The sequence below is a fragment of the Camelus dromedarius genome, chromosome 5 (genome assembly GCF_036321535.1).
Source record: "Camelus dromedarius isolate mCamDro1 chromosome 5, mCamDro1.pat, whole genome shotgun sequence".
NCBI lineage: Eukaryota > Metazoa > Chordata > Mammalia > Artiodactyla > Camelidae > Camelus > Camelus dromedarius.
This window is the reverse complement of record NC_087440.1, coordinates 89015290-89156965: the sequence shown is the minus strand read 5'-3', so window position 1 is coordinate 89156965 and position 141676 is coordinate 89015290. Positions and strand designations below refer to the sequence as shown.

General features: G+C 50.4%; 1 protein-coding gene across 5 annotated transcripts; it reads left to right on the top strand.

Annotated features, from left to right (window-relative positions):
* Positions 1 to 33181: 33181 nt before the first annotated feature.
* BCL11B (BCL11 transcription factor B) lies at positions 33182 to 127864 on the top strand. Of its 5 annotated transcripts, none has more exons than XM_064486233.1 (4): positions 33182 to 34202; positions 47547 to 47912; positions 73701 to 73916; positions 120914 to 127864. In XM_064486233.1, the coding sequence occupies exons 1-4, from the start codon at positions 34145 to 34147 to the stop codon at positions 122968 to 122970; spliced, it is 2697 nt and encodes an 898-aa protein (XP_064342303.1). In that variant the 5' UTR covers positions 33182 to 34144; the 3' UTR covers positions 122971 to 127864. The 5 variants fall into 5 exon arrangements, with proteins under 5 accessions (XP_064342303.1, XP_031310148.2, XP_064342306.1 ...); XM_031454288.2 differs by having other exon boundaries at positions 47544 to 47912; XM_064486236.1 differs by lacking the exon at positions 47547 to 47912.
* The last annotated feature ends 13812 nt before the right edge of the window (positions 127865 to 141676 follow it).

Sequence of the window (141676 nt, the reverse complement as noted above, 5' to 3'; positions counted from 1 at the left end):
TGCAGAGGGTTCTGAATTAGTTGAAATCCTTTTGATAGCAAATGACAGAATTCCAACTCAAATTGGCTTAAGGTGGAAAAGAGTTCATGTGATAAAACCCTCCAGGGCGGGTACCAGTGACCTCAGGGTACCTGGAGCTGGGAGCTTAGACGGCACTGCTGGCTTACTCTCTCACTCTCGCTCAGTCTCTCCAGCTTTTAGTCATCTCAGTTCTTTGCACACTGCCTCCATGTGTGTGCAGAATAGACTGGGAAATAGTTTATGGCCCTGGACAGCTCTGGGATCACACTCTCCCAGCTAGTGACTTAAGAGCAAAGATGACTCTTCTCCATTGGGTCTATCCGAGACATTCTGGGGAAGAACCCAATTGACGTTGCATCCCATGACCATGTCTGGACCATGGTGACCAGCAAGCTCAGCCTGGGTTGTGAGCCCAGTAGATAGGCGGTGGGATCTTTTTTGTTCCCCAGATGTCTAATTGGAGAGCTCTGCTAGGCTTGAAAAAAACAGTGACAAGATGAAACTTGTCAGGAAGTTGGCTGGATGTCCAGAGAATTTCCTGGGAATGTCTGGAGGAGCTCTTCAAGGACAAGAAGGGAATTCAGGGACTGCCAGTGCCTTGCCAATGACAGCACGGGTCACCTGGAATCATTGAATGCATGCTTGGAAATGTTTATTGAAATTATTTAATATTCCATCCAGATATGTAGCTATAAACAAGTCCAGGCTAAACTAGCAAAGACATATTATATGGCCACAATTTAAAGAGGCTGAGTCAATAGGCTTCATTCATTCATTCATTAAATGTTGAGTGCCTGTGATGTCCTGGGTATTGGACATAAATCAATGAGTGAAACAGATACAGTTTCCTCAGTTTGCCCGATGGTGTCACTTGCTTGATGGTGTCGCTAACAAACATGCAAGGACTTCCCAGTGCCGGGGGACAGAGGGGAAGCTGCTCAGCCTGGCCTTTGAGGCATCAACCATTCAGCCCCAGCCTTGCTTTCTAACCTCAGTCATCAGTGTCCTCATGGGGCGGTTCCCTGCACTCACTCTGCCTTTGCAGGTCTCTGTGCTTTTGTCCATGCTGTTGACTCTTCTTGGAAGCTCTCCCCCAGGCTTTCCCTAATCCCATCTGAAGTCCCCTCAAGGCCAGCTCCCATGCCACCTCATCTCTGAAGCCTGTGTCCTCATAGTCTTTGCTTGTAGGTGATGGAGTGTCATGGCACTAAGATGCTGAGGACTGAGTGGGCAGCACAAAGGGTCTGTGTGTCACTGAGTGACTGCCTTTCCTTGGAGTTGGAGTCACTTGGAGCCCTGGACTGTGGGCCTCCGTGTGCATCCTTACTGCTTTCTGAGGTGTTTGACCCTGGTTTCTCAAAACAGAATCTATGCTTGACTGATCATTTTAAAAACTATTAGCTCATTTGGTCTTCCCAGTTACCCCAGGGGGCGCAGGCAGTAGCCAGTTTTGAAGATAAGAAAACTGAGGCCCAGGAACTCCTATTTCAGGCAACCCTGTGGACCAAATGGGTAATTCTTTTATAGGAAATAACTAAAAATCTTGGATTGAAAAAAGTCTTAAATGCACCCATGAGCTGGTGAGAAAATAAGGTCTACTCAGGCCAGGAAGTAGGTGAAGGCAGAGACTCAGGAAGGTCAGTAGAGAGCTGAAGCTAGCTTTTGACTCGGGGACATTTGTTGAACCAGGTGACGTTGAGAATTGATTTTACTATCCTGAGGCAGGAGGGTAAGAGGACACGGCTCAGGACCTGCCCGAGATGAGAATTTTGGTATAAGGCCAGGAACACAGAAGGGCACACCTGCATGTAAGACAGAATTAGAAGTCAACGCCCCCTTCCTGAGACGGAGAGGAGGAACGCCTGTCTTGGACGACGGGGCTGGGTGAGAGGGAAAATGAGATTCCTCTGGGAATTTGTAGCCAAGGATAGTTTGTAGCCCACATTCATAGAGCCTGGGAGCCCAAAGAACTTCAGGCTGAGACTTTAGCTTCAAGTGGCTCCATATTGGTAGTGATCCCAGGCACCTGACAGAAAAGAATAAATATTCTCTCATCAAGAAACAATTTTAATCCTAGGCTTTGAAAACTTTCCATAGTTCCATGGGAAATGAGCAACTTCAATGTAAAAATCACTATACACACAAGGAAATGAGAGAGAGTGTGTGAGAGAGACAGCAAGCAGAATTAGATACAGCATAATCAGTCTTTCAACAACTTCAGATGTATTATATAAAGAATGCAAAAAATCATGTTTAATATATTTAAGTTTGAAATGAGTAGGAAGCAAGTAGATTAGAAAATGAACTAGAAATGTAAAAAAAATAAAAATTGGAGTTAAAGCTCAGTGGACAGATTTAATATAAGTTTAGAAAAAGCTTAAGAAAGACTTAGTGAATTTGAAGATAGAAGTAAGGAAGCTCTTGCTAACCAGCTCAAAGAGGCACAGATATGGAAAATACGGACAAGAGGTTAAGAGACCCAAAAGACACTGTAAGGAGTTCAAATGTAGTCTAATCACAGCTGCAAAAAGAAGGAAGGGAAGAAAAGAGGAGAAGAGAGTGGGGGAGAGGAAGGGAGACAGGAGAGAGGAGGGAATGGAGAAAAGCCAGTAATGTGAAGAGATGATGGTTGAAAACTTCTGGAATTGAGGAAACAATTCTCAGAAATCCAATAAATTCCAAGCAACTTATAGGAAAAGAAAATATAGTACAATGAAACTGCAGGGCACCAAAAACAAAGAAAAGATTTTAGAAGGAGATTTCCTTGTATAAGAAAAGATAGATAATACATGAAGGAGGGGCACGCTGACAATTGACTTCTCAGCAGGAACAATGGAATTTGGAAGACAGTGGAAGGTTATCTTAAATGTGCTGAGAAAAAAATAGTCAACCTGGAATTCCATACCCAGTGAAAATATCTTTTAATAGTGGGGATTAAACACAGGTTTTATTTCAGATAAACAAACACAGAAAATTTGCCACCAATAGATCTTCACTAAAATAATTCTAAAGATTATACTTTAAGCAGAAGGAAAATGATTCCAGATGAAAGGTGTGAGGTTCATGAAGGAAAGAACTAAGAAAGTGGTAAAATGTGGGTAAAAAAAATTGTTTTGTGCAGAGCATATCAAGCAAAGTGTGGGCACATCTGGCATGTGCATATTGAGTAGGTGTTCATGGTGGTGGTGAACACAACAACTTGCAGGATAGTTATGTAGAAAGAGTGCAGGTTTAATAGCAGAAAAACTTTGGTCTGATCATTATATTTCCATTCATTCGCTGAATAAGTTTGAGAAAATACGTGTGAGAAAAACTGTAGTTTTGCAATATATTAGGGATAAAGAGAATGCTCCTAGGGTTTTTGTGAGTAATAATTTAGATAATGCACACAAAACGCTAATCACAGGACACATAGTTGGAACTTTGATCTCAGTCTGAATCCTAACGTCTCATAATCTGGAAATACAAGGATAGGTGGCTGAGGAAGGTGGGTGGGGGATCAGTCACTTATGAATATTAATAACCATGCTACCATGCATTGAGCATCTATACACTAGGCACTATGCCGTGAACTTTGTATGTATTTTCTTATTAAACCCTTACAGTATCTTTATGAAGTGGGCAGTAGTATGCCTAGTGTATTTGACATGTGAAGCCAATGATTTTTAGCACTTTCCTTCCTCAATATAACAAAATTATTTTTAGTAATGATCATGCAATAATCAGTCATAATCATTGTTTTTTATTGCTATTTAGTTCTAAAACAAGGAACAATTTAAAAAGAAATACCAGTGTTAAATATATTTAAATTTAGTAAAATATTTCATTTATAAACTAAAATTTGCACTTATTAAAAAAACCACACCTCTCAGTTTGCAATCTTGAACAATTCCCAACCATTATGAACTTACTTTCCAAATGAACACATGGAACTGAGTTCCTGTGTACTGGGGGCAAACCATTTAACTGGAAAGTTTTTGAATTAACTTCCTTGTAGGATACAATATTCAATAAAGGGTAAGTAATAAAAATGTGCTAATTTGAAACTTGCCCTCATATTATTAAAACTCAAATGTAATAGCAGCAATTATTTAGAAGTTAGACCAACAAAAGATTTTTTTTCTAGGAGGAGTATTTTATTACTAGCATCATTTAGAATGGCCAATGCAGGGTGTTAATAAAAAGCAGAGCAAATTTTAATTAGTTTTATTATCGTTTAAAAATTATCTATAGACAATTGCCTGCACACAGGGTGTACTTGTAAGGGGCCACACTTGACACATTGCGATATGCCACTGATTTAGGTATTTCCTTTGAAAATTTTCATCTTGGTTGGGACTCTCACTTTTGAATTTCAAATTCATGATATCTTTGTGCTTCATCCCCAAACTCTCAGTTTAATGTCTATCTTTCTATATCTATCCATCCATCTAAAGTGTATGTATATGTGTATATATGCACACAGCACTTCAATGTAGAATAGATCGTTCTAAAATTTACTACGATGCTAATATGCTTTTTTTTTCGTTATTTTCCCTTAAGGTGTCTTGAGATTTTCAAATTAGCACCCGTAGGGAAATCTACCTTATTGAAAAATGGTTACATGGCATTGTATAGTGTGGATGCACCGTAATTTTTAAAACAATTTCAAAAATGGAAGTGTAACGTGTAGGATATGCACAGACCATAATTGTGTAAGTTAAATTTCTTAAAAGTCAACCCATTTGTGTAACCACCACATATATTAAGAAATAGAAAATTATCACTGCCCTGGAAGCTCCCTCACGTCCCCATGCGGTCATTGCTTTCTCTCTCTTCTCTGTCACCATGGCTCATTGTGCTTGCTTTTTGAGCGCTATGTGAATGGACTCGCAGTGTGTAGGCGCTTGTGTCTGGCTTCATGAGATCCGTCCACAGTGCCACGTGGATCAGTGGGTCATTTGTTTTCTCATTGACTTACAGTATTCCATTTCATGACCATATCTCAATTTATTTATCCATTCTACTAACGATAGATGTTTGGGTTGTTGCCAGTTTGGGGCTATCGTGAACAACGCGGCTAAGCGCAATCCGGAGCCTACCTTTTGATGCCTGCAGATTCACATTTACATCGAGGAGTGGATGGGGTGGGTATCCGTATATTCAGTTTTAGTGAACATTCTTGCCTTATTCCTAATCTTAGGGGGAAAGCATTCAGTCTTTTACCATGAAGTGTGATGTTAATTATAGTTTTTTGGAAGACATCTTTTTTCAGGATGAGGAAGTTTCCTTCTATTTGTAGTTTGTTGAGTTTTTAATCGTGAGTGAATGTTGAAATTTTTCAAATGCTTTTTCTGCATTATTGAGATAATCATGTCGGTTGTCTTCCTTCTATTAATATGTTAAATTACACTGATTTGCAAATCTTAAGCCAACTTTTCATTTCTGGGACAAACTCTATTTGGTTATAATATATTAGCATTTTATAATTACTCGAATTGCTAATTGCTAATCTATGTTAAGAATTTTGTGCATTTTTATAAGAGATTTGGACTGTAATTTCCTTTTCTTGTAACATCATTATTGTAACGATTTTGGTATCAGGGCCTCAGAAAATGAACTGGGAAGTATTTCTTCCTTCTCTATTTTCTGAAAGAGTTTGTGTGCAACTGGTCTTATTTATTCCTTAAATATTTGATGGAAATCACCATTGAAGTTATATTTGCCTGGCTTTTTGAGGATTTTAAAATTACAAATTCAATTTCTTTAATATTTATTGGACTGCTTGCTTTCTGTTTCTTTTTGAGTTAGTTTTGGTAATTTATTATCTTTCAAAAATTTATTTCACCTAGGTTGTTGAATTTACTGGCATAAAGTCATTCATAGTATTTTGGTAAGAATTTTTGTGTCCGTTTTTGTGAGGAATGTTGATGTATGGATCCAGCTCTGAAAAGCTCACAGGAGTAGATTGTGAACATCTCTTTCTAACTTCGCATTCAATGATGTTACACTGATAGCTTGAAAGCAGCCATAGTGGTATTATTTGCAACGTGGAAATTGCACTCCAACTCAAACTTCTTCCCCTGCCAGAGAGAGCTGGCTTACCATCACAACTCCACTTGTTACCTTTTTAATGTCTGTGCGATCTGTGGTTCTGTTTTCTCTTTCATCCTTGAATTGATATTTTCTTGATTGCTCTAGCTAGAGGTTTATCAATTTTATTGATCTTATCAAAGAACCAGCTTTTGGTTTCGCTTACTTTCTCTACTGTTTTTTATTTCATTGATTTCTGCTCTTTATTATTTCTTTGCTTCTGCTTATTTTTATTTTGACCCTCTTTTTTTTTTTTTTTAAACTTCTTAATATAGTACTAGCTTACAGCACAGGTTTTAGGCCTTTCTTCTTTTCTACTATATGGATTTAAAACTATAACTTTCCCTCAGCATCACTTTATTCATATGTCACATATTTTCATATGTTGTGTATTTACCATCATTAAATTCAAAATGCTTTCTATTTTGATTGCAACTTCTTTTTTGACCCATGGGCTATTTAGAAGTGTGTTGTTTAATTTCCAAATACCTGGGGCTTTTTTAAGCATCTCATTGTTATTGATAACTAACTAAATTCCACTTTAGTCGGAGCGCATACTCTGTAAAATTTCAACCTTTTGAACTCCGTTGAGACTTATTTTAAGGTCCAGTGTAAGGTCTATCTTGGATAATATTCTATATACACTTGAAAAGAATTTGCATTCTGCAGATGTTGAGTATACTATCCTATAAACATCAATTAGTTACTGTGCTTGATAGTATTGTTAAATATTCCACATCCTTATTGATTATTTCTCCAGTTGTTCTATCACTTTAAAAATATGTTTTAAAATCTCCAGCTGTGATTGTTGTTTTATCCTTTCTCTCATTAGTTCTATCAGTTTTTGCTTTATATATTTTGAAGCCCTGTTTTTAAGTGCACATATATTTATAGTTTTTGCATCTTTCTGATTCCTTTATCATTATGAATTTCTCTTTAGTAGTACTTCTTTTTGTAAAGTCTATTTTGTGTGATATTCATAGAGCCACTCCACATTTCTTATGCTTACTGTTTGCATGGTACATCTTTCGCCATCATTTTACTTTCAAACTGTCTATGTCTTTGTATTTAAAGTGCATCTGTTGCAGACAGCACTTAGCTGAGTTTTCATTTTTACCTAGTCTGACAATGTTTGCCTTTTGATTGTAGTGTGTGACCCATTTATATTTAGCCTAATTACCAACTTGGTAGGGTTTAGGTATGATTTTGATACTTGTTTTCCATATGTCTCCTTTTTGTTTTTGTTATTCTGTTTCTTTTTTTTTTCTCTTCTTCTATGTTAATCAAATTTTCTGATGTTTTGTTTAAATTCATCAATTGGCTTTGTAGCTACTTAATTAACATTTTTATGGTTGTTCTGGAGATTACAATAGGCATTTTAATTTATCTGCTTAGAATTTGCATTGAAATATTTCAGATAAAATATAGGAAACTTGAGACAATAGTTTCATTTAATGCTATCATTTTATATATTACATCTGTGTTCATTATAAACCCAATAATACAGTGTTGTTAGTTTTGCTTTAAACAATCATATGCCTTTTAAAGACATTTCTTTTTTGTTGTTGTTGGAGGAGGTAATTAGGTCTATTTAATTTATTTATTTTTAGAGGAAGTAGTGGGGATTGAACCCAGGACTTCATGCATGCTAAGCATGTGCTCTACCACTTGAGCTATACCCTCCCCCCAACATTTCTTTAAGACAAGAAAAAATACATCCTAAAATTTATTCACATATTGGCCATTTCTCATGCACTTTATTCTTTTCTATAGATCCAAATTACCATCTGGTATCACTTTCCTTTAACTTCCTGTAGCATTTCTCATAACGTTGGACTAATTAATCTGATTTTTTTGGTCTCTATTTTACCTTCTAAGGACAGTTTGGGGTTGCTAGCTTTATTTTTCTCTGCAATCTTTGAGTATGTAATTTCAGTACATTCTAATCTGCACTGTTTGTGATGAGAAGTCACTATTTAATTTAATTCTTTTTCCTCTCTGTGTAATGTGCCATTTTCTTGACTTCTTTAAAGAACTTCTCTCTACCCTTGCTTTTAGCCCTTTGTTTATGGGGTTCTTAGGTATCGTTTTCTTTATATTTATTCTGCTTAGGGTTTGTTTAGCCTCTTTGTCTGTAATTTAATGTTTTTCTTACCAAATATGGGAAATTTTAGACCATCATTAGTTCAGATATTTTTTCAGGCTTTTTCTCTCTCTGTTTCCTTTTGAACGCCTTGATGTGTGTGTTGGACTTCTTGATATTTTCCTATAGTTCTCTGATGTTCACTTTCCTTCTGTTTTTTTCTCTCTGCTTTGGATTGGATAATTTCCATTCACTTATTTCCAAGCACAGTGGTATTTTTCCTTCTCTCATCTTCAGTTGTTAAGCACATCTAGTAAAATTTTCATTTTTTATTTCAGTTCTGTACTTTTCAGCAGTAGAATATTCATTTAACATTTATAGTTGTATTTTCTGTTAAAATTTCCTATTTGTTTACTCATTAAGATCACTTTTTCATTTACCCTTTTAAGACATCATATTTCCCTTTATTTCTGTTAAATATTTATAATAGTTGCTTTGAGGTCTTTGTTTGCTGATCCAACTTCTGTGCCCATTGGAGTCACTTTCTATTGAACTACCTTTTTCCTGGGTATGTGTCACATTTTCTTGTTCATTTGCATGTCTAGTAATTTTTTGTTGAAAGCCAGGTATTTTAGACAATACATTATAGTGATTCTACATTCTGTTATGTTCTTCTAAAGGTTGTTGTTGTTGTTGTTGTTTTGTTGTTGTTCTTGCTGACTGTTAATTTGCCAGGTCTCAATCTTCAAACATCATCTCTTCCATCCTCAGTTATTCAACTTCTAGCTGCTGTAGTTTTAGCTTGGATCCCTGGAATCTCCCCTCCACCAGCATAATTTGGTGACTAGCCAAGGATTTGGACACTTTACACCCACAATTTGGCATTCATTCTTTCTCTAGCTTTCTTATTCCTATGGGTTCTCTCTTAACTTTCTAGCTGTTCTACCAATCTTGAGTTCTGACCTCCAGATCCAGTAAGGATTCAACTTCCTGCTGCTGCTCTGCAGGCTGGGGAATGCCCTTAGCTAAAAAAACAATGCAACAAACTTTCTGATCTCTTCCAACACAGTTCTGTCTTTCAAAGGAAGACTCTTCTCTGATTTTTGCCTGGTTTTTCACTAGCTCTCTGGGTTCTCCAGTATGCATGTACAAGATAGCAGTTAGCCAGGGCTTTGCGCAGACTTTATACTCAGATTTTTGAGCCTTGCTCCTTCCGTTGTTCTCTTGCTTCCAGGATCCCACCCAGGATATTTAAATTTTGGGCTATTCTGCTATCTCTGAAACACCCCCTTAAGCCTGTAAATCTGAGGTTTTCTGCCATAGGTTTTGTAAGGATTGGAGATCACTCTCAGTCACCTCAGGGAAAAAAAAAAAATCAAGATATTTGCGATTTTCTCCCATTGCAATGGCCTCTTTTATAACAAAACTCTCCTCTGCTTTCTGCCTCTTTAAAAATTTTACAATACCTTCGAATAATTTTTCTTTTAATAAATTTTGCTCCGACTTTACAAATGTTATCTTTGGGAGTTGTTGCCAAACCAAATGACTCTGCCATTACAAGAAGCAGAAGTGTAAGTCGTATTACTTCAAAATTTTATTTTTTGGTTGTTTGCTGCTGTTATATAGATGTAAGAATGATGTTTTTATATTGAGCTGGTATAACAGTCTTGCTACATTCACTTACTAATTTAAATAGCTCCTATGTGGGTCATTCGGATTTTTCACATATGCTGCTGTTTGAGAAAATGACAGTTTGGTTTCATCTTTTCCAATTCTTGTATCCTTCATTTATTTTTCACTCTTTATCACACTGTCTAGGATCTTCAGAACAATGTTGATGTAAATGGTAGTAGTGGGATCCTTGTCTTCTTTTCTATATTAAGGAGAAACCATCGGTTTTTTTTATAGATAGTTTTTATCGGAGTATGAAAGTTCACTTCTACTCTGTGTTTGCTGAGAGTTTTTTTTTAATTAGGAAAGGGTGTTGAATTTTATGATTTTTCTGCATTTTCTGAGAATTAGTGAATCAAATTGACTGATTTTCAAATATTAAACCACCCTGCATTTCTGAGATAAATCATATGTAGTCATGATATTATCCTTTTAATAAATCACTTGATTCAACTTGCTTAAATTTTGTTTAAAATTTTAGCATCTATCTTCACGAGAGGAATTAATCTGTAATTTTAAATTCTTGTTATGTCTTTAGCAGACTTTTAACGTCAGGATTATCCTGGTCTCATAAAATTTGTTGGAAAGTATTCTCCCTTCTTCTGTTCTCTGGAAAAATTTGTGTAATGTTGACATTACTTCTGCCTTAAAGAAAGAATTCACCAGTGAAACAGTCCATGCCTGGACATTTCTTTGGGGGAAGGTTTAAAATTACAAAATCATTTAAAAATATTTATATACTAGCCACATTTTCTATTTCTTCTTGTGCCCATTTTGAAAAGTTGCATTTTTCTAGGGCTTTGGACATTTCATCTAAACACTGATATATTTTGGAAAATGGTTGTTCTATGTATGTAGGATCTGTAGTGATGCCTTCTTTTCTTTTGTAATATTGGTAATTTATTTTCTCTTTGTTTCTTGATTGATTTCTCCAAATGTTTATCAATTTTAATCATCTTTTTTCAAAGAATTAATTTTTATTTTTGCTATTTTTCTGTAATACACTTGTTTCCTTTGAAATTTATTTCTGCTTTCTTCTTTGTTATTTCGTATTTTTGTCTTTGTATTTAGTTTGTTTTTATTTTTTTCCAACTTGAAATGAATACTGAGGTCATTAAGTTTCAGCCTTTCTTCTTTATAATATCTGCTTTTGAGCTTCCTTTAATCACAGCTTCAGTTCAATAACATGCTTTCGTATATTGTATTTTTTATTATCATTTCATTTAAAATATTTTCTAATTTCTATTTTGATGTATTCTTGACCAAGGGGTTATTAGAAGAGTTTTGCTTTATTTCCAAACATTTTGCATTCTCCTTTTGTTGTTGATTTGTGGCTTAATTCCATCATTTTTCAAGAACAAACTTTAAATGATTTAAATCTTTTCAGATTTGTTAAGATTTGCTTTATAGCCCAGCCTGTGGTAATGGTGCCTTCAAAAAGAATTTTAAAAACTTTATCTGGATTTTATACTTGTTCTTAACAAACACATCAGTCTCCTGAGAGCTTCTTCATCTTAATTGAAAACAGAATCCCACTGCATCATATTTTAATGAATCACTCTTTTATTGGTAAACATTTCGTTAGTTTCCAGTACTGGTGATATTGGAAAATCCTGTGATGGACATCCTTGTAATTACTTTTTGCACAGTTTTGTGATTCTGTCAGAATCAGAAGAGTGCAGGATAGTGTTAGCAGGCATGGGCTGTGAGGCGGATTCCTAGGTTTGAATTCTGGCCTTTTATCTTGTTAAAAATGCACATTCCTAGACTCCACCTTAGACCCAATGAATCAAATTTCTCACAGTCCTCCAAGTTTGAGAGCTCCCGCTGTAAAACGGGTGTGGGAATGGTGGTGATGCATTGACGAAAATTGATTAAGCACAACAGCTGATTATAAATTCTCCTGGAGGGAGGAGAGAACAGGTATTTTTTTCTGTTGCCTTAACTTCCTTTGGTCCCTTTGCCGCTTCCCAAATTGTTCTGAAACTTGGGCAATGAATCAGGCATTCCTGGATCTTCCTTTGCCCCCCCCCCCCCCCCCCAGTTATGCCTGTGAAGAAAAGCAGTGAGCACACTCAGAGACAGTATTTGGGGAGGTTTGACTCATAGTCCTGGGATTGTGACTGAATCTTGGTGGATTCTAGTGGTTGCTGGAGAATTTATTTCCGTTTCATCTTGGGGGCTAAGGACAACTATGTCTCATGCATTTCTCTTGGGGACGTGCCAACAACAGTCTCACTCCTGTTGGGGGAGGTTGGGGTGACAGCCAAACAGAGCCTGTTCCAGGGACAGGCTGTGGAGGATGCTCTGTTAGTTTCTTCCCATTAATGTTTGCCTTCAAATGTTCATCTTGAAGCCATAAGAACTCACCTTTCAGGCCCAGCTTAACATTCATTTTCCCCCCTACTAATTCATTTAACAAATATATAATAACCACAAGTCTGGGCAAATGATTTATTTAAATGTTTATTGTTAAAATTCCATGACAATCACTGTTTTAATTGCTGGAGACACAGTACTGGACAAAATGGATCCAGCTTTCTGCCCTCATGAGATTATATTCTGGTAAGTGAAGAAGACAGCAACAACAAAATAAGTAAAAATACTACAATGACATGTTAGTAACTGTTACAGAAAATAAAGCACAGGGAAGAGACAGAAAGTGCCAGGGATGGTATTCAATTTACTACAATGACTAATTATTTAAGGAAATTTAAGATGTTCAGAAAAGTTGCAGGAATAGAACAAATAATTTTCAGATACCTTTCTTTCATACCCCTCAAGTGCTAATATTTTATTACATTTATTTTCTCTCTCTCCTTAATTATTTAAGAGTAAGATGTAGATATGGCTCTTTATCTCTAAATATTTCAGAATCTGTACTTCTCAAAAACAAGGATTTCTCTTATATAACCACAATCCAGTCATCAACATCGGGAAATTAATATTGGTACAAAACTGTTATCTAAGTCATAGCCCTTATTTAAATTTCACCAATTGTCCCAATAATGTTCTTTACGCTAGAAGGAAACCCAAGGTCCTCCGTTGGATGAAGTTGCCGTGCCTCTTCAGTCAGTCTCCTATTTCATGACACTGACACTTTGGAAGAGCGTAGTCCCGTTATTTTGTAGAATGGGTTTTATTCCACACATTTATTCTGCCAGTAGAATGGATTATTATTCTTACCACCAAATGGTCGTTTTTTACATGATGTCATTCCTTCCACTTTTATTAGTTGACTTTCTACTGTAAGGAAGAATCTTTCTTCTCATTTATTTACGAGTTGGTCTCAACTCACAGAGGCTTACTTTAGTCTGTAATCATTTGTTGCCATTACTTATTTTGAGGCTCAGATTGTCCCAGACTGGCCCAGTGGAAGCCCCTTTGATCTGGTTTTTGTACCTTTGACATGCCTCCATCATTTTTTTGGGGGGGGGCACTTTCTTACTTTTTGCCACAAGAAGATGTCCCAAGCTCATTTCGTACTTTCCCTGCCCCAGGCCTGCAGTCAGCCGTTGGTTCCTTTTAGTGAAGAATCATCTTTAGAAACCAAGATCTTGTCTTTACGTATGCTCATTGTTAATCAGGCCTGTTATGAGACAGAGCTGGGAAATTTTGTACACACACACACACACACACACACACACATCCATCCACATGCATTTGTACTTATTTCTATGTCTAGTTATCTCTAGCTATATTAAAATCTATGAGGTCACACTAGTAACTCCAGTTTCCAACAGCGCCTCATGGTCCATTTTCTTATCCCCTTTCTGTATTTATAACTCCTTTCTCAACAGTGAAAGCCTGGCTCTGTTACCAACAATATTGTCACTTACTTGTCCCATCCTAGAATGTGCCAAGAGTAGTTTCAAGAATTGCTAACTTACTCCTCTGCAAAAAACAAAGCCTACTAATTAGAATTCAATGTTTGTTTAAAAGTTATTTTCTGACTATTGTCTGAAGACATACAATGCAAATGCTGTGCCCAAAAGTTAGTTAGCGCTCTCCTTTCAGGGTTGTTATGTCGTTTGTTTGGAATACAGCTCTTACTCTGCTTCTGTTCTAATTTAGGTCCCCTCCCCCAATCTTGCTGCTCTTCTTCTCTTTTTTTGGAGAATGTGAAACATTAACATGGCTGGGATTTATAAAATGTTATAGCCAGAGAAGTGTTATTCTCCCATCTCCTATCCCCTCTCCCCTTCCCGCTCCTCACCCAAGCCCCGTAGGTAACTGTTATGGACTGCATTGCGTCCTTGCAAATCCATAGGCTGAAGTCTTCACCCTCCCGCACCTCAGAAAGTGACTGTATGTGGAGGTAGAGCCTTTAAAGGTGTAAGGAAGTTAAGATGAGGTCGTAGGGATGGGCCCCAATCCAGTAGGACTGGCGTCCTTCTCAAAGAGGAGATTAAAACAGACACACACTGAGAGGACGGCCGTCCACAAGCCAAGGAGGGAGGCCTCAGAAGAAGCCAGCCCTGCCGACGCCTCGGTCTTGGACTGCGGCCCTCCGGAAGGGCGAGGAGACGCACGGCAGCCCCGCAGCCCCGCGGCCTGCGGTTCTTTGTTGTAGCCGCCCCGGAACGCCACCGCGGTGCCCAGCCTTGCTAGCCCCTGGTCTGTCGCTCCTGTGCCTTTTTGTTCAGATGAGCAGATGGACGCGTATTTTCATCTCTCTTCTTTCTTTTACACCCCGTGCAACACGCTGCAGGTGCTTTCACTTTCCCACCTCATACTATATCCTAAAGGCCACTCCCCATCCGTACGTCGGTTGCTGAATAGTGGATCAAGCACATTCCTAGAATAATCCCACTTGGCCATGATGTGTTTTCCTTTTAATACATTGTGGCATTACATTTTCTAATAATTTGTTTAGGATTTTCAGCTCTATGTTCATGAGGGGTAAAGGTCTGTAATTTTCTTTTCTATTATCCTTGTCAGTCTTAAATATCAGCATTATTTGTCCTTATAAAATGAGTTAGGAAGTGTTCTCTCTTTCTCAGTTTCCTAGAAGCATTTGTGTAAAATTGGTATATTTCTTCCTTAAATGTTTGGAAAAATTCACTAGTGAATTCTTCTGGGCCTAAAGGTTTGTTTTAGTTTTTGGTGGGAGTTGGAGGAGGCAAGGAAAGAAGTTACAGATTCAATTTTTAATAGACATGACTGTTGAGGTTTTCTGTTTCTTCTTTTGTCAGTTTTGATAAGTTGTGTTTTTTAAGGAGTTAGTTCATTTTATCTAAGTTGTCCATGTTTTAATGTAAAACCAGGAAGGGCCCACTAAGCAGGGAGCTGAGGGAGGTGGGGAAGTACATTATCCAGATACGGAGGCGGGTGGCTATAAGCAGAAAGAGGAAACAGAAGATGCAAAGGCCCTGAGGCCTGCATGTGCCTGGTGCCTTGAAGAACAAAAAGCAGGCCAGTGAAGAGCAAGAGAGATGAAAAGCGATGGAGATGAGGTCAGTGAGATAATGGAGCTCAGACCACCTAGGACTGTCTAGGCCATTGGAGGGTCTTTGGCTTTTCCTCTGAATGAGTGAAGGTTCTAAACAGAATATTGCTGTGGTCTGACATGTGTTTCAAAAGGTCAGACTGGCCATTGAGAACAGGCTCAAGGATGGAGAGAGAAAGGCCAGATAGAAGGTTCTCAGTCCAGGGAGGCGGCAGTGGAGGTTGTAAGAACTGGTCTTGTCTGGAAAGACTTTTAAGGTAGAACCAGTCAGATATACTGACGGATTAGATGTCAGGTGTGGGAGAAAGAGAAAGATGAGGGAGGACTCTAAGGTTTTAGCCTGAGCTATGACTATTTACAGAGTTAGGGGATGTCTGGGAGGGGCAGGTTTGGGGGAGGAAGTTCAGGACTCAGTTTTGGAGAGCTTAAGAGTGAGCTGCCTGCTAGGCGCCCTGTGAGGAGGTCAAGCATGTCGTTGGGTAGGTGGAGTCAGGGTTCAGAGGATGACGATACAAATTGGGGAGCTATTGGCGTGTAGGTGGCATTCAAAGGGCTTGAGAGACTGATATCGCCAAGAGGGTGAGTATAAATTGAGAAGAGGTCCAAGGCATGAGCCCTGGGGCTGTCCTGTGTCCAGAGGTTGAGAAACGAGGAGGGACCAGAAAAGAGGTTGCTGACTGATGAGACGGGGTTGGAGGAGGGGGATGTGGACTGGGGGCATGTGGCTTCCTGGAAGCCCACTGAAGAGGAGGGGATGGTCAGCTGGACAGTAGGCTGCTGATGGGTCTGGTACAGTGCAGACTGAGCACTGACCATCAGGGTGAGCAACATGAAGGGCGGTGGTGATGGAGGCAAGAGCAGCTGGGTGGAGCTGCCTGAGCCAGAGCAGATGGAGTGGCTTCCAGAGGGAATGGGAGACAGTCATTCAGCTGAGTAAGTGTAGGTGACGTCTTTCAAGAATTTTCTCTTCTTGGAGAAACAGGGTGGTTTCTGGGGGAAATGTGGGTTAATCACAGCATGCTTTAATTACAGCCCCAAATACAGGAGCCATTTACTCCATGCCTTGGATGTGTCATTCTTGTGGGACTCTGGGGACTCAGAGGTGGAGGAGACACCGTCTCTGCCCCCATGCAGTTTAGCAGCAGTGATGGACCTACAGAGATTTACAGCCCAGGAAGGGATTCAGTGTGATGGATGAAGCCCAGGGGCTGGTGGGAAGGGCCTGACCAGCTGAGCAGTCACCGAAGTCTTCCTGGAGGAAGTGATGCTGGGCTGAGCTTTGAAAAGGAGCTGAAGAGGCCCCCACCTCTAGGACGCCTTCCCTGATCTGCCTAGTCAGTTGTTTTGCCTTCGTTTTTGCACAACACCCCTCATGTTCAGGTCCTTAGCACCTGCTTCATTCTGCTTGGTATTGATCATTTATCGGATCCCATTTATGTGTATCAGGCACCTTCCATACCCAGATGCTCAGTTTGGTACTTTTGCCTGCATAATCTCAGGGAGTCCTCAGGGGTCCTGAGGTCCTGCTATGACTCCCACTTTACAGATGAGTAAATGAGGCTCAGGAATGAAGTACCTTGTCCAAGGTCATACTGCAAGGAAGTTTCAGAGCTCTGATTTGAATTCTGTTTGGTCTCTACCCAGCAACCCTTGTCCTTTGCCTCAGGGGCCTCTGCACACAGTAGGGGCTCAGGAGATTTTTTTTTTTTTTTGAGGTGGCACAGAAAAGAAGTGAGGTTTAGCTGTTTGCTTGTTTGTTTGTTTGTTTTCAGAAGCCAGAGGAGGAGAACATCTCCTGGCTTGCTGCACAGGTACAACTCGGAAGGGGTCTCAGTGCCCTGCCAGCCCATCACAGAGGGACGCTGTGGGAAGCTGTGTGGTTTCCCCCTGGTCCCCGGGGCCACGGGGTGAGCCGTGGGGAGAACCGAGGCATGGCCCTTGCTGCAGGCTAACTTCAGGGGGCCCTGAATGACACCAGATCCTCCTGTTCCCCACCTCTGCCTCAACCCCTTCAGGGGCTCCTGAGGATCACGTTCAATGAAATCAGCGAGGCACATCTTCCAGTCTATCTTTGCCCCCTCCCTCGGCCCCTCCCTCCCCTCCTTCCCCTCTTACCTCTGCTTCCTTCCTTCCTTCCTTCCTACCTTCCTTCCTTCCTCCCTCCCTCCCTCCCTCCTTCTTCTTTTTTCCTTTCTTTCCTTCTTCCTCCCTTGGTAATCCTTCCCTCCCTTTCTTCTTCCTTTCCTCTTTTTCTCTCTCCCTTTCCTTCTGTTCTTTTTATTGAAAATATCACCAACTCTTTTCTTTTATACGTTTCTCTGTTGGGATTGTGCAGTGTGCTCAGTTTCGGATTCTGGTGAGGTAGCAGGCTTCCTCCTCCAGCGAGGGCAGCACCTCGGGGGCTCATTCCCTGGTCTACCCCATCATCCCGCCCCCGCATCAGCATGCACCCTCGTTCCCTCACTCATTTACTCCTTCACCTGCCACCACTCCCCCTGCTCGCGGTGCCTTCATCCTGGGAGCCTCTGTGGCAGGGAAGCTGGTGACATGCAGGTGGGTGAACCGTGATCTCTGCCTGCGGTTACTCACGGTCCAGGTGAGGGACACAGGGAAACGCTTGGGAAGTCTGGGACGGGGTGGCTGCCATCGGAGCAGGACCAAGTGATGCGAAAGTGGGAGGACAGAGCCAGCGCTGGAGGAAGGGGGCAGTGAGCGGGACTGGCTTCCGGGACGAGAACCCTGAACAGTGAGTTGCAGCCTGTCACCTACTGCAGGAACCAGGCCAGAGCCCCCAGGCAGAGGGACATGGTGTAAGGAGGAAGGCCATGCTTTGTCTGCAGGGACCCATGGCAAAGTGGAGGAGGTGGCTGGGCTGGGGGTAAGGCTTCACTGGGTCTCAGTTTCCCTGTCTGTCACAAGATGGGGCTAAGCCACTCCTCCTAGGACTCCTCCATCTCTGAGCCTTCACTGGGGAAGCAGGTGCATTCTGACCCATTGCGATGATGGGTCCCTGGCAGTTTGGCCTGTTTGGTTCCCCATGCCTGGCAGTGCTGGGCCTCATGACCACAAGGACAAAGCAGGGCAGTGAGACTCACCACAGGGAGAGGCCCCCGTCCCAGACTGGGGTCCCCACGTGTGTCAGTGTGGCACCACGTGGAACTGTACGGGCTCTTTATCATCTCGACTCCCTCCTGAGTTATTCCCTGGTTCTCTAGGGCCTGGTGGCCTTCCTGAAGGGAGACACCTTATGTGAGGTGAGGGCTGGTCGGTCTGGCCTCGGTCAGGGCGTGGCTGGCACACAGTGGGAACACAGGTGGCTATGACTCGAGGAGAATGGGAACAGACGGCGTGAAGGCAGCGAAGCCCTGAGTTGTGCCCTCCATTTTCCTGTCACCCAGGTGACTGGGACTCAAGAGCTTTTCCACGCCTTTGTCAGGCTTCAGGAGACAAAGTCCTGTGGCTTCTCAACAGCTCGTTTCTCTTTGTTGATTGACAGGTGGAAAATCTGGGGCTGCAGCCATGGCCTGGGAGCCAGGGGCAGGGGGGCCCACCCCCAGGGCTCAGGCTCTCCCTCCTGAGGTAGGTGGATGGCATCATCTCTTGTTTCCTCCCAGTTTAAAAGTTCTCTGATCTAAATCCATCCATCAAACACTATTTTGAGGGTTTCGAAGTGAAGCCTGGGTGTTTTACATCATCCCACACACCTGCTTCACACCTTCCAGAGTTCGAATGTCTCTTTTGACTGGCATGTCAGATGGCCACGTTTCTGGACCGGAGGGGCCCCGTCCATGAGCCTCTTCTTCCAAGGAGCTGACTGGTCACCTCTAAATCCTGTAGGTTTGTTTGGTCCTGACAGCAAGGTGCATGACGAGGAATAAAGTCTCCCAGATTAAGACCTCTGTGTCACCCTGAAGGCCCGCACTTCTTCAGGGTGATGGGGGCAATCACAGTGAGAGATGGATGAAGGTAACAGTGCCATCAGTAAATATCAGAGGATGGAGGAAAAAAAATTCAGCTGGCTCAGAATGAGAATCCTACGTTCGGTTATATAACAACAGATCAGGCGTGTTATCTGTGTCAGGAAGCCATACTCCTGCTCCCCAGATTGGTAGAGAAATTTCTAGTTAAGGCCTATTTGCCCTTTTAGTCAAGACTGAGATGGGGTACCTGGGCACACGCTGGGTCTGGATGTGGTGGCCAGCAGGCACCGTCCTCCAGCATTCCACGTGCTGGGCAACATTCCCCAGCCTCCCTTGCAGTTATGTTGGGTCACGTGACTAGCTCTGGCCAATGAGCTGTGAATAGAAGTGACGTGTGTCCCTTCTGGGCTGAGGCAGTGAAGAGCCAGTGTGACTCTTTGATGCCCCTCTTCCCCTGCTGTGGCCCTGGAGGCCACACGATGTGTGGTTAGAGGGGTAGGAGGGCCACTCACATGCAAAGCAGAGGACATCAGGGAACCTGCATGACTTTTCTTGTGTAAAACTCTTACATGTAGAGATTAGCTTGTTTCTGCAGCTTAACCTGTCTAGTGGGAAGAGGCAGAAATGAATGGTTCCCACACCACTGGAGAACCAGACTTTGAACCTTGACTCTGCCGCTCCTGGCTGTGCAACCCTGGGCTAGCCACTTCACTAGGTTTCCCCCTTGTAAAATGCGATAGACTGGTCTGTAACTGACAGGGTGGGCGTTTTGGAAGCGTGGATGGAAACCGTTCGGCCAGTGCCTGGCACATGGCAGGGGCACAGGCTGTGTCAGCGCTTGTCTGCAGCCCACCCCCTTGACTCTGCTCCCTCACAGCCTCACAGGAAGAAAGCCCTCTGTTTGCTCAGTCACATCCACTGGCCGTTCTTGCCTGCATTTGGTCAAAGTTGCAGACGCCTGTGCTGGGCGTGAACCCAGCACTTCTCAGAAGTGTGAATTCTCCCGCCGATCCTCCCACGGCTGCACACACAGGCCCGAAGGTGGCAGAGCCATCTGGAGTCAGTCCTGCCCCAGGCTTCAGTTTTCTTAAGAGGGTACAGGGGGGACAAAGACGAAGAGTTTCCTTTCCCATCTGGCCTGGGGAAGGAGCAAAGCTGATTTTGTTTGTCCGGATGGTTCAGGGGTGGGGGAGGAGAAGGCAAGGGATCTTCACTTGACTTCATCCCAAATAATTTTCAGTACAAACTCAAGAGACCCAGCTCTTATGCAAATCCATTTCCTTGAGCCCTGCATTGCCATTTGCTACCACCAGTGTGAGGTAGTCAGTTCTTTGTTGTGTCTTGTTTTTCACTCTTTGTTTATGAAACTCCAAAGTGAAAATGAAACCCAACCACATGCCAGGCTAACACCTCAAGCGGCTGAAGGGTTTTAGAGGTGCTGGCTCATTTTGGAGTCAACCTTGTATCAATGCTGAGTGTGTGCTTTCTTGGAGGGGTGTGATCTGAGGGCCAATGCAAAGGCTCTTCAGTCCCCCCAACCCCTGGATCTCCCCCACTGAAATTTTGCTTTTCTCCAAGTCCTGCCATTATAATTGGAGTTAAAAGGCTGTCCAAGTACCAAGTGTGGACGGGAGGCTGGCCTGCGGCGTGTGGTGGGGGTTCCGGATGGAAGGAGAATCCGCCTTTGTCTCGGCCTTGAGGTACTACTAGCCCAGTCATCACTGCTCTTTTTCACGGTGACAAGGAGGACCAGCAGTTCTTGTCCACGCTCTTTGCAAATGTGAAACACCTGGGAAGCTTCTTGCAGTGTTGCACTGCCTTGCAGGAAAGACCTGTGGCCTCTGAGCCGCCCAAGGGCAGGATCCTCAGCCGTGTGGTCCAGCTCTGCACCCCGGGCCTTGCACACGGCCTGGCACATGGCAGGATCATGCCTCAGCTTCCTAGGGCTGCTGTACCCAAAGTGTCACAAACTGGGGGCTGAATACAACAGACAGTCATTGTCTCCCAGTTCTGGAGGCCGGAAGTCTGAAACCAAGCTGTCGGCAGGTCCCCGCTTCCCTGAAGGCTCTAGTGGAGGGCGCTCCTGTGCCTCTTTCTGGCTCCAGAAAGTTGCTGGGCTGAGTTTTGTCTCTGTGGACCTATGGCCTTCCTCTCTGTTTCTCTTTGGGCGTCCTCTCTTTTTCTTATGAGGACTCAAGTCATACTGGGTTCAGGGCTCACCCCAATCCAGGATAAGGTCACCTTCACTAGTGTTATCTACAAAGACTCTTTCCAAAGAAGGTTCCAGTCACAGCTACAGGGGTTAGGATTTCAGCATATTCTGGGGGGACACAGTTCAACCCACGATAGAGCACAGCCCATATTGACCAAGTGAATGATCAGACACTGAGGGGCAGAGAGGACACTGGAAATGGCTGCAGGGAGGAGGGCCCTGCATTTAAGATGCACAGAGCTCTCCAGACATCGCGGTGCACTGTGATGCGGGTGTTCATCCAGTTCTCCACTTCGCTGAGGCCCAGGGTCCTTTCCTTCTGAGGGTCATTGTGCACTTTGGCCAGCCATTCATTCATTCATTCAACTGCTGTAGAGAGGCCAGACCCTTAGCTGAGTTCTGATGAGACAGAGAAGTCAAAGATACAGTTTCAGATCCCAAGGAGCCCCCAGCCAAGCTAGGAGATGGCTGTGACAAGGTTCATTTTGATACCATAGGCTGTAGATGGACATCTGGAACTCTAGGAGGAATTTGGGGAAGATGTGGCCAAGCAAGATTTAAAAAAAAAAAAACTGCCTTAAAAAAAGACTTTAATTTTATCCAAGTCAGGCCCCCACTGATCTGAAAAATACTTGACCTCACAACTGCTAGGGGATCTGGGCGCCCTGACTAGGGTTGGGATTTTCTCTGCAGATGCCAGGGCACAGGTACCGCTGACAAGAAAACTTCCCCGCGACGGCTCAGGGCTGGAAGCAAAAGCATCTCAAAGGCTGGTTGTGAAGTTTCCAGGGGAGAATGTCCTCTGCAGGAAGAGTGGAGTCACCCCGTAGCCTTCCCAGTTCCAGAAGGCTCCGTGGTGAATACATAATTAGGCCCTCTGTAATTACCAGTTTGAATCTGCCTAGGACACTAGGGCTCCCACCCCCTAATTTACCTTATAAATTTATTCTGCTAAAAAAGTCGAAAATGTCAGTCTTCCGTGAAAGCTGCATAAATGAATTATCTCCCCGGATGACAGAAGGTGGGAAGGAGGGGGAAGCTTCCAGAGGACATCCTTCATTGTGAGTGTCTAAAAGTACCCCACACTTAGCACGCATCCAGCCCTCAGCCCAGCCAGGCAGCTTCCTGGTGCTGATGCGGAGATGCTGACTTCCATGGCTCGGTGGGAAGGGAAGAACGCCAGCTCCTCGGCGTCCCAGCCAGTGGGGAGAGGGGCCATTTAAAACCTGCCCCTTTGGACTTCAGAGAATCTTGCCCGGTGTGCAGTTCCACGTGATGAAGGCCCCTAAACAGAAGGGAAAGAAGGGAAAAAAAACAACTCAGCTTCTTAAAAAGAGTCCCGTCCAACTTCGCTGCAGTCACTTCTGCCCCCAGGATGGTCCTCTGCCAGGACAGTGTCCTCCTGCCCCTGCTTCTCCAGACCAGACGGCCCCGCAGAGCTCTTCAGAGCCCAGTGGCTGCGCCGGTGATTCTCCTACAAAACTCTAAAAAAATGTATGGCAAGTCTTTCATGACATTTTAGAAAGTTTGGAAAATTCAGTTCTTTTAAAAGCCTCTCTATTTCCATCACCCTAACACAATAGCGGCAGTCATTTCTGTATCTCCTTTCAGTCTTTTTTTCATAGGTGGTCTGTTATCTCCCCTCTCCCCCCACACAAAGGACAGCTGTCACAACCTGTAATTGTTAATTTCTTGTGACAGATGATAAAAGCCGAAAATGCCAACTGTGGGGAATTTGGAGATCAAGAGAAGGAAATGAACAGGGAGCCTCTGGTGCCCACTTCCAAGATGACGCCCTCGAACTCCCAGTGGTGGGGGGGCGTGGTGGTGTCTTCTCCGCCTTTGTTCTGTGGGCACAGCTTTTTCAGGGCCCCCATGCAGTTGTATTAGGTCTCGTATTGAGGTCCAACTGTCTCATGCATTGATGACCTGCTATGTGCCTGCCACGGGCCAAGGAGAGAACACAGACTCCGCTGTCCACTTTGAGGAGCTCAGTGATGTGCTATAAACTATTTGTGAATAAGGACTATGACCTCTTCCTCCAGGTCTTCCTAGAGGTTAGCCTGGTCCGTGGCACATAGTAGGTGCTCCATCAGCCTTCGTTCCATTTGTTTCTGAATAAAACGCAGGGAGAAGCACTCTTTTTACTCCTGCAGTGAAACGCTGCAGTGCTTCCATAGATGGGGTAGGATGCCAATCTCCTCTTGACCTCAGCCTGAGGCCCCCATGATAATAATAGCTATAATTTGCTAATTCCTACTGTGTGCACGGCCCCGTACTGGGGGCTTGCAAATAGATTATTACTCCCCAGAAGAATCTTAAACGTAACGTGGGAGGACCTGGATGCTGAGAAGAGAAGCTCGTCTGAGGTCTCCCTGTAAACAGCGGGCAGAGTGGGGATGGAACCCCTGTGCCTCTCATAGCTGTCATCAAGATGCTTGTGCCCCACCCCGTGCATCGCCCACAAGGTTGCTGGAAGGACAAACTCAAGTCAGGGCAGAGAACAGGCTGCGCACCCTGTAACTGTCTGCACCGACATTAGCCGTCTGTTCTAAAATTTAACCAGCAGACCCTTCTGATCGTCCCCACCCACTCTGGCTGCAGTGTAAGCCGAACTTTCTTGTGTTCAGTCCTTTCTGAGACTTGATGTCTCCAGATCCTGTTTACCTTTTGCTCCTTCCTCCCATTTCTCCCCACCTGGATGATGTGGTTTGAGAGCCATGGTCATATTTTCCTGGATTTTGCTGTCCCCAGTAGAGGAGAATAATCCCCTCTGCTAACCTCATCCTTGTTTCTCGTTAAATTTTCTCTTTCTTCCTGGGTCCCGGTCCTGCGCCCACTTTGCTCTGCTGTTCTAGCTTCACACCCAGTGGGGCCTGCGGCTGCCCACTGCTGCCTTGCAGGACGGCTGGAAATCAAGTCTGGATGGAAACTGGTGGCGTGGTTGTCCCTAGAGACAACCCTGGAGGTGATTCGGGCATGCCTTTTCTTGACTGGCCTTGGGCTTCCTGGGGATGAAGGTCCTTCTCTTTCCAGGATTAGGTAAGATAACCCCCCTGCGTCTCTCTGACCCGGCAGGCCTTGAGGGTCTGGGAAGAATTGTGGACCTCTATCCCTACTCCTCTGCTCCCATGGCACTCAGGACACATGGCCAGGAGTACCTTCGGTGGGCTGTGTTACAACTACTATAGTCCCATAACTCCGTCTGCTTCCCCTCGCCTGGTCCTTGGAGCAGGGTGTCTGTGGCAGGTTCAGGTTTGTCTGTGGGAGGAACCTGGCAGGCACCCATCCACGTGTAATGTTGGAAGGATGAGTCACGGCAATGCTTAGGAAGTGACCACCACATGCCAGAGATGGGCTGGCACTTCCTATAGGCCCACTCATCTCTGCCTAGCCCATAAGCCCACAGGTGCCCCATCTGATGAGGGAGGTCACAGAGCTGAGCAGTAAAGGCCCTCTCCCCCTCTCTGGACCACCCAGTGGTGGGTGCCTTGTCCGCAGCCTGAGATCCTGGTCTGCGCCCCTGGCCGCAGTGGCAGGCTGGTGCAGGGCAGGGGAAGAAACTCTTGCTGGAAGCCACAGGCAGCCCTCTGGGCTGGCGGGGAGGAGACTGACAACAGGCCTGGCCCTCCCCCACTGGCAGGCAGGGTTTAGGGGGTAGATGACTCATCCGGACCCAGCCTCCCTGTTTCATTTGGAGGAAACCCTTGATGGGCGCTGTGGCGGGGCGGAGGCTAATTGCACGGCGCTGGGAGCTAAAGCAGCTGCTGTAATCCTCTCACCTCTCACAGCGCAGTGGGAGCTTCCGCTGGGTTATGCGGGCGTTTGGGGGCTGTGTACATCCATGGCGGGTGTCACCGTCAGAGGTCAGGCAGGGCCTGGGCCACCGGGGAACCTCGCCACCTCATCTTGTCCTTAATTAAAGGAGGACCTACTTGACCAACGCTCAGCCTAATAAGTTGTTCCCAGTTGCAGAGAAAGTTGCTGTTAAAGACCTTGATGGTGGAGCAGCAACTCTGAACAGCCTGGATGACCTCAGGAGGAGGCTGCCTTTCCTCGGTTTCTGGGGGAGAATTTGCCCCTTGGCCTGGATATTCTAGTTTTGGAAGGGGGGGGGTGCCCTGCAGCCCTCTGCTGGGAGTCTGGGGGTTGGTCTGCATTCACCCCTTACTTGGGAAGTGTAACCCTTAGAGATCAGAAGTAACCTGGGAATAAGACAATTCAATAAAGTCACAATAAAACATCCAAAGCCTTTCATACTTTTTCACTTTCTTTAACTCAATTTATTTTTCATTTTGTGGACAGAGATTTAGTCTGAGTATTAGTTTATGATTTTTTTTGCCGAAGGAATTACTCAACACACACACATATAAAAAGGAAATATTATTTTTATCATTTATTTTGTGCCATGTATACCATAGGAGAAAAAAAAACACGGCGCGAAATCACTTCAGTACCACTGTGTTTTTCATTACAAAGTTATTACATATAGAAATTACTCCAAATTATCTGAAATGAATGGAAATTATGAGGTTTAAATTCCCCAGGTTACTGCAGGCACAGCTCTGGAAATTTATTTTGTCATCTTGCTGAACATAATTGCTACAACAAAATTTCTTCCATTTTACAACTGCAGCATAACTTACTTATACTGGTGTAGCTGTAATTTTACATCAATAAGTTGCATGGGAAGGAATACACAGGTGGTAATTGCAAACAATAATTTGTGCTGAGGTCCAGGTGGAACGGTTGGCTGAGGAAAAGACTTCAGTTACCGTCGGCAACGGCTTCGTGTCACTGTGGCCTCTTCCCATCCTGTTAGCTGCCACCCATCAAACCATCCAAACATCCTCTGTCTCGTCCCCCGTGGCTGCCTTGGTGAGTCGGGGTTTGTCTGACTTTGCACCGTGGCTTGTGCATCCTGGTCCTGAAACTGATGCCACAGGGCCCTGGGGGACCTCGGGGAGGCCTGGGCCACCTCTGCACAGTTTCCTGCCTTTCCTTTCTACTGCTTTCCAGCTTGCCTCTGGGTTGGGCGCTTTTCGGTACCCGGAGCTAATTAAGGTGTTTGATAGATTTCAACTGGAGTATGAGTTCTTGCCAGAAACATCAACAATTCGATTCCCCAAACACGACGCAGAGTGTTAAATCCACTAATGCTTTATACATTACCGTGTTCTTTCCCAGCCGGAATGTGTGGTCTGGGTACAATACCGAAACGGTCCCCAAACGGGCGTCCTCACTCTTCAGTTCTCTAATTGTTCCTGTTAAGCAGATACAAATAATGAAACTGCAGATGCCTGTGCTAAATCCCAACAGCTGATGAATCCATGCGTTGGAATCCAGAGATCCAAATTCAGATGTTAGTGTATCAACCATGAATCTGCCCTGTGTAGGTGGTAGACCATCAGAGACAGGTCAGAGATGGGTGTCTTTGCTCCCGTGCAGTGTTCCACTTCAGGACATCTCGCGGGGAGAGAGAGAGAAGCAGAGGGGCTTTGTTGCAAGTTCAAACGGGAAATGTTATAGTCACATCCATATTTTAGAAGCCATTGTTATTTCAATGATCCCAAAGGCTCAAAATCACACTGAAATCTTTTTTTTTTTCTCTTTTAAGGGACCCAGTTTAAACTAATACCAGAATACACAGCAATCCAGTGTCTCAGTTTTCCCTGGGCAGCATTAATTATCTTTTGTTGTAGCAAATTGTCTGCCTTGTAAGTTCAGCCTTGTAAATTGCGTATCTTTAAGCAGATGCACTGTTTTCAGATGCACACAATGGAAGAACTTTTATAACTTTCACGTACTGTAGATATATTATTCCATCTCCAGTAACGTGCCTGCAATCCCAATTTTGCATGGTAGACGCTTGTTTATTTGTCAGCTTGCAACCTTAACCTTTCTCTATTCAATAGAGGGAACGGCCCTTAAATGTTTTCTAGGATACAAACTACCTTTGTTGAATTCACTCGAAAGCATACGTGGCTGTTTCTAAAACTACAAGACAACAGATGAGATCTCCCATATCCCCTTGTCTTTTCCAGCTCTTGAAGGCGTATCTGAAACAAGGTGTTGGCTGGTTTTTAGTGTTATTTTTTGGTAAGCGCTCCCCTACAGCATCCTCATTAGCGGTGCCTTTGCCTTTCCGAGGGATGCTAGCCTGACTCATGCCTCTCTTCTGTTCTTCCCTAAGTGAGTGCTTCCCCCTCACTTCCCTTTCCACCACTTCCCTTGCACAGCATCACAGCACAGGCAGGAGTGTTCAAGGCTGTGACTTGGTGGGGGGGGCGCGGGGTGCTGGAGGTGGGAGCAGAGCTCACCACTGAGTCAGACACGTCTACAACTCCAGCTTAGCATTTACTGCAACTTCCTCTTTCTCAAACTGCTTAAGGATACAAACTAATTAATCCTCACAGCCTCATAAAACTCTTGTTAGGAAGGTGATCATTATTGCCTCCATCCCCAGCCCCTCCCCATTTCCTATCACCAGACACCTCCTTGTAGTCCATTTCTGAAGACAGCCGCTGACAGCCAGTGTTGGAACTGAAAATTCCCTTCTGAGTCCCAGTTTTTTCCCCAAATGAACCATTTTAACTTGCTTTCGCTTCCTCGTCTGTACTCTAAATAGAGAAGATTGATAGCCACTGAATTCAAGCTACTGGAGGTGTGTGTGTTTGGCATTTTCAGATACACAATTTGGAGACGTGGTGTGGCAAGACAGAAAGCAGTGGCGAGACCCTTTTTGTACACCCCCCCATACACTCACTCACTCTCATAGCCACTCTGATCTCGTGTACATGGAGGGTGGGATTTGGTGGAGTCTGATCATCTTTGTGAACAGTATTTCTCCCAAGTCAACCGACTGGGTGATGCCAATCCCTACCAAATTTGAATTGATGACTCAACTAAAGAATTAAAATTAGCAAGGCAAGAAAATTCCAAATGAGGTGAGAAAGCTGTAGAAATAGTTCCAGATCCCCTAGTACTGAGCCATTCAATATCATTTCTGATGACAGGGACAGAGCTAGGAACATTCAATGTGGGTGTGAGTCTTTTTCATATACGGAGAGCTGGGTAAGTATTTTTTAAGGAAAATAATACATGAATCAGGAACAGTGACTTTGGTTTAACCCCTTGCAGGCTGCAGCTATAAAGACAGGCAGGAAAGCCTCTTAGATTTCCTAGAGCTTGCAGGCTTTGGGTAGCTAAGCAGCACTCAGAAATCTACCAAGTCCAAGTATGACTGCAGACACAAATAAGGCGCAAATGATGTCATGTTTTAACAAAAGCAATCTTGCTAAATTCAGTACATGGAAAGAATCAACCTAACACTTGCTGGAAGGCCAGTTTTGTGGTCCTGCCTCTGCTATAAGGTGACAATGCAAAAAATTCCTCCAAATGGAGCGAAGCCTTAATTGAGAGCTTATGGCTCCCAGAAATTTGCTGTAATTTTCAGAAATGTCATAAAAGAATTCTAGAAGATATGCCAGGAAGCTTAAAATGCCTCTTCTGCCTTTTTAGGCTTCTGGGTTTGATAGCTCCTAGAGATTCTGGAACAGTAAGGAAGGAGATAAAGGCCATCTTGGGAGCCTTATCAATATGGACATAAATATGATTTGCTTAGTACTTTCATTGTGGTTTCCTCGAAAGTTAAAGCAAGTCAATCTCCCGATGAGATCGATGCATTTTATTTATCCTCATCTTCACAGTCAATAGCGTTTAACATAGACACCAAGGCATAGGAATCAGCAGACACAATTTACTTCCGAGTTTGCCCTCCACCTGTGAATATGAAAAGATTTGCCTTCTCTTTGCCTGGATTTTTTTTTTTTAAGCACCAGAACTGAAGCCCAGGGTAATTTGGTAGACGTGTAGTTGAGTTTTTATATTGCTACAAAGTTATTTGACTGTATTTTAGATGGTGGATCCCTGTTTAAAAAAAAAAAACAAATGAAACATCGATTTTCTTTCTGCAGAAATATTGAGAGCCCCATTTCTCCTCATCTTGATTCTTTCCAAATTTTTGTAAAGACATGATATGAAACATCACAGCTTGGAAGGCAAAGATAGCATTGCAGAATCTTGAACAGAGTCCCCCCTCAGCTAAGAGTTAAGCACTGAGAACTGTTCAAAGGTTTTTAAACAAGAAACCTGGTGTGGGGTGGGGGTCACGTGTCTGTTTAATCTGCCCCCACAGTATGGCGTGTCCCCTGTAGCACACACAGGGAATCCAGAACCCCACACAAAATTCATAAAAATGCACTCTGATCTGATAAAATTATTTACGATTTCTGAACTCTTTCTCAATAAAATTTAAAGAGACTGAAAATATAGGGGATTATCTGCTAGAATGCACTGTGAAGCTAGAAAAGAGCAGGGAAATATTTGTGACTTCAAAAAGCTTTTTCACATCTTTTTTTTTCTTTCCAAGATAGTGCAGAAAATGTGGCATTTGTTTCTGACTCCAGTAGGCACAAAGCCCCTGCTCTGGGCTGAGCACACAGTAGGCCTGCAGCAGGGGCTGGAGAAATGAGTCTGAAGTATTGTTTTACCAATACGATACAAATTACGGTATTTGTACTTAAACTTTTCCCTTTTGTATTTTCATATGTTAAGCACCTGCACCCCTCCTCCTTTGGGGATGGGAGTGACTTTTATGCTAAACAAAGGCTTGATAGCTCAAGGAGAGAGAGAGAAGAATGTGTGTGTGTGTGTGTGTGTGTGTGTGTGTGTGTGTGTGTGTGTGTGTGTGTGTGTGTTGTGTGTGCGCGCGCGCGTGAGTGTGCAGTAACGTCTCAGAAGGGTTCTGGACTCCCTGCCTGCCAGGGGTCCTGAGGAGCGGGCAGGGACAGGGCTGTGGCCCGAGCTCCGCCATCCCCGTCCCGCCACACCTGCCTGTGGTCTGGGCATCAGGAGAGTGGGGAAACATTAGTGTGGGCCAGCTGCCGAAGCCAGGCGGGGTCGAGGGAGAGGTCAAGGTCGGTGGAGAGGCGGCTATTGATCTGGCTTGGAACGCGAGACAGGGAGCACAGCAAGACTAAAGGGGGAGCTGTGAGACCAGACATTAACAGCTTTCAGCGCTAATGATGCCGTGCCAGACGGGCAGAGGGAAAAAAAGGAGACTGGAGCGGCAGCTGGGATCGCTCGCTGCCTGCGCCCGGCCGCCTCTCCCGAGAGGAGGAGTTGGAGGAGGAGGGCGAAGGGGCCAGCGCAAGGCTGGGCAGGGGCAGGGGCAGGGCAGCCTCTCCCCGGTCGCCGCGAGGTGGAGCGCGCCGGCGGGCGGCGGCGTGTCCAGCCCTGCGCCGGCCCGCCTGCGCGTCCCTCTTCCCGCCGTCGGGGCAGCGCGGGGCCAATGAGGAAGTGCTCCCCGGGTCAGTCGCAGCCCGCGCCGCCCCCTGCCCGCTACTTCCTGCTGGGGTTGGGGCGGGGGTGCCCCCTCCTCGGACTCCGCCGCCCAGGCGCGCAGGAGTTGGCAGCTGCGGCCGGGGTCCCGGAGCGCCTTGCGCAGTCCGCGGAGGGACACCCCCCTTTTCTTGGAGGGGGCTGTCCTGTTCACCATGCCCACAGACCGGGTCCCCCGTACTTGTAATCAACCCCCAGAGGGTGAGGGTCTCGTGTTGGGATTTCGGGCGCCGGAGAGCCGGCAGCGCGGGGCTGCAGGCAAGCCGCGGAGATTTGAGTCTAGATCTGCCCCCATACGCTGTGTGACCTTGGGCAAAACGCTAACCCTCTCTGGACTTCACACTGTCAGTCCTCAGAAAGAGAGCTTACTCCTCTCCCAAATTTAAGAATGTGGGCGAGTTGGGATGGCCGGTTTATGGTTTTCTTAAGAAGTTTATTAAATGCGTGTGTGGGCATTTTTTTTTTTTAAACTTAGGCCACTTTCCTGGAAAGATTTTCGTGGTGGGGCTGGATGGGAGGAGAGGGAGGTGCTTCTAGACTTTGGACCACGTGGAGGTGGAGTATGAGTGATGGGTGGTGGGCAGCAGTGTGCAGTCCCAGGTGGGGAAGTAGTGCCAACTCGCTCCCCTCCCGCCCCCCTTCGCCCTCACACTGCCCCCTCCGCCCAGTCTCCACCCGCTCGTCCGCCGACCCTGCAGCCGGGTCCGCAAAACTGCATGCTAGGGCACATTTTATTAATTTTTGGCGGGGGCGGTGGTGGCTCGGGCAGGGAGCTCTTTCTGTCCTCGCTAATGGGCGCTGAACTGTTAAGTTTTTGGTGCCGTCGCCCCACCCAAGACCTTGGGGGCGAACACCGCCCCCCAGGAAAAGGGCCCGAGGGAGGCGGCGCGCCCGGAGGCGTCATGGCCCAGCCTTCGCTCCGGTGAGGCCGCCAGAGCCCGGCCTGGGGGCGGGGTGGGGTGGGTGCAGCTGGGCTCGCCTGAGAAGCCCAGCCCTGAGCCAGGCCCCGACCCGCCCTGGCCGCCTCCGGCCCAGACCCAGGAAGCCCTGGGAAGGGAGAGGGGGCCGGCCGCGTGGCGCGCCCAGTTGGAAGGTCAAGTCACGGAATAGATGGAGTTAGCCGCGGCCTGAGGAGGGACGGGGAGGTGGAGGGAGGGATGTCCACGCGGCCTGCGGCCTGGCCTTGTCCCCGGGCCACGAACAGGCCCCCACAACTCCTCTTGTCCTCGCCGGCTGGAGATCAAACGGCTGACAAGGCAGCTGCGTCCTTCCCAGTCTGACGGGCGATTTCAAGTCCTGTCCTGGGCTGAGGAGCCCGTGGCGTGGTGGGGGTGGGGGTGCGTTACTTCCAGGTTGTAGTAATTGTCAGGGGGTGGGAGGGAACTAGGGGGCCTCAAAAGTGTGTTCGAAGATCCAGCCACACTTACTTCTGGTCAGCACGTCCAAGAACCTCCCCCACATGGAGCACCCCTGGCCCCTCACCCCCACGCTTCCCGCAGACCTGGGCGTTGGGGGTGGCGCCCGCGTTTGACCCCGAGGAATTATAGGGGTGAGGTAGAGGGGGCGCAAAGATTCGGGAGAACATTCCTTCCGGAAAGGGACTCCAACAAGGTCTTACGGTTCCCCTCCCCCATATGTGCTAATTCCCTCCTTTTGGTATCTTTTATTTTGTCCACTTTGCTCTCCCAGAGTTGGTAATATCAGGATTAATATGGAGACACTTTCTGGAAGTTTAACCCAAACCCCTCAATAAAACAAACGTAAAAACCACCGAGCTACTTTTCAAAGGAGATGAAGCAATTGACCATCTCCCCCAATCCCCGTGTCGACCCCAACCCTCTTTCACAGCACCCCCCCACCCAAGTCCGAAAGAGCTTTCGGATGAGTGGGTGGGGACTAGCGTTGATTCAACTTACTTCCAAGTACACCGTACTCCGCCCCCTTATCAGGGGGTCCTGCTCCCTGGAGGGGAGGAGGGATGGAGAGGATTTTCTTTTATTTAAAAATACCCTGCCCAGCGTCCTCCCTTCCCGCCTCCCTCCCATTTTGCGCTGCCAGTGCGCGGGGAGAAGAGGAGCGCACAAAAACGCTGCACGTGTGGCCGGCCTGGACTGCGGGTGTGCGCACGGGCGAGTGTGTGTGTATATATGTGTGACTGTGTGTGTGTGCGCGCGCGCGAGTGTGTCTGTATGTGTGTGTGCGCTTTCTTGTTCTCTTACAGGGTACAATGTTAAAAAGCCACCGCTAGTCGCCCCCAGTGCTCCGACTCTCTGGGTCTTTTTGTCTCTAGTGCAGATTAAACGTCACGTCCGCACTTGAACTTGAATTTTATCCCATTGTACAGAGGCAGCCCCAGCCATAGAGAGACCGAGAGCTCCCAGAGAACCCGGACTCCGCCATCTTCACGTTGCAATCTATAGCTCCCAGTCCGCGCCCGCACCGACCCAGGCGCACTGGGCAGGCTGCCCCTCAGCCCAGCTCCCCCTGGGCCCGCGGCGCCAGGGGAGCGCTGGGGAGCGCTCGCGGGGACCCGGCAGCCTCTCCGGCCGGCGCCAGCCCGCCAGGTGAACTGGGAAAGAGCCGCTCCTGGAGCCCCCCAGAGCCTCGGAAGGGTCAGTCTCCGAGAAAAAAACCAGGCAGCCCGCAGAAAACCCAGAAACAACCGAACCGGGGCAGTTTTACATTGCTTTGGGTTTTTTGAGGGGGCGGGGTGAGGGGGTACGAGACAAGTCCCCAAGTTTTCTTTGCTTTTTTTCTTTTCTTTTTCTTCTTTTCTATTTGTTTGCACCCCCCCCTTCCCCCCTCCTGGTAGAAGTGCGCTTTCCACCTACCAGACCCTGAAAGAAAAGTGTCAGGAGCCGGTGCAAAATCCGGTTTAAGTTCAAGAAGACATTGGGAGGTCCAGGAGGCCAAACAGTTTGAAGAAGTGTAAGCGATTTTTTTTCCTTCAAAAGAATATATTTTTAAAGAAACCAACCAGTCCGCGGCAAGCAACAGCAGATTTTTTTTTTTTTGCCTTTCTTCTATTTTAGATCGAGAGGTTTTCCTTTTTTTTTTCTTCTCTTTTTCTTTTGGCAAACAAAACAAAAAACAGCATAGAAGAAACAGCAAAATAAAGAAGAAGAAGAGGAGCAAGAAAGGGCAAGAGAGGAAGGGGGGAAAAAAAAACAAAACACCAACCCGGGCAGAGGAGGCGCGGCGGCGGCGGCGGCGGTAGCGGCGCGGCGGCGGCAGCGGCGGCGGCTCGGACCCCCTCCCCTGGCTCCCCCCATCAGTGCAGCTCTCCGGGCGATGCCAGAATAGATGCCGGGGCAATGTCCCGCCGCAAACAGGGCAACCCGCAGCACTTGTCCCAGAGGGAGCTCATCACCCGTAAGTGTCTGCGGCGTGCGGGCGAGGGGCCGGAGGATGGGGCTCCGGGCACCCGGGACTGGGGACACCGAGCCGGGTGCAGCCCGGCCAGCCGCTGGGGCGGCCCACTGGCTTTCAGAGGCAGCGGCGTCGGCCTAGAGCCTGGTGGTGGGGGCGGGGGGGGCCATAGGAAAGTTTCTTTGCAGCCCGGGGAGTCGGGGCGCTGCGCAGTCAGACGCGCCTCGGGGTCGGGGGCCTGCGGAGCGGGCTCCAGGCCGAGGAGGGGGCGCGCAGGCTGGAGGAGGTGTGTGTGTGCTCGCGGAGCCCGGCTGGACGCTCGCCCCTCCGAGCGGCGTGTGTGGCGGCGGCGGCGCTGGTGGCGGGGTTTGGAGAGGAGGGGGAGGGGGCTGGGGGAGCGGAGGGGGAGGGGGGAGCCGGGAAGTGGGGAAAAGTTGGCGAGCGCGTGGGTCCGCTCTGACGGCGCGGGCGGAGAGCGGGGTGCGCTCAGGCCTGGGGAGACGCAGGGCCAGGGACGGCCACCGGCTCCGAGTTCCCCGGTCGCGGCTCCCAGCCGGGCAGGGCGCCGGCCACGCCGGCCCTAGGATTCCTCAGCCGCCTTTCTCTCCCCTCCTCTTGCTATTTGCAAAAGAATCCAGCTGCGCGGCTGTTTGCTGGGCTCCTGCACCCCCACCCCCCATTTCCCCACCTCCGCCTGTCTTCTGGGATGATCTTGTCTTCTTTTCCCCAACTCCAAAAAGAAGGGTGGGGGTATTGGGGGCTGGTAAAAAATCCCCGCCACAGGGAAAAAAAAGGGTTGTCAGCTAGAAGTGGGAAGAGAGGGATGTGCTTGTAAAATAGTAGGGAGAAAAAAGGAAAGAAGGAAAGAAAAAAGGAAAAAAGGAGAGAGACCTATCATTCTCTTACCCATCTTGCTATCTCAGATCTTTCATCTTCCCGATCTAAATAAACAAGGCAGGTCGCAGTGGAAATCCACCGGCTGAAATCGTGTGGATTTCAAGCAAGTGGCGAGGCGGGCGAAGTCAGGCAGTGGGGCAGAGACGCAGCAGCTTCCTGCGCCCCAGTTGGGTTTATTTAGAAAAGGGAAGAAGCGTGCGGGAGCGGGCCAGGTATGGGGGTTTGCTGGGGAGTTCGCCCGGGTGCCTGCACAGTTGCTCCGGGAAGGTCGGCTCGCGGCGCTCCCCGCCCGCCGCAGCCCGCGGGGCCGCTGCTTCGCGGCGCGCAAACCTTTCCCCGCGGTCCTTTCTCTCGTGCTGCCTGGGTCGCCGTTCCCTTTTTTTTTTTTTAATTGCAATAGAAATAAAACATCCTCTGGGTGCCCTCGAAACCGCGGGCAGGTTGTGTTCCTGCAATCCTCGAGCACCTCATCAGGTTGGGGCCGGGCTGCCGGCGCGGAGCTGGAGAGGGCAGCGCGCCCAAACGCCGCCGAGGACTGGCTGCGGGGCAGCCGAGAGCCGAATATTTATATTATATTTTAAAAAATTTAAATAAATAAATAAATATATAAAAGGGGTTCTCCCCTCCCCTGTAAACCCAGCATAGGAGCCATCTGCTCGGAGCATTTGCTGCTGCCATTTCTCCTTTGTTACAGCAGATCCATTAGTAAGAATTTGTGGATTTATTATTTTTTGGGGAGGGGAATAGATATTAAAGTGGGCTTGCGTTGGGAGAAGGATGCCTTTTTGAAGGGAGGGAAGAGGACTTCTCTTGTATTTTTCACCATTGTAACATCAAAGAAGACTCGCTGGTTGCATTTAAAACAAAATGTTTTGCAACCAGATTTGAGTCTGGTTTGATCAAGGTCCTTTTCGCCAGTTGACATTTCGTCCTTTACCAAGCCGGTTGCAGTCGCTTATTTTATCTCCCTCCACCCCTCTTTAGATGGTGGAGTGGCTGTTAGAATGTCTCCACTTGCAGATGCCTAATTTCTTCAGGAGGCAATTGGCCCCACTTTGGCTCTGTATAACTGCAAGGGTTATTTTTGAGGAGGGGAAACTTGGGGGGAGGTCCAGGAAGGGGGAGTTGTTGGGGGTGCATTGGCAAGCTGGCTGCAGCGAAGGATACAGGAGCGTTTGCAGTTGTGTGTAAAGGGGGAAAGAAGCAGGTAGGTTTGCTTTGCTTTTGCTGTCTCCTCCTCTGGCATTCCTGGGACCTCAGGAGGAAGCCCCGGCCAGAAGGACGGGTGGCAGCTGGGCGTGGGGCGTGAGGGGTGCCCGGTGCAACCTCCTTCCGTCTTTCATTTGTTCCCCGTCTCTCAGCCTCGCTCAGAGCGGGACTGGGGAAAGCCGGCTGACACTGGAGCAGTGGCAGGGAAGAAGAGGTGGGAGGAGAGCAGGGGGCAAAGGATATCCCGCCTGCCTTTCAGGGGCACATGGAGCCCAGGGCATGTGCAGGGGGTTAAGGAGGGAGAGTGGTCCAACCAGTTTTCAGACAAGGCTATTTATTATCCCAAGGCAGCTGGCTTTTCTGTCTGTCCTGTGTCACTCGGGAGGTGGGAGTGCAGGCAGGGGAAAGGAGAGAATTGGATGCAGTTTAGGCTGTCTGGCCTCTGTAAGTGCCTCTCCACAGTGATGCAGGAGTCGTAGCTTTAGGGTGCTCTCGGCGCTCCTGGCCAGCTACATGGGTGCTGTCAGAGCCCTGACCTGGGATGCACATTTTGGATTTTAAATGTGAAAGAAACCACCTAAAACGTGGTACATTTTCAGTTTAGGTGGCAGCCCACTGGCCTTAGGTTCCTTAGAGATGATGCAACTGAGGATAACTGATGGTCTGAGAAACACGAAGAGCACACAAACAGCATTGAGAATCTTGCAGGGGGAGGGGGACAGTCAGAGAAGGGCTCCAGAAAGAGCTAGTTAAATGTACAGACAGGGCCAGCGAGAAGAGGAGCGAGGTATAAAAGAGAGTATGGGAGACAGCTGGAGATGAAAACCTGGGCTTCTGGTTTGTTTCAAAATGTTTGACCCAGATGGATATGGCTTTTAAAATCGGAGGACAGACACAGCTATTAATAAAAACAAACACAAAACAACCCAGTGACAATAGTGAGGAGAGGAGGATGAGGGACAGTGACTGACCAGGCAGAGGGAAAAGGGCTGCGAGCTGCGGGGTGAGTGGAGAGGCAGATGAACTCCAGACCATGCAGGAGCTCTGAGGCATTCCCAAGAAAATAAGAAGTCCGTGGTAGATTACACAACCCCAATGAAGGTGATTTTTCAACAACCCAGCGACAGGCTTTCTTGGAAGATTAGTAATTTTCCGCATGCATTCATGATTTTGCAAAACGACTCGAGACCCAGGATTTGACGCGGAAGTTGGGCTAACTGTGTTAATTCCATCGTTGCCTCTTAAATTAGGTTTTGCTGTTGCTGCCGGTTTTGAAGGCCACTGTGCTCACAATGCTCTGAACTCCCCAGGGTAGAGTGTATCTCCGGTGGCCTGTGTGTCTTGCAAAATTGGGTCTCCGATACATTTCATAAGACCTAGGCCCCTCTTTTTTTTTTTTGGTAGTTGGTGGGGGGAAGTGAAGTTTGTATCACTTCTGCACAGAAGGGAACCCCATATCATTAGAAGTGTGATATAAGTCAGCTGCTCTGATTCCAAGGGAGAATCAAAATGTGTTCATGCAAGGTGTTATGCCAGGCTGATGTTATTCATTTGTAATTCACACCTGAGAGAAAACAGTCATGAGCCTATTTTAACAACCCCTAATATTTTTAAAGGGTAGTCTTTCCCTCCCAGAATGTGATGTATAGATGCATTTTTTTTTTCTTGAGGGTGGGAGGTCGCTCTCTGCCTGTGCTTTGGCCTTGGTGATTTTTTGTCTGGCCTTCAAAATATTTCGTAACAGAAAACGAGTCATGTCTCAAGTGCTGGAGTGACTGCAGTTGCTTTGGTGAGGCCGGCCTTAGAAACATGGAGGGAGGCTGAGGTCAGATGCTTGGGTGTGATGCTTTGTGGCCGCTGTGCAGGGCTAGATGGGTCTCACTGACCCAAGAGAAGGCCAACTTTTGGTGCATTGGATAGTAATGATCATTCTGTCTCAGGTGAGATGGAAACACGCAAAACAGTTCCCAGAGATCAGTTTCTGACTGCCGAGCGAGCGCACCAGTCTCTCTAGCGCCTTTATCAGAAGCGAGCCTTTGGCACCGGCTTTGGGCTTAGAACACGGCTCGCACCAGCCTTCCGTTTTTCCTTTTCATCTCCTTTCTCGATCGCTTTGCATTCTCTGTTGCTTGTTGTGATAAAGTACTTTCCAAAATAAACTTTCGGTTGAATTGGCTTTGGGTGGATGGCAAGGCTGTAACGCGGAGCCAGCCGCGCCTGGCGCCACTTGGCAGCTAGGGGGAGCTCGGCGCCCGTGTCATGGCTTAGAGCCGGCGCTGCGAGGGGCCGGGAACCGGCTTCCATCAGCCGTGAAAGCAGTTTACGTTGCTGCAAAATGTCTTAAGTGTGAAGTTGTAATATTGATTTTCCTGCGGAGATCCGAGAGGGACAAATTGCGAATATAAGTTTGAGAAATCTATTTTCAAGCTATTGGCATTGACTTACAAGACCTCACTAGGTGGGGGGATGGCATTTTTCTTTTTCTTTTAATTTTTTTTTTAAAAACAATTACAATTGTTAGTTTTGAACGGGTGTGTTTCCCCCCGATTAGCCTGTGGTGATGACTTTCTGAAAATTCTGTTAGGCCCTCTAGGCATTCATGATGGGGCGGGGGGTGGGTGGGTGGAGGTAGGTCTCTGAAGAGTGAACCTCATTTTGTCCATTTCTGTGTTGCACGTCACAGACCCAGGGATCTGCCGAGAATCGCTGCTTTGGGGAATCATGTATCTAAAACAGTTTGATGAATGGAAATCCTTTTAGCTCAGATTTTATAACACTTGGATTCTCAATTCCATTTATTAGGTAACGTTCCCACTGTACTAAGCGAAATAGCACCATTCCCCAAAGATATAAAATGCCAACTCGAATAACATGTAAAACTTTGTTTGGAAGGACTGTGTGCTTGCTAGACCCAGCGTTGCCAATACCTTTCACCCCAAACAGTGCCCTTAATGGATGGCTTTTAATGAGACTACTCCCCTAACCGTGTAATTTCATGCTGGGGAGTGTGTGTGCTTTTTGATCCCCGGATTTCTGGATCTATAATGTCGTCTTCTCCAAGTTCAAGAAATCTGTGACAGCGCAGTTAGCCCTGAGTCTTATGCTTGAGTTCAGTATATGTGCAGAAGAGGTTACCCAGCGACAGGAAAGGAGTGCTTTATTCTAACCTGAAAGAGAAATAAATTAGGTCAGACAAAAGCCCAGCGCTGTCATCAGCTGGAGAAAGAGCCTTCACTCTCCAGGACAGAAGGCCAGCAATTTATCTGATGATTTCTCTACTTCATTTAATGTTTGAATTGAGCCTGTTGTAAGCATATCGTGGCAGCGAGCTCATTTGACAACTCAGGGATGAAGTGTCACTGTCATCTTGAAGCTTTGGGCTGGGCAGTGGCCTCTGGCCTGCAGAAAACTGTTAAAAAAAAATTGACTTTAGAAACCCCCAATCCTTTGCCTCGGGACTTGGAGTTTTACAAGCTGTAACTAAGCACTGACCACAGATACGACAATGAAGAAAAAATATGTATATATGGGGAAGGGCAAAGATGGGGCCCTTGACCTTTGAGGACTATCTGCTGTATCTCTTATGGTTTAAGAAAGGACCCTCTGGTGGTCTGAGTAGGGCCTACCTTTAGCTGGAACTCTGCAGGGACTTTGGGTTTAATGCTGTTGTCACATCTGGGAGGACAAAGGAAAATAAATGCTTTTGGGGGACTGTGTGCTGTACTGCACGGCCAAGTTATTGATGCCTGCCTAGCATCCTTCTCTGAAGGTGGTGTTAGCTTTAGGTCCACTGGCGTATTTTTTTCATGGGGAGAGGGACAGTAGAATGCCAGGAATGAATGTCTGTGTCACCCGGCTGCTCTGAGGATAGCTTTGTCCTTCCCAGCACTCTTTATTTACTCACAGGATTGGGCCTGGGGGCCTGTGTGGTGTCCCCCACCCACTGCTCCCCATCCCACAAATGTCACTTCTCAGAGAGCCAACGGTCAGTGAGATCCGCCCACGTTTTCGTCCCTTGTTGACCGCCTCCCTTGAGCAGTAGTTTTCCCCAGGCGTGTATAAAAGTGCGGAGAGCAGGCTATTTGGAGACACATGAAAGCAAAGGGACACACTTCGTGTGTCTTCTGCACGAGCCAGGGAGGGGGGTGAGGGCAACAGCATCGTTTTTACTGGCAAAAGTGACACCAGATCGCGGTTTGATTAATGGTGCTACATTCACAGGGACTTTCGTCCGGCATTTTGACATATGCAAGTCTTTTGTGCAGTTGCTGAAATTCAAGAAATTCATTCTTTATTTCCTTTTCCAAGGCAGCTGATAATCTGCTTGGGTGTTGAATTAGCCAGCCCTCGCTTTTTTCACTGTAATGAAATCCCAGACCACACAAAATTAGGTAACTTCAAAGTAAAACAAAAAACAAAAAACAAACCAAAAAACCCTCCCTTTTACCCAACTTTTTTTATCACCCCCTTCCACTGAACTGCTGAAGTACAAATACATTTGAGAATGTTCTAGCGAGCTCTCTACCAAAACAACACGCAAAAATGACTCAAGGAAGTTGAATGCCAATGTTATGTGATTAACATGGGCCTCAGAGATGGGAGCGCTGCTAAGAATTAAAACAAAAGGGGGGGGAGTCATGTTTAAATTTCTACCTTGGCGACGAGATGCTGAAAGCAGCGTTTGCCATGGCTGTCTGGGTGTCAGCCTCAGAGAATCTCTTCCAGTTAAAAGCTTGTAGTTCGGCGTCCTGTACGGAGGGTCCTTCTTTTCTTCTGTTGAGCACCTTTGAAAAAGCACAGCATTAAATAAAACAAATCTCTTCGTTGGGCCTCAAAGAATGCTTTCCTATCGCATCATGACGAGCCCTGTTGCGTCTGAAGATTTAAGGCGTTTGCAGTTTTGAGGAATCTTCTGAATGTGTTTAGAAGGATTTCTGTAGCCACACATTTTTTTTCTTTCTTTAAAGAACAATTTTATTTATCAAAACCTAGGTCCCTCCTGTCTTTGGTATATGGTGGACTTGCCTTTTTTCTTAGTAACCTTTTAGTTTGGGATGGGCTCTGTGGCTATGCCCGAACGCTGCTTCCCTCGTTCGTTGGGTCTTTTTTCTGCTTTTGAATGTGTGAGACCTGGCCTCCTGAGCTCAGTTTTGGGGGATCTGGGGAGGTAGATGCAGTGGGGGTGGGGGGAGGTTGGATTAAGTCTGTAGAGCAACTTAGGGTATTTTTCAGGGAGCTATTTTTAATTTGCAGAAGTATCCTGAGGGGGGGGGGTGCATAGGACAATGTGTGTATATGGGGAGTGTGGAGTCTTCTGGCTGGGTTCTCCCTGTACCCCAAACCTCTCCTCAGATCAGGAGTCTTCCACCTTCCTGATATGCAGGCCAAGCCTAGGCCTTCCCTCGTGGGCCCAGCCAGCCAGACTCCAGGTCATTTTCACGGGAAGGAAACCCACATTACAGATAAGATTGTGCCCTGGCATCCTTCTCTCTGCCCAGATACCAGAAATGTGGAAGATTTCATTTTGAGGCATGTGCTGCGTTTGGCGTGGAGCAGACAAGGCTTCATGGGGTGGCGGCCCTGGTGTACTCCTGTCCCCGCAGCTGATTTGAGGGTGCCGGGGAGGTGGCCTTGGAAGGTCTCTTGGGGAGGCTCGGGGCCTGGGCCACCAGCAATGTGACACCTGGAACAGGCTGGAGTCTGCTCAGCCCTCTTCCCTGGAGGGCAGGTGGTCCAGGAAGAAAGGGCTCATTTCTCTGAGTGACCTGCCGCCAGCCCAGCTGTGCCCTCCCTGGGTCCGGCGGCAGCCCCGAGCTTGCTGGTGGCAGGAATTTGGTGGGCAAATGGGGCTGAGGGCTGGGACCTGAAAGCATCCTATCCCTTTGTGGCCCTGTGAGGACATTCCCCCGAACACGTGCCTGGCTAGGCTGAGGCTCTGTCTCATCTCCGACCCCTCTGCCGGCCCTGCCTTCTTCCCTCTGTGCGGAGAACTTCATAAAACCTCCTGTTGTGGCTTTAAGCATCACCTAGTCATGGATTATTCTCTCCGTCGAGAATTGATTCCTTCTCTCTCCCATCCACCCCTCCGTCCCTGCCCCCCACCCCACGGTTGTTATTTTCTCTTGGATCCAATAAATTAAAAATTGATGGCAGCCCAGAAAGTGTTGTGCTCCGTCGAGTGTGCGTTTTGGTGGCGTTTAGGTGTCGCCTGGGGTCTCAGCCCCTCCCTGAATGTTCATGGGGAGGAGAAGGAAAAGATCGTTCTGCAGATTATTGGGAAGCACGGGCTGCCTGGCCAAGGCTCTGTCTTCGTAGGAAGCAGGTGTAAAGCAGAGCTCCGGCGGAGGGATGCTGAACATTTCTCGTAAACACGCGTACAAATAGGATGGTGGCTGTGACGTTGGCAGCCCACGGTTTTGAGAGCCTGGCACCCCTCCCCTCCCTCCTTCCCCTCCCCCTCATCAGTGAAACAATAATTCTGCATATGTTTTTCCTGGTCTGTGGCTTAGCCATTAAAGGTAGAGATTTGGATTTGAATCATTGCGGGGTTCAGGGGAACACGGGGTCTGTGTGCTGTGTGTGCAACAGGGTGCACACACCGTGCTCTGGGGACAGCAGGAGACCCGCCCCTGGGCTGGAATTCCTGTGGGGCAGGTGCAGGGGCAGTTGTCAGAGGAGAAATGGGCAGGCGGGGCCCTGGGAGCCCAGCATGTGGGGGAATCACTGGCCAGGTAAGGCCTGCTAAGCCTTTGCAGCTGCTGGGGGCCTGTGGGCGGCTTGGCCGGGCCGGTGTTAATGATGTCTTTCCATTTCTGTCTTCTGCCCAAATTCCTTCTCAGCCAAGCTGAGGCCTGGGGGAGTGGTCTTAAGATTGAGGGCTTCCCTGTCCATTTAACAGCGATATCCGTTAGTATCTGTGAACCCTGATTTCACTGCTTCTAAATGCATTTATCAGCCTAGCCTTGTAAATTAAATGTGGTTTTGTTGTAAAAGAAAATTAACTCTGTGTGTGTGTGTGTCCACGTGCTTTGGGATTTCACATTTCAGAATCCACCCCAGTCTGATACCTGACATTTAAACGCTGCTTTCATTCATTTTTCCTTTTAATGAGTCAAACATTTTAGCAATCCCTCTACTTTACTCGGCTCAGAAGAGTGAGGGCAGCAATATTTTCCAGGGTTGCCTGACACTTGGGGAGCTTTTCATGAAAGCAGAAATCATCTCAGAGGGGAAGAACCCCTCATCTTTGCCGTCTGTCTACGAAGGCCCGAGTTTGCCCGACAAGGCAGCCCGGGGTGGGGGCGGCGGGGGGCTGGCTTGGAGGCCTGGGACTTGGAAAGGCTGCTTTGTCTTCACGTGGTGCTTCACTTTCCTGGTGCTTCCTGGTCTCTGGGTGGTAGTTCGGACCGCCGTGCCTGTCGCAGCAGAGGCCTGGTTCTCCGGGGCTCCGTCCACGTGCCAGCGAGACAGAGAAAGGAGGGTTCTAGATGGGCCAGGCCTGTCTCACTTTGCCTTTTCTGAGCTTGGCCCAGTGGCTCTTTCTCCGTGTATTTCTTCCATTAGCAATAGGGTTCTAAGAAGGGACACACACACACACACACACACACATGTGTGGCACACACGCACCCCACACGCCCAGCTCAGTATCCGCCTGCCAGCGGAAACGAAACCACAGCCCGTCTTTGGGGTGTCTCTGGAGGCCTTGAGCGTGAGATTCAGCAAGCTGTCTTGGTCCACCCGCTCTGACCCCAAAGTTTGACAGTTTGGGGGCTCGGGGTGGCTCTGCTGCCTAAACACTGCGGGGTGACGTTGCCACCTTCCTGGGAAGTGCCTTCCCCAATAGGCCAAAGCCCAGAGCTCCCCGCCCTGGGGGGCGTGGGGAGAGGCAGCCTCGCTCTTGGAGCTGGGTGAGCACCCTCGTCGTCTTCGGGAGTTTTACTTTCAAGGCTGCAGGTGGGAGAGGAAGGAGGCTTTTTGGGTTCTTTTCCTCCTGGACGTCCTGGGAGGAGACAGGGAGCTGCCCTGGGTCTGAGAGCTGGAGACCTGAGATCAGAGCTGTTCTGGGATCAGAGCTGTTCCGGGGGACGGGACGCTGGCAGAGCCTGGCTGCCCAGGGTGGCTGCGAGGGGACTGGAGACAGAAATCAGAGCTGAAGCTCAGTGAACGGCTTCGGGTACTTTCAGACTCAATTACTGGGGCTCACAGGCTTGCAGCATGAAGGAAGTGGAAAGGGCAGAGACTGCCAAATAAAGGAAAGAATACCAGATGTTACCAAAAAAAAAAACAAAACAAAACAAAACAAAAAAACCCAAAAAACAAAAGGAGAAAAAGGAAAAAGTGCTGGAACAGAGTCCTTAGCAAAAGATGGAAGGGAGAGGGCAGAATACTTCGCGGACAGGCCTAGGTGACCTGGGCTAATTTTTAAATTAGTCTGTGTTTCTTTTGAAGGAGAAAATAAGTTGGAAATTCTGTAGCTTAAAACCTGCTAGCCGAGAGGAGACATTCATGCTTCCTAGACCTTCCACCACAGAGAAGGGGTGGACAGACTGGCTGAAAAAGTGAATGAAAAGCAAAACCGAACAGAAACCGAACAAGGAAACCAAAGATGAAATTAGACAATGGCGAACACCTCCCTGCCCTCAGAGAAGATGATCAAGTAGGGAATGTGGCTGGATTAGCTGCTGCCTTTGTTTATTTTTATCAAATGCCCTTACTGATGCAGCTGGCTGCTAGGCCTGCTCAGGAGAGGCCTTGAAAACGGGCCCAGGTACCTCCAGCCTCCCTACCGCAGAACTCACCCGTTTCATTTGAATTCTCAATTTCGTTTTGTCCTTTTTTTTTTTGCTTTTCAGCTCATTTCCTTTGTGTCTCTTTCTCTCTCTCTCTCTTTTAACAAAACAATATTTTGACATCCTCCTCCCATTTATTAGAGTTCTTTCTCTAGCAATGGTGTACAATACATCCTTATATTTCTAAAGAACTGTTTTCACAGCCCTCTCCTTTGGCTCTGAAATTATGTATATGTAATTGGTAATTAAAGGTGCGAGCTTTTCAATATAAACAGTATTGCTCAATGTTAGATCATTAAAGGGAAAAGAGGCACCGAATAATTACCTTTTACATTCTGACAGACCGTTCACAGGGACCCAGTCCCCCCTAGAACTGCTGTTCGTCGTGAGGGCTGTGATTACATTTTAACCATCTTTTCATAAAATAAATTGGTAAATTAATTACGTGGCATTGTCTTCTAACTCCTTTTAAAGTAAACTTCGATTTCTTTTTACAGTGTAATTGATGGTTTCTGGGGCTGCCTTTTGTGCACGTGGCTTCTCTTACCTTATAGGTTCTTTTTGTGGGAGGGCATGCAGACGAGAGATTTCGGATTTCCTCCTCTGCGGGGTGTCTTTGCACTGCCACGTTTCCAGTGCGTGGCTACATGTAATTCATTCACGGCTCTGCCTGCTTTTCTATAAGCACAGGCAGGATCTCAAAGTGTCACTTCCCTTCTCAGCGGTACCTGAGCCACACACATAGCCCATACAGGGTGCACGTCCTGAACCGTCTCCCTGACGTTTGGCCTTCTACATGGACTCTCACGGGCCCTGAAGAAGCTTGTGTTCAGAAAATACAGGACAGTGATTTATATGTAGGATGGAAGATGCCACAGAATTTTTTCCTTAAATTATCTGTTCTTTGGCTCTGGCCCGTCCATAACTTCACTGCCACGGAATGTGTTTTTCCTCTCTTCCATTTCTTTTCTCTCTGTTCTTCTGTGGTTTTCATTATCCTTTCCTAAATACCATACCACTTAAAATATACCTGCCTCCTTGGGTTTCTGGCCTCTGGCTGCCCCCTGGCTTCCCTGAAGACCCCGCCACTTGTGCCCTTCTACACCACTACTGACATTTGCTCTCGAAAAATTCCACCCCGAATTTGTTCAGACCTGGAGGGACGGTGCCACCTTGTTGTCCACTTCCCTTATTTATGACACTGTCGGCTGCTGCCTTTTCAAGTTTTCCCTGAGGAGGTTGCTGCTTTTCCAGGCATCGATTCACTTCAAAATATTTGGGTCCTGTGCCCCCTACGAAAAATAAAATAAAATAAAATAAAAAATAAAGAAAGGAAATAGATCGGCTGCTAAAGAAATATGAAAATGTACAGCCCATTGAAAGTGTGGTTTGTCATCTGCCAACAAGTGCTTTTGGAGTCTAAAGAATTATTATTTTCTTTCTTTTCTTTTTCGGGAGTGAAAATAAACCCAGCAAACAAAAAAGGACAGTGGGGAGTCGGTGAGTGTTGGGAAGTGTACAAGGCGATGGAAGTCTGACCGGGAGCAGGGAGTTTGGCAGGAGAGCCGCTCCCTCTTTCAGCCAGCCGACGTGCAGTGACTCTCCCCAGCATCGTTTCCCCTTCGATATTTCTTTTCGAACCAACGCTCACCTGTCGCTTTCTGAGCGTGTGGGCTTCTTTCTCTCGGAAGAACTGGCCCTCGGATGCCCATCTGGGTTTCTGTTTTCTTGTCTGGTGTGCAGCCAGGTCTCAGGTAGAGGAATGCAAGCAGGACTTGAATGAATGGGGAGGACATGAATGAAAGGAGGGAGGGGAGGTAGGGCGCAGCTCGAGCCCGAGCAGGGAGAAGTAGCTCTGGCTCTGGCTCGTGGTTCTCAGCTTTGGCTGCCCATCTGAATCACCTGGGAGTCTCAAAAAAAAAAAAAAAAAGAAAAAAAAAAAGACAGCCTGACATTTGTATCTCAGTGTAATTGATCTGGGGTGCTGCCTGGGCATCGGGGGTTTTCAAAGCTCCCAGAAGAGTCTCAGATGCTGCAAAGTTTGAGAGAGACCTCCAGATGATACTGCCAAGTTGGGGACGGCCCAGTCTCTCATGACACCAGGATGTGTGTGGATGCACATGTGGACATGTTTGTGTCCCTCTGCTAGGCTGGGGCAGGGGCAAATTGGCAGGAAGTAAACCAGAAAGCTGTAAGATCAGTAACACTTAAGCCATAGCCTCTGGGAGCCGCAGAGCTGCTCCCGGAGCCTCAGTTTGCCAATCTGTTGCACGCAGGATGGTGAGCCCCCTGCCTCCAGGAGTCTGGGGGAGGACGTGGTGACTGCCAGCATCCCGCGACGGCGGGGCCTGCCTCTTGGTGGGGAAGGGTTGGAATGAATGATGGGTGCTCGTGACTGCCTAAGTCCATCTTGTCTTCTCTGCCCCCCCCTTCTCCTTTCTCTCTCCAGCAGAGCCTGACCATGTGGAGGCCGCCATCCTCGAGGAAGACGAGGGTCTGGAGATAGAGGAGCCCAGCAGCCTGGGGCTGATGGTGGGTGGCCCCGACCCTGACCTGCTCACCTGTGGACAGTGTCAGATGAACTTCCCCCTGGGGGACATCCTGGTTTTTATAGAGCACAAGAAGAAGCAGTGTGGCAGCAGCTTGGGTGCCTGCTATGACAAAGGCCTGGAGCAGGGCAGCCCACCGCCCTCCTCACGCTCTGAGCTCAGGAAAGTGTCAGAGCCGGTGGAGATCGGGATCCAGGTCACCCCCGACGAAGATGACCACTTGCTCTCGCCCACGAAAGGCATCTGCCCCAAGCAGGAGAACATTGCAGGTATGGAACATGGCAGTCTCCTGGCCACTGCCAAAGCCACCTCCCGGGTCCCCCGCCCTCGCTGAGCTGGGGACTCACCCTCTGTCTGAGGGTGTCGGTGCTGGGAGGGCCCGGGCGCCACCAGGTGGGCTTGCCCTGGCCGAGGGTCCACCGTCCAGGTGACCCTCGGGAGGAGACAGGCCTGGGGCTCAGAGCGGCCCAGCGAGTGATGGTTGCTTTGCTTCTGGCAGTGTGCTCCGTTGTGGGGCCAGGAGTTTGGGATGGAAATTCGGAAGGCTCGTTGGCCCTCACTTTGCTGGTGTTCTTGGCTTAGTCTCTGGCTTTGGAGCCAGCCGGTCTTGGGTTGGAGTCTGTTCTTCACAAACTTGGACAAGTCAGTCTCCCCATCTGTGAAATGGAACTAACGAGACCTCTCTTGCTGGGGTCCTTGTGAGGCTTAATGAGACGTTGCCTGTTGGCCGTGCCGGGCCAGCACTTATGAAGGGGATCGCTCTTTTCTCCTCCTCCACTCTTTGGCCTCAGTTTCCCAGCTGTAAAATGAGGGGTTAGGCCCTTGAGCTCAGAGGCCCCTTCTGATGTTGCCTGATCCTAGAGGTGGGTCTCGGGAGGGGCTTGTGGGAACTTGCTGGAACACTGCGCCCCTTGTGGAAGGTTGGACATCCCCTTTGGCACATCCACTTGGCCGGCCACCTGGACAGCTGGCTTTTACCATTTAGAGAACAGGTGTAGGGGCTTGCGTCCTCTAGCCAGGTGGGCTCACCACAGTGAGTTTGCATCAAGTCCTTCTCTCCAGGCCACGTCGGGGCATGCTAGAGCCTCCTCCAAGGAGCCCGTGCTCCGTGCAACCCGGAGTGTTTGCTTCTGGTTCGTACTTCTGAGCTCAGGGCCCTGGTTGGCCTGTGTTCCCTGGAAGTGGCAGCCTGTCCTGCAGCAAGACGGCCTCAGAGTGCATGCAGGCTAGGGTTCAGATCCTGCCAGTAGACTTTGGACTAGCTTCTTCAGGGTCCAAGCCTCAGTTTTTCCATACGTCCTCAGAGTGATATTGGCAGGCCTGGTGTGAGGATTCAGTGGGCAGGGGCTTCATAAATGCTTTGGCAGTGAAACTTTTTCCTGGGGGTCCCTTCTGGCACCGCAGTGTGCAAGCAGGTGGCTGGCGGGGAAGGGTGTGCATCCCTCTCCACTGTTTGGTTGTGGAAGCCAGGGGAGATGCCGGACGGACTGAGGCTTTGGGTGCTCCTTGGAGGGTGAGCCTGGGGTAACCAGGGCACTCTGCTCTCATGGGTGAGACACATGGGTGTGGACAGGGGACCCTCCCATCACCCAGGAGGCAGGTAGGGTGATGCAGCAAGCCCAGCTGCTCCGTGGCAGCCACCCGGCAACTCTGTGACCCTGGGCCTCACTTTGTCCATCTGTACAATGGGACTAATGAGCTCTCTCTCCTGTGAAGAGACTGCTCTGGTATGCAGATGCCTGCAGGCACGTGTTGGGCACTGGGGAGATCCCGTCGAACCAGACTGGCCTGTGGGCCTGGCCTTCTGGTGGCTGTCCTCACACGAAGTCTCCCACACTCTTCATTCACCAAGGGCACTGAGAACAGTGTCCAGACTGTTAAAGGCCAAATTCTGTGAAGCCTGGTTTCTCAGTGCTATGCAGATCTGAGCGATGCTTCCTTCATTAGGGCTGTAGCCGTGACTGAGAAAGGTGCTGGGCCCTTCTTGTCTATGCTGCTGGGGTCCCCACCCCTTTCTTTTCTTTGTCTGATGCTTGAGGGATAGTTTCCACCAGTGGTATAAACACCTGGCGTCAGTGCAGACAGACCTTTCAGGGGTGGCTTCTGCCAAGGAGACTTGGGCCCCATTCACGTGTCAATGGAAGGGCTTTCTGCTCTAGCCAAACCCCGTCTGAATCCTCATTTCATGTGGAAGGTCTGATCCAGTGAGAGGCTGCAGCTCATTGTCGGTAGGTTTGTTTAAGAAAGCGACTAAATATGATTGCATAAAAGGCAAAGTTAATCTCCAAGGCGGCTTTGTCCTCACCCCCCCACCCTCTGTCCCCCGCCATCCCCCCTTTTTCCGGGTTGTAATATGGCAGCAGCCGACAGTATTTTTATTCTACGTGTGACGAAAGATATTCTTGGCCTTTTCTGTTCAGCAACAGGACGAATGGATTTCTTCATTCTTGAAGAAATATGTAAAATAATCCCTTAGAAGTCTAAAGAGATATGTTTGTTCAAAGCATTTAAAACGTTATTTTAATCAAAGGCACAAAACAGTCTGCATGCTGTGTCAGCTGAAGACGACCATTCCATTTTAACAGCCCATCATGCTTTTTTTCCTTCCCAGTCTCCTTTTTTGCTTTTTCCCTCCCTACTTCGGCACCAACTTTTCTTTTCTTTTTTCTTTTTTTTATTTAATAAAAAGGAAAGATTAAAGAATAAAACTTCAGTGGCTCAAATGTATAAAGTAATTTAATATGGTGGGAGCATTAATTATTTTAGCTTAATTGAATTCTGAGGACTGCAGTAGTTGCATTTTTGTAGACAAGCCCTGTTTATTATTTCTCTGTGTAGATTAACAGTAAAGGAAACAGAGATAACTTTCAGTTATTTATTGTAAAATAAATGTGTCAATTCATGTGTAAAGCAAGCTGCTCAAAGATAATTGAGTCTTTATATTTTAAGAGGGGGACTACGAATCACGGGCGCTTCTCCGCCCGGGCCCCAGCAGTCCGCGCAGCCGCTGGCCCAGCCCCCGGCACCGCTGGCCGCACCCAGGTCTCTCTGGTTCCTGCTTTCCGGCTGTGAGGGGCTGCTCCAGCCTGCCCATGCCCCCGCTGCCCCCTGTCATTCCCAGGGCTGGCCCTGGTCGGCAGCTGGTGAGATGGGGTCTGGGGGCTGCTGATTCTTGGGACTTTGCCTCTGGCTGGACTGTCTGGGCTGAGGTTCCCAGGTGGCCGCGAGGGTACCGCCTTTTCAAGAGCTAGGACTCTGAGTGTGGCCCTGACAGGTCCCAGCCCCCCGGCCAGGTGTTTCTAGAGGCAGGGCTCCAGAGATGGATGGGAAGGGCTGGCCTAGAAATATGTGGGATCTCTTCCACCCTTACAGGCATCCCCTGGGTGAGGACCAAGTTGGAATTCTGTTGGTCATGACACTAGGGTTGGACCTTTCCTTGGGATGGTGTTCTGGAGATGGGTAAAAAGGGAATAGTTAACTAGCACCCCCCCCCCTTTTTTTTTAATAATGAAGAAGTGGGAGAGTGAAAGGAAGACCTTTCTGAAGCCTTGGGCATTCATTCATTCAACAACTGAGCACCTGCTGCCCTTCCCCGCCCTGGACATCCCCACCCGAAAGAACGCCCTGGAGGGGCGGGAGCTTGGTGGGAGGATGGCCATCCGGGGGACTGCTGTGTCCTGCTTAGGGGACATGACTGGAGTGTGAGCAGCTGGCAGCCCTGCTCTTGGTGTGTGTGCTCACGGTTTGCTCCTTGACCACGTGCTGTGGGCGAAGGAGGTCCCTGGAGCTTGTGTCCGAGGCCCATCTGCAGACAGAGGGGTGGCCTTGGTCAGAGGTGGGGGCTTTGTCCTGGAGTGCTGGCTCAGGGGCGGCTGTAGGCTAGATACCCACCTGTATAGGTGTTCCTTCCGTTCCCTAAGATCCCTTCCTGCTGCGTTCTCTCTGCCACTGTTGGAGCTTGGGGGCCCATCCATCAAGGGGAGCAGGAGGAGTGAATCCTGGGAGGTGAGATGAGGGGGGTCCAGCGTTTGCAAAGAGCATGAGTCTCTGAGCTGTTATCTGGGATGTGAGTCTTCAGGAGGCGTGAGGAGAAGGGGGCTTGGGGGAGCTGGGTTTGCAGCCTGCACTGGGAGATGCTGCCCCATGGGAGTGGACCCAGGTCAAGTCTGCCAGCCTCACGCAGCGTGATTTGACCTTCTGAGCTGCAGTTCCCTCATCAGGGAGCCTACCTCTCAATAACTGTGACGTGCAGTGATGTGTGCCTGGCGCATGGTGCGCGTGCTGTGAATACGAGCGCCCTCCTCCTTCCCTTACGGATGCTCTGCTCTCCCTGGTTCCATGTCTCCTGGTATGAGAGTAGCCAGCGTAGGTCTCCCTGGGATGGAGGAGACACTTCCATTGGGTTCTGAGGATGCCACCGTCAGAAATGACCTCAGAACGACTGTCGTGTGTCCTGTCCCATGTGTCGCTCTGCCTTCCCCTGTCTTTAGTCACATTCTTGTCATGTGGCGTCAGCTCTGAGGGCAGGCGGCCCCGGGGGTGGGGTCTGGCGGTCGAAGGAGCACGGGCTCTGTTGCCAGGCGCCGGGGTGCGATTCCTGCGCCCATCCAGGGAAGTCGCTCTGCTTTCCTGGGCCTCAGTTTCCCTGTCTGCACTGACTTTTTGGCTTTATGCTCAGAAGTAAATGAGATGAGGGTGTTGAGCAGCCTGGGCCTGGCCTTGGGTAGACCACTGAGATGTGGAAGCATCTGGAAAACTTTTTAAAGAGCGCAGCAGGAGGTGCTTGCTCTTCTCAGTCAGAATCTTGAAAACTCATCCTGGATCTCTCTCAGCCTTTTCCTCCAGATTCCACCTTAGAATTCCCATTTTATAGCCCCTGATCACAGGCATTTCGTTTTTGGCTTTTTTTTTTTTTTTTTTGGTGTTATCACTGCTTCCATAACCAAATGGAGCTATAACAGGGGGAATGGGCCATCAGATGTCAGCTCTAGGTTTGCCTTCTGCCTTTTTTTCTCTTCCCTCCAAACCCCAGATGTCAGATTTCTAGAGAAATGCAGGAGACAGGCAGCTGGTGACAGGAGGTGGCAGGTACCCCTGGGCTGGAAGTGGCGGGCAGGTCCCTGCTGTGATGGCTCCGCCCGCTCTGCATGTCTTCATCTGGAACCCTGGAAGGGCCGGAGATGCTCCTGGGGGCAGGGGGCAGGGGGCAGGGGGCAGGGCTCACGGCTCACGTAGCCGGCAGGGCACAGATCGGGGGTTTGGTTTGGGGTCCCGGTGACCCATTGCTAGGCAAACTGTGCTGCAGCAAAGGGCTTCTGTTCAGCCGGAGGATTTACACGCTGCTCTGAGAATGTTCGTTTCAGATTTTAAAAAATAAATAAAATAAATGTGCAAAAAAGAATATTAACTCGGCCAGTGGGAGAAACTAAGTAACTTGCTTGTGCTGGAAACCAGAGATAAACCCCGCTTGCAGGTTGTCTTAAAAAACTTGCATTTGATAAATTTAGAGTTGTTATTTTCCCTTCAAATTAAGATTAGTTAAATCCATGTGTGTTGTGGCACGGATTATCTTTTTTTTATTATTAAATCATGACAGCTAATTATTAGTTCTGTCTGCACCAAGCGATGGTGGAGTGTTCCGTCTGAGGGACATGGCCCTGGGCTCAGGCTGGGGGGCTGGGCATGCAGGGCTGACCTCAGAGCCAGGGCAGGGCCGGTGGGTGGTGGGGAAGAGGGGGCCAACCTGGTCACCCACACTGTGCTAAGTGCTTTTCTTGGGTTATCACACCTTGAAATAGATGTCAGTCTTGAAACAGATACTGTTAACCCCAGTTTGAAATAGACATTTGTACTCCCAGTTAGAGCTGGGGCTCAGAGAGGTTAAGGGACTTGCCCAATTCACACAGCAAAGTGGAATCAGACTCAGCTTTGCCTGGCTTCCTCAGATAGCACAGGGTATGGAGGCTTTTAGGAAGAAGTATACTAATTCTGCCTGGCTGGTGGAGCGACTGGTGGCAGGCGCTATCTCCAGGCTCCATTCATGGTGGTCTTTGAAGCCTGTCCCAGGTATGACCCTTGAAGATAACTGCCAGGAACCCTGAGGCCCCCAGAGGCTTTGACCCACAGTCCCAGGCGTCCTCATACAGTGGTCTGTTCTTTCCTGGTGGAGGTTTTGGAAAGGCAGGTGACAGAAAAGCAAGCAATAAAATATGAATTCAGACGGACTTAGGCTGGAATTTTGGTTTTGCCAGTGACTTGGTATATGACCTTCAGTCAGTTGTCCAAATCTCAGTTTCCTGTAAAATAGAGATAATCTTTCTTATCCTTCAGGCTTGTTATAAGGTTGGATTTAGACAGTGTGTGCATATTTGAGGTCCTTGTGCATTGCCAGCTGTTGTTAATAACAGTCATCAGTTGGGGTCCATGGGGGTTCTGGCCTGAGCTGGAGGGATCTCTTTGCCCATTCCCTATTCTGACCTGTTAAGGGGGTGTCCGAGCTTGTGTAACTGGTTGCAGACAGGGCTGAGTCCAGACCCCAGTCATCTCGAGTCGGGACAGGTGACCTTTTGCCACACCAGGCTGCCCCAGGCAAGCCATTTCCCCTGGCAGAGTCCTGATTTCCTCACCTGTAAATGGGGGTTGGGGGGAGTGATCCCTGTCCCACTGGCCTCCCAGGGAGGCAGGAGATGGCAGGTACCGTGTACACTGTCCGAGCCAGAGCAAAGAGTGTCAGCAGCTGCAAATGTGACCGTGGCTCTGAACGGCAGTTCAAAGTTGAAGTAAAAGGAAGACACAAAATATCGGTCAGTTAAAAGCTCATTATTTTTTTTTTTTCCTTTTTAGAGTTGGGAGCTTCTGACCTGTGATTTTTTCAGGTGGATCCGTGCTCCCAGCAGCAGTGGAGGAAAGGGAGGAAGGCAAGTAAAGGGAGAGAGTGAGTGAGGAAGGCTCTGGGCCCCAAGTGGAGACCCGAACCAACATTCAGCCTCTATTATTATTGTTGTTGTTGTTGTTGTTGTTGTTGTTGTTGTTGTTGTTATTAGACAGTAAGTAGTTAGCAGTTGATTTTAAGTTTTCTATTAGGCATTTGACAGCTTTCTCCGACCCCGCCTAATTTTCATGCCTGACTAATGCATAACCACCAGCTCTGAATCTGTTCAGAGGGGGCTCTGTGTCAGTAAGCTGTGTAAATAAGGCAGCCTGGTGGTCACCCCTGTGCCCTTGAATTCCTCTTTTCACTGAGGAAACAAAAAGATGGAGTTTTTCATATTTGGATTTTTAATTTACCGCATCCTTATTAGAGCTTACAATGTGGCAGTCATGGTTTGAAGGGCTTCACACATACTAACTGAGTTAATCCTCCTAGCAACCCCACTTGACCAAAGAGGAAACTGAAGCACAGCGACGTTAAGTCATTTGCCAAAGTCACACAGCCAGTGAGCAGGGGTCCAGAGGGTAAGCGCCGGTAGTCACACTCCTTCCGGTGGCGAGATGGGGCTGCCCGTGGTCATATTTTATCCCACGTTCCCATCCAGTGTCTCCGCCCCACCAAAGCGGTTAAATCAGGTATTACTTTCATTTTGTAGACGAGGAAACCGAGTCATAGAGAGGTTAAATGCCTTGCACAGCCACCCCATGAGTCAGTGTCACGGTTGTGCCTAGGAACCAGGCCCCTTACTTCCAGCCAGTGCCCAGGCCTGGGTGTGATGGTGCCGGTCTTTAACTGTGGCTGGCACAGGCCTCTTCTGCCCTGATTTCCACTCTCAGGGCGAAGCTCCCTGGTGGGAATTGGGGTCTAGTGTGGGGTGAGGGAATCAGGACAGTGGAGCTCCCCTGTCCTACATGTCTGTCCATTTCCTGCCTACTGCTCTGTGCAAAACCCGTCTGGTTAGGAGCTGACCCCTCCCCAGGGTAGGGATGGTAACAGGCAGGCAGGCCTACTGGCTGCAGCCTGGGGAGGGGCAGGCAGGGTGGACTCAGGCCCAAGACCTGTGGCCACAAGCTGTGTGACCTTGAGCAGACCCTCCCCCTCTCTGGGCCTGAGCTTCCTAAGCTGAAATCCGAGAAGGAGCCATCAGTGGTTTGTAACAGCTGCAAACTCCTGGCGGCAGGGTGGGGGGTAGACTCCAACTTCCCACCTCAGTCCCCTTCCTGCCCAGTGGCCCCAGCTGACTTCCCTCACTTGTTATGTATTGCGCTTAGGAAGTAAGTTTTCTTTCAAGAAATTGGTGGCTGAAAATGAAAACCATTACATTAAAAGGTAAACAGGGTCTCTTTCTGCTCCATGCTGTGAAGGTGCTTCTGGGAGGATGTGGTGTGCACACTGTGAGGTTGATGTTTGGGCACGGGCTCCTTGAGTGACCGGGCCCCTTCTGGGCACTGTCCCTAAGGTTGTAGATGTGGTTGGGTACTTGTCTTTTTGTTGTTAAGAGGACTCCCCTCCCCTCCCCTCCAATGTATAAACCTCTGGCCCCGCAAAACCTGGGCCCACTGTGGCCCGGGACTGCTAGATGGCGGTCAGTGACCTAAGGTGGAGTCAACTTTGCTGCAATGGAATCCAGGGAGAAACTCCCAGGTGGCAGGATGGGTCAGGACTTGGAGGCCCCAAGCTGGACTCAGAGGTGGGCAGGCCTTTTTGGAGAAGGCAAGGCTTTATTTTATTTTATTTTTCAGTGGGTTTCTTTTGGGCCTTTCTCCTGGTCTGCTGGGTTTGATCTGGAGGGCCCCCTGGGGGGGCTGGGGGGGCTCAGGAAGGAGGAGTCTGTGCTGAGGGAAGGGCAGTGCGGGAGGGGGAGGCCTGGGAAGGTGAGGTGGGACCACTACAATGCGAGACAATCTGGGGAAGGGGCTGCCTGCTGCTCAGACAGCGTGGAAACTGGGCTCCTTTGGGTGGAAAAATAGCCAAAAAATGGCCTCTTGTTGGAGGTGAGAAGTCAGAATCCTCCACTCCTGGTGTGGAGAGGAGAAGGCAGTTATTTGGATGCACCACCAAGGGTGGGGTGAATCCCCCCACCTTGGACAGCGAGCTGGTTCTCTAAGCCAAGGCAGTGTTTGATCAGGGCTGCTGACCCTGGCTGAGTACCCTGGGTGGCTTCCACGGCCTTCATGGTGCAAGTGTGGACACAGCCTTAGGTGCAGGGAGATAAATTCAGACTGAAAGGTGCAAACAGATGCACAGGTCACCACTCACCCAAGATGAACCCACGTGTGTAAAGCCCCGAGGCCCGACAGATTCAGTGCCTGGGCTGTGGTTTGAGGGAGGATGCCTGTCCGACCTGGCAGTGACTAGGAAACATGCTTCTGTTTTCCTGACTTGAAAGTAGTGGAGAAAGCACTGGCTTTATTTCCAAGGCTCTTTTTGAGCCAGAGCATGGCATCTGGAGAGTATAGCCCCCCCAGCTGGGTTCCAGAGGTCTTTCCTTGGGGCTGGGGACCTCCCTGGCCTGGGCTCAGTGTAACCACAGTCGTCTGGGGTTCTTCCTTTCCCTTAAGGAGAAACAGGACAAACCTTTGATGACCCCCTCCCACCCCAGCAACTGGCTAACAACGGTTGAGGCTGGTAGACCCCACAAAACTAAGTTCTCCAAGGGAGCCAGAGTGGATTCTTTTCCCCTCCCTCCCTGAGTTCAAAGCCAGACAATTAGAAATCTAAACAGTGTGGTCTTCTCCCTGCATCATTGACATCAGTGGCTTGTAAAACTTTCCCTGCAAAGGAGGCGAGGCGACTTTATTCGCTGGGAAAAAGAAGTATGTAATTTTCCTGACCTGGCCTTTGCTTTGGAGAGAAGGGGAGAAAGAAACAAACGGGGCAAGGCCTAAGACAGCAGAGTTCACATTCTGGCGGCGTCATCGGGGCACTGTGGTCCCAGGCACCGGAAGCACCCTACTGTGGGGACATAAGACACTGAGACACCGAAGGGAAGGGATGCGAGGCTGCATGTGCTTTGGGGACTGGGTCCTTGGCCAGTTCTAATGCTGTGGCGGAGGGTGGGAAGATGGACATCTAACCCTCCCAACTCTGAGACTGAACTCCTCCTGCTCCCATGAAACAAGGCGCCACCTGCCTCACTACTAATGCAATTTCCCACGGGCACTGAAGGTTGCAAGACTCTTCTGGCCTCCTCGCCGGATCTCTAGCGACACGCCCCCCACGCCTAGACCCTCTTTCCTGCCTTCGACGGTGCCCACCACCTGCAAATCATCCCCTCTCCCGTTGGAGGGGGCAGGGGCAGAACTCCTCCTGCCAGGCCGGCGGGGGACTTCAGCCCCGCCCCTCGGGGCCTCCAGGGGTGGGGTCCATGTCTTCACAGACAAGCCCAGGCACACAATGGCCTTTCCCGTGGCGGGTCGTGCAGAGCTCAGGCAGGGGCGCTGGGGCCCACCGCACCTCCCCGACCCGTTTTGGGAAACGGGCGGACACTGTGGCAACTTCGTGATTGCTCCGCAGGCTCCCCTGTGATCGGTGCCCCTCCCCCCGCTGGTCCTGGTCCCGTCCGGGTCCCGCCAGGGGTGCTGAGACGCTGCTCAAAGGCCTTTGGGCGCGCCTGGCCCCTGCTGGGCAGCTGGGCTCGCCGATCCCGCGGCCTCCCCGGCCTGCGCCCCGGGCGCGGCTGTGCGACCATTAGCCACTCCTTCCTGCTCTGCCGGCCCCGGGCAGCCGCGCGCGTTTATTGTGTCTTCCTGGGGCGGGAGGGCCGAGGGGGCTCCAGGTCCATGCATAATTCGGGGGCTTAATGGGCCAGCTGCCCGAGCTGGGCGGCGAGGGGCGGGCGGAGACGCAGCTGACCCTACCCGCGTCTGGCCTCACCGCGAAGGCGCGCTCCTTTCTTCCTCCCGTGACAGCTCTCCTCCCCCTCTCGGCCCGGGTCCGAGGAAGGCGGCGGGGTGGGGGTGGGGGTGGGGTCGGGCGAGTTGCAGGGTTAGCCAAGGGGAGGGGGCTTCCTTCTAGCATCCGCGCAACTTTTGCTTTGGGGGCCGGAGGCGGGCGGTGAATCGGAGACGCCCCAAGACCCGGCTCTTCAGGAACTGGGGGGAGTTGGAATGCAGGTTTCTTCGGAGCACTTTGCTGCCCTTGAGTCTTTTTTTCCAAGACCCTCCCCCCTACTCCCCCGCCCTGCCTCCCCCCTGTCCCCTGGCGGCCCCGTCGGCCCCCTGCTCCGAAGCTGCCCGGCGAGCTCGCCCCTGGCCACGGGCCAGCCCCCTTCTCTGGCTGTGCGCGGAGATGGATGGAGGCGGAGACCCAAGGTCAAGGGCGGGGAGCCCGCCGGCCCGGGGCCCCTTTGTGTACGCAGGGCCGCCCCTCCTCCACCCGCCGCCCCCTCCCCAGACCCCCGGCGTGCTCCCGCGCTAGTGACCTACCCGGCCGTGGGGAACTGCATTTCAGAACCCCTGCAAACTCCGACCGGTGGCCCCCTCGAAACCGCCGCGCGCCAGGGCGGGGCTCCTGCTAGGGTGGCATCCGTTCCTGGACGTGCGTCCCGGTTCTTGGGGTGGCCTGGGGATCCCCTCTCCGCCCGCCGCCAACGCACTGGAGGGTCGTGCCGCCCTTCTCAACCCACGTGGCCTGACAGAGCCCGGCAGCTCCCCGGATCCAGGTGAGGCCCAGTTGGAAGGCGCCTCAAAGAGCACCCGTGTGCATTGTGTGTGTCCATCTAGGGCCAACAGCCCCATCCAAAAGTGGTTTTCTTTGGAGTTTTGTTTTATTTTTCCAGGGGAAGGAGAGGGAGCCTGCTTTTCTAGAGGGAATTCCTGGGGCTGGGATTTTAAAACATTCAAGAACAAAAGTGTTTTCCCAATTGTGTGGGAATGGAACCCTCCGCTTGAGTAGGACACAAAGCCTCCTGGAATTACAGGGAATTAATGTCACTCCTTCCTCCAGCCCGACTTCGCTTACAATAACCCCCCCTAAAGAGAATTTGAATGCAAATGGTCACCTTGCTAGGAGTCTCTTTATTTTTGCTTCCTAAAAATTGGTCTCCAATCGTTTAAAGCACTCCAACAGGCCCTTAAAGACCCAGAAAAGCATTGGTTGGACGCCCAGCGTATTTACCACAGAGCTCTTAAGAGAATGTTCAAACATTTTCCCAAAGCTGCTGCTCTGGAAATAAAAATGTATGCCGTTTGCCTGTGGAAGATTAAAAGTTTACCTTCACTACGACAGCTTTTCTAGCCAGATTTGGAACCATGTCTCTATTTTCCATTATTCAGAAATAGGTTTGAACCAAACAGAATATATCTGCTGTAGCAAGAATCAAGATAATTTAAAGAAATATGTATATACATATATATCTATGATTTGGGCTGACCCAAATCATAACAATATTAGTACGGCATTTCCTGTGGCTCTCAAAGGTGAAAGTATTTTGTAAACAATGCCTTCGTGGCATTTTGAGTAAGAGTTGATCTTAAAAAATCTCAGATTTAGCTAACCTGAACTTTGAGCAGCTAGCTTTACTGCTGGAGGAATCTGAAGGCATTTGTCAATTTTTTTTTTGAAAGGCCTACAGAAAAGGTAACAAATTCAACACTTGGGAACTTAAAGCTGCTGCCGGTCCTGGACAGGAAGCTTTTCCTATCTGCCTGAACTTGCTCGTTGATTTCTCAGACGTCCATTTATAACAGTTCTAACAAGATAGAATCTGCCTTTGAATATCTGTAAATACGGGTAAAGATCACAATCCCACACTCGTAATGGTCCAAGACTGAAGAGGTAGATCCTCCTGTTTGATTAATATTTATGTTACCGAATTCCTGTACAGAAAGAAAGATGAAACACTAATTATGTGTGTGTGTGTTCGAGGGGCCCCGTGCTCGGTCTCCGCAGTTCCTTTAGAGAGATGTACGTTTCAGGATTTCTGGAGACAAGGTGTGCGTGGGGGTGGTCGTTCATGTTTTGCTTGAAAGACAGGTAAACGTGTGATTGGCTGACTTAATGGCTGTCACATGGGGGAGGAGGCCACCTTATTTTTGTTTTCTTTATTTTGACGACTCAACAGTGATTAAAAATTACGGGTGATTTCTCCCTCTAGTTTTCAGTTAGGGCTTGGGGCAGAGTGTTGGAGGGTTCTTGTTCAGAAGCCCGGAAGAGAGCCTGCGGCCTTCTAGGTCCTCTCCCTCCTCTGGAAGGCGCACACCTTTCTGTGTCCGAGTGACAGGTGGGCTGCCTGGCAGAGTGTTGTTCTGAGCCGTGGGACAGGTCTGCAGGGCACAGGTGACTAGCCTGGCTTTGTTCGGGAGCTGTGTGGGGGACATTTGCTTGAGAATGGGGGATTTGGTCAGCTGGGTTATGTTGAAATACCAGTGGAATTGGTAGCCAAAGGGATCCCGGGGAGGCCTCCTTCAGAGGTGCAGCGAAGCATCTTCGATTTTACTACTTTGAGAAATCTAGATTTTCTTATTTGATTTTCTGGGACCGTGGACTCCCCGAGCACCACCTGAGCCTTGCTTAGGCGGGCAGCCTCTATTTGCTGTTGCTGGAGCTGGGCTGGGGGGCGTGGATGGGCGCCGTGTGAAAGCGCTGAATCGAGGTGTAGTGTGGGCCAGCAGCTTCACATCTGAAGTGGGTTTGTTCCCAAACAGCCCAGGGCAAACCAGTCCAGCGCGTCTCTTCTTCATCTGTAAAATGGGGATATCCACTGGTTTATGCCCTTGCCACCATCCAGATAGGAAAACAAACCATTCTGTAGGAGTGAAGTCATTGCTGAGTTCAAGGACATCATAAAAGTGTAGACTATTATTGTTCAGTCCACGGGGGGCAGGGTGACTAATTTGCAAAAGGGAAAGGAATCAAACAGCTTCTATGTGCAGGTCATTTTCAACATGAGGGGGAAGAACTGGGGGTTTAGGGGGGGGAGCGTGAGGGGCAGGACTTGAAGTTTCAATTTAGGAGCCTAATACCAAGGAGAAACACCCCTCCCCAGTCCGCATGCATTTCAGGGTGCTGTCCCTGCTCCCTCGGCTCCTGTTCAGGACTGTCACGTGATCCAGAATCCTAATGCAGAGTTGTTGCCCTTGACCTGAATACACCAGAGAATGTATCTTTCCTGACTTCTGGTGTCTGGCTGCAGGAGAGGCGTGTGGGGCAAAGGGAGTGTAGACTTGGGTTGGGGAGGAGTGCATACAGCAGGCAGCCTTGAAGTGCACAGTCTTGCTAGTTGCAAGTGAGGAAGGAACTCGGTGCAGACCGGTGAGGAAATCCTCCGTTTGCTATACCACAGCGTCGCAAAGCTAACAAAAACTGGCATTGGTGCCCACCGAACACACAGCTGGCTGCACTGAAATGGTACCTTCACAGGGGAAATGGGAGGCCCCAAGTGTTCCGTTGGGGCTTTCATCTTACTTTTCTGTTGTTTTTATCTGAAAGAGGCTTGGATTCTTTTTCATAGCCAATGTTGAGTGACCTGAATTAGGTTTTTAATAGGAATCACCTCTGGCAAGGCCCCAAACCTCTGGTTTAGTCTTGCTCGTTGGAAAATACAGATGTTTTCTTTATGGAGGTGGTCGGTTCACCCTGGGAGGGACAAGACCCCAGGCTTGAGGGTTGGGGTGGGAGTGGCGGGGTGGGGGGGATGTGACACTCTGCCTTTTCCGCAGGGGCTCAATGCAGCCCTAGTTTCCTGGCATGGGCATCAGAGCTGGAGTGGGCTGAGGGGGCATGGCAGATCCCCGAAGCCTGTGTTGGTGCAGGCGTGGAGCCAGAGCTGTCTGGTGCTCCTTAATTGAATACAGATCTCAGTCAATTCCACATGGGCCTGCAAGGATGGGCAGGGAAGGCAGTGATATTTCTCCCTCTCCCTCTTGTCTGGACTTGAAAGCTCAGAACCCCCAACCTGGAGGGCCTCCTCGCCTGTCCCAGCAGCCAGCCCACATGGTTTGCAGAGGAAGGCAAGTGTGGGGCGGTGGGGGGACAGGATCGTGCAGCGCCCATGTAGATATTGTTCGTATGAACTGCGTCTTCCATCTTTTGTTAGTGGCAGCTTGTTAATTAACCAGCAGATTACTGCTGCCTCCCTTTGACACATGCATGTATTTTGAGGCACAAGATTCTTGTTCTCCCAAAACTCTAAACGGAACCGTTCAGGAAGTCCTCGTCTGGGGCCACCTCCCCCTGCCCTCTCTGTCCCCCACTGTCCTCCCTGCTCCCCTCCCCCCCTCCTCCCCATCCTTCCTCCGGCCCAAGTGGGCTCGTAGTTATGTGGAGGACAGACACGTTAAACACAGCTAAATAAATCATGTTTACGCTTGGCGTTCTTGGTAGAGAAAAATCTGTTGGCTGTTTTTACTTCCTTATTTCTCAGCATTTGCTTCCTACCTGTTTTTGAGCACATGCCCAGAAATAGTAGTTTTGTCAAACGAGGGGATAACGCCAGCCAGCCTTTCTCGCTGCCAAGGAAGCTGCTGGATTTTGCAAAACAGAGTGACGTTTTTTAAGTTACACTTACGTTTTTTTTTTTCCTCCTCAAAGACATTAGGATATAGAATAAGGGCATTAAAATGCACTGAGAGAGGGGGAAAAAAGCCCCACCCAGGCACCCCATGGCACAGGGACCTGCTGTGAGCAGGGAGCAGGTTCAGAGACGTCTCACTTTTGTTTGCACTTGGCGGCTCCAAGGGCAGGAGGCAGCCGGCGGTCGAGAAGAGAGACCTAAGTCAGGTTCCCTTCATTTTCAGCCCCAGGACTTAATTTTCTCTGCCATTTTGGATGATGTGGTGCAAAGATTTTTTTGGTCTTTTTTTGGGTTGGTTTTGTGTCTGTTTAGTTTCGGAAGCATCCCGAGCAGTGCCTGCTTCGTCCTTCCACTGAGGCTACGACTCGATTCTAGTCCCAGTCCGGGGTTTGGAGCTTGTTGGGATCCCAGCTCCACCAGCATTGTTTATATATAGAAACAGTCAGGGAGACCTCCCTTTGGGTTTGTAGCCACGATGTTGTTTGGTAGTTATCTGAAAAGTCATTTTCATGATATGATGCTGTTTGCTGGGCAGAGAATTATGGCCAAATAGAGATTACAGATTAAAAAAAATTTTTTTTAACAGTTTCAAAATCAAAACAATGACACATAAATGTCGGGGGCTCCTGCCAGGAGGCCCGGCTGGTCTTATCAGGGAATCTTTGCTGAGCTGCTGTAGTGAATTCAGTCTGAGGTCCAGCACATCAGCTCTGTTTCAAAGACAGCCAAGGGAAAAAAATTTACAACAAAATCAAAGTCAGCGTGCTATGATTTCCCCCAATTTCTAATGGGAATTCTCTGCAATAGAAATGATATTTCCATTGAGGACTGCACTACTGGTTTCTTTAATTACATTAAATAGCGGTGTAAACCTCAGCTGAACGTAAACCCCTGTTACAGCGGCTCCGGGAGCGGGGTTAGATTGAATCGTAAGGACCAACGTTACTGGTGTTAATGTGCTAACAATCCTTATTAAATTAAGCCCGCGAAGTGTTAATTTTTACAAATTTTGTTGTGCACACGCTGTACATCACCGTTAGTGTGGTAGGAGAGGAAAATGATTTCCTGTCAAAAACTAAGGAAGAAGGTGGCTGTCAGACTGCTCCCTTAGAAGAAAACTTGTGATTTTCGCCATCAAATGCTACCTGTGCTGAAAGGAAGGCTCACAATATGTATATTAAATGCCATCTACATCCAGAAAACTCAGTTAAAGGAACTACTTTGTTGAAAGTAATTACAGGCCTGTTCAATGTTTTAGTCAGTGACATTTCAGACTTCGCTTAGAAACATAAAGAGGCCATAGAAAGATTTTTGTTCTTATGTGTTGCAAAGCATTGAACCTCAGGATTCTCTATGTCCATTAGCAAAAGGTAGAAAGAAATGAAAAGGAAAAAAGAAGACGCCATCAACAGCCAGGCCCTGGGGGGAGCTGGGGTTTTGATTACAGCAGTGGAGATCATTGGCGTGTAATAATAATAAATGCAATGGAGACCAAAAAAAAAAAAAAAGCATTTAAACTGTAGCATTTTTTTTAACAATTAGATCTTTTTCTTTTTTCTCTCCCTTCCCTTCTTCCGTCCCTTTCTCCCTCCCTCCTTCCCTTCCCTTTATTTATTTATTTATTTTAACGTTTTGCTAATCAAGTTAAGTTTCTAGTCTATCTAAGACAAGGAGCCCTGCTGGCCCTTGCGGTTGCATGTCCAGGTTATTGTCCAGGTAGAATTTTATGGTCTCATCTTAAAAAGGGTTGATGATGGCTCCATTCCTCAAATCCGCAAATCCACCTGGAGCTGTAGTCCCTGCTCCTGCCTGCTCCCGGCTTGAGTCATCATCGCAGTAGCCTCCTTGCTCCATTCGCCTGATGTGCTTTTCCTTGGCTGGGCTGCCTTGTTTTTGTTCTCAATTCTCTTCCCAGTTCAGACATCCTCCCCGTTATCTCACTGCGCACGCTGCACGTGGCTAAGCCCGTGTTGGAGTCTGTGGGACCTGCAAACCGTGGCGTGCAAACCACAACTTCTGAACTCACAGTTTGTACACGAGTGTCAGGATTCAGCGTTCCCAGGTCACCACTCAGGCCAGGCGCAGCAGATGCTGAGCAGGAGGGAAAACGTGCCTTTAGTTTACAACTCACTGTAGGCACCAGATCTGAGGAATCATCTCCTGGCTTATTTCCCTTCGTGGGACACGTGACTTCTGTCTTGACTATGGATTCCTGACCCGCCCCCAACCCCGGCTTGCGATGAATGGGGGCGTGTCTAAGGCATGCCAGGCCAAGCTGGCCATTGGAGCCTGGCCACTGAGTTCCATCTGGGAAAGGACTGCAGGCTCCCAAGTCCCAAATTCTTCCTGCTTGGAATCCGAATGCTTTATCCAGCCTTTTACTTCCATCTGTAGACTGAGCTCTCCGTCCCGGGGTGCTTCATGAAGATACCCTGTGGGGTACTATTTGTGGTTCTTGATGCAGCCCAAGAGAAGATGGCTGGAGGATCTTGGATAATTGTGTTTTAGGGCAGAAACTGCTAAAGATTGAAGCAGCTACCCAGCTTCTGATCAGAAGGCCGGTATCAGATGGCGGGGGAAAGGGGGAAATTCCTCTGCTAGGTATTGGCTGGCTGCTTTGGCTGGTGAGAGTCAGAGAATCTGTCAGCTCCAGCTTGTCCTTGGCCTCTGTAGATTCTGTGGGACGTATGCAGGCGCTGCAACCTGTCCATGTTGCTGATAGATGCGTGTGTGTGTGTGTGTATGCATATATGTATAATCTCTCTATAATAGATGGGCATGCATATATTTGCTAGCTAGTGAAACACATGCTTTCACCTCTGTTGTCCCCAAGCCTGCCCACCCTTCCTGCTGAGGCCACCCGAGAGGACTCACACCTGTTTATCTGTGTGCATCCCAAAGCCACGGTGTGGAGGTCTCACTTCCCAGCTGGAGGACAAATGGTTGTGTTTGCTGGCTTTCTGGCAGTTCATGGAGCTCCAGGGATTTCCCCAAAAGACAGCAAAGGAGATTTGGAGCTGTACGGTTTCTCCCACGGGAACCCACTAGGGGTTGGCACGTTCAGCCCCGAGCTCTGGGTCAGCTGCATCCATCTTACCCCAAATAGTTCACAGAATGTGCTTCAGACACACCTTGCCTCGTCAGCAACACCTGAAATTTCCTCTGCTCCCTCATTGGGCCTTTTGGAAGAACCAGGGAAGGTTTTAGAATTTGTGATGTAACCTCACCAATCCTTGGCTCAGGGAGTGGGAAGGGGACCGGCTGCCCCAGAGTATTGCAGCCGCTTGCATCTTGAGGAAATTGAGGTTGGCAGCCATCGAAACAGGTGCTTTTGGACCTGGCGAGGAGGTGTGCCTGTGCATCTGCTTCTAATTGCAAGATGCAGCTGCCGGGGAGGGTGTTCCCTCTTCAGGCCCTGGTGGAAGGAGAAGAACGCGCTTGGAAGTGTTGTTGCGGGGCACAATTGTTCCTGGACCTTGCCTCTCCCTTTTCTGGGATGCACTAAATGTGCAGCACACTGCGGGGCAAAAATAGTTGAAGCAGTGTTTCACCAGGACAGATCTCAGGAGTGCACGAGGCAAGAGGCACGCAGGGGAGGAGGCCATCTTCCTGGCTTGGAGGAGGCTATCCTTCTGGCCTCCTCTCCGTGGCCAAGCCTTCTTGAGAATGTGGCTGCAAGAAGATGCCCTGATGCTCACACAGGGCTCTGGGCGGTCTCAGGATGGTCACCGGGGGATTGGCAGGAGACCCAGCCTTAAGCCCAGAGGTGTTCTTGCAGGCTCTTTCGTCCCTGCTGCCTGGATGCTGGGTGGAGGGGGGTCCTCTCTAAGCCCAGCTGGGCCCGGGCTACAATGACAAGTCGAGCAGCCTCTTTCTACCTGCATGGGGTTGCCCACCCTCCCAGCCATGCAGAAGGGCTGCTGTTCTCAGCAACCATGGATTGGAGCTGTATTTTAACGTCTCCCGTGTAATGACCCTGAAGGAACGCTTTAAACACATCTCTTCAATCCCTGTGAGACCTCATTTCTTCTTTTCCTTGCATTTTTCTAATGGACACTTACCTGTGCACCCCCAAAACCCAAACCCACTGCAGCAAGGGACGCCCAGAAGGGTACTCAGCCTTACTGGACTAAATGGGAATCCAGTAGTGGGAAGTGGGACTTGGGGAGCCCCAGCTCCCCATAGAGGACTTCTGGACTCCCCAAATGCTCTGGTGCGGTGACAGAGCCATGCCCCGTGCCTACTCACCCATGGGGCCTGCCTTGGGGACCCATCCTGGCCTTGTAGGTTCTCACAGCGGCTTACTGTGTTCACTTAAAGCCTTGGATTCCCTTTCTGCTTTGTCTTATTATTATATATATTATTCTTTATAAGGAAATGAAAAACAAGTCCTAGTCTTTGCTGGTTCCTAGAACTTGGTAATTAAAAATTAAGAAAAGTAAGAGTGGAGGGTATAGCTCCATGGTAGAGTGCATGCTTAGCATGCACGAGGTCCTGGGTTCAATCATCAGTACCGCCACCTTAAAAAAAAAAAAGTAAACTTTATTGTTCATCTACTTTATATGTAGTAATGTGTATCTGTTAAGGACCTACTGTGTAAGACAGGGAACTACATTCAATTTCTTGTAATGAGCTGTAATGGAAAAGAATCTGAAAAAAATATATGCATGTATATGTATAACTGAATTGTTTTGCTGTACACCTGACACTAACATTGTAAATTCACTACACTTCAATAAAAAATAGGAATTAAAAAAAATAAGTAAACCTAATTACCTCCCCCCTGGCCAAAAAAAAAATATTAAAAAAAACCTAAGAAAAAGAAAAGAAATAATACCTGTGGAGTGGAGGAATTTATTTTTTGAGTATTGCTCCCCTAAGACCCGTGCAGCTCTGAAATTGAGTTGCAAAGAAGATGCCTTAAAATCTTTCTTCTCTATTCCTGCTGTCTCAGCTACTCGTGACCCCTCTCACCACCCCCAGCCCCCTAAAAATCTGGAGAGGGAGAAAGAGACAGATGATGGGAAGGCTAAGGCTTATGGGTGAATACCCACCGCCTGTATCATTTAAGGGAGCATGCCACTTCTTTCCAGTAGGAAATTGCCAAAATGGATGTCATCAGCTGCTAATTAGATGTATTTTAACTGCAGGATCGTTTTACCAGCTAATACTGTTATTATGTGCTTCAATGTGAACCCATGGAGGAGCTGCTAAAATAGGAGCGCGTGGCCCTAGCAGACAGCTACTGAGCCCTTAGGATCGGTGGCCCTGAAGAGGCCCAGGCCAGGCCCCCTGCTGGAGTCTGTGTCGTCTCAGCTTCTCCAGATGGACCCGTTTTTCCCTTTGACTCCCTTCCTTAGGTGTTTCAACCTGGGCCTGAGTCCAGAGGGGGCCCTGAACTCTCCAGACTGGAGACCCCAAGAATCACACCTCTCACTCCCAAAACCTCGTGGTCAGTCTCCTGCCTTTGGGCCTCTGGACCAGCCTAGAAGCCACAAATGACCACGTGCTGTGGACGTGCCAGCACCTGCAGCGCTGGAGGTTCAAGTCTCAGCTGCCTTCCCTCCATCTTCTCTCTAGCAAACGGGAAAGAGTCCTGAGTTCCCATCGGGGTGGGGGGAGGTGGGCTAGGATCAGGGTAATGATTCTTAAATGTGAGCTGAGCATTTGACTTCATGTATTTCTCTCTCTCTCTCCTTGCTACCCCCTCCCCCTTAATACATAGAATTTTTATCATCCTTAAGACAAAGTAGCTGGCAAAATATTTAAGCGATCCCAAAGAAATGTTTTTATTTGCCTGCATGCGAATTGGGTTATCTGCCTATCTTGTTTATGAAATTTGGGGCTGCCTTTCCTGTAGTCTGTTCCCCACTCAAATCTTTCCCGGCTCCCATTTCCATATTTCTGCGTGCATGTTCTTTGTTAATCACTTGGCAAGTGCTTATTTGAATATTAAAAATTTCTTTAATCATCAAAGGCAGGAGCGCAGTCTCATGAATATTCATATTTCCCCCCTCCTCAGACTGGAGTCTAGTTCATTACCCTGCAGTAAAAGCCAAACAGCCATCAATCGCCCTCATTACAGGCTCTGGCGTTTTGATTGGCTGCCTGCTGCCCAGAGCTTTTTTATTTTTATTTTTTTATTTTTCCTCTTCTCCTATGAGCTGTCTCGTACCTGCCAACAACCATCCCCCCAACAAAAAAAAATCAATAAAGCAAGAATAAATTTCTCTGGTTGAAAAACAACTTTGCAAACTTATCAAACAGTCCTCGTGGTTTGCTGCCGCCAAAGCAGCCACCAGTGCTACCTGCCCCCACCTGCAAAAAAAAAAAGAGGAAAAAAAGGAGGGGGTGGGGAGGAAATTAAATAAATAAATAAAAAGGGAGAAACTTGAGCCTCAGAGATGAATATTTGTCAAGAGAGTTGACGTAAGTCTCATTTGCATAATGACTTTGTACTTCTGCATTAATAAAATTTGCATATGAAGCCATGTTAATTACTCCTGATCATGCTTTTTGCATTCATGCATAGTAATTTTCTCCGACTTGTGAGAATTAATGTCTTGGCATGGGGGGAGGGGGCGCAGGGACTGTCAGGTTTCCTTGCCAGTGGCCCTCACTCACATGCACTCGCTCCCTGTCTGTCTCCCTCCCTGATCTATGACTCATTTTTGCACTATCAGTAGGAGTTCTTGGCTGAAAAAAATGTATCAATTGAGAGGCAGCAGTAGGGAGAAATATATACATCTCCTGCACAGTGTATTCCAGAACTCCTCTGCTAGCTAGGAATCTGTAACCCTCCCATGTGGGAGGGGACACCGAGGATGCGGCATTGGGAAAGGCTCGCCTTCCCCTGGAAACCAGGCTGGGGCTTTTCCAGGGAGTTTTTTGTGTCTGCACGCCGGTCGTCGGTGTGGGCGTGTTTGCGGAGTAGTGCGCATGTGTGAGGAGTGCGGCTGGACCATCTGCAGGGCCTCTCCGGGAGGGAGACGGGTTACAGACCCCCGAGGAACAGGGGCATTCAAAATCACTGGGATTTGGAGCTTAGGAAAGGGGTCTTATTGTTGGACATTTTGTAGCTCTTTGTATGAAATGCCTAGAGAGAGAGACTGTCACCCCTGTGAGCTTTGTGGTCTTGGGCAAAGAGCTTCAGTTTCCTTGTTTGTGGGGGGCAGGGGGTGGTCCTGATACCTGTCCGATAGGAAGGCTGCTGGGCGTAAAAGGGATGATGATATATACGTACAGCCATTGTTTCTTTCTTTTTCCTTTAATGGAAGTGAACTTCCGTGATAAGGAATTGAGCCGGCTGAGGTTTTATTTTAAGCCACCTGGATCTCGCATAAAGCTGAGATGGCGTCTTGGCGTCCCTCGCCACGTACCTTGTGCACGTGCGTCTGTTCCAGCTCCAGAGGGCAGCCGGCCTCGACCTCGAAAGAGTTTTGTTTGTTTGTTTGTTTGTTTTAAAGGAGTGCCTTGCAGGGCTTTGCAGGGGGCTTTCCTTGCCGTGCTGTGGGGAGGGCCCATAGGGAGCAGGGAAAGTTCCGAGGTGAAAAATAAATGAATGATACTGACGGTTGGTTTATTGAGTGTTTACTAGAAACCTGGCTTGGCCGGGCGTGTCCTGACTTTCCTTTAAAAGAGAGGCTCTGAGAAAGTGAGTTACTCCAGGTCACGCGGCCAGGAGATGCCAGAGAAGGGTACGGACCCAGGCCTCGCTCTCAGGCAGTGTAGCCTCTGTGCCCCGGGCTTCCTCCACCCGTGCTGAGGTGCGTGGTCTCCAGTGTGTTCTGGATTCTCTGGCTGTGCGCTTTTCAGGGCAGCCGCCTGGAAGGCTGGGAGGTAGCCTGGGACAGGTGCTGCGGCCAGAGACAGTCTTCATGTTGAACTTAAAAAAAATTGAGATTCGATTCGCATCATGTAAAATTCACCATTTTAAGGTGCGCAGTCAGTAGCTTTGGGTATGTTCACAGTGCTGAACAGCCATCACCTCTGTCTAATGCCAGAACATTTCTATCACCCCCCAAAGAAACCCTGTACCCATTAGCCCTCACTCCTCCCACCCCTGGCAGCCACCCGTCTGCCTTCTGTCTCCATGGATTTGCTGTTCTGGACGTTTCCTGTAATCGTACAATAGGTGGCTCCTGTCATCACCTTTGGCTTCTGCAGCTTCAGGAGAGGGTGTTTGGAGTTCCGCCTTTGGGCAGGGTTTTGGTTTAAGCTGCTCAGGGTGGGACGGGGAGGGGAACATCCTCCAGGGCAGAGGGTCCTCTGAGAGTACCCTGAGGGTCCTTCTCTGGCAGCTTAGGATCAGAAGCCCCCCACCCTTGCTGTCCCATCCCCGCCTCCACTGAGCTGGCCCCCAGAGCATGAGGACTGCACTGAGACCAGAATTCTAAGGAGACTGTCTGGAAGTGCCCCCACCCCTACCAGGGTTGGGGAATGACTGCTTTTAGCCTCTGGCCTCATGAAGCAAGAGAGGGATGAGGCTGGCCTCCTCTTTGGTCCTTCCTCCCAATTGTGGACACGCAGCGTCTGCTCTCTTCCGGCTTGGGACAGCAGTTACCTGGGCGCCCCTGCTGGTTTTCTCCGCCATGCTAAATGGTGGTGGCAGTGCTGTGGTCTTGCCCAGAACCAGGGGGCCCGGAGTTGTTTTTTGCGACCTCTGATGTCCCAACTCAGCCCAAGGACTGCCTCCCACCCCTCTCAGCCCTTCCTCTCCGGATTCTGCCCTAATCACTCCACCCCAGCCCCAGCCTCAGTAGGAGGCAGGGCATATCCAGGCTTTGGAGATAAAACTGGGTTCAAGCCCAGACCTCCCCGAGCCTCAGTTTCTCCCCTGTGGAGCGGGGGGGGGTCTTCCCTGTTGATGGGGTGTTGGTGGTAAACCGTGCCCCGCTCGTTGTAGTGGGTGCGTGAGCCACTGTCACACTCACGACGACCCAGAGCTTCTGTGGTCTTAGGGCAGGGCCAATGTGACAGACAGGGTACAACATGCCGAGTTCAGTGCTGGGGAGTTTCAGGCAAGAAGCAGCCAGGGCAGGCTTCCGGGAGGAGGCGGGCGACGCTGGTTGCAGATGCTGACCTCTCTTGAGAGCCTGTACTAAATCGGGGGCACAGCCTTCCGATCAGCATCTGTGGCTGGAACTGTGCACGGGGTCTTGGCCACATCTTCCGGGGCTGTTGCAGGCGCAGAATCACCCCGGGCTGAGCCTAGCCTGGTACCAGATCTTCCTTGGCCCAGAGGGGCCGAGGCGGCAGTGGTGTTAGCCTCGGTCTCTTGGCCGGACAAGTGTAGGCGTCCTCAAATGCACTGAGGCCCCTGGTCCTGGATCACAGCCGTTTTGGACAGACGGGCCCAGAGAAAGAGCCCTGGTTCTGGAGCCAAGCAGCCAGCCAGGGTGTTGGTGCAGCTGGCTGCTGGTGTCTGCAGTTTTCTGTGGTCACGTCATCAGTTTCCTGGTCTGTGCAATGGGTCTGCTGAACCCCACCCCCGAGGGCATGCTAGGAAGCTCACTCAAGATGAAGAGTGACACAGGCTGCTGGCTTGCAGGGCCCTGTGGCTCTTCTGGATGGGGGACTCGCTCATAGGGGCCCTGGAGTGGGCAATCCCTGCCCCCGCAGACCTGCATGGGGCACTGAGCACCGTGGGGCAGAGGTGAGGGGTGCTAGGGGAGCGTCCCTGGCAGAGCCAACCCGGGGCCCAGCTGCCCATCATCTTGTTGATGTTTTCCTTTAGTCTCTCTGATGCTTCCCCGCTCAATTATTTACCCAGGGAATTTGGGCTTCTTCACTTGTGGTTTTGGCAAGGGCTTCACACAAATGTTTTGCCCTGGTGGTCTCTTAGCCATTTAAGATAAACGGCCAAATCAAACGCAGGCCTTGCCGGGGAGCCCAGGCGAGCTGTGGGGCTAGGCGGAGACAGGCAGGCCCCTGGCTCTGCGTCTTGGCTGTCAGACTGGGGGAGGTGTGAAGACGGTTACTGGGCAGTGCCACGGCTTTCTGGGGTGGAGGGGGCTTCAAAGCCTTCTTAAAGCACTTGGGGCTTGGATGTTGGGTGAAGGTGTTGGTTGCGGAGGAGGACTGTGGGCTGGGAGAGGCACCAGCTGATGGTTCCCCAGGCTGGAGGCTAAGCAGTACCCAGGCGCCGGGAAGTGGACTGGAGGTATCCAAGGCCTGTACGAACAGCCCATCTGAGCAACCGGTGGTGGCTCAGAACTTCCTGGCTCTTCCAGAGGGGGGTGGCCTAGATTTGGGGGAATAAATCCCCAAATGGAGTCTGCTCCAGAACACTCCAGAAGCCTGCACCCTGGGAGACCTGACAGCCCCTGTTTGCTCCAGCCCTGTGTATTAGGCAACCCTGGGATGGGAGTCTGGTCCCGAGACAGTCCCATCTGGCAGCTGTGGACATAGGACCCCCTCAGCCCCCACCCACTTCCCTGACCCCTGATCCTGCCTCAGTCCTGCTGCCTTCCCCAGCGGGCTGGCACCCTGGGCCTCCCACCCCGGAAGGGTGGTCTGCAGCCCTCTGCCCCGGGCCCCAGTTCCGCACCCTGAAGCCCTCACCCCGTCCAGGGCCCGACTGACCAGCCTTTTCTATTGTTTTTTCTCCAGGGCCGTGCAGGCCTGCCCAGCTGCCAGCGGTGGCCCCCATAGCTGCCTCCTCCTCCCACCCTCACACATCCGTGATCACTTCTCCGCTGCGCGCCCTGGGCGCTCTGCCGCCCTGCTTCCCCCTGCCGTGCTGCAGCGCGCGCCCTGTCTCGGGTGACGGGACTCAGGGTGAGGGTCAGACGGAGGCTCCCTTTGGATGCCAGTGTCAGTTGTCAGGTAACCTACGGCCGCGGTGGGGGGCGGGCTCCTGGGGATGGCGGGTACGCCCTGGGCTGAGCCAGCAGCTGCCTCTCCCAGGCGGGCTGGGCAAGGTGGGGACCCCGGGGAAATGTGCGACCTGTACCCCAGAAGGCATTTTGGGGAGGTGCCGGGGAAGTGGTGAAGAATGTCAGCAGAACTGTGCGCTGGTGCCCTGGTCCCCGTCTGTGCCCTGGTCCCCGTTGGTCAGGAGGCCTTCCCCAGGCCCCCACCCCCTCTGAGAGTCTCCTCTCAGAATGCATTCCCCCAACCTCCCAATTTCATCTCTTTGGGCTGTTTAGCTAAAGTTTAATTGGATAACGCTTAACATCTGAGGTTTTCTTCTGCCCTCGCCACTGCCACCCTCCTCCCCCGCCCCAGCCATCACCCCCCACCCCCAAAGCACAGCTAGAATGGATTCCTTGGTTTCTGTGTACATCACTGGAGCCGTCCAAAATGCTGAGTTTCTTTTGCGAGAATGTGTTGCCCATTAACTTTGAGGAAAAAAAGGTCTCTCTGAAGGAGGTTCTTAGCATCGGCTCTGGGAGGGAGTGAAGCTTTGTGGGGGAGCATGTGGGGGAGGGGCAGGGGGTGGTGCTGAGCATCTGTGGTGTGCCCGGCTCCAGGTCGGTGTGGTTACCCATTACACAGATGGGCGGACAGGGCAGTGCGGAGGCACCACCTGTTGGTCTCCCTTACATCCCTTCTGTCTCCCCAGGCAAAACCCAAACTCTTGTTCCAGCCTGGGGTCCCTGGAATGTGCAGGCGGGGACCTTGCATCCCAGCCTCTCCTGCCTAGAGTCTTGGCAGGGACTGAGGCAGAAAACACTGAGGCCACAGGAGCCGGGATGTTAATATGGACACTGGGGGTGTGGAGAGCACCCCGCGGTCTGGTTTCCAGGCGGGGGAGCAGGGGCCAGGAAAGCAGAGGGTGGGTGCATAGCCAGGGGAGGTTCTGTTTGTCCCTGCTTTGTCACCATGCACGTTGCAGGCTTTTTCTCGACCTCGGTTGTGAAAGAAAAACGATTTTTATGAGGCAGGTTTTACTTTTCATTGAAGCTGTCCCAGGGGGTGGCCCCCACTGGAGCCACAGCTCTGCAGAGGGCCACAGGCAGCTCAGCTCAGGATCAAGAGCTCCCTGAGCCTTCCTGCTGGCGGAGTGCCCTGCTGCTTTCAGCACCCCTTGCTATAACAGGGTGACGTCGTAGGCACTGGGCTTATGTCTTGAATGCACAAAGCAAAGACTCAATCACCCGAAGAAGCCGGCTCCATGACTCGGGCTGCCCTGGGGCCCAGGGTGACTGAGGCCCCCGTCCCAGCTCTGCAGGTCTGTGCTGTGATCCCTGCTTGCTGAGCGCGGGGTGCCTGCTCCATCTGGGTGGCTGCCCTGCCCTCATGGCTTCCTGTAATCAGTGCTGCAGCCCTCAGCCGCTACTCTGGGGGCCGCACTATCAAAGATCAGCCTGAGTGTTTATGACCGGACTCAGTCTGTGGTGCAGGAACATGATCTCCCTGGCAGTAGAGTGCCTGGGACTTTGCTTAACCCTCTCAGGGCTCCGGCTCTGCTTAGAAGCCATGGTGCTGAGCGAGAGCTGTGACGTCCCCATTTTACAGATGGCCAAGCAAAGGCTCGGGGAGGGTGAGTGGCTGGGCCCGCGTTGTGGAACCTGGGATTTGTGGTCAGGATGCCTCCTGACAAGGCCAGCCCTCTTCCCGCTGAGCCACGTGCCTCTGCCTACATCCAGGGGAGGTGCTCACACAGTCACTCTCAGCCATGGTGCCACCGGCTTCCTTGTTGAAACTGTGGATTGAGGGCCTACTGTGTGCTGCTTTGTGCTACGCATTTTGTGTGCAATCTTGAGTTTAATCTTCATAGCCACCTTAGGAGGTAGGTTTACTGTCCCTCCTTTACAGATGAGAAAATGAGGCTCAGAGATGTGAAGTCTCACAATTCACATTCGTGTATTCGTTCGTTTGTTCATTCATTGCTCCACTCAACACTGTTTCTTGGGCACCGAGTTTACAGGCTCTGTGCAAACCACAGTGCAGTCAAGCACGGCAGGTCCCTGCCCTCCTGTGGCCTGCAGTCTGGTGGGAGGGGGTGGGGGTGGTGGAGTGGGAATGGGGACCCGCAGGGAGGATGCTTCGAAGGGGATGGAAGAACAGAGGTGGCGTGTGGTGGCGGACTGCTCATCCTCCACCTGCTTCATCCTTGGCGTTGGCTCACCCAACTTAGAGTCCTCCTTGGATTTTAGACCTTGATGCCACGAGGGCTCAGCACCCGTGAGCAGCCCCTACGCTTGCCAGCAGCGCCGGGGAGGGGAGCACGGCAGGGCAGTGTCTGTGTCTGGGGTCCTGGGCACCTCTCCTCCTTGCCTCCTTGGGGGCCAGCTCTTGGCCTCCGATACTCTGCCTGGATTTCTAGCACTGATCTCGTCCTCGTTGGGTCGCAGGAATTAGACTCCGCCAGGTTGCGCCATCATATTTTCAGATCAATTTCGGTACCTGAAATATCCTATTCCAGTGGTTTTTGTCCCTTTGTGGCTTCTGTCCCTGGCACTGGGCTGTTTGCTTAAGTGTTTTTAGTGCCTATTTAATTAGTAGTTGGAATGGAGTCATTAAATTCCCAGTAACCCGTTAGGAAGAAGCAGTCCTCTGTAAAGATGGAAAGCGGCTGCTGTCCGTACTTTGTTTTGTCCCTTTTTGGATCAGGGTGCACTGAACCTATCTTTTCAAATTAATCTGGAAAACCCCAGTGTAACCGTGTTTCACACAGGTTAATTGCATGCTGGGGAACGCATTCGAGGTTACTTATAGAAGGATGCGATTTTATGGGGAAGAAGACCACACAGGAAAGGGTATTTGTGTTCCTTTCCGGATGGCAGTATCCCAAACACCGGCTCCCAGGACCCCGACCCCAGATCTCCTTCTAACGGTCACAGTAGGAAGGAAGGTCTGGGGAGTCCCCTTTACTTTTTTTTTTTTTTGACTCTGTTGAAAGAGTGAGGGGCTTTGGGTCTGGATGTTCCTGGAAACTGAAGTTCCTTCCCTGAGAAATTCCATGTAGGAATGTCTCCGAGGTACTGATGGAGTCAAAAGGCTGGGGTGGGGCTGTGGTCCTGGCTCTTACCCCATGTGGCCAGTGACCTTGAATAAGTCATTTCCCTTGTCTGGACCCGTCTCCCCTTCTATAAAAATAAATATACACATATACACACAGGTGTACATATGGTACATATGTAATATGCACACACACACACGTATATATGGTACACATGTAATATTTAAATACCAGGCTCCTCCTACTGACCTCTAATACAGATCACATCGATGAGTTTCGATTACTGAGATGCTGTGGATATCTGGGTACAGGACTTGGCTAGGGTTCCCAGGACAGGGGTGGGGCATTCAGAGAACAGTTTGAAAACCATCGGTCTTTGGAACCCCTGAACGCTTCCCTGTTCTGAGGTTTTCGTGATGGGGAGGCAGAGTACCAGAATGCAGAGTGAAGGCTGCTTTTCCCTGTAGGGCTGTGTGACCTCGGACAAGTCATTTCCAGCCTCGTCCTCAGTTGCCCCACCAACTGGGGGTAAAATGGGGGTAATTGAAGGATTGTTCTGAGGATTGAATGAGGTCATACACACTTGGTGCTGGGAACAATGCCTCTTGCTGAGCGAGCCTTCCAGATGTTCTGATTTATGCGGGAGCAGGATGGGTATCACAACCTCACATCCTTACCTGCCCAGCGCCTTGTGGACTCCTGCTTCAAGCTGGATCCCCACTTTCTATTCTTAAAGGCATTTAGCCTCTTGGCTGGCTCAGATCATGTACTCTCAGCATTGGGAGGTGGAAGAGGAACCTAGAAACTTCATTGCATATTTAAAAGCCGCAAATGGTCATCAGTCACAATGATTAATACATGTGCTTGGTGAAGTTCAAGGTCTCAAGCAAGAACACACAAGATCCCGGCTCAGGAAAGTGGAAATGTTTGGATTTAATAGAAGGAGTCGGTTGCAGTCATTAGTATATGCTGAAATCACAGGGCAATCTTGTAAAGTTAAATTCAATTTACTTTTCTACTGAAATTGTGCTTGCTGTGTTATTTAACTAGTCTGGGGTTTCTTGGCATGGGTTAAAGGGACAGTAAAGATAAAAGAATACCTGTAAGTAAATAGTAGGGTTTAACAGTGGAATCTTGTCGTTTTCTCCTCCTTCAATTATATCCCAGTGTTCATTTTGTGTTGGTTGTTATAACCAGAGCCTTCCAATGAGATGCTGTGGATTAGGCCACCCTAGCTGTGGAAGCTTGATGCAATTAATACAGTCTGTCTGGAAAGTGGCCTTATTTCTGGAAGTTTTATGTTAATGATATGGTCTGTGCTTTGCACATTTCGTAGCAGAACAAGAAGCAGGCTGTAGTTTCGTTTTGGACTGGGTTTGATTAACACCGGAGGATCAGTGGGCAGCCAAAGGGTGATGTGGACTGAGATGACTGCGCTCCCAGGCCCCCGCTGGCGCACCACCTCCATTCGGGCGCAGGCGGTGCAGAGGCGCCCCGGCTGGGCACGGGGGCCTCCATGGAGACCTTGGAGGGAGGGGTGAGTATGGGGTGACGGAGAGGAGAAGTGAGTGTGGGTGAGCGTGTGCGGACAGAAGCACTCCCATCAGGGAAGGTTCCAGGCACGCCCCTGACATTCTCCATTCTCTTTGCACAGTCGCGTTTGTGGTGGGGTCTTTCTGGACTCACCAGGTCCCAGGGGCAATGAGGGTTGGCTCACTTTGGAGAAAGGCTCTCAGGGGAGTTATTAAAAATTTAAAGAGTCATCTGTATGCCCTGCACTGATGTCTCCATCACTGAAGGGGCTGGCAGTCCAGCATGTTCAGCCTGTCGGCGGTTCCTGGAGTCTACTCTGGTGTCTGCCGGTTTCTCGGGATCACACCGCTGCAGAGGCTGCCCTTGACCTCCTGCCTTCAGAACCCAGACACTTCCTCCTGTCATTGGAGGAAGACCAGGAGAAGCCCTGGAGGCTGCAAGGCCCCCAGGACAGAGGAAGCTGCCTCTCCAGGCTGGAGGACGTGGCCGAGGGCAGCAGGGCTTGGGTGGGCTCCAGAGAAGTCCTCTGTCCGAGGGAGCTGTAAAGTCACAGCTCTTCTGGCACCCCCGGGCACCAGATGAACTGGGGATGGCGAGGGGAGACCAGAAGGAGTTCAGAGCTGCTCCGTGGGGGGCAGGGGCACCTACCTGCGTGACTGTCCTTAGATAAAAGGGGGTCCCAGCCGTGTCCCAGCGCGGAGACCACTGCCGCCTCGTCAGACTTGGCTTCACTCTCCCAGCCGGCCCTTCAGACGTTCCGAAGGCAGAGCTAAATCAAAGAATTCTGTTCAAATCTGCACAAGATGTTGCTGTTTTTCTGCTCTGACAGGAGAGGCATTTGGAAGTGCAGTTCCTTTTTCTTTCTTTCTTTTCTTTTCTTTTTTTTTTTTTTTAATAGCTGTCTTAAAAAGGAGTTTGGCTGTTTAGCACAGCTGGTGCTCATTACATTATGCACTGGCAATAAAATAGCATGTGTAATTAATTTTTAATGCAGCACTGGATGCAGTGCTCTAAAGCAGTTAGTGGATGTGAAGAACCAGCCCTGGCCACCGACATCAGAGATCTCGGAGCAGGGCGGCCACGGCCTGCAGCTTGAAAGGGAGTCTGAAAGCGGCAGAGGAGGCGGGGCGCCCTCTGCATGGATGGGACGGTCCAGAAGTGTGCCTGCCTCAGATGGCCTGAAGCCTCGCGTTGCTGTTGAACGGGCTGGGATCGGGGGTCCTGACCGATCACCTTGCCCTTCCTTTTTATCATCTAGATGGGGACACTGAGGGAGAGAGTGCGGAAGAGGCCGCCGGAGCTGGCTCGCTCTGCGTCCCTCAGGCCTTGCGCACTAGCCTACACCGCCCCTCTAGACTTCACGTTGAAAACGGGAAAAGGAAATTCATGCTCTTGTTGAAGCCACATGAAACAGGCAGTTAGATTTGGCAACAGGTAGCTTTTTTGCTTTGAGGAGCCCTGCCCTTGGCCTCTTGGACCCCCCGTTTTGCCCTCTGCAGTTGGGACATGCGTCCGTGTGATGGGTCCTAGGTGTGACATGTCCTGTGGTTGTGCTTTGATCACTGGCTGCCCATCTCTTCTCAGGCATCTCTTCTATGGTGTGGATTAAGGCTTGAAATTAAAAGCCATTGTGGACATCTGTTGGCGGAAGAGCAGCAGGCATTGTGGGTAGCTCCGGGGGGGACCATGCTTGGTCCTTGTTCTCAAGGTGCATGGGTGTGAATAGGTGACTGTGGTCTATCCACTTCCTTTCTGCAGGCCTCAGTTTCCTCACCTGGGAAATGGGGACAGTAGAAGAACCCGATCTTCATCCCTGCCCTGGAGGGTCCCTTGAATGGCCTCCATCCTGAGTGGCCACAGTTGATCGCCAGCACATGGGGAAGCAGAGGCAAAGAGAAGCGAGGGGCAGGCGAGCGAAGGCTGGGCTGTTGAGAAGCCCTGGGTACTGTGTACACAATGATGACTTGGTTGCTGTCTCTGAAAGTCTCCTGCCTGGGAAGTCTCCTTAGTGTCAATGATGGAGGAGGAAGGCCCCCCTCCATCACTGCTTCTAAGACGGGCCGCCATCTGCCAGCACCGTCCTAGCCGTGTTGAATCCCTCGTTCAGGCACCCATCCTCCTAACACCTGCAGGGAAAGGCAGCCGCCCTCTTATTGCTCATGAGGATACCTGGGCACCGAAAGGCCAAGCAACACGCCATGGGCCACACAACACACAAGCAGCAGAACTGAGATTGGAGCTTGGGTCTGGCTGGCCCTGAAGTTGTCTTCTCAGCTCTCCCTTCCGGCTCCGCGTTGGGCTGCTTGGCGGTTGAAATATGGAAAACCAGACCACATTAGGCCATGGTCCTGGGAGGGTCCCCGTATCTTGCTTCATTCACTGGTCATGCTGGTGGTGCCTGATCTGGGCTCGATGCAGGGATCCAGAAAGGGGCTCCCTGGGGGGGTCTCTGCCCTAGAGGAGCTCACGGCGGTGGGGGTGCACAGAGAATGTGAGGGACATGTCCCATGATTCCTTTCTCTGCTTAAAGAAATGAAACACCTGGCTGTGGGAGCTGGGGGGCCCCCACTGAGTTCTCCTGATGGAGGAGGTGAGGCTGGCGGTGGGGACAGGCTTCTTCTGGGGCGTGGGGCAGTGACAGATGTGGGTGTGGCGTCTGCCAGGAGGGGCCCCGCTGACCCGATGAGCCTCCCAGGGCCCCGGCTGGCCCCCAAGGGGTCTGACTTGTGAGTGATTTACGGGGACACTGACCACCAGGGGGATGTTTTGACACTGAAGGAGAGGCCTGGACGTGGGACGACTTTCTCATCCCATTTACCCTCATACGGGATTTCTGGGGTCTGGTTGGGAGTCATGGACTCAGCAACCAGTCCCACTCCAGCCTGTACCAGGTCGACTTATATCCCCCTCTGGGTCTTCCCAGTGCCTGGCGGGCCGGGTCCTGTCGGTGCTCAGGAGGTGCCGGTGGGCGATGAAGACCCGGGGAAGGCGTGCTCGTGTCTGGCGAGCAAGCAGGAGGAACGCAGAGGCTGCGTTAGTGACCTCCTCCTCTTCGTACTCAGGTCCCTAGAAGCAATTTCTCCGCGCTCAGGAGAAACCGACGTTCGTTGTCCTTACAGCTGGAGGTGGTGGTCTTTGTTGCTTTTTCTGTCGGAGGGAACAAAATGTACTTGACTTTTCAAACCGGAGGACCGGGCGGGGCGGAGGGGCTGTGAAATGTACATATTTCACAATCAAACCCAAAGAGTCTAAACCATGAAATAAAGTTTATCCAAACATAATCAGGGCTGGCCAATTTAATCCAGAAAGCAGTGGGAAGAAACCCTTGGCGGGCCGGGGTCCCTCTGTGTGGGGTTCTGCCGCCAGCATCATACCTGTGGGGAATTGTAGCCTCCCACCCCTCCTCCCCTGCTCTTTGGGCATTATCTAATAATAACCGAGTGCCTCGGGGTTTGGCGTGTGCCCACGGCGTGTGGTCAGGGTGGCAGGATGCAGCCACTGCGATTTCCTCTCCCATCAGGGTCCTGACACTTGGCAGTGGGGCCGCCAGGTCATGGCCAGGTCACCATTTCTGTGTCCCTACTGTGCATCAAACTCTCTGCAGCGGCCTTCCCAGACATTTAAGCTCTCCAGCAGCTTCTCCCTTAGGAAGGTCACCTGTTCTGTGGCTCACCGTCGAGGAGACTGGGACCAGAGAGGCGACGTGACTTGTCTGAAGTCGCATGGCTGGTAGACGGCAGAGGTGGGATTTGAGCCCAGGTCTCCTTGGGTCTGGGGGCCACAGCCTGCTCCTCTCCTTGCTTTCTGGTTCCCAGGCTGCCCAGCCGCGGGCCCTCTGCCTGGCAGGTGTGAGGGAGAGGAGCGAGGTAATGAATCAGGGAGCTGCTCGGGGCTGGCCTGAGCCCTGGGTAATGAGAACGCCCGTGTTTTATGATTTCAGCAGAAGGGATCAGAGGGCTCGGGGCTTCTCCAAGGAGGTTAATGCAAAAACGGAGTCCCTATCTGCAGAGACAGGGGCAGTTGGAATCTTTTCATAAATCCAGACATTTTTAATTACTGCCTTTGTTAATAAGAGGTGAGGAGTGGCTTAGGGGGACGAGGTCCCCAGGCGCCTGAGTCTGCCTTGGAGCTGTGTTTAACCACTCCTTTCTGCTGCAGGCCCCCGCTTCTCGGACTTCCTTGTACTGTAGTAACAAGCGCCTCGTTTTATTATTCTTGATTTACTAGCAGGAGGACCCGTCGCGTGAGGGCCCACTATGTGCACGTCTTCTATGTGTGCTCTCCACCAATTCTTTCTCACAGTGGTGTAAGGATATGTGTGTTGGAATTTTTTTTTTATTATGGTAAACTACACAGGACATCGTTAATCATTTTTAGAGGCTTTAAGTCCATTCACATTGTTCTGCTACTGTCACCACCATCCATCTCCAGAACTTTTTTGTCATCCCAAATGGAAACACTGTCCCTGTTAATCCCTAACTCCCCAGCCCACAACCACCATTCTGCCTCCTATCTCTATGAGTTTGACCACGTGGGCAATCTCATAGGAGGGGAGTCGTGCAAGACTGGTCTTTTTTTGTGTCTGGCTTATTTCACTCGGCATAACGTCCTCAAGGTTCATCCATGTTACGGTATGTGTCTGATTGCCTTCCGTTTTAAGCTTGAGTGATATACAGCGTATGGAGGGCCCACACTTCATCCGTTCATCCTGTGGTGGACAGTGGTTGTTTCCACCGTTGGGCTCCTGGGACGATGCTGCTGTGAACACGGGTGTACGCATACCGGTTCGAGAACCTGCCTTCAGTCCTTTTGGGTGAATTCCCAGGGTGGAGCTGCTGGATCACATGGTGATTTTGTATTTAACTCATTGATGAACCGTCCGCCTTTCTCCCACTGTGTCTGCACTGTTTTACATTCCCACCAGCAGTGCTCAAGGGGCCCTGTTTCTCCAACCTCCTACCTGTCCGTTGGAGTTTATAGATGAGGACCCTGAGTCTCAGGGATGTGGACACCAACTGGCCCAAGTTATGTGGTTAATAAGCCTGAAAGCCTGGGATGGACTTGGCCCCTGCCAACTCCAGGCTCGGTGATGTGGCCATGGTTACAGGTCGGTGCCTTCGGTACTGTTCCTTGGAGGGGCTCTGACATCGGTTCTCTTGTGAACGCTTCCCTGTCTCCCAGGATGCTGGTTTTCAGCAGTCAGCTAAACATTTTGTTAGCTTAAGTTGCGGGAAGAAAATTCTGCAAGTGGGCAGTTTTCACTTTCCTTTCTGCTGTGTCCTCCACGTGTTGATTTGGGTTGGGTTCAGCAGAAAGAGTGTGTAAGTAGTGTGGGGACACTCGGGGGGCAAGGTAGAGCTGGCTGGTGTCCTGGGAAACGTGCTGCCCCTCTCTGAGCCTCTCCTGTCTGCTGGGGGTCATTGCCCAGCCTTGCTTCCCCGGCTGGGCTGGGAGCAACTGGAGAGGGGGCATCCTGAGTCGACCTACAGGGCGACTTCCTGGGTCTGCCATGCGGATGTGGTGGCCTTGGGTCTTTTGTGAAAGGGGACATCGTGGGGCTGTAGTGAGGATAATCATGTGGTGCTATGATTTCTCTCTGTTGCCCTGTGTTTGTGACCTTGGGTTGCCTTAGCAAATGACCACAGGCTGGGTCATTTGCTGTGACCCAAACAGCAGAAATTGGTTATCTAAAGTTTCTGGAGGCCACAAGTCCAAAAGGAAGGTGTCAGCAGGGCTGCACTCCTCCTGAAGGGGAGACTCTGCTCCTGGCCTCTTCCAGCTTCTGGTGGCTGCAGGTGTTCCTTGGCTTGTGGCCACATCCTTCCCATCTCTGTCTCTAGGGTCATGTTGCTGCCTTCTTGGGGTCTGTCTTCTCTCCTGGACAATTAAAATTAAAAGGACAACTGTCACTGGATTGAGAGCCCACCCAGATGATCCAGAAGGATGTCATCTCAGATCCTGAACTTAATAATGTCTGCAGTGAACTTTTTCCCCAATAAGGTCACAGTCACAGGTTCTAAGGGTTTGATTAAGGACCTTTCATTTTAAAGGGGGCTGCCATTCAACCCACGACATACCCCTCACTGGATTGTGAGCCCCTCCAGGGCAAGGAACCCCAATTTGGTGCCCTCTGTGAACTCCCGAGGTCTAGAACAGCTTCAGGCGCATGTGGAGCATCCCCAAAATGTATGATGGGTTGAACTTGGACTGGTCTCGGGGATGATCGCATGTTCCTTTCCTTGGGAATTCGGCAACTCTCAGACGCTGTCCCTCTGGCCAGCCCTCAGACCTCACAGATTATGGAAGGTTGTGTGGCCTGCCCTGTGCCAAGTGAGAACACAGTTATTGATGGGGGAAGGGGGTGGCTTTAAAGAAAAGTCTGCAGTGATTATTATGAGGAAAAAATGAGTAGAGTTGAAGAGAAGCTAAAAATAGCTGGACACAGACTTGCCTATAATCTATTTTTTTAAGAAAATAGAATTATTTTGGTAAACAGGCTCTGAGAAGCCAGGAATATTTTTAGTCCGCATCTCCTACGATGCTGTGCCACTTTTCAGGAAGAGCGGTCCACTGGGGTGTGATGTCGCCAAGTCAGGCTGCAGGGGCCCGTGGAGCAGGGTGGGGACGGGCAGGTCGGAGGGTCAGGAGCCCGGTCCTGGACCCCGATTTGTTGTGGGTGTCTTGACTGGGAGGACAGTCCTTGGGTGGCCTGACTGTGGCCACGCCTGGTCCATTGGGAGGACTGACACTGGTTTAGCTCCGGGACCAGGAGGGTCAGGGGTTCCCTCTGGGCAAGGCTGACCCGCCCCACTGTCCTGTGATATGGGGCTGAGTGGACCTGCAAGAAATAACCAAGACTGGAGGGAGAACATTCCATGGCTTTTTCATTTGGGGCCAAATATTGCCTCATGTAATTTTCTCCCTCATTTTTCCCATTGCCTCGGCCAGGGTCCTTGGGCCTGGCACCGACCCTATAATGAAAGGGCCTGTGTGTTTGTGCATTAATATGTAAGTGTATATTTGTGCATCTGTGCTTATGTGTATATGGATGTATGTGCAGGTGTTTGTGTGTGTATTTGTATGTATGTGTGAGTGTAGGTGACTGGGTGTGTGTGTTTATATGTGTTTGTATGTGTGTATGTATGTGCATGTGTGCATGTGAGTTTGTGTGTGCATGCACGTGTGTGGGGGTTGGCGCGGGGGCACTATCTGCACAGAACAGGGCCCCCCTCGTCGCCCCCCCCGCCCACCGTGCGTCCAGTGCCGGGTGTTCACGGTGGAGACACTTCTGATTGTTTTTCCCCCTGAACTCTGCAGTTCTCCCTGGCTGCAGCATGTGCCAGCATGTTTCAGCACCAAGGCGCCGGGGCCTTTGTGGGCAGGTCACCCTCTGGGGATGAATTCGCCTTCTCATTACCTTCTGGGGGAGACCCCGTCCCCTGCCCCACCCCGATCTCGGGGAGCCCGCAGTTCTCAGTGCTGGAAAATGGGGCCAGTCCTGGGGGCTGTGCCGGGGGGACGCCAGCCTTGGGCGTGAACGGCTATGTTCAGGGGCACTTTGCTTAATGCTTATGATGGGCTCCATCCTCAATACCCCTCACCCCAACTCTGCGAGGAAGGCACTATTCTCCCCATTTTACAGATAAGGAAATTGAGGCAGTCTGCCTTCAGAACCCTTAACCGCTTGATTAGGCTTTAGAACCTCCCCTGATGTGCTCTCCCGCCTTCAGCCGCAGCAGTTCTGTGGAAGGTGGGGAGTAGTAGCAGGGATTACTGTACTATTTTTATTGTTGGTATAACCACAGTCCTCACCACTGCTGTTTCCCTGGCGGGAGGTATTCAGGCGTCCACATGGCTTTTCCCTCTGTGGCCGAGTCCCGCCTCCTGACGCCTCTGGTTTTCCTGGGGCCGTTTCCCTCCTTCCAACCCGATGGGCATCCTTACCTTCATCCCTCGTCCGCACCGTCGTCTTCCCCTCCCTTCCGGGTTTGTGTGCGTTTGACGTCAGATAGCCTTTCTCCTCTAATTGAGATAATGAACCCAGTATTTCCAGAACCGCTGTGCTGAACGTCAAGTGCAAAGTGATGGTTTTCATTTGTTCTCTCTCTCTCTCTCTCTCTCTCTCTCTCTCTCTCTCTCTCTCTCTCTCTCTCTCTCTCGCTCTTCGTATGCGCCTCTTTAAGGAGCGATTGGCTGAAAGCAAACAGCTAATAACCTATGGATTTATGGAGCCAGCGCGAGCCGGCTTAATAAGCTTTTATACCTGGAACCAGCAGCGTTCTGTCCCTTTAAGTTGAAACTCCAACTTGCTTGGTATTTTACAGCGCCTGGTTTCATTTATGCTAGAGCCAGACTCACTATGTGAGAGCCGTCCGCATGCTGGAATTAGTCTTAAGCTTGCTTCTGTGGCGTTGCCAAATTCCATGTTTGTGTTTTATTTAGAATTCTTTTCACGGCCAGCCGATTCTGTTCCGGCACACACAGGCGCTGTTGCGCCCCACGGAGAAAATAAGCAAGCTTGCGTTTTCTTTGGCAGGGGCCGTGGCCACAATAGACTGCGGTCTCCGAAACATTTTTTAAAAGCTATTTTAACCCATAACAGATGCATAAAGTCGGCACAGGCATGCCAGTTTTCTTAGTTTTAATTAAAAAATAATTACAGCCTAATGGGATGTAAGTGACACATTTGGATGAATGGTGGGTGACATTATCTTCAACTTATAAATGAGTGCCTCTCCCTTGGCCGGAGCAGAGGTGGGAGAGAGTTGGGGAGGGCACCTGGGTGTCTGTTCTCCATTGCAGGGTTGGGGTGGGGGTGGCGAGGCACCGTCCTGGTCACTGTTGGGTCCAGTGGAAGCCTTTGTGAAGGGTGTGCAGCACTTAGAAGGGACTTCCCGCTGTGGCTGGCCAGGTAACAGCTGCCAGGATGTGGCGATGAGCATCTGAGGGTTGGTGGTATCTTGGAACATCCGCTCTCCAGGCGTGCTTGATGGGAAATTGTCACCTGCAGGGCTCTTCAGTGGTGTGATGGTGGTACTTGGGTGCTGTGGCCTCAAGCCAGCACTTGCATCTTGGTCCCTGTGATCCCTGTGCCCCTTCAGGAACTACCCACCAGCTAGCAGCATGTGGGCACTGGGGACCCGTTGAGGGCCATGTAGGTAAGAAGACGCAGCTGGGAAGGTAAAGAGGCAGAAAACCAGTGGCTTGCCAGGTACTGCAGCATGCGAGAACTCTGCACCCCAGATGCTCAACTTGGGTTCAGTTTTTATGTAAAGCTCGACGCTCATTGGAATCTGGAGTGGAGTGGGGTGGTCTGGGGGAGTCCCTGGGAGGCAGGGGCTCTGTGGGGACTCAGCGCAGGGACGTGGATGTGTGCACACGGACTGTGCCAGGAGGGAGGGGTTTGGGGACGGACAGGCGTTTCTGGAACTTCCGTGATGTCTCATCATGGAGGTAGGGGCTCTTACCTCCACTAATTATGCAGCTAGTGGGTGGGGACAGGTTGTTCCAGCCATTGGCCCCTGACGGGTATGAGGACTGGGCTCGGGAGGAGGGAGGAGTCAGTGTCCTGGGAGCCAGCTCTCCTGGGAGGAGGATACTGCGGGGTTGGGACGCTGAGACTGTCCCTCTTCAAGAGGCGCTGGGAGCTGCGTCACACGGAGCCTGCGGGGACTGGGAGGAAGATACGTTTGAGTCCTTTGTGCTGCAGGGCAGCCTGTTGTCCTGGCCACACAGCACACCTTGCCAGGGGCTCCTGTGCGGTGTTGCCAGAGCAGTGCCTCTGAGAGGGGACAGGACTGGTAACCACACCAAGTCAGGACCTGCCTGGGTGACCTCAGACCCCGCCCTTTCCCCTGAGACCTTGTGCCATGTCCAGGCCTGTGGAGGACCTACATGGTGGCTGGTAGTAGATTCTGGGTGACGAGGGACAGGCTGGGGGACCTTTATTCTTACTTTCGGGGTGGCAGTACTTACGGTTGTCGGTGGAGTAAAACGAGTGTTTCTTAGACGATGTTTCCCGAAGCCCAGATTCCTCAGAAGTGAAAATTAAGTTCCATAATTAAAACATGAGCCATACCAGCCCGGACGAGAGTCGTTTCGGCGTCCCTCGAATTTTTGGAAGGGAAACATCGCATTCGTGTTAATCCTTTCAACTATTCCTTATTGCTGAATAATCCGCCAGGCTCTTTGCATCGCAGCCCTGTGCGATCTGATTAGAGTCGGGGCTTTGCACGCGGCCCCTGAACGGGAGCAAGCCCACGGCCTTTATCTCCCCTCATGTCTGCAAGTCGCGGGTGGCAGGGCCGTGCTGCTTGGCGCTCCGGGGCTGCCTCGGTTCTCGGGCTAATCGGAACCCCTCTGCGAGGTATCGGGGATCTAAGCGCTGCGAGTGATTGATGTCCAGTATGGAAAAGGCTCCATATCTGTCTGCTCGTGTGCACTGGGGGCAGATGGGAGTGGGCTGGAGTGGGTGGGGAGTGTGGTGAGGCTGGGGTCAGCCCCTGTCAGCTGTCGTCTCCCACACCCACCGCTCTCACTCTCACCGTGAGCCTAGGCACCCGGCAAGCTGACCTTTGGCCCCAGATGCAGCTTATAAGGGGCAGGGAGTGGGGGGCGTGTCCTCTGGGAGGTCTCTGCTGGCCGGGGGAAATGCAGGTTTGCACATTGAAGAAATATGAAACTTGAGGCTCTGGAAAATGCGCTATCGGACCAACCTGGAGCTGCATCTCTCTGGCTTTGGATGCACCACTTGATTTTTTGGAAATTTAGCCTTTTGAGGGTTCCATTTTGCTCTTGCTTCTATTTCAAGATCCCTCAGCCCGCCCACCGCTCAGGTGGCTGCCCCGGTGGGAAGAGAAGTGCTCAGGGATCTGTCTGAGAAAGACAGAAGGTGTTGGGGGTGAGGGAACCAGGGGAAGTCAGCGGCCAGGACAGCAGAGAGCTCTTGGCTTGGCTTCTGATACAGAGTGTGGTTTCTGAGTTTGGAACCATCACACTTTTGGGTGGACATAGGAGAGGGAGAGTAAGAATGGGCAGGGGTTCAAGTTCATTGTCCTCTTTGAGGCTGAAATTTCCGCTCTTTATGAGTAAGAAGACAAAGCTCACGTGGACCATGAGAAGCACAAGCTGGAAAAGCAGTTTGTTTACCCACTAAATCTCCCAGAAAATAAACAACGGTTTAGAACGGAGGGACCCACGGTGGGGGGCTCCAGAGGGTGGGCAAAGTCTGAAGAGAGCTCCTGGGTGGGAGATGGCCAGCACGTCGGAGCCTTTGGACCCCACGGCAGCAGGCTCGTTTCTGTTAAGGAGGTCTCCCTGGCGAGTGAGGACGATGGACTTGAGTATCCAGAAGGAGGCGTGTGTCGTGTGCCCGCGCACATGTAAGTGGATACGTGGATCCTGTGTGTGCATGCCTGTGTGTATATGTTGGCATGCATGGATGCCTGTGCACGTGTGTGCGTGGACGGTGCTTCCACCCTCCATCCTGAGGACCAGGCTCCGCGGCCAGCGGCTCTGATGCTTTGTGAAGGGTCCAGGGAACAGTGACACATGCACAGGACCAAGAGGAAGTGAGGCACCCAGGTGATGCCCTTGCGTGTGACTGCAGGCTCTCCCGAGAACCCCGGCGCCTTCTCTCCTGGTGCACACTGGCTGCCCAGTGGTGTTTTCGGAGGCGGAGCTGGGCTGGTAAGGACCCCTGCCGGGGAGGCGCCAGGCCTGGGCTTTCCCTGGCTCTGCCCCTTCTCAACTGGGTGACCGTGGCCCTCCACCTCTGTCTTGGAGCCAGGGTTTCCGCACTCACTGGATGGAGGTGATGGCGTTACCTGCATTCTAGGGCATGTCCGGTGCTATCTTCAGGCCTGGCACGTGGAAGGCCCCAGCAAGGGGACCTGCACGGATTGCCCTGTGACGATAGTGGTTATCGTCGGTAGAGGGAAGGTGTCTTTTCCACGGCGACCCAGGCTGCGTGCAGCTGAGCTGAGGGGCTGGTGGTGAAGGCTGGGTCCCTGCCTCAGGGTCCTCCTGCATGCTAGGTGCCCAAGGCCCTTAGGCCAGTGTGAGCTGCTCCACGTGGCTGTGGTGCTCACCTGGATGAGGGTTGGGAGCCCCTGCCCTGTGTCGGCTTCCCGATTCCTCTACCTGTGTCTCCTCTTTCTTCAAGTGGCCCTCTGCACCTCCCTATGAACCCAAACCTCAGGATGGTGGTTTCTTGGTCCTCAGGTGTGAGCTGCTTGGGCTCCCTCGGGAGCCTGTTCCAGACCCAGAACAAAGGGGCTGGAGCCAGGGAGGTAGCTAGCTGAGTAGAGAGAGCTATTCTCAGTTATTTCTCCCTGGAGGAAACCTTCGTAGTAAACACCTCCGCAGGCGAGATGGGCTAGAAAACCCATAGCCCTGTGTTTACTGTTGCCGATAAAGCCCAGAGATTTATGGAAATTCTAGGCAACTCTTCTTCCTCCCCTCCCTGGTCTTGGCCATTCTTTTGGACCAGCTGTCCCAGCTCCCCTATTTTCTATAACCCTTGTCACGTTTGTATTTGTTTATTCCTGAAGGAACGGGATGCTGTTGTCCAGAGATGTGTTAGGGTCAGGTGCATACATAGCAGGTGTGCCTTACTGGCCCCCTCTGGTACCCACAGCAGACATCACTAGTCGATCACAGCATCTCTTTCCTTTGGGCCTGGGCACCTCAAGTTGCGGAGCAAGGCAGCCACTACTAATCAATCACACTGGCCCAAAAGGTGAAATTTCATTTCTGTCCTGGCACGACTTTGCTCTGAGGGAATGGTAGGAGATGAGACACCACCTGGCACTGTTTCCTCAGCCCTTGAGGGGAATGTCTGGGGCCTTAGGGGTCTTTCTGGGTCATTGGACAAGTGAGGGGAGTTAGCTAGTTAGGTGGGAGGCCTGGGCTTAAGTGTGACTGTTGTGAAGGTGATGGCTGTCCTGCTGAGGGCTGGCGTGTGCCCGAGCCAGTCCCACCTCTTGGGGCAGACAGCACTGCCCAGTGTTGCAGAGAAGGTCAGCCTTGGCCTGAGGTCATGGACTTGGAGGCAGAGAGGATGGTTGACCTGGCTGGCCAGTTCAACCCCAGGGCTCTCACCTGTCACCTGAGCTACTTTCTTGGCAGTTCTTCCCCAGCCTCTCCCTCCCAGGTGTTTCCCTGGCTTGGCTGCCCTGGCCCAGCCCGCCTGGCCCCCAGGGACCTGTGTTCTCTAGGACCTGGTTGAGCTCACCGTGAGCCCCAGAGAGTGAGCGTGGGACTGGGGCTGCCCACTTCTCTTGTCTGCTTGTTCCAGGGGCCACAGGCAACTCTGCAGGCTGAGGAGGCCCTCGCACTGACCTGGTCCTGGCTTGGGACCTGGCTTGTTCCGTCACATGGTCTCTGTGGTCTCTAGGGGTTTCCACCCCAGAGCCGTGGCTTGCATTTTAGTTGCCTGAGAATTCCCTGCTGATGTCAGTGGAGGCTCTGTGTTTTGATCAACAAAAAGCAGAGTTCTGGAGTCCAAGAGGAATGTGAGCTGAGAGATTGGGGACCCCTGGACCCCATCATTCCCCTTTATCTCCTGAGTCATCATCATGGCTCCCTGAGGGGAGGCGGCCACTCCCATCTTACAGATGGGAAAACTGAGGCTCGAAAAGGCTAGGCTCTCCTAGAGAACCACACGGCTGTGCAGCAGCGGAAGGAGGGTCAGACCAGGTCTCCGAGGCCCCAGCCCTTCTTGCCATGTCTCTCGATGTGTTTGGAGACACGGTGCCTCCTCCTGTGCGGCTCTCTGCGCTCTGCCCCAAGGCCTCCTCTGACTCCCTCCCTCCCCCTTTGTGTCCTGGCCCGGCTGCTGTGTAGGGGCCTGTCTGCGTGTCCCCCTCTAGACTGGGCCTTGGCTGAGGCAGGGACCGGGTCTCGTGACCTCTGTGTCTCTGATGTCAGCATCCTGTCTGGCTCACCAAATGAGCCTGATGATGTCTGGGGAAGGGATGGATGGATGGATGGATAGCCAGAGTGGGCCTTCCAGCGGGCACATCATCACACTACCCCGCCGTGCCATGGGCCAGCAATGCCTCAAGCAAGTCCAGCGGAATTCTGGGCTGAGGCTCTGCCCCTAGCCTCCCTGGACAGGGTGGAGGCAGCTGGGCGTGTGGCCTCCTGGGCTAGCGTTATTAGGCAGAATCTTGCAGTCGAGCCGAAGGGAGCCTGAAAGCCCCTTTCCAACTGTTAAACGCGGCCCCTTGCTTGGTTTTGCTGGGTTAGTCTCCTTGTCTGCCGCGCGAAGGAGCAGCCCTTTTATGACTTCCGCACTTTGGGAGCCTCGAGAAAGAGGGTGTGAGTACCAGGGCCGGCCAGCAGCCGGTGGGAGCAACTGCCTCACAAACTCGAGCAAATGACGTGGTGATCAGCGAGGTGGCGGCCCTGGAGACGCTGCCTCTGTGGGGGCGGGCCCCCGTCCACACCTGGAATCCAGGGCCCAGTGAAGCCCCAGGGCCTGTGCCTCACACCCCGGCGCCACCAGGCTTTTCTGCCAGGGGAGGAGCAGCGGCAGGCCTGGCTGAGCTCAGGTTCAAACTGTGCTGCTCAGGAGGTTAAGGGACTAGATCCTTCAGCGCTTGCTTCTAAACGTCAGGGCTCTCAGGGATGTCCCGGGGAATGTAAGCTCCTCACTGCGGCCTGCACGGCCTCCGGGGCTCTCTGGACTCACCTCCCAGTCCATCACCCCAGCCAGATCGCCCGTCGGAGCTTCTGCTGATGGAGTGCCCTCTCTGTGCCAGGCCGGCGGGCACGCCTGTGATCTCAGGTCCTCTGAAGGATGCTGCTGTGATGTTGGTGCATCTGTGGCCAGTTCAGGGTCGCCCAGCCCACACGCGGCTGGTTTCCAGGTGGAGCTGTGGGACGTCTCCAGGTGGCAGCTGCAGGCCAGAACCCTGACGTTTTGGGCTGGTCGTGGTGGCTGAGCTTGGCCTCCAGGGCTCTCCTGGGCCCTAGGTACCTCTGCCCTTTGGTCTGGCCAGACTCTGCCCAGCAAGCCCCTCAGTTACTCGGGCAGCATGTCTGCTCCCAAGGAAGCAGCTCTCTGCGGCATCTCCAGGACCGGCTCCCCCAGGCAGCGCTTAGTACGCACCTCTGCGCTGAGTGCGTTGCGTTGCATCCTTCTTACGTGAAACAGGGTCCTCCAGGGCATGGACTGTGCTCTCTGCATTGTGTGTCTGTCTCTGGGTCTCAGCGCCCGATGCAGAGGAGTCTGAGTGACGAGTGTCTTACCCACCAGAAGCAGGTAGGGCACTGGAAGTGACCCAAGTTGAGTGTCCAAAGCTCACCCATGAATGCACAAGCATTCATGCAGGAATTCCCAGTCCAGAGGACTCAGCTGGAGGGAGTTTAAATTGGAAGGGAAGGAATGGGGGGATGGGGGGCCCTTGCCCACGTAAATTCTGAGAGTGGGGTCTGCAAAGGCTTAATCATGATGCAGGGGGACCCCTGAGATAGAGGGTCATCCTGTCCTCATGCTCTTTTTCCCTTTGTTGTTTATACCATTGCTGTTTCCATAATAAGGAAATATAAAGTCTCTTATGTTAAGTAAATCAGTAGCAGCAGAAGCATTAAAATGATGAAACGGGATGAATGATAAAATGAAAGAATGGGAGTCATACATTCAAGGGATGGGAAAGGTTGTTCCAATAACCCATACTACAGGTGAGCACAGAATTTAGCTCTGAGCTTCCTGGCAGCCTTGGCAAAAAGGGAAACATGGTGAATTCTGATTTGCTTATGAAAGAAAGTGTAATGGTTCAGGATAGAGGGATTTTTTTGCCTCACCTTCAAGTCTGGGAGACTTCATCCCCTGGTGTTTTAGATAAAGCAGGGCTTTATCTAAGATAAAGGTCCAGATAGTAAATATTTTAGGCTCTGTGGGTCCAACAGCTTCGTTGCAACACTCACCTCTAACAGTGCAAGGCAGGAGCATCCATGGACCATATGTACTGAATGGGTGTGGCTGTTTTGATAAAACTTTATTTACAACAAACAGCCAGCCAGTTTACGGCCCGTGGTTTGTGGATCTCCCCGGTAAGGAATGGTGACCATGGACCAGAAATGGAGATGGGTCCTCATAATGACCCTGGTAGACAAATGGAGACAAAGCATGAAGTGCAGGGTCTGGTCCTCTTATTCTGAGTCCCACAGACCTCATTCTGTGTCTTTGACCTTGGAGAGAGGGAATCTGGTCAAGGGGGCTATCCCAAAGCCCCAGATTTCAGGTGTTAAGGCTCCCTTCCTGCAAAAACTGCCCCTTCCGGGTTGACCTTGACCGTCCTTTGACAATTTGTCCTGTGAAGGAAAGGTATTTGTAGGAAGGCCTGGGGCTGGCTGTCTGACTCCCCAGTGGTTAAGAACTGAACTGCTCTGGGGAAGAGGTCATTGTGCTGGTATTTTTTTTTTGATTGTTGGGGGCAGTATATGGGAATAGGAAATTTCTGTGAATTCTGCTCATTACCACTTACTTTCAGCTTGCTTATTTACTTAGCCCTGACCTCGTTCCACCAAGGCTGGGAGCAGGGAGAGGACGGCAAAGAGATACTTAATGTTTGAGCTGCTTTTCCTTCTCTGCAAAATGAAAGTTTGTAAAGCTCGCTGGGGGTGGGATCTGGCTTACAGGAGGGGCAGGGGATGGACTTTCCCTTTTCCTTGAATGTTGTCAGAGGTGGGCGGTGCCGCCTTCGGGAAAATCCTTGCATTTTCTCAAACTGGATGAAACGTGAGTGGGGCGTCTAGAGTGGGTGGGAGTTCTCCGGGGGCCCAGCTGAGTTAGGGGTGTCCCTGGACGTTCACTTTTAGGGTCTGGAGGACTGCCGGCACACCAGCCTATAGAAATGGCTGAGAATAAAGCACCATCCCCATTACCAACCCCAGAATTCTCTCTCACCTTCCTTCCTAGCGCAGTCCTCCTGTTCCTTCAAGGACCTGTTTTATTTGAATTCCCCCTTCCCACTGCTGTGAAAGGTCGTGTTTCCATTAAGTAACGATCATTTCATCCTCCCTGTCAGAGTAATATAACGTACTGTCGTGGAGGTGCGTCTTCGGAACACCTGCCTGTCGATCGGGGACCTGGCTCACCTGTCCCGTCCCAGGTGCCCCTTGATAGGAGGTTTTGTCACAGCGAGTGGGCTTGGAGTACGGCCCAGGCCAAGCAACTGTGTTCACATTGCTCGTGTGGCCTTATGGTGGGTACGCTCATGGGTTTCTTTAGGTTTTTCACATTTTTCACATTTTTTGAACAAGGGATGCCCATCATGACCACCTTCAGGGACCCAAGATGTTCAGTTTAATCTGAAACATTCCTGCCACCACTTGGGCTCAAGCTGCACGTCTGCCTGAGTTCGGGGAGAGAGGGAAGTTACCTGTGAGGGAGAAGGCTCTGGACTCTTGTCGAGCACAGGTCAGTGCCTGTTCCCAGCTGCCCAGGACCGGCCGCGTGACTGAGGACGCACTGACTGTGGGGTGAGCACCTGGGGGGGGGGGTCCGTGTTGGGCATTGGTAGGACATCTGTGGAGTGATACCGCTTACTGTGAGATGTTGGGGTAAAATGCCAGGGTTGGGGGAACAAAGTTCAGGGTCCACCACCTGCGTCCCTGCCCCTGCGCCTGGGTACCCCCTGTGCTGTAGGGTGAGATGCCCTCGTCACTGCAGGCGGGAGGTGCTCAGGGTGCCCGGCACAGGCCAGCTGGTGCTTCCAGGGAGCCTCAGCCTCCGCCCGATGCCAGGGAGAACGAGGCCTCTACCCTAGACGCCGGGAAATAGCCGGTCACCGGCGTTCACCACACAGCGTGGGCATGGATTCTGTGTGCAGCAACCACTTGGGACAGTGACCGTCCCCCTTCAGCTGCAGACCCTGTCACCACACCTGAAGCGGCCTTTTCCACTCCAAGGCCAGCTCTGACTGAGTGGGGTCCCAGACAGGGCTGGGCAGAGCCTGAAAGTCTTGGGCAGGGGCCGTGGCCGGCAGACCACAAGGAAGACGCCTTCTCATCTGCAGTGGCCTTGGGAGGACCTAGCCGCACGGAGCCCGGGCCCTCTCCCAAAGGTGGGGCGAGAGGGCTGGGGTGGAGGTGCTGGAGAGGGTTTATTAGGCCCCGGGAAGCAGAGGGGGTTGCTTCCCGCTGGGCTGGGCTGTAAGGGTGCCCTCAGGTGTGTGTCGCTTTATAACCGCATCCCCCGCCCAGCTCAGAGCCTGGGGACGTCTGCACTGTTTCCGCCCATGGTGGTGGGATTTACAGGCATGGATTTGAGCTGAGTACAGACCCTCTGGTTGGTCCTTGCTCACAAGGCTGCAGGGACGAGAATGGGACTGGTGGGCAGTGGAGCAGCTGCTGCCTTTCTGCTCGGTGACCGGGAACCTCCTTCCCATCTCTGAGCCTCAGTTTCCTCCTCTGGGAAGTTGGAGTTCATTGAGTTCATTTGTGGAAGGGCCCAGCTTGGTACCTGGGCATGCTGGAGGCTTGGAAAAGTCTGCTGCTGTTTGTTTGGTCCAAGTGGGACGTGCTATTGAATGGCCAAGGATGGGGACCACATGGCTCTTGTGTCTCCGTGGACATAGCTTTTCAGTGGCTGCCCCTGCCCAGGTTCACTCGGGCTATGCGGCCCTGGATTCCCAGTGGAGGGCAGGGAGCTGTCTGACCTGACTCCCTCCCCAGCCAAAGACCCGGGCCCAGAGAGGGGAAGGGTCTTGTTCAGGTCACACACTGTTCTGGGCACCAGGAGACAGAGTCAAGGGGTGCAGCTTCTGGAGGACACCAGGTAAAAGGCCAGGGAACAGTGTGGTACATCCAGGGGTCATCAAGGGAGGCCGAGAGCGCTGGAGGGGAGTCTGAGCCAGGACATGAAGGAGGCAAAGACATTCCCCAGTGGGCGTGGACAGTGGGAGGCCACTGGGAGTGACGGAGAACAGGGTGTGAGGGAGAAGACTCTTCTGGGCTCTGTGAGTAGCCAGCTTGATATCTGGGGCTAGGACAGGGTGCAGGGGGGGCGGAGCAGGCAGCAGAACAAGATGTGCAGAGGTGCCAGGCTTGGGGGGGGGGGGTTCTGCTCTTTCTCCAGGAAGCAGCCCTGTAATGGGAGACCAAGGGCTCCCAGCTGTGTGACCTTGGATGAGTCACTTTACCTCTCTGAATTTTAGGTTGGCATCTGTAAACTGGAGGCAGCACCCCAGCAGGAAAGTGATGATGATGGAGATGCTGTCTCATCAGATTGTTGCAAGGCTCAATAAGGATCCAGAGTGAGCGTCCCTAATACATGGGAGGGTTGCCCTGCCACCATTTGTACCCACCCCCAACCACCCAAAACTCCAGTATTTGATGTGTTAATTGCGTGTGACAGCTTTTCAACTACTGATCCGTTTTAAGCAGTTGATGGTCAGTTTGTTTTTTAGGCATTCTTTAAAACGAGCCTTGGTTTGGCTTCCAGGGGTAGAAATCCCTGGCTCAAGTTGCTTTTTCCTCTGTAGAAATATTTGCATGGGCCACCAGCCACTGCTCCTGGGAAATTGGATGCTCTGTGGCATTGATCCTGTCTTTAGGAAAATGCTGGGAGCCTGGAAAGTTGGGTGTTGTGTGTCCACTCTCTGACCTGCCTCGGCGACCAGGCCTCGCTCACTGTGCTGGTCCTGGCTGTGCCTCCTTCCCTGTGTCAGCAGAGTGTGGTCTGGGAGGAGGGAGGCCCCAGGGCTGCCCGAGGTGGCTGGCCGTGAACGAAGAGGCCTGACTCCCCCGGCCAGCCTGTGGACAGCTGGGAGGCTGCTTCGCATTCAGTTTGGATCAGCAAATACTGAGGGAGGTCCGCTCTGTGCCAGGTCTGAGGGAGGGCCCTGCAGGTGACCTGCATACAGGCTCTGCCCTCAGGGAGCTCCCCGTCGGGACTCCCTGCTCCTGATTCCATTCTGAGTTGACCCAGAAGCAGCCATGCCAGCCCCCTGCCCTATGCCAGGGGCGTGTGGCCCTGGTGAGCTGTGGCCCAGGCCTGGAACAGGCATTTACAGGGAAGTCCAGAGCCTTGGCCATGATCCTGGCTGGAGGAGGTGGGCCACATGATGTGAGCACAGATGCCCCCTAGCCCAGTGTCTCGGCTTCCCTCCACCTTTCAGAGAGCAGAGCACCCAGGCCTCCAGAGGCCGCATGTTGTGGTCGGAGGGCATCCAGACATGGGTTTCTGAGCCGAGCGCGTGGAGTAGACCCCTGGCCCCGATCGCTGACATGCCCCGGGTCTCGGTCACCACCCACATGCCCTGGCTCTAGCTGTGCAACCCGCCTCTCTGTGCTTGGCACCAGCCCAGCTGTGGGCTTTCTGAGCGGGGATGACAAAGCTGCAAATGGGATTTCAGCCCGGCCCCCCTCCCCTGCCCACCGGGGTGGAATCAGCCCTCCCTTCAAGTCTGACCAGGCTGGGGCTCTGAGGCCAGGGAAGTGGGCAGGCTCTCTTCTCCGTGACGTGGACCCCCTCAGCATCCCCGACTTCTAAACACTCACGGGTGGGCCTAACGGGGTTTCACTGCTCACTCGTGCTGTTTGTTAATAAGATTGTTAAGCACACACACACACACACTCACACACACGAGTCTCTGTCCGTGGTGGAATCTGGTGCCTTTAGAAGCAGAGGGATGGAAAGTAAGGGGGAGCTCTTTCACAAGAAATAGACTCGTATCTTGGGATTTGGGGAAACAGAACTGGTGAGGTTTTTTTTTTTTCCTTCCCAGGCACTCTGTATTATTAAGACACTCTGTCTTATAAGGGATGTTGGATAATTAATCCTGTGTCGAGGCAGCAGCAACAAGCGTTCAAATATATTTAAATAATGAGGGAGCTCTTTAATGTGGACCCGTAAAATAATTGTGGGCCAGTGTCATGAAAGAGGGAGGATCTGGATATATTGAAACGTACTTTTCCCCTTCAGAAGATGGGGTTTTCTTTTTTACACACACACACACACACACACACACACACACACATACATGCACGCGCACACGCACACAGCATTTAGCCAGAACCCTGCTAAGTCTTTTCCCTTTTCAGTCGAAAAGAATCAATTATGCCTTGTGGTCGCTTTCCAAAAACCACTTTTGATTGTGTGGTTCTGTTTCAGTCGAGAGCGCTCCAATCAGCCCCTCAGAAAGAGCAGGGGGTAAAAAAAACCCTCTCACCAAATTTCTGGGTGTCTGCGCAGATTCCCAGCAATTGAGAATATTGACAGCAATCAGAATTCCGCGGCTGTTGAAACTTCGCCTCTAATTGAACTGGGAAAGGTAAACCCAGATTCAGGGCTCTGCACGCTGTAATTGCAATAATTTAATTTAGCTATTTAACCTGTAATTCAGTGGTATTTATTAAGGAGCATGGGAGAAAATGAGGCCATTAGGAGCCAGAGATGAATACATTGAAATGAAAATGAACACTTCTAACTACCAGTTGACCTTCGGTTTGTAGCAGTTTTTATTAGGCTGGTCACGGTAATTACCAGGACGTGAATCAGGGAGGAAAGTGAATAATTCCATAATGAACATTTTTATTCATTATCTCACATTTTCAGGAAGCAGACAAGTATCTCGCAAAAGTATTGGCGACGTGCTCTTTCTGTTTGTTTGTTTGTTTTTTTCCTTTCTTTTAATGATTGTGGACAGTGGCATCATTCTGTGGGGAGGGAGTCGGAGTCCCGGGTGTCCGAGAGAGGCACGCTGAGGGGGGCGGTGATCGGTGCCGGGCGTGCCTCAGGGGTGCACGGGGAGACAGCTGGACAGCACAGTGAGTACTGTCAGAGTGGCAGGGACCAGGAGAGTCCCTGCTTGCTGGCCCTGGTGGGGAAGTTTTTTCCAAAATTATCAATCAAGCAGAAAGCTTTCTTGAGAATCCGCAGGTATCTTGTGCCCTTCTAGGGTGGGTTATAAAGTAGTGCAGTGTTTGGAGGGCCGGGGGCATCTCTCGGAACATTGAGTGAGATCCCTTATTATACCCTTGGGCCCAGGGATTCTACTGGGATGCCATCCTGAAGACTGACCGGGGATGCGCCTGCACACCTGGGCACACACCTCCAGTGTCCTTGTCATTGTGGACAGTTTTGGAAACAAGTAGATTCCAATAGGAGGAGAATGGCTACGTGAATGGTGTCCCAGCCGCCTGATGGAACATCACATAGCAGTGAAAAATCAGATTTCCCTTGCGATATGGGAAATCTACTGTAGTACCACGTACTATCAAGAGAGAAGAGCCCAGACCATGACTGAATGCAGTGAGAGCTCAGCGGGTAGATGTCTGTGTGTCTCAGTCCACTGACAAGTGACCGGAAGGGAACACCAAAATGTTAACGAAGTTACTTTGGTGGTTTCTGTTCTCTTCCATATCCTGGTCTGTATCTGTGACGTTTTCTACTAGAAGAAAGCATTCCTTTAAAAATCTGAAGACGCAGTAACATTGATTTCAAGTTGTGACTTTGGCTGGTTGGAAAGGGAAGTGTCTAGCCGGGCACCCTGCATTGGGCCCTGCCAGGCTTGTGGTTTCATTAGCTCCTCCTCCCACTTCCCAGAAGGCCGCCCAGCCCTTAGATATAACCGGGGGATACATGCTGAAAACACTCGAGTCGGCACGGCGGCGATGGGTCGCTTCCCTACGCAGAAGGTCACAGTCCTGTTCGCTGGGAGGCGTCTTTTTATTGGCGTTATTTCAGTTCCCTGCTTGTGGCCCTGCTCCGCGGGGGCTGGGGGTGCATGGTCCAGAAGTGGGCATGAGGTGAGGACGTTTGTTGAATTCATGGACCCCGGTCTCTCTGCCTCTCTTTCACTCCCATGTCTGCCCAGTCTCTGGCCATGGTCATTTCCATCCAGATAGAGACATTAGAGAGAATCATATTCTATTTGTGCAGCTAGGAAGAGGGTGAGTGTGTGTGTGTGTGTGTCTGTGTGTGTGTGTGTGTGTGTGTGTAACTTAGTGTGGTCAGAAGAGCCTTATTAGACAATTGGATGATATCCACCCCCCTCCCCGAAACAGGGTCTTCATTTCCTCCCCGCGTGCCCCTTACCCTCTGATACCCACAGGAACCTCCTGGAGGCTTGCCTCCTGGAAAAAAAATTATACTCTTTCTAATTTTCAATTTTCCAACTTCACTCATTTTCTTTATGAAGTGCACTATGGTTATTGGAGAGAAAGAAAGAAAATGACAGCTCTGGCCTGAATTCAGTGTCTGGACCCTGCTTTGCATACCAACTTCAGCTGACTGGCTGGAAGGAGCCAGGGGGATTTCAGACCCCAGGGTGGTACCTGGTCCACGCGGGGCCCTCTGCAGACGTGCCCATCTTCCCGTGGTCCTCTTCTCACTTATCTGCTCACTGCCACCCACCATAATCCTACACGGTGCCCTAAATTGAGATGACTGTTAGCAAAAGTCTCGGCCGTGATCTTGGGAAGGGTGTAGGCGAGGGAGGCAGGAGGCCACACAATTGGCTCCTGGTTGAGCATCTTGGGTCTCAGGGTCCTCCCAGGATGAGAATGAAGTTCATGGGATTATGTATACAAATCCTTCCGGCCAAGTTCCTAGCCCGTGGCGCGCGTTCCTCCTCCCCTCTCTAGCCCCGAGCCTCGCCAGGCCCACGATCTGCACGATAACCACAGTACACACCTAACCAGGGGTGAGCACGTGCTATCACCTTGGACCTGAAGACACCAGCTTATGCTGAATGCCCAGTGAGAGAGCTCAGCTCTCAAGGTGTCTAACGCGGCCTGGAAAGTATTTCGCTTTGTCAGAGCGGATGGGTGCACCTGCTCACTGCACACAGAGCTTCCATTTTGTTGGTCAAGACCCCAAGATCCTTTATCCAGCCCCCAACTCTCCCGCAGATACAAGGCATTCCCTTTGTAGGCACATATTTCCAAAGTGCAGCTGAACTGGTTGAACCTCTGACGCTTCGGTCCCCTGGGATCTTGGGAGCATTTGTCAAAACAGCTGAAGATGGCAAATGGTCAAGGAGGATGGGCCGGTGCAAGGCGAGAGCCTTTCTAGAGACTATGGCTTGGGACCTTCTACTGCAGATCCGTCCATAGCCATGGTTGTCTTTGGGAAGGACAGGGAAACCTGTCTCCCTGCAGAGCTGGCTGCCGGGTTGGCTTGGGACGGGGAGGGAGGATGCCGCAGCACTTAAATCTCCATGGTGGGGGGATATCTTGTGCACCGGCTCCCCGTTTCTTAAGATCCAGGAGAGGGTATCACGGCGCTGCATCCCACCTTAGCAGCCACCCTTAGCAGAACGCAGCCGTCTGCGCTCCAGCGGAGGAACTCTGGAACCTTTCCTCCGCCTGGTTGCCTGGTTACAAGATCATCTGTCACGAGTTCCCGAGAAGGGGGCTTGGTTGGGGGGACGCGGGAGGGGGAGTTGGGAGATAGTGTCTGCTGTTGGGAATGCAATGAGTACATTCGATCATATCTAATTCCCATTTATATTACACTGGACAGCCCCACTGCCCAGCTGCCCTCTCGAAGCCTCGGACCGCTGGGGTTTTTTTGATGCATGAATGAAGACTGGGAAGTGGGCCAGGACTTGGCTCATGGGCTTCTTCATCATTTATTAGCTTCTAGTTTTAATTGTTTCCCGACTTCTTTCCAGATATTTATCTAGGAAGAATTGTCAGTTCTTGCTGCGCCTTGCAGACGCGTGGGGCAGGCGCCGGCTGCAGAATTTTAACAGCTCTTCTGGATGGCAGGCAGGATTCAGCTCAGCAGGTGTTGGTAGAGCACCTACTATGTGTCAGACGGTGCTGAGTGGGGGAGGGGTGCGGGGATGGATGGAATGAGGCTCCCACTCTGGAGAGGCCTGTTGTCCCTTGGTGCTGGGGGTGGGGAGGCGCTATTACCAGGAAAGGTATTTACACTTGGTTTTGAGTCATCTGGGCTGCTGGTGCCTGAATGGGTCTGGGCGGTGTGACCTCAGGCAGGTTGCTTTACCTCTCTGAGCCTTGAATTCTGCATCTGAATCCAATGCAACGGACCGCAGTAGGAGTTAGCAAAGAAACACTAAGACATGCAGGTCCTTGTTTTGGGGGGTTGCAGGGAAGGGTCTCAGGGGCTGTGGGGTGGGGTGGAGCGATGATAGGGTGCTGGCCCGGGCATGGTGTTCGCCTTCCACGTTCTGGTCTCATCTGGGAAACAGGCGTGCCGCGGGGGGGGGGGGGGGCCCACGGAGGAGGCGTGGGGGACATCGGGAGAGCTGTTGGTGGTTTCTGTTCCTTTTCTTCAGAAGGAGCCCAGGGTCAGAGCGGACCTGGCCTGTTGGTGGAGTTGTCGAGGGGACCCAGAAGGCCGGGTTAGGAACTGGGCTCGGCTCCCTGAGCACACATGTGACTCGGACGTCTGTCCTCCGCGCTGGGCAGCCTCAGTTCCCCTGTCTGGTACCGTGGGGAGGGCTGGACGGCCTTGCTTGTTCCTGCCTTAATTTTACACTTCGGTGGCCTTAGGCAGACACGAGTAAATCCTCAGCCTCAGGCTCCTCCTCATCCCTGGACTGCAGCAAAAACACGCACATAAGGGATGAAACGAGGTCCTGCTGGCCGGTGCCCGCGGTGCGGATCTTCAGCTCTTTGGGGCTGGGGTCCCAAGGGCAGTCGGCCCCACGGTTAAGAAGTGGGCTCTTGGACGTCACCGTCCAGGCCTGGGTCTCCACTCCTTCACTTCCTACAGGACCTTGGGCCAGCCACCTAAACCCTTTGAATCTCACTTTTCATCCTGTAAGACAGAGAAATTAGCCTTCTTTTGAGGCCGCTTTACAGACAAGGAATGTCACAGTGGACTACAGATTCAGAGAATTTGGGCACTTTGCCCAGGGTCACCCAGCTAACAACTGCCAAGCTGGGAATAGAAACCCGTAGGGTCACGTCCATTGTTGGAGGTGCAGGGAGCAGCACTGGACTGTGTCCTGAGTGACCAGAGGGCAGAAGCCTGCCTCCCCTGTGGGATGTTCGTCCAGAAGCCCCAGCTCCTTGGCCGGCCGGGTAGGGTTTTGGCCATTCACTGACTGCTGCCTCCCGGCTGGGGACATTCTGGGACCGGGAGCATTTGCTTCATGCTCAGGCTTGGAGGAGGGAGGACAGGCGTCTGGTGCGGTAACCTGCCATCAGCCCCCAGCTGCTTGGGGTTACTGCTTCTCCATCATGTTTGGGAGAATTATGGCAAAGACCAGGTGCTTCGTGCGTGGGGACACACACGTTCGCACAGAGTTCCCAAGGAAACAGGAACTCCTTGAATTCCCAGTGTGCTGTGGGGCCATATTGGTTGGCAGAAACCATCAAAACCCGGGGCCCTCGTGAACATTGATGAGCTTGGGGACCAGTAGAATGGCTGGATTGCATTGGCATCAAGAAGTGATTTGGGGTCGCAGCAGGAAAAGGGAGAGAAAATGGAATCTTTCCTTTTGTCAGCTTGCTTCTTGAACATGGGTTAAAAATCCATTTTAAATTTATGTAGATTTAGGTTTGTTTGTTTGTTTGTTTGTTTTTAAGATCGATCCCTTCTGAAATTTGGCCAAAATGATCCCAGACTGGGTTAAAAAGTGGTGTTACCAAGCTCTGTTCATGGTCTGGGACTAGAGCTTCTGCTAACGGTGGTGTTTGTAAATGTGTGTGTTTGACTATTGCTTCTCCACTCGGTTTCACTTATTCTGTTAGATTTGGGTTTAATCATTTATTTTAGTTTTTAGAAGGGAAGCGTTTTTACAGAAGAGAGTGGTGAGAAGATTGGGGAGGGGGGAGGTCAGCCCTCTGCAGCCGGAATCTGAGTTCTCCAACACGTGGTGCCAAGTTGATGGTTATTATTCCTCCAGAAAATAATGTCCTTTTTTTTTTTTTTTTAACTTGCTTTTAACATTCTGCCCTTGGCATCTGTTCCAGGCATTGTGGACGAACGTAGACTGTGTTCTGACAATGGGTTAAAGCAAGCACTTACTGAAAAGCATTCTCTACTTAATTACATTTCCTTCTTCTGGAAGCTATTTTAATTTTTTTTTTTATAATCACATGTTAATTGTGTATTAGCAGGGCCTTTCTGATTAGTTGAAAACATAATGAAACCTTTGTAAACAACACAGAAAGAAAGAGGAATGTGTGAAGCAGAGACAGTGGTGATGAGCCAGTTGTAAGAGGCCGAAATAACTACATTTGTTGATGCCAGGGAGGAGCGGAAATTGTACCTGGAAGTCCCTTTTTTTGAGTGATGACTCCCCTGGTGGGGAGGGTGGGACCACAGCTACGAATCAGTGATGGAGGGGGTGGGGTCATGAGTGCTCCCTCTCCCCCTCCTTCCTCCTAGCCCCATCCTGTCATTCATTCATTCGCTCACTCATGCACTCACTCACTCATTCGTTCATTCTCTCACTCACCTATTCATTCATTTACTCCCTTATTCATTCACGTTCTCATTCATTCACTCATTCACTCACTCATTCACTTTCTTGCCCATGAATAGCTTCCTCTATTGGGCAGTGACCGGATGTAAGATTCTTGCTCTAAATCCTCAATAGGGGTATGAACCCCACTTGTGAGGAGGGAAACCGGAGCTCAGAGTTGAATTCCCTCATTCATGTTCAGCCAAGGCTGCCAAGCAGCAGAAGTCAGGGCCCTGTGGTTCTGAAGTGGCCGTGTGCCTTCCCATCCAGACAGACATCAGCAGGTCCAGAGATAATCTGGTACCTGTGCAGGCAGCTGGAGGGAAGGAGGAGCCACCTGGGGCTGGACCTGTGTGCTCACGCGTGTGTGTGCGTGTGTGTGTGTGTGTGTGTGTGTGTGTGTGTGTGGCGGGGGCGAGGTGAAAGGCAACCAGATCAGGCTGGCGTTGTTTTATTTTCTGCTTTTTAGCAGCTTTATTGAAAGCCCCAGCCCCAGTCGACAATCTCTATTGTGGTGAGAGGGGCCCCGTAAGCCCGGCTCTGTTCCCCGTTTAAAGGGCTGGGCTTACGGGGGCTTGCAGTTCCCAGGCTGTTATTAGGGAAGCGTGGCTCGGCCGCTTAAAACGAAAGTGCCACTGTGTGCGAGCGCCAGGCTCCCCGTGCGCGCTCCAAGGAGACGCTGCCAAGACAGCGCGGTGAGCGGCCGCCAAGCAAAACACACGCATTCCGTCCAGCGGAGCCAGCTCACTTCTGCAAATAGAGGAAAAATTGACTTTCTGATTTGGAGTGTTTCTACAACTAAGAAGAATCACTCCAGTGATTGTTCTAAAAATATTCTGGAAGCAGCACGTTCTCCAAGGCCCCGGGATTCGGAGAGGTCCTTAATTGTACTTTTTATGTAATCTCTCCGGATCGTGTTTAAAAAATTTTTTTTACTGAAGCTTGCGTGGTCATCCTCCCCGCCCCCCTCCCCCACGTGTAAGCATTGCTGCCCGTCAAGGAGCGGTGAACGCAGCAGAAATTGTATTTTTATCTCTCTGACTTCAGGAAGTATGTTTGGGTTTTCATCTCCTGCAGCCGCTGTTGCAAAGCTCACATCTGAGCAGCTGAATCTAGGGCAGCCCCAGACATCCCAGCATTGGTGGCTGAGCCCAAAGGTCTTTTGGAGGCAGGCGGCGGGGAGGGGGTGCTGACACACTGAATGCCCCTGCTCCCTCTGCCTGTTCAGGCTGGCACCCCCCTTTACGAGGCATACAGCTCCCAAGGAGCCCTGTTCTCGCAGCTCCAGGCAACTCTGGAATTCAAATAATTTCTTATAATGATGAAACTGACTGGGATTCTGCAAGTGCGTTTTTGGCCCAAAGTAAAGGATGCGGGACCCTCCTCTTCCTCCTCTCTGGTGTCTCTGAGTTTCTCTCCACCCTCTCTCTCCTCCCCTTCTCACTCACGGCCTTACCCCCACCCCACTCCCCACTTTCCTCCCCGGTTTCCTTTGCTGGGTGCAGCCGCAGAACTGCTGGGAGAGTGGGTCCTTTGGTTGAAGGGTCCAGCTCAGGGTGGCCACCCCTGCTGACCTCGGGGCTGGATAAGTCTTTGTTGTAGGTTGTTCAGCAACATCCCTGCCTCTCCCCGCCAGACGCCAGTAGCACCCTCAGCCCCCTAATCGTGGCAGTCAAAAATATCTCGACATTGCCAAAATCCTCGAGAGCGGCAAAATACTCCTCAATTGACAGCCACTGTTCTAGCTGTTTTTTTTTTTTTCCCTCCAAACTGGCAATCACTACAACCAGGAAAAGGACTGGAGAATAGTAGTGTCTATTTTTAGGTTCATGAATAACCAATAATAATAGGGTGGAATCAAAGGTCTTGGAAGATGGGAATGAATTCCCACTGTTGAATTTTTAACCACAAAAGTGTATTTTAAAAGAAGTCACTGGATGATACTGGTTTAAGGGGCGACCCTGGTGGGTGGCTGGTGCGGGGGGTTGAGCTGTCCGTTACTGACACACCTGTAGGATTAGGAATGGCCAGGTAGGCAGGAGTCTGTACCTTCAAATAATCAAGCAGTTTTCCTCTTAAAAAAATTTCCATGCTGAGCTTCTAAGACTGATCTGCTAGAATCAGGTAACTGATAGTCTTATTGGTCAATAGACAATTTGGAGGAATTTGCTAGTGTTTTTGGCATCGTAGGCTAGGACTTTGTTTTATTGCCCCTCCTTCCTCCCTCCCTCTCTCTCCCCTCCCTCCCTCTCTCCTCACCTCCCTCCTACCCGTAGAGATTGTTTCTCCCGTGTCAGGAGTTGGACCTGGCCCGCTCATTTGGATGACATATGTGTGACCGTTTACAGGAATCCTGTTCAGTGGCTTGAAATGTTGACTCGTTAGTGGGGCCCCCGGTAGAGTCAGGTGCCAGGTGCCAGGTTTCATTTCACCCATCAGCAACCCATCTTCGAGAAATCTAGAATTGGGTGGTCAGCGGGTTTTGTGCTGGGCTTCTTGGAACGCCACGTGGCCAAGTCTGCCTGTGACAGCGTGAGAGTGATTTCCTGGGCTCAGCCAAAACCCATGTTTCCGCTGGCTTCTCCCCCGCCAGCTGGCCGGCTGAGCCCGCCTTGAGGTGCTAGCGCTGCTTGGAACTCACAGGACTCCACCTCCCCCGGGGCCCAGGCCTCCTTGGCTTCAGATTCTCCAGTGCAAACCCGACAGGGCTGTCCTGGGGGCGGGGGGAGGGGGTCCTGCTGGCTCCAGACTTTGCAGTCAGTTTGGACTGCAGCTCCCTGCTCCCTCCCACTCTGCCTCCTGTTCTCCCCACCTCCTTTGTCACCAGGCAGCCTCCACTGCCCCTGCACAGTTCCTCCCGCCCCTTGGCGTCGCTGCTGCCTTCCTCTGGCCTCTTGGGGTGGGTGGGTGGGCCGTGCTGTGACAACCAGCTGGCACAGCCACTGTGGACCACGGGCAGGAGGCACATCTTACCCAGCCCCGCGCCGCGCTGGGGTCTAGCCACCGGGCCACCCAGCCACGTTGCTGGGGCTGCTGGTGTTTGAAGCCTGATGTAATTCTCTTCCCCGCATCTGTGTGTGTGTGTGTGTGTGTGTGTGTGTGTGTGTGTGTGTGTGTGTGTGTGTGCGCGCGCGTGCGCACATCCCTGCATTTTGTGTGAACCTGTGTCTGGGGAGGCAAGGTCGGGGGTAGCTAGGCTTCTTTTTCTCATAACCTCCCGCGGCGTTCGGTACCATCTCCGAATCCTCTGATTTTCCAATCGTGCCGGGCAGCTCCTCTGGCAGAGGGGCACCCGGAAACTTCGACACGGGGAGCCGTGCCTGGCGAGGATGACCACCTCCCTGCCGCCCGCGGGTTGGAGAAAGCTGGCGCCGTGGCGGAGGCAAAGCGCTGCAGAAGTGCCGCAGGTTTTTCATATGGAAATGTGAAATAATGGGGTGATTAAATAGAGCTGTATATTAAAGTACATCTGACATTAGAATTACCATAATGTGCTGTAGCCTTAGGCTGAGTACTTTATTTGCCATCTGCGTCGGCCCAAAATCCCCCGGGGAAGCGCTAAAATATTCTGAATAAACTCAGCTCGAGTTCTTATTGAGAGTAAAATACCATTTGTGGCACGTCGTATTGATTCGTCTTAATTGTGGTGCAGAAAAGAACATTCACTCGCTGATGACTTTTGTGCGTGGTGACAAGCTGGCTGGAGTTACTCTGACGCTGCACTTGGTTAACCTGGATGGGGCCAGGCGGGCACCTCGGCTCTAGCCGGGATGCTGCGGGGCCACCCCGGGCGCCGCACGGCTGGGGCTCCCTGCCAGCCCCCTGCTCTCCTCCAGGGCGGGGCAGAGGCCCCTCCCTACACCTGGCCTCACGTCCCCACAACACGGAGGCACTGACCAGCCGGGAACTGTGCTGTGTAGCGGGTGGTCCTGGAGGGCCGTGACCTCAGACTCAGCTCTTGATTCTCTTGATTGGAGAGATGAACGAGGTGTATTTAAGAAAATGAAACTGAAAAAAGAAAAGAAGCCACCCAGCCAAAGCAAACCCAAGCTGGGTTGGTTACCGGTTAGTGGCGGTGGGACCTGGTAATGGTCCCTGCAGCCCTCTGGAGGTGGTGCGGAGCGGAGCGCTTATGCATTAAAGATAAATGAGTCATCGGTGGGAAAACACTTCGTGATCCAGACAGCGTTCCCCATTCATAAGGTCCAGTTTTTACCCTATAATTGCCTATCATTAGACACAATTTAAATATTCAAACATTCTCCACAAACCTTGGGCTAGCATGTTTTTATTACAAATTCAGAACAAGGGAATAACCTTTAACTTCAGAGACAAATGAGACAAATTTACAAGTGCGTGGCTGCTGTTTTCTTGTGTTTTATCAATCCCCGCGGACTGGAACACTTTTGCTGTAACGCCACTCAGAACAATATACATATATTACTGCTTGTCTGTAGTGTGTGGGTACGAGTCCCCTCTGCATTAGGTAACCTATATAACTGGGCGTCGAGGCTCTCCACAACGTCAATTATCTCCTCAGAGCTAAACGTACACTCCATTAAAACGAGATTTACTGTCCCTGCAATACTTCTTGGGGTGGAAGGTGGAGATTTTTGTGGATTTAAGGAAAAGAAGGATGGCGGCCTGCCTCATGAAGGAAGTCGTGAATTACGGAGAAGGGAGACTTCCCCGGGTCAGCTGGACCGTGTGCATGAGATGTGCCCGGGGTGTGTCCCCGTGTGCCCACGCTGGCGCCCACACACATGGGCGGCTCGCTGCCTGATTGTTTTTGCTTGTTTGTTTCTTAATTCACTTCTTTTCCATTAAATGATAAGGATGATTCACTCTGCTGCCTCTTCATGCTCTCTGCTAAATTCCTGTCCCCAGAGTTCTAGAATCCTTTCAGAAAACGCTGTATTTGGGGTGAGGGAGGAGAGGGAATACATTCCTCCATCAGCCCATCCAACACCCACTGGAGAATCATAGGTCCTTTTCGGGGAAGTCTACAAAAAGCAGATTTCAAGGGAATCTGATGATGCATTCACCTCTTTCGGGGAAGATATTATTTCTAGTGGGTTTGAGTGCCTCGTGAGGGGTCGGGGACAGACTGTATAAAAATGATCTTGAGGAATGTGCTGGAATTTCTCAAGAATGCCACAAATGAGTTGCCACATATAAAATCAATCCGTGTGTCCTGCTTCGAGCTCTTCTATCTGACTGGCAAACATGACGGTTCTCACCCTGCCCCGAGATGCCTCCACAGTTAGTGCTGTTGCTTTGTCTCAGAGTCTGGTGGCTGTTTCCTGAGCCTGAATTGCACACCTGGTGTGACCACAGAATTGAGCAGTTGAAATCGAGACTGTTTTGGGGAAATCTGGGGTGCATTGGTGCCTGCAGCTGTAGATCAGTTTTAATATTTCCCTGTTCCACTGAGAGCCTGGACTGCCCCATTCCTGAAGGTGGCTTCGCATGCCTTGAGTGTTCAGATAAGCGGCTTGCTGGAATAATAGAACTTCTGTGGGAGAGGGTGATTTAGAAGCCACCTCGTGTCGTAGGCTAGCAATCTTCATAGATTGGATTTTAAGTTCCCTCTTTGTGTTTTCTACCCCACCCCATTTCATTTCTTTATGCCTTATGTTTCATAGTTTGGGAAAGGCATATCTGGTCTGAAACAAAACTTTCCGAGGGGTTCACCTACATCTTTTTGTTGTACTGACATTTTGTTATACTGAATGGTTCGTGACTCAAGTAGGCCTTGAGTGTGGGCTTGAAAATCTTCATTACAAAAAAAAAAATCTAAGTTGTCATTGTGATGGAATTTGCAGCAATGGAACTTGATCTCTGTTCAGCTCAGTTCCTTTGCATGTTTTCAGAGCCTCCTCAGATAGATCCCACACCCCTCTTCAGCTCCCCATCCAGGTCCTCCCCTCTGTGAGTCTATGCCTTTGTGTGTGCGGTTCCCCCCACCAGGCACACCCTTTCTTTCCTGTCTCTGCATGATGGATTCATTTTTCCTTCTGAGCTCAGATCTGGGGCCTCCTCCTGGGAGAAGTCTCCCCTGGTCCTCCTGGGCCGTCAGTCTCTCCCCACCTTGGGTCCTGCACCTCGTGGTACACCCTCTCTGCGCCTTAGTGGCCTGAGCCTTTGTTAGATGTGTGTGGATTCGATAGCCTCTTGCCCTGGACTGCAGGCTCCAAGCGGGCGTCCCTCCATCCAGCGCGGCCTGGCACACAGCGGGCAGTGCCGGCGCGTGCAGAGTGAAAGGGGGGAAGGAAGGGAGGAAGGAGCAAAGGAACGGCTGTGTTGAGAAGAGCCTCTCACCTTTTGCACCAATGGTCCAGTTCCTGGGGCGCCAGGTGTGACCCTGGGTGTTGTCTCGATGGCTTCCTGGCTTTCTTCACAGGGGATAAGAGCCCTGAGAGCCAGGGCATCATCTTCACACTTACTGTTTAGCCCTGGGCTTGGATGGGGAGTGTGGGTGAGTCAGGACAGCCTGCACCGCAAAGCCTGCAGAACCAGCAGATGGAAACAGCCCTTGCAGAATTCTCTGCAGACACTTACCTTTCCCATCTCCTCTCCCATGTCCCCTGCTGGCCTCCTCCTGCCGCAGACAGAGCTGCTTTCTCTTTTGTGCACCCCCAGTGTGCTTGTGCACGGCCCTCCACCCTGAGTGCCTTCCCTGCTGGATCTGGGCAGGTGCCGTTTTCCCTGTGTCTGGCTTGAGCTCACCTCCATGGGGTGTTTTCTGCCCGCCTCCTCCCTGGGCTCCGGGGTCACTGGGCAGATTCTGCTCTGCCTCCGAGTGCTCTGTGTCCCCAGCCTCACCCACCCCTGCTCCCCGACCCCCACCTGTGGCCAATCCCCTGCCCTGGGTAGTCCCTGCTGTGGGATACTAGCACCTGGCACGTGGTGACCGGGTGGATGAGGGAATGAATGAGAAAGGCATGTCCCTAGACCATTTGGGACAAAATCAGATTTCCCTGGGTTCAGTAACTTCCCAGGCTGCTGCTCTGGCTCGAAGGAGACACTGGTGTTTTTGTGCACCTGGCTGTCTCTGGGGACTTCAGAGCTTCAGCTGGAGGCTGTGGAGAGGCTGGAGGCCCAGTCGCCCAGCCCGAGTTAACTCCGGGCACCTGAAGCACAAAGCTGACCGCTGCCGCACGGGCGCTGGGAGGGTGAGTGGGCTGTGGCTGAGTGAGGTTTCTCACTTGTGTCAGGCCCCTCTATCCTCAGCCAAGCTCCGCATGGCATTTCCTGCACTGAGCCTGCAGCTCGTCGCCGCGGCCAGCTCGCTAGTGTGCACGGGGGCAGATGGGATGGTTTGCTGTGGCTGGTTCTGGCCCCCCCCCCCAACCTCCCAGGACCGGTTACAAGTTTGCAAGTCCCAGTGCAGGGGCAGCCAGGTGTGTGTTAGACGCAGCACAGGCCCTGGGCTCAGACCCAGGTGTGAATCTGGGCTAAGTGACCCACGAGCTGTGTGACCTCTGGCCCCTCACTTAACTGTGATGAGACTGAGTTTCTTTTTTATATAAAATCTGGATTAGAACCCACTTTCCAGAGTCGCTGTGAGCACCCCCCAGAGAGCATAAATCTGCCACTGGCATGTGCAGGTTGTATGGGAGTCAAGCCCACCAAAGTCAAGGACAAATGTAACAACACTTGTGGTGATCAAGGTCGAGAAACAGTCCGTAGAGGCTGTGGGAATACAGAGGGGCCTATACTTGGGCTGTTTGGTAGAGAGAGGACAGGCAGGTATTCCAGGCAGTGGGAACCGCAGGTGCAAACAGGTGTAACGTGCACGGCCAAGGAGAGGGCCAGGAGGGTGAGCGGCCAGTGCAGAGGTGGATGGCAGGTCCAGCCGGATCCTGAAAGCTGAGTGCCTGGTGCTTCGTCCTGGTGGCGGGGCCCATCGGCTCTGGGATTTGGGAAGATTGCTGGCCCACTTGCCCACTCTGCTGGGGGTGGCTGAGAGGTGGATGGGGGCAGCGGCAGAGTGGGTTCTTTTGGGAGTCACCTGGGATCCCAGCATGCTCCGCTGGTTGGAAGGCAGTGGGCCAAGAGGTGCGGGCGTGCTGGGTGGGGCCCTGCCGGGGCAGTGGGGCGTTGCTGAGAGCTGAGCTGAGCCCTGCTCCCAAAGCGGCCTCACCTGGAAGGCAGACTGTGCAGCCCGGGCAGGTTCACTGAGACCTGGGCAGACGCCCTTGTCCTGGTGGTGATGACTTCAGCAGTGCCAACCACGGGGAGGCCAACAGACAGAGCACGGCACTGACCAGGCACCGGCGATTCTGAAGCACATGCGTGTCACTCACCCTGCTGGTGGCTGGAGTCAGGGCAGTGGACAAGCTCCTGTCCTAGGCTCCTGTCCTCAGGGAGCTTGGGATCCAGCCCAGATGATGAATTTTAAATAAATAACCCAAGGCCAGTAATGAGGCCTCAAGCAACTTACCCACGCTCTCTGAGCCTCCTTTATTTCTCCTGTGAACAGTCATGGGCGTAGCGATGCAGGTTCTAAACCCCCAAGTCAGCCAAGCCCTGCACTCTTCTCTCTCCCAGCACCCTGAACTTCGCCCTAGCAGCACTCACACTTTTCAGGAAATAAGTGAGAGGGTTATTAGGTGCTCTTGTCTCCCCCCGGAATTTGAGAGCTGCATGCCTTGATAGCAGCGGTCATTGCTCTCAGCAGGACACCCTCTGCTACCTAGTTCATTTGGCCCTATCTCTCCTGGTCCCCTACATACTGTGCTTGTGTGGGCTGGGATCCAGGGATGGCCAAGAGGCAGACCCACACTCCATGTGGTGGTGATGGCTGTCTAGGGCTCTGGGTTAACCCAAAGAGGATTCCGAGGCTCGGAGGGTGAGTGCGGGGATGGATTGGCCATGTCTGCCACGGGCACTGGTGGAGGCGCATTGGCTCAGTTAGGCTGAGGCTGGCTTAGCACTGCGTCACCCGGGAGACCCCTTAGCGGTAGCAGCAGTGCTGGTAACTTTCGCCACCAGCACCAGCAGCCAACAAAGTGCATCTATTACTTCTGCATGAGATAATCAGCGTGATTTCACTGGGTTATTGCAGTTCTAGCCGAGAGCAACACATCTCCACATTTCACTAGCACTGGGCCGGAACGACAGGTAAAATACCTAGGCACCCATGCGACCACTCCTACCCCGGGTCTCTTGGCTTGGGGTGGGCCCAGCTCTGCACCCTTTCCTCTTTCGACCGGGCTTTTATCTAGAGCACAGGTAGCTGTGTGGCCTTGGGCTAATCGCCTTATCTCTTCCAGTCCTGCTTCCTCATTTATAAAGTGGTGCCGATGACAGTTCTCGACCTTGGGAGTTGTTGCGAGGACAGTTTGCCGTAGCTGCGGGCAGCTCTTGTAAGGGTTTAGCAATGGTTTATTGTATTGCTGTTACTGTCCCCTCAGCTCTACCGTCTTCCTTGAAGAGGCTGAGGTTGGTCTGATAGGATGCTTTCAGAACAAGCGGGGGTGCTTACAGAGTTCACAGATGACCGTGCGCAGAAGTGGTACGAACGCGAAACCGACAAAGATTCCCCCAAGGAAGCCAACTGACATTGTCTTTCTGGGATCATGAAAGAGGAGACAGTCTTTAAACTAATAAAGGGGCTACACACCTAGACATCATCATGATAGTAACTAGCATCATTTTGGGACCAAGGAGACAGCACTGTTAGCAGGCAAAGATTCTGGAGGAGGATGGGGTGGTTGGCCAGTGAATCCAGCCCTCTTCTTGGGCACTGGGCACCCTGAGGTCCAGAAAAGGGAAGGGGCCTGACACAGGGGGATCCTGGATCCACAGCCTGCCCCTAGATCTGGCTGCCTGGCATCTTGTGACCTCTTCGGCAGGTCCCAAGTGGTGCATTGCCCCTGTGGGCTCACTTGCTGTGCGAAGCGTCTCCCCTCCGGAGACTAGGCCCCTGGTGAACCCAGCTGGGAGGACAATCAAGCCCCTCGCTGGGAGGACACACACAGTGTGGCAGGAGAACCTCTCTTGGCCTTTTCAGTGTGAAACAGGCCCTGACAAGTGAAGAATGTTCCATCTGTCAGGTGGTGCTGGTGGGGGCAGCTGGGATGGAGCCTGGGGGTCAGGATGCCCTGAGAAGGGGCGTGGCCCTCCCCATGCTGGCTGTCGGACTCTGCTTCTCTGAGCTGCAGCATCCTCACGTGCCAGCAGGGATGTGGTCCTTGCCTGGCCTCCCTCAGAGGTCGTGTGAGTGACAATGAAATGCACGAATGGGTGTGAAAATGCCAAACCAGCTGTCAAGTGCTCTGCATACCGTAGAGGGCCATGTGAAGCCAAGACCTGGTCCTGACTTCAGTGCCAGGACTCTCATTTTTGCCTCCATCTTTTTGGAGGTTGCTGACCCCCCAGGCCCTGCTTGAGTAGCAGAGAACCACTAGAGCCCCCGCAAGCAGGAATACGCTTCTATTCCGTACCACCCGCCCTTAGGAGAGACCTCTTCAACCATTGCTCTCAATTACGGCCTTTTTATTGAATAATAACTCAATTAAAGGTGTGCTTTTTATTGAACATCCCTGATACCTTTATTGGTATTATTACAGTAACCAGCATAATAAGGGGGGACAATTATTTAAATGCTCATTAAAAAAAAACCACCTCTGAGCAGAGGGAGAGTAGCATTTCATTGCAGGAGCCCAGTTGCATGTTGGTTCCCCAGAGTCGCAATAAAAAATGATGTTTCCTCAATGTTTGCAAGTTTCTGCTTCCCTGGAACTTCTAATGCATTAGGCAGGCTGCATTAAAATTCCTCCAGGGTTTTATTACTGCCAGAGTTACACAGAAAGTCATCCCTGAAACATCCACCACAGCCAGGCACAAGGTGGATAATAGAGAGAGAAACAGACAAAGACCAGCCGTAACATGTGCATAGTGATGTGCGGATTTTATAGGGTGTGTCCACAGGTGAGGTCTCACTTGCTCCCCCAGCCCTCTTAGGAGGCAGGTATGTCATTCCCACTCTGCTGATGAGGAAACGGAGGCTCAGCGAGGTTAAGTGACTTGGTTGACATCACTCTGCTGGGAAAAACAAGGCAGAGGTATGAACCCACGCTGCTGTCCAGGGTTCCCGTGACAGAGAGATTGTAGGGAGGGTTTCGAATATGAGAAAAACATTAGGGCCTCCCTTCAGAGCCAGTAGTGGAGATCCAGTGTGGGTTTCTGCCAACAGATACTGAAAACGTCTGAGGAAGGAAAAAGGAAGCAAGCGAGCAAGGAAAGACACAGGCCCTGGGTTCTGAGTCTCCAAGACTAATTTAGTGATCAAATTGTAGCCGACATTCCTAGGTCTGTAGGTCAGGTTTGATGTTGCTTCGTAAGTCGCTTCAAAATTATCTTGGCATCCACCTATCAGTCAGAACCTCGGGGGCCACTGTGGCAGCATGTTGGGTCGCATGGATCCTGTCTGGGCCACCGGCAAAGTTGGTACCTGGTGGAGCATCCAGCTCGCCTCTGGGCAGGTGGGCCCTGAGCTCCAGGACAGGGTGGCAGCCCCGAGTCTGATGCAGCCCTCTCACCAAGGGTCTTACGCTGCAAGAAGGAGGTGTCTGTGACTGCATGTACCAGGGCTTTAAGATAGCCAGCAGCTTTTCAAACAGAAAAATGTTCTGAGTGGCTCTTCAGAGACTTTCTAACATTGTTCGGTTCTCAAAAGCGAGCAGCTCCTGTGCTCAAGGCTACTTCTAGGCAAGAGAGAACCATGAAATGGTAATATGGAAATGAACATTTTCTTTAAAAAATAAAGTTACAGAGGAGAGTGGAAGGAGCGTTGTCTAGGAAGGGCCTTGGAGGGCTGGAAGAAATAACGGAAGCTGTCAGATCCTGGGAAGCCTGTCCCTTGCAGTCTTCTGTGCCACACAGGCTGTGTCACCTGCTGTGCCTCCTGCAACAGCATGTAGGGACGTCTGGGAATCAAACTGGTCCAGGGGTGCAGGAAAATAAAGAGCGAACCCTGGCAGTGAACCCTGGAATCCCATTCGATGGACACACAGAGTTTTTCCCCACCTGACGGTGAATTCCAGACAGCTAACTTCCTCCCTAGGCTGCTCCAAGTGAGAGTTTTCGAAGTGTCTTCTGCCCTTCTTATTTATTTATTTTTTGAACAAGAAATGGAAACATCTGAGCTCTTTAAAACATGCAGCTACATGCTTCCAAGCAGCTGCCATTTGAGTTAAAAAAATTTTTTTTTAATCGGCCATTTCACTCCCAGCCTGCCTGGGAGTTCTGCCTTGTCTTCTGATACCCGCGTTCCTCACAGGCAGTAGTACTTTCTAGAAAGTGTGTGGCCATCAGAACAAGAAGCAGGAAGTGCTCTGGAGGGACCCACAAGGAAATGAAGATGATGAGAAAAGAGATTAGGGGAAGGGAGGTGGCCTGGCTTAAAAACAGGAGGCACCAGCGCAGCTGTGGGTCAAAACTTGACGGGAGTGGTGAGAGCCGAGCTGAAGGGTACAGGCGTGTCCTTAGTTTGAAGGTCTGTGACCTGTGGGAGGCGGTGCTTCGTCTGTTATTAGCTGTGTGACAGAAAGGGACTGCGTATTTCTCTCCTTATTTATTACACATTCATTCTGTATTGCTCAGAAAAGGATTTGAGGGGGACTCTAAATAGCATGGCTTCTGGCCAGCTCTCCTGTGAGGTGAAGTTCTGTTCCCCATGTACCTTCTCTCATAAGCCAGGAGGTGGTGTCCCCAGGAGGCCGGAGCTTTCTGTGCTATAGAGGGGGTGGCAGGAAAGGACGTGTGGGGTGTTCGTGCAGTCTTTCCGCTCCTGCAGTGAGGAACACGGCTGCCCAGGGCCCTGGGAAGGCCTCCCTGTCTGTTTCCGGGTGGGGACATTCCCCCAGGGGCTCCAGCATGGGGAACTGAACCCAGATAGCCCAGAGAAAGAATACTGCTTTCAGAAGTTCTTCTGGAGCTTAGTTTTGAAGCAAGATGAAGTTGAACTTCAGAATTTTTCCCTTTCTGTCCTGCTCCCCTGGCCGCCAGTCTCCTCACCACCAAACACGCAGGCAAAATAAGGTATGAGTGTGCACTGGTGCCCGTGGAACACCAGACTTGAAAGGCATGTCTTGGTTTCCGGTGGTAGGTGTTCTGGCCCCGTTGGTTCTGGGTCTGCATGCTGCCCCCTGGCCCCTGGACGGCCCACTGTGTTCCTGTGACATCGCACACACTGTGTGGCTCGGGGAGGTCCAAGCCCCTTGGGAGCTGTCCAGTCTAACATGTACGGGACTCAGGGCGTTTGGTCCTAGAGCCACTTGGTTTTTACTGCTAAGGGTGAAGCCCCAAAGAAACATAGCTCGTGGGTGGAAAACAAAAAATCGGTCTCTGTACGGGATTTCAGAAGTCCTTAATCTTCCGGGGAGGGGCTGAGATGGCCTCTGTCTCCTCCGGCCGCCCGGCTGTGCTCTCCCCTCCCCGTGCTGATGCGGGCTGTGGGAATTAACATGCACGTTTGGCTCCACGAGGGAGTTTGCGGCTACCAGACTTTATCAGCGTTAAAATCTTCCAGGTACAAGAAAGTTTGAAAAAACAAAAGGGGTTTTTCAAGCTCGCGGCTGTGTTGTCTTGTTCCCTTTTCTTTCCCCGACTGGTGAGGAAATCTGATGGTGGAAGGCAGGGCCTGCCCACACCTGTCCAGTTCACGTGAGGCATGAGGGGAGGTTCAGGCTGGAGAAGTAACCAGTGTCACCTGTGGGCTAGGACCGCGGCCGCAAGGCAGGGTCTGGATGAAATGTCCAGGCTCCCATTTTGTGACTGCCCCAACGATGGACAAAGACAGGGACGTTCTGGCTCTGTGCCACCAGTGTCCACTAAGGTTTGCTCCTGATGTCACCAGAGCCACTTTGTAACAAATTCACGCTTGCGGCCATTCTCCTGTCCTGTCAGATGTGACACTCTTTCACTCAGCCCTCTGGCAAAGGACTTCACTAGGCCAGTGGCCCCCGCCCCTCCCCTACCTCCCCTCCACTTCCCCCTCCCCAGGGTCTCTGGAGGTCAGATTCCACCCCGTGGTTAGAGGGGTTGTATGAGGCCATGGGGGCAGTCGGGGGAGGGGGGCAGTGGTCACCCAGTTGTAATCTTCATAATAATATGCTCAATTCCTTCTGTTCCTATGCATCCGTGTTTAAATCTGACAGTGCTTTCTGCACGAATGTTGCTGTACAAACCCTAGAATTTCCTGTAGTTAAAATCTCAAATGATGCGGAGGTATCCACCATTTCTCTTAAAATGTCTGCAAGGTGATTCAGTTTGATTTGTGTTTTTTAGAATTTCCTTGGTTCAAATATTGCCTAATCAGTGATGGGGGGGGGGACAATTTTGCACCCCCCCCCCCCCCCGGGATGTGTGGCAATGACTGGAGAGAGTTTTGACCATCATGAATGGGGCAGGGAGTGCTCCTGGCTTCTAGTGGGTAGAGGCCAGGGATACTGTTAAACATCCCACAAGGCACGGGACAGCCCCCATGCAACCAAAGAATGATCGGGGTCTAAATGTCAGTAATGCCTTGCTTCATCTAGACCTCGGCAGGTGTGAACCAACCCTGAATGGCTGAAATTTGCCCCGCTATCCTTTCTGCAGTCCAGCCTTTATATAGTTCCTATTATTGGAATCGATTAGTCTCACAAATATATCTCCTTTGGCTTCTGAGACAATGAGTTTAAGGACACCATATTTTAGGGGCACAAACCGAGCGAGGCCTGTGGAATTGGAGTAACTCGCCCAGATCCTGTGCCTGAACTGGGCTCTGCTGGCTGCCTGCCCATTGGGCAGGCCTTTTCAGCCCCTTGACTGGGGAGTCTGCCACGCTGGGGGCTTGGGCCTGCTCGCAAGTGGTCCCGCTGCCGCCTTTGAGAGCCGTGGACCCCGGGACGTGCTCGGCTCCAGCCCTGCGGTGCGCGCGCCCCGTCCGCTTCTCACGCTCTCTCTGCCTTTCTGTCCGTGTGTCTCCCCAGGTAAAGATGAGCCTTCCAGCTACATTTGCACAACATGCAAGCAACCCTTCAACAGCGCGTGGTTCCTGCTGCAGCACGCGCAGAACACGCACGGCTTCCGCATCTACCTGGAGCCCGGGCCGGCCAGCAGCTCGCTCACGCCGCGGCTCACCATCCCGCCGCCGCTCGGGCCCGAGGCCGTGGCCCAGTCCCCGCTCATGAATTTCCTGGGCGACAGCAACCCCTTCAACCTGCTGCGCATGACGGGCCCCATCCTGCGGGACCACCCGGGCTTCGGCGAGGGCCGCCTGCCTGGCACGCCGCCGCTCTTCAGCCCGCCGCCGCGCCACCACCTGGACCCGCACCGCCTCAGTGCCGAGGAAATGGGGCTCGTCGCCCAGCACCCCAGTGCCTTTGACCGAGTCATGCGCCTGAACCCCATGGCCATCGACTCGCCTGCCATGGACTTCTCGCGGCGGCTCCGCGAGCTGGCGGGCAACAGCTCCACGCCGCCGCCCGTGTCGCCGGGCCGCGGCAACCCTATGCACCGGCTCCTGAACCCCTTCCAACCCAGCCCCAAGTCCCCGTTCCTGAGCACGCCGCCGCTGCCGCCCATGCCCCCCGGCGGCACGCCGCCGCCTCAGCCGCCCGCCAAGAGCAAGTCGTGCGAGTTCTGCGGCAAGACCTTCAAGTTCCAGAGCAATCTCATCGTGCACCGGCGCAGCCACACGGGCGAGAAGCCCTACAAGTGCCAGCTGTGCGACCACGCGTGCTCGCAGGCGAGCAAGCTCAAGCGCCACATGAAGACGCACATGCACAAGGCCGGCTCGCTGGCCGGGCGCTCCGACGACGGGCTCTCGGCCGCCAGCTCCCCGGAGCCCGGCACCAGCGAGCTGGCCGGTGAGGGCCTCAAGGCGTCCGACGGCGACTTCCGCCACCACGAGAGCGACCCGTCGCTGGGCCACGAGCCCGAGGAGGAGGACGAGGAGGAGGAAGAGGAAGAGGAGGAGCTGCTGCTGGAGAACGAGAGCCGGCCCGAGTCGAGCTTCAGCATGGACTCGGAGCTGAGCCGCAACCGCGAGAACGGCGGCGGCGGGGTGGTGGCCGGGGTGCCGGGTGCGGGCGGCGGCGTGGGCGGCGCGGCCAAGGCGCTGGCCGACGAGAAGGCCCTGGTGCTGGGCAAGGTCATGGAGAACGTAGGCCTGGGCGCGCTGCCGCAGTACGGCGACCTGCTGGCCGACAAGCAGAAGCGCGGCGCCTTCTTGAAGCGCGCGGCGGGCGGCGACGCGGGTGACGACGACGAGGTCGCGGGCGGCTGCGGCGACGCGGGCCCGGGCGGCGCGGTCAACGGGCGCGGCGGTGGCTTCGCGCCGGGCGCCGAGCCCTTCCCGGGCCTCTTCCCGCGCAAACCCGCGCCGCTGCCCAGCCCCGGGCTCAACAGCGCGGCCAAGCGCATCAAGGTGGAGAAGGACCTGGAGCTGCCGCCCGCCGCGCTCATCCCGTCCGAGAACGTGTACTCGCAGTGGCTCGTGGGCTACGCGGCGTCGCGGCACTTCATGAAGGACCCCTTCCTGGGCTTCACGGACGCGCGCCAGTCGCCCTTCGCCACGTCGTCCGAGCACTCGTCCGAGAACGGCAGCCTGCGCTTCTCCACGCCGCCCGGGGACCTGCTGGACGGCGGCCTGTCGGGCCGCAGCGGCACGGCCAGCGGGGGCAGCACGCCGCACCTGGGCGGCCCGGGCCCCGGGCGGCCGAGCTCCAAGGAGGGCCGCCGCAGCGACACGTGCGAGTACTGCGGCAAGGTGTTCAAGAACTGCAGCAACCTGACGGTGCACCGGCGGAGCCACACCGGCGAGCGGCCTTACAAGTGCGAGCTGTGCAACTACGCGTGCGCGCAGAGCAGCAAGCTCACGCGCCACATGAAGACGCACGGGCAGATCGGCAAGGAGGTGTACCGCTGCGACATCTGCCAGATGCCCTTCAGCGTCTACAGCACCCTGGAGAAACACATGAAAAAGTGGCACGGCGAGCACTTGCTGACTAACGACGTCAAAATCGAGCAGGCCGAGAGGAGCTAAGCGCGCGTGCGTGCGCCGGCCGGGCACCGCGCCCCTGTACAGTGGACCCGTTGCCAAACTAGAGAATGCTGACCTGACACTTGCCTCCGTGTCCCCGCCACTTAGCCCCCCTGCGCGTGTCCCCGGGGCCCAGGGGAGGCAACCCTCCAACCTAACCTGTGTCTGCGAAGTCCTATGGAAACCCGAGGGTTGATCAAGGCAGTAAAAATTGTGGAGCCTTTTAACTGTGCAATAATTTCTGTATTTATTGGGTTTTGTAATTTTTTTGGCATGTGCAGGTACTTTTTATTATTATTCTTTCTGTTTAAATTCCTTTAAGAGATTTTGTTGGGTATCCATCCCTTCTTCGGTTTTTTTTTTTTAACCCAGTAGTAGCCTGAGCAATGACTCCCAAGCTATGTAGAGGGGAAGCCTATCTTTTAAATTATAATTTGGGGGGAGGGCGCTGCTTTTTTGAAATCTAAGCTAAGCATGTGTAATTTCTTGTGAAGAAGCCAACACTTACATGACTTTTAAAGTTGTTTACTTTCTTATTCCTTCTTCTTTTTTTTTTTTTTTTTTTGATCCTGAAATAAAAAGTGGCATGCAGTTTTTTGGGGGATTTTTTGGGGGTGGAGAGTGGATGTACAGCGGATAACAATCTTTAAAGTTGTAGCACTTTGTTTCAGAATTGGAATGGAGATGTAGCACTGATGATGTCCCGAGTAACAGAGGCCTTTTCTGTGTTGATTTCAACCTTACTATATAATAGGAAACCTTTGAGTGGTGGGTAGAGGCCCTCCCAAAAACTCAGCACCACCTGAGAAACAGGAGTTTTTCCGGGCTGCCGCCTGGGGAAATGGCCCAAGTGCATTCTAGATTTGTGCATTCCCAGCAGATCTTGTCCTTTTCTTGGAATGTGCCCTGGGAAAAAAATCATTCATTATTTGCGGTAGATTAGACTAAGTAAAATGGGCCATGGGTACTTTTCGGGGTGGATGGTGGTGGCCTGCAGTGACGCAGAAAGGAAAGAAACCAGCGATATTCTTTCAGGCTTCTGGCTTGACAGCTTCTGTCTCTTCTTCCCATCACCCCCACCACAGAAATCCTAAGTCACACTTTGTTACAAGTGACAACTGATCGCTTCTCCAGCAGACAAGTGTCCTGATGGAGAATTGAGGGAAGTTCCTGTTCTCTCATCTGATGCACACTGATGACATTGTACGGACGGAGGTGGGTGGGGAATCTTGCCAATCTCAGTTCCCTTTTACTGGAAAACGGGAAGAGTTCCATCCGAAGGTGCCCAGCGCTACTTCCCAGTTTTTCTGTTTTTTTTTTTTGTTTTGTTTTGTTTTGTTTTTTTCTATCCCATTAGGTTGGAAGGTACGAAACATTGGACTGTTAAGATTAGACATTTGAATTCTGTTGACCCGCACTTTAAAGCTTTTGTTTGCATTTAAATTAAATGGCTTCTAAACAAGAAATTGCAGCATCTTCTTTTTGGCCCAGAGGTGGGTTAAACTGTAAGGGACGGCTGAGATTGAGTGTCGGTATTGCTAAGCGTGGCATTCACAATACTGGCACTATAAAGAACAAAATAAAATAATAATTTATTGGACAGTTTTTCTACTGCCATCCAATTTGATGTGAGTGCCTTGAAAACTGATCTTCCTATTTGAGTCTCTTGAGACAAATGCAAAACTTTTTTTTTTTGAAATGAAAAGACTTTTTAAAAAAGTAAAACAAGAAAAGTACATTTCTTTAGGAACAAACAAAGCCACATTTACTTAAAATAAATTTTTTAAAATCCTGGTTGAGGACACGAAAATGCCATAAGACCCAATCAAATGAAGAAATAAACCCAGCACAACCTTGGACATTCATTAGCTGAATTATCCTCAGCCCCTTTTGTCTGTGGGACAACGCTGCTTAGATCTGGAGTGGAGGTGATTTACTGCTGAATTAAAACTCAAGTGACACAAGTTACAAGTTGCTATCGTTGAATGAAAAAACAAAAACAATTCAGGAACAATGGCTAATTTTTTTTCTAAAGTTAAATTTAGTGCACTCTGTCTTAAAAATACGTTTACAGTATTGGATACATACAAGGGTAAAAAAAATGTGTGTATGTGTGTTGGAGCGATCATTTTTTTTCAAAGTTTGCTTAATAGGTTATAAAAAAAAATGCCACAGTGGCTGCGTGTATATTGTTTTCTTTTGGTGACGGGGTTTTAGTATATATTATATATATTAAAATTTCTTGATTACTGTAAAAGTGGACCAGTATTTGTAATAATCGAGAATGCCTGGGCATTTGACAAAACAAGAAAAAAAAAAAACCTTTTCTTTTCCTTGAAAATGTTGCAGTAAAATTTAAATGGTGGGTCTCTAATAATTTGTTCTTGTCACAGTAACTGTAAAGTCGGAGTTTTAGTACATTTTTTTTCTGCCTTGGGTGTTGAATTTTTATTTCAAAAAAAATGTATAGAAACTTGTATTTGGGGATTAAAAGGGGATTGCTACACCATGTAGAAAAAGTATGTAGAAAAAAAAGTGCTTAATATTGTTATTGCTTTGCAGAAAAAAAAATCCACATTTCTGATCTGTACTTATTTTTCTCTCCACCTCCCTCTGGAATGGATATATTGGTTGGTTCATATGATGTAGGCACTTGCTGTATTTTTACTGGAGCTTGTAATTTTTTAACTGTAAGCTTGTCCTTTTAAAGGGATTTAATGTACCTTTTTGTTAGTGAATTTGGAAATAAAAAGAAAAAAAAAAAACAAAAACAAGCAGGCTGCCATAATATATTTTTTTAATTTGGCAGGATAAAATATTGCAAAAAAAAAATTTGTATGTGAAGTCCTATTGTACAGGAGAAAAAAGGGTTGTTTGACAACCTTTGAGGGAAAGAAACAAAAGGAAGTAGCTAAATGCTTTGGTTCACAAATCATTTTAGTTGTATATATTTTTGTCAGAATTGGCCTCTACAAAGGACTGTTTGAGTCGGGCTCCCCTCTGAACGCCCCAAACCTTGCATCAAGGCTCCCTGGTGTGGCCACAGCAGAGCGGATGGGAAATTCTTTATTCGTATTGAGGGAAAGATCAGTTTTTGAAAAGATGTCGGTAACGTTTCACAGTCCTCCCTTTCTCTAAGCGGCCATCTGTAAGGATGTCAGGTGTAGAGGAGAGAGGGCCGGAGCATCTTCCTCCTCTACAGTTGCCACCGTGGCGTCACCACCACCTCTCCCGCCCTTCAGAGCAGAAAGAAATGCAGAGGAGCTTCCTTTAGTCCTTGAGACAACATTAAACAAGCAAAAAAATGTCATAAAGGTCGCTGGCCGGTCAGCGAGGCCCAGGTGACGCGATCCGCTGCTGGGACCTGGGCAAAGCGGATTTCAGGAAGGAGTCCCCATCGCGAGCAGGAACTGTGGTTCCGTGGAGAGCGCTGGCCTGTTGTCTTCCTTACCTGCTTTGCTGCTTTTCCCTCTGAAACCCACCTTCCGTCAGTTTCCGAATGCCCAGGGCCTGGGATGGATTCGGTGCCTTTCCGCAGCTCTTTCTCTCTCTTCCCTCTATTTCCTCGCCATCCTCCAGCCTCTGTCGGTCCTTTATTTGTTCTTTTCATTTCTACTTGATTTCTTTCTCCGTTTCTGTCCCTCCCTCCCCCCCCTTTTTTTGTAAAGCCAAGTAGCTTTAAGATAATAAAATCGTGGTTTTTTTGGATGAGGGAATAACACATTTGAAGAAATATCTATATCAGGAAGCCATTTTTTATTTCAGGAACTGTAAGAAACCATTATTTCAGGTGATGAGAGTATAACCAAGCATCCTTTTGGGCAATTCTTTACCAAATGCAGAATCTTGCTTCTGGGCGCTTTTCTGTTTGACATGCTCTTTCCTCCTTGCCACTTAACTTTGCCAAGTGAGAAGAAGGGAGAGGAGGTGGGAGGTAAAGCTGAGCTGTCCACTTCTTACTTGCTTGACCCGAAGACCCAGGGGCTGCCCCTTCCCCCAGATGCCCTGTGAAGGTCCGTGAGAGCCTCCAAGGTGACCCTCCTGTAGTTACAAAAGCTAGCTAGCTCTCACCAGCTTACGCAAAGTCACCACCATGCCAGGACTAAGCCATCCTAAAGCACAAAGATGGTGTCTCTGTCAGCTGCAGAGAAAAGAGCATTTTGCATCTCTTTCGTGTTTTAAAAAGCCAACACCGAAGCTGGTGACCCAGTGAGAGAGGCCCCGAGCCTGGGCGGGGAGGTCCAGCCGACCTCAGGCTGTTTTCCACACTGCCACAACTTGATTCAAAGTTGCCCCAAATTGGAACCTGCCACTTGCCGTTTGAGGGTCTGGTGGGGAGAGGAGAAGGCTGAATTCCTCTAAGCGAAATGTGAAAAGTCAGGAAACCCACCTTTCATCCTGGTCCTAAGTGACAGGCAGAGGCTTTGTGGAGCACAGGCAGACCCGAGATTCTGGTGCTTTTTGTATCCGCCCCGTGAAGCAAAGTCACATTGAGTTCAGTTGTTTGCATTTGTACTGGCAAGGCAAAATATTTTTATTACCTTTTCTATTACTTACTGTGTGAACTTTTGTTGTTTACTTGGAGGTTCTGTCCTTTACTACAAGTTTGGAACTATTTATTATTGCTTGGCATTTGTGCTCCGTTTAAGAAACGGGCTCTTTTTTTTTTTTTTTAATTATGGATAAAATGTTGAGATGACAGGAGGTCATTTCAATATGGCTTAGGAAAATATTTATTGTTCCTTTTATTCTCTGTACCAGATTTGGGGGCCTCTTTTTTTCCCTTAATGTCACGATGTTGAGTTCAGCATGTGTCTGCCATTTCATTTGTACGCTTGTTCAAAACCAAGTTTGTTCTGGTTTCAAGTTATAAAAATAAATTGGACATTTAACTTGATCTCCAAACTTTGTCCTTTTCTGTGTCTTTCGAGGGTAGGGGATGGACAGCTGATTTCTGAGGGTGAATGGGGGTCTTTCTCCATCTTTCTCCTGACCCAAACCCTTACTCCCATGTCTGGGGAGACAGGAAATAATGGCGGGAGGACCAGCAGTTCTCTTCATTCACCCCCGGGAAGCAGTGGGATGGAGAATAGTGGTTCTCAGTCCCGGCTGCACACTGGAATCACCTGGGAGAGTAAAAGCCCCAGCATCCAGGCTCCACCCCAGACCAATTTCTACCAGCATCTCTGGAGGTGGGATCCAGGCATCAGTATTTTTGAGTGTGATCTAGGTGACTCTCAGACACAGCCAAGAGTGAGGACACGTGGTTTAGAAGAAAAAATCCTTGTCTGGGAATAACAAGGGTCTGGTCTGGTGTCAGTCAGCTAACGCTTCCTAGATTCCCAGTAAGAGCCACTGGGTGGGGCATCGAGGGGTCAGAGGTGAGTGGGACCGAGACCCGTGGTCTGGTTTGGCCCCCTTGGGTTCCACTGTGAAGTGAGATCGTTGGACTAGAGAGCATCTCTGCCTGTTCTCCTCACATAGGAGGACCTCCTTCCCTTCCCATGTGCTAGGCCCTTTCTTGGCGGGTAATCTCAGATCTGGAGGAAGAGGCAAGGTCTTTCAGAAGGAAGTAGCCTTTAGCTTGGCTTTTCCCAGTGCTGGGTCTGGAGCAGCTGACGAGATGGAGGTGGAAGATGGCAGTGTTCTGTTGGGTTTCAGCCACTGAGGCACAACGGAACCTTTGCTGTCCTCCTTGTCAGTGAGAGTCAAAGCCCATCCCTGAATGCAAAGGGATCGAGGACCCACTGGGTTCTTGATCACTCTTCTTATGTGTCCTGCCCTGAGGGAACAACATTCCGCTCAAGTCACTTTCTGCGAACTCACTGATCACCAGCCGTGAACCAGATCCCAAGGGAGGCAGCCCAAGCAGCTTCGCAAGGAGACTTTACAAAAAATGAAAACACAGAGCCATGCTTGCTAAGATGTTGTGTGGGTTATGCCCTTGGAGATGACAGGAGAAGTGAGGGCACGTGTCCCTCTGTGTCCTGTCTTCACCCTCAGAAGTCACACCCCCCTAGCCCTGTCTAGCTGCTGGATGAATAGAAGTGGGATTTAAACTCCAGCACCAAAAATGGACTCGGCCTTTCAGAGGACCTGCCCTGCTTTCCAGGCATGTAGGGAATAGGAATTCCCAGAGAGGAATTCTCTTCCTTAGATCCTGGGCTCCAGGTCTTTCCCTAGCTGGCTTTAAAATGCAAGTGTTTGAGCCTTTGATTTTTCCCATTCAGAAAACTGGGCAAATAGCAGACTTGAAATGCTCAGTTGCTTTTTGATTGGAGTACACAGGGATATACTCATTTTGGGGAAATTTCAGAAAGAAACTCCAACTTAAGATTAAGGAACAAACACCTCGACCGAGTCCAAAAAGTCCCTTGGGGTGATGTGCTAACACGTGTGAATGCCTGTCATTCACACTTGCAGCCTGTCCCTTCCCTCAGCCCTTCTCAGAAGACCCAATTCCAGGATCGCCAGCAGGGCAGAGGAAAAGCTCGACTCATACCTCATTGTCCCATCAGTACCTCTGTGACCTGGGGCCCATCCTTTCTGTTTTCTGGGCCTTGGTGTCCCCATCTGTAAAATAGAGTTAAGGGGATCTGGAAGGATGCATTCTGCCTTCCGATAGACTGATGAGCATGCCATGTGTGCACAGAGCAACAAAATTTCATGGGAATGTGAATGTTGGAAGTGTTCCCTATTCAGATTACCAAAAATTGGGCTGAGAATGGGTTCTCAAGAACAGAAAATCCCACATTTTTGCTGCTTGTATCTTGGAGTCTTCAGCAAGTCACAGGTTTCCCCATTTTCTAAGCATCCCCGAGCATGGCTGGGGCATTAGAGCAGGCTGCCGAACAGCTCTCTCTTGAACTGTAAGTTCAGCAATTAAAGCTAGAAAACATTCTTCTCTGCTTTGGAGATAAAACTAGATGAATAGAGCTTTTTTTAAAAAAAGAAATGTTAATGTGATGAAATATATAACGAAACTCATGTAACTTTTAAGCCAGGGAGCATGAAATTCTGATTTTCTTGTGTGCAGGTGAAATCTTAGTCACTAATTGCCTACCCTGTCTAACCTTCAAAACAATTTTATAGGATTCTGGTTAAAGACCATCTAGGATGCTCTAAAGACGTCAAAGCAGGTTGAGCTCAAAGGTCTATTTAATTCCTAAAGCCAAGACCAAGCGGGATGTCAGGTGTGGGCACACAGCGAGGTCTAGGGCCGGGCCCTTGCTCTCCAGGAGCTCCTTGTTTAATGAGAGAAGTGCATTATGAAACAAGACTGCAGGATGGGGCAAAGTGGGCGGTGAGAGGAGCATGGAGCGGGAGCAGCTACTCAGCTGGGGAGAGGGAGGATTAGGGAAACCATGCTGCTCTTTGAAAGATGAGTAAGGAATCACTAGATGAGGACAGGGGAGGGAGACATGGCATGTTTTGCAGGAAGTATGGCATAGGAAAATGCATGGATGCTGAAAAAGCCCAGTGAAGCCCACGGAGAAGCAAAACCCTATAGTTGGCCAGGACCCTTAAAATCATCTAGAACAAGCCCATCTAACATAGAAATCCCCTCCCAAACCCTAAAGTATTGCATATCCATCCATCCATCTACCCATCCATCTATCCACTGTCCATCTATTCATCCATCCACCCACCCATCCACCCATCCATCCATCCATCCATCTATCCATTTATCCATCCAGCCAACCGTTCACAAGTTGTTCATTTAATCAGCATTTATCAAAGACCTGTGCTGCATCACAGACTCTGCTGGGCAGTTACAGATCAATAAGACTCATCCCTGTCTTGCAGAGGTTTACCTTTTTGTGGGAGGCAGCCGTGTTCAACAATAAAGGAAAGAATGAATGAAAAAGAATTTGTTCAAATGGAATATTTGCATCCATGTAAAATGAGGGGGCTGGGAGACTTTGGTAACAGTAGAAAAACTGTATGCGAGATAATGTTAACTCTTCAAAGAATGGAAAATATTCATATGCTGTGATTCCAAATGATCTTGCTAAGTGTGTGTGTGGCTGTGGCTGTGTATCAGATGTGGATGCTTCAGGGAAAAGCCTCATCAGAGAGAGAGTTCTCCTACCCTTCCCAGAGTTCCAGGAAGTGAGTCCTATTGCCTTTGCAACTGAAAATATTCCAATGAGTAACGTGTATCGGACAGGCTTTCACAAATGTCTCTCCAGTATTTGCTCTCTCTTGGAGCCATTTGCTCTAGCGAGGATTTTCTAAGACATGTAAAGTCTCTCTACAGAATCACCATGGCGCCATATGGAAATACCATAAGTCCCCAAACCTAGCACTAATCATAACAGAAGCAAACTGGTCTTTTTTGGATGAATCTCTGAAATAATGTCTCTTCTAGAAAATCATCCTAAAGAAGCTGTAGTTCTATCACAGATTTAACCATAAGATGGTCACTTAGCTTATATCTCCAGTAGCAAAAACTGGAAATCAAGAAAATGCCCAATAACATAGGATTAGCTAAGTGACAGGACATCCGTGCAATGGACACGATGCAGGTGTCAAAAATAACGCTATAGAAGCAACTTAAACGGTGTTACAGAGATGTTCATGATGGGATGTTAGGTTTTAAAATAAGCACATTATAGACTCTGCTATGTACGTATGATTTTATGAAGACACATGTGAATGAAAGCAAGCCTGGAAAGAAATTCACGGGAAGGATAGTGGTGGCTGGTTCGGGATCACCTTTTAGCTGGACCTTCTGGCTGCATGTGGAGGGCGGACTGTCATGGGCAGGAGGTAAAGCAGGTGATGGAGGACAAAAGACAGTAGCTTGGACTTGAATCCAAAGCATGGGGGTAGTGGCAAGCAGAGGTCAGATTCAGAATCCTTTCTGCAAATAGGGGAAAGCTGATTGGACTTCGTGATGGAGTGGATGTGGGTGTGGAGGAAAGAGAGACACCAAGATTGACAATGAGTTTTCTGGCCTGAGTAACAGGGTGAATGGCCGCTTACTGACCTAGCAGAAGCCTGGAGAGGAGTGAGGGTGGTGGGGTAGATCTGAAGGAGATTAGGACTTTCTGTGGCATGGGGAGCTAGGGACACCTACTAGTTAAATGCTGGTAATAGCTGTCTCGCCAGGTTGTTGAGAGGGTTCAGGAGTACATGTCTGCAAAGCAGCAGAGCAGCGTGCTCACTAACAGCGGGCAGTCAGGGCGCAGACTGCCCGAGTTCATAGCTCAGTCCCGCCGCTTATGAGCTGTGGCCCTTGGTTCAGTCACTTAACTTGGTTGTGCCTTATTCTGCATCCGTAAAAATGGGGATAATTGCAGTGCCTGCCTGCTATGGACTGAGTGTTTGTGTCCTCATGTTCATAAATTGAAGCCCTACCCCCACAGCGTGGTGGTATTAGGAAGTGAGACCTTTAGGAGGTAATTAGGTTTACAGGAAGTCATGAGGATGCTTTCACGATGGAATTAGTGTCCTTATAAGAAGAAACACCAGAGAGTTTCCTCATTTACTCTCTCCGTGTACAGAAAGAAGGTATCACGTGAGCACAGAGCAGGGTGGTGGTCCCCTACGAGCCAGTTGAAGCTACCCTGAACCTTCCCTGGCCAACACTGTGATCTTGGACTTCCAGCCTCCAGAACTGTGTGAAAAAAAACTTTCTGTGGCTTAAGCCCCTAGCCTATACTATGTTTGTTACGGCAGCCAGAGCAGACTAAGACACTGCCTCATAGAGTTCTGATGCAGATTCAGTGAATAACTATTTGTAAATGTACCTGCATATCTAGTGAACCAACCACCTGGAAAACCCTGAGCGCCAGTAACTGGGCGTTCTGTCCCCTTTCTCAGTGAGGACCAGAGCTCAGACTCTCACTAGAGTCTGACCATGTGTCGCAGTAAAGATAGCCCATGGGACCATCCAGTTCCTTCTGAATTTCATGTTCTACCGTATTTCCAGGCACAACGTCACAAAGCTGTGCTAGAGTGGCAATTAGCTTTGCTCTACGGCAACACCTACAACAAGTTGCACTGTAATGTGACAATTTCACTTGCCATGGATGGTCATTTCTGGGGCTGGCTACAAAACCAGTTATCGTCACCTAGCAATTCACTCAACCATGGGCAATGAAAACAAACTGAAAAGTTGTTATGGACACTTTCTGTTACATTGTTTGACATCCTTTGAACTCAGTAGTTTGACGGTTTTGCTCTCCTCTGCAGGATTCCAAGTTCTCTCGTGTCTGTTTCCTCTGAGGACTCTCGTGGTTCTGATTCCTTGGTGGTTTGTGATTTTAGATTGTGAGTTCATCTTTGTGGGTTCCCCCCTGGGTGAGTCTGGTGACTTCTGGCTGTAAAAACATCCTTCAGAACACTCTTGTGGCTGCTTCTGTGGGACCCCAGCATCTTCAGTTGGTCTAGAGAGGGAGTGCAGACCTGGGTCCCACACATGCTTGGCCCTAATGCTTTTTCCCACCCGAGGCCCAGAGCGGCCACACACTTCTTCACTGCCTCTGGGTGGGTAAAGTGTCTCTTGTCTTGTTTTTGCAGACAGAGCAGCTCTTCAAAAGCTGGGCTTTAGGCAGAGGGTTCTGTTCTAGGTGCCTAGCCTCACGTGGACTGATGCCAGAACTCTAGTCTAGTCAAGAACTCTAGTTCTAGGTTCTGTTTCTGGGCCTGCAACCCATGAGATGTGGGGTCAGTTCTCACTGCTCTGGCTTTGATTCCTTTTGCTTTCCAGGATTCCCTTCTTTTGAGTTTAGACACACACACAAGGTGTATATAACTATGTACCATAGAGCTATATACTATGTAATTATACAACTACTATATATATATGTATGTATGTATATATAACTGTATGGTTGTATACTATGTATACAATTATATATAAGACTGTAATAGTATATATAGTTATATATACAAGTGTATATAACAACAATACTGTTATATACACATGTTTTATATATGTAGTCATATAGGGGTATACAACAATATAAAAAGAGAAGCGTTTGCACATTTTATTCATTTGGAAGTCTTATCCCTGGTTTCTCAGACTCAGCTTTGGAAAATAAATGTCTCATTTGATGTCAGTGTATTTCTCTTGTATTTGAATCATGTAACTTGTTGCATTTCCCTTTTTGCCACAACTGCCGGGAAGCTCTGTGTACATTTAATGTTCAATCACAGCATCCTTATTAGTTTGAGATTTAAAAAAAATTCTTCTTTCCATACTATTTTTGAGTTTCTATTTTGACAGCCTTATTCTATATGTGATCTTATTGTAACCTCCTCAATACTTTTCAGAAGATGGTGAGGTAGATAATTAAATAAATAAATAGATAATTTCCTCCACCCCATGAAGCCATCCCAAGACCCTCTGCTGAAACTAGTCTGCTTTTCTCCAGACTCCTGCCATGTCCGAACCTCTTCATCTATGATTGGTCATGACTGCCTTGTGATGGTTCTGGTATTGCAAACTTCACTGTTTTCAAAATCTTGTGTATTGTTCTTTATCTTCTTATGAACTTGGAAACTTTTGTACAGTAAAAAGAATATGGAATTTAGAATTGGATGCATCTGAGAGTGAGTAGGAATCTCAGCTCTGCCTGTTGCCGGCTAAACACTTGGGGTCTCTAGCCCCTGAGCCTCAGTTTCCTAACCTGTAGCGCGGGGACAAGATCTCTACACCGCAGAGCTGTCATCAGGGTCAAACAGGAAAAGGAAGGCAAGGCACCTGGAACAAGGAAGATGCCCAACAAAATTTCACTTGCTTTACTTTTCCAGGTGTGACTCACGTTCGCAGCAATCCCGCGGGGCCCGCCCCGACCGCTCCAGGCGCTTTGCCCCCTGTCTTCCCCTGCCCGCCGCGTGCCCACCCCGCAGTCTGCAGGGGCCCCGCCGCCTCGTGCCTGCCTACCCCCGCTGTTGGGGCTGGCCTCCGGGAAGGCTCGCCCGATCCCGTCCCCCCCCCAACCCCGGCATGTGTGCGCCGGGGAGCCTCGCCTGGCACAGTCACGGAGACGCCCACTCGGCACAGCCCTGAGCGCCTGGCAGCTGGGCAGGGGGCGGCTGGCATGTGGAGCGGGGGCCCGCTCCGGAGGTGCGGCGCTGCTCCGGCCCGGCCTGCCCTCACGCGAGGGAGGGGTTTAGAGGCCTGGCAGATGGGGGTGGCTCACGTCGCACTGCTTCCTCTGTCTTCTAGTCTCCCCCTCCTCCCTCGCCCTCCGCTTTCTCTCTGTTTGTCTGTCCTCTCTGAGTCTCCCTCGCCTCTGCCTCCCGCGCAGCTCCTCCATCTCCTTATGCTCTTGAATCTCCGCTCCCTTCCTGGCCCCCTGCGGGGCACACCCAGCGCACTTGCCCCGGGGGATCTTCCTGGGCAGAGAGGCTGTGCTGAACCCGCCGGGTTGTCCTCGGGAACAGTGACCCTGTCCAGAGGCTTGCTTCCTCCTGGAGAGAACCCCACAGGCTCCTCAAAGACGTGGAACCCCAAACCCTGAGTGGTCTGGTGGTCCTCACACTTTAACTAGCAGAAGCATCATCTGTGGAGCTCGTATTTAAAATACAGATTCCCAGTTCATGCTGCTCAGAGATTCAGAGTCAGGAGTTCAGGGGCCTGGAACATGCATTTTAAACATTAATCCCACAAGATTCTGATGCAGGGTTTTTTTTGGGCCACATGTGAGATGCCCTGTGTGGGTCAATGAATGTCTCCAGAGCTGACCTTTCCCTGGTCCACATCCCCGGCAGCTCCCACCTCCTGGCTCCTTGTCCACACTCCTTCCAAGGCCCTGCCCGGGACCACAGTCCCTTCACTTCTCAGCCTACTTCCTTCTGTGCAGGCTGGGGTGGCCGAGCCCTCTCTACCACGTGGTTGGGAGGATTGATGACGTGACGCATGAGGAAGGCAGGCTCTGCAGAGCTTCTGTTCCTAGGCATGTATCAGAAGTGATGATGAGGTAAACAGACAACCAGATAAACGATGGAAGCCCCAAGCCCACCTCACCCGCCGCACGGCATGCCCCCGACGAAGCCTCCTGCCCCGGGAACGCTGCCAGCACTTCCCAGACATCTAGCCTTTCTCCCTGCTGTCCCCTCCTTCAGGAACACGTGTCCCCTCCCATCCACGTCCTACAAGACCTATGGTTCAAGGTCCCCTCCTGCCCTACCTCCTGGACCTCCTGCACAGACCATGCAGTGCTTTCTCACCTGTGGACACATGTGCCCTGGCATAATCCCTTGTGGCTTTTAGCATCACAGGTCCTGGAGGGTGATGAGGTGCGGAAGGAGGCAATGTCCCATTGCGCTCTGTGGAGGGAACACCCACCTGCTGGGGGGACACAGAACCCTGGGGAATCAGCTGCCTGCCCCTCGCAGGACTGTGGGAGCAGCAGGGCAGGGAGGAGTTTGAAGCCAGGAACAAGAGCATCAGATGCTTGGCAACTCCTTTGCTGTGGGAGCTACTTCTCTGAGCCCTCTCAGATGGTGGAACTCTTTGGGGTCACCTCCAATCAAGCCACTGCCTTCCTTCTGGGTCCCGACAAGAGCATCCCTCATGGGTCCTTGGTTTTGGCCTCAGAGGGGCTCTGGAACCAGTGACTTGGGTCAGAATCCCACTCAGCCTCTTTCTATATGTGTGATCGCCCTGTGCTTCAGTTTCCCCGTCTGTAAAGTGTGGGCAATAATGCTACCTCCCTCCTTCGGGAGTTGAGATGATTAGATAAGGGACAGCGTGCGAAGCATGTGGCCCGATGCTGGGTGAACAGTAAGCACCAGGACATCAGTCAGGACCATCCACGCCACGGCTGGGACAGTCTCAACACCCCAGTGTCTCCGTGTGACGAAGGTTGATTTCTTGCTAATGCCACAGTCCCCTAAAGCGAATGCTGGGCAGCCTTCTGTGGAGAGATTCAGGGAGTCCAGCCCCTCCCATCTTGTTTTGCTCTCATTTTCTAGAATCGTGCTGTCCAATATGGTAGCCGCCAGCAACTATTTAAATTCAAAATAAATGTACAAGTCAATAAAATTAAAAACTCAGTTCCTAGTTGCACTGGCCACCTTTCAAGCGCTCAGCAGCCACCTGTGGCGAATGACCATTGTATCTGGCAGCACAAACATGGCGCATTTCCACCGTCGCAGGGAGTTCTGCTGGATAGCGTGGATCCAGCCTCCTTGGGAGTGTCTGCCGGCGCCTCTGCGCCAAGCCTTCAGCACTGGAAGCACAGAGAGTCCCGGGCATGTGTCCTGCTGGGCCAGGCCTGGGGGCGGTGGGTATTGCTTCTACCCCATCTCCTTGGCCAGAAAGCGATGGCACAGTCCCGACCTGACTTCAGGGGAGGCTGTGGAGGCTTCGCGTGGCATTCAAATCCCTCACAACTGGATTCACTGTATCTGCCCCATTGCATCTTCTTCTGTTCCATTTCCTGCCCTCATCACACTGGTTTCCAGGTGCTCTCCCAGAAGGGGGAGAAACCCTCTTTCCTGGAATTCCCCAGCTGAATTCTCTTCTCATTAACCTCGCTTCTCATCAGCCTGAAATGAACCACTCGGCTATTCCTGAAAAAATTCCTTGGCCGGAAGAAAGCCAAGTGCCAACTGACTCCACCCTGGTTTTCTAAACCAGCCAGTGTGGCAAGGGACCTAGGCTTGGAGAGGGGAGGGGCCCCTTCTCCCTCACCCCAATCTCTAGCTGCTGCCCAACACAGGAAGGGTGGGAGGGACACTGGGGAGAGACCACAGAGCCCTCCAGCTTGCCCTGCTTGGTGCTGGGGGCTCTGCTGGGCACTGGGGGGGTTGACCTAACCTGCGCATGATCTCTGCCTCCAGAGGGTTCAGGGCTGCGCAAGGAGTGATGTGGGAGAACCCAGCACAGATGAGCATCAGAGTCAGGGCTCTCAGAAAGATCAGAACAGCACAGAATCTCCACACACATCCCCTGGGGCCTCAGGAGCCTTGCTGGGTAATGGTTAGATGCTCTGACTTTTGCGCTTTTAGATTATTGGTCATCTCAGATTTTCCCAAGGGGCGACCACGAGTCAGCTTGGCAGATGATTAGTTCTCTTTGCTCTTGGGTTCAGAGAGTCCTTCCTCTTCTGCTTCGCCCAGACTCGCAGCCTTGTGTCTGTTGGCCTCCCTCTGCCTAAGTTTTAGCATCCCAGGTAGCTTCTCACATGTTTTCCCTCTAATGAATGCAGAGCACTTTATTTATTTATTTATTTAGTCAGAAGGCGCCCAAGCATTTAGCAGTTACCAATGATCAACAGTACATTTTGCAAACAAGTAATAAATTTCAACAGCAATTTGTCTACAAAATTGTGACCTTTTGATGATGTATTTGATTTTCCCCGAGAAGCTGAACTTCTTTGTCATCCAAGTTTGATTCATATTTTAATTTTTTTAAAAGCAAATGGTCTGTATAACACATGGCAACATTGAGCTGATTGCAAATGCTATTTTGGTTGCAGTCAATATTTTTAATTTATGCCATTCAAGATACCAGGGAGCCCCCCGGCCCACTTCACCGACAGCTGCAAACCCACACATCTCTGCCGCTGACATTTCATACTCCGTAGTTTTCTTTATGTTGTATGGATTTTTTATAAAAAGGAAGGATAATTTATGTCAGTGCCTTTTAGTGATGCACCTTTAACCAAAGATAAAACAGTTTCTTGTTTCTCCAGATTCCTCCCTTTCGGCCTGAGTGTTGCAAATCAGTTTCCTACCGAAAAGGTTGTCGGCTCTTTGAATCCCCCAACTGGTGCATTACTTCGTGTTAATTACCTCTGGACGAGGGTGGCTCAGAAGCAATCATCTTTGTTTGTTAACACACCCTCGCTCTGCCACCACTCCCCATAAATAAAACATAACTGCGATTACAGTGTCACGTTTGCCGGGACTGCAGACCCTGGTAACTGCTCTAGAAGAATGCACGAGGTGTCCCCCAGCAGCTGGCTTCTACTGCGATGCGGAGCGGTCAGGATTGCTTCTCAATCACCTCATGCCCACCAGGCCCTCCCTGGCCGTGTCTGCCATTCCCTGAGTGTTCTTATGCTGGGATGTCTGGCAGAAAGCTGACTTTGAAGAGTTAAGATTGGAAGTACGCAATGGCATTTTCAGCAGCTTGGAAAGGATCTCAGTGGCAAATAGATTACAAGACTGAGGTCAGGAATTTTGCATGCATGGATGGGGGAATATCTGAAGCGATCCCCAGGCAATGATGCATTTATTTATTCATGCCCGTGCTTTGTTCAACACTCATGCAAATGAGCAAAAAAGATAAAGAGATGGCTGATAAGAAATGTGTTTAATACATTGGAACAATATGAATAATATGATTAGGGCAAGTGCCACTTTAAACAGAAGTGAGAATGAAAACACTCAAGGCACGGGGTTCTCAAGTTTGATTTGCAAGTTTGACTCTGAGCTTCCTGGCTGGCAAGGAGAAAAGAGATACAAAGAGTATCATCATCAGTGTGAAAAGAACCATTGTGATGCTTCAGGGCAGGCAGAGAGTTTCCTGGCACTTTAATTTGAAAGCGGTTTCTCTAATGAATCCTCATAGGGAGTTGTGTTTCTCAATGTGTGGTCCCCTGCCCACTAGCGGGAGGTAAGGGGCTCCTGGAAAGTCACAAACTCACTAGAAGTGCACGTTCTGAGTCCAGTCCTTCATAGTGAATGATGCACAGTCCTGTTTATTTTTGTTGTTATGTGAGGCTGATGTTTCATTAGTAGTAGCTCACTGAGTTATCAAAAGTTAGCAAACATAGTTCTTATAAATTAAAACTAGTGCATTACTGGAGTTTACTAAGAACTTTATTTTAACCTTCCATCAGGGAGTCTAATTTCCTGCCAATACTGCAAAATTCCTGTAGATCAAATGCATAGATAAAAATGTGAAGTTTCTCTAATTTGGGGGAAGGAAACTTTGTTATTAGGGAGTTATCAATGTGTCTTGAATTCACGTGGTCTTCACTGGTTTCTAGTCTCACAATGGTAAGTAGATTGGTAGAATAGCTTTTAGGTTTTCATTTTGTTAATTTTTCTTTTCTTGGTAATTGTTTTGGAAAATGGAAATAGGTAGGGTAATGGACTTTAAGATCATTTGCTCCACCTAAGTGAGCCTCAGACAAAAGAGTTGAGAATCACTTATAAAAGGGACCATGATAAGCAACAACAGTGTACCTACAGTGATGTAATTTATGAAGAAGGTATAATAATCCTAAATGCATATGTATTTAATAATAAAACTTTAAACTGTGTGCAAAAAACCCTGAAAAAATTAAGAGGAGAAATAGACACATCTACAATTGCAATTGGAGATTTCGATACTCTTCTCTTGATACTTGATGAAACAAATAGAAAATGAAAAAGGATGTAGAAGACATTACTACCAACCAACACCAGCAACTCACTTAACCTAATTGACATTTATAGAACACTTGAACAGCAGAAGCAAAGCACACATTATTTTTAAGAATGTAAGGAACATTCACCAAGACAGATGGTATTCTGGGCTATAAAAACAAGTCTTAATAAATTTAAGTGGTTAGAAATCATACTAATATGTTCTTTGATCACAACAGGATTATACCGGAAGTCAATAACAAAAGAGATCAGGAAAATTCCCAAAATATTTGGAGAGAAAAATATCACACTTCTTAATGATTCATGCATCAAAGAAGAAATCACAAGGAAATTTAAAAAATATTTTGAACTGAATAAACATGTAATCAAAACATAAAAACTTGTGAGACACAGCTAAAGCAGTGCTTAAAGAGAAACTTATAGCATTAAATGTTAATATAAGAAAATAAGTTCTCAAATCAGTGGTTTAGTCATCCATTTTAAGATACTAGGGAAAAAACAGAGCAAACTAAACCCAAAATAGTCAGGAAAAAATGAATAAAGATTAGAGCAGAAAGCACTGAAATAGAAAACAAAACAAAAAATAGAGAAAATTAATAAAACCAAAATCTAGTTCTTTGTGAGATCATTATAAAATTGGTAAGTCTCTAGCTAGACCGATCAGGAAAAAGAGAGAAGACACAAAGTATCAATATCAAGAATGAAAGGGCAGGCATCGCTACATGTTCAATGGATATTAAAGCAATAATAAGCAAATACTATGAACATCTTTATGCCAGTGTGTTCCACAGCTTACATGAAGTGAACAAGTTCCTTACAATACGAATCACCAAAACTCACTCAAGAAGAAACAGAAAACTTGAACAGCTCTATATCTGATAAAGAAACTGAATTTGTAGTTAAAAACTTTCCCATAAAAATAAAATAAACCAACACAAAACCCTCCAGGCTCAGCTGGCTTCACTGGTGAATTCTATCTGCTATTCAAGAAAGAAATAATATTAATTGTACACCAACTCTTGCTGCAAACAGAAGAGGAAGGGATAATATAGCTCATTTAATGAGGCTAGCATTGCCCTGATACCCAAACCATACAAAGATATTACAAGAAAAGACAACTACAGACTAATATCCTTCTTGGATATAAATCTTAAGCAAAGTTTTAGCCAGCTGAATCCAGCAATATATAAAATGATAATACATCATGACCAAGTGGGTTTTATACCAGGAATTAAAATATCAGTTAATGTAATTCACTGTGTTAGCAGACTAGAAAATAAAACCATATGATCATCTCAATGGATGCAGAAGATGTATTTGACAAAATTCAACACTAGTAATAATGAAAAACTCTTAGCACACTAGTTAT

Excerpts from the sequence above, each read along its gene's own strand:
- BCL11B (XM_031454288.2), top strand. The coding sequence starts at position 34,145 with ATGTCCCGCCGCAAACAGGGCAACCCGCAGCACTTGTCCCAGAGGGAG. Across the intron at positions 34,203-47,543 it reads CCAGAGGGAGCTCATCACCC|CAGAGCCTGACCATGTGGAG; the intron begins GTAAGTGTCTGC and ends TTCTCTCTCCAG. Across the intron at positions 47,913-73,700 it reads CAAGCAGGAGAACATTGCAG|GGCCGTGCAGGCCTGCCCAG; the intron begins GTATGGAACATG and ends TTTTTTCTCCAG.